Source organism: Solanum dulcamara, chromosome 9 (assembly GCF_947179165.1).
Source record: "Solanum dulcamara chromosome 9, daSolDulc1.2, whole genome shotgun sequence".
NCBI lineage: Eukaryota > Viridiplantae > Streptophyta > Magnoliopsida > Solanales > Solanaceae > Solanum > Solanum dulcamara.
In genome coordinates, this window is record NC_077245.1 from 10041517 (window position 1) to 10151918 (window position 110402).

Here is a 110402-nt window from a genome sequence, read left to right on the forward strand (position 1 = left end):
ATATATCGAAAAATCAATAATAAATTTTTTGATTTGATTTGCCAATTAGATCAATTTTTGCACACACTTTTTTTTTGTGACTGCAATGTTTTGAAGATTCACCCTGGTGAATGAGAATGAAATAAGATCGACCTAAAAATGTTATACCTTCTCACTAGCATTTAGCGAGAGAACGTATCTTCCACCCATCAACCAATCAAGTAATCAATTAATTCATTTTATTCAATAACCTTCCAAATCTCCAGAAAGTGATCTATCGGAAAACTAATATGTTAAATAGAAGCATCATTCACCCCAAGAAACTGAAACCTACCTTCCACCCACCAACCAAATAAGCATAAGTACACTTTTGATCTTTTCGATGAGTTTCATTGTTTCTTCACCCTTATTTTTCTCCTTGGATGTTTCTGTCAAGTTGACACTCGATATTGGTGATTTTTTGCCTATAACCTACTATTTATAGAAGACTTGTTGGCAAGCTTAATTTCCTCCCAACACATTCGATTAAATATTTCTATTGTTGTTCAACACCTTAGCCAATTTCTTCATTGTCCCAAAGTTCCTCACATGCTAGCTGGCCTCTAGGTCTTGAGGTGTCTCATGAATGCTTCTAATCAGGAAATTCTTTTGTTATCTTTTTAATTTTTACTATATTCTGATTGAGCTGTTTGTTTTATGTTGCGGAAGTATGTTATTGAATTTTATGTTACTATTGGTGCATGCCATATTTCTTTGAAAAGTAAGAATCAATTTACTATTGTACTATCCTCTGTAAAAGTTGAGTATAAGGCTCTATGCAAGATTATAAATAAGAATTCATGGCTTGTTCAACTTCCTGATGATCTTGATTTGATTTTATCTTCCCCTGTGCTTACTTTTTTGTGACAACCAGATTACATTACACATTATCAAGAATTCTATATCTTACGAACGTATGAAATGTATTGAGACTGATTTTTACTATGTTCGTGATTGTTTGACCTTTGGTATGATCTTTCTTCATCGTGTTTCTTTTGTTCATTAGCTCGCTAACATAATAACAAAATCTTTGGCAGGTCCCTTTACTCACTCTATCTTATGCAAGTTGGGTGCGCAAACGACTTCCAGCTTTAAGGAGATGTTGATATAGGCCCAAGACGAGGCACAATTCCTGATCCATGACTAACTTGATAATTCAACTTCAGTTTTATATAATGTATTTTTATTTTTTTATTTTACTGTATGTATAAAATGAAAGAGTAGCTTTTAGAATGAAAGATTAGGTTATATTTTTTCAAGTCGATTTAGTTGATATTAAAAAAAAAAAAATCTCCATTAAATTAGGATTTCCTCTTTCATTTGTCGCATCATATCACAGCAATACAACTCTCAACACTTTCATCCATACTGGTAATATATTAAAAAACTTTTTTGATAGCATTCGCTTCAATAATCATGTCTTTCCTAGCATATTAGATTGTAGATTCGTGAGTATACAGCAGTTACTCAGGGTTATCCAAAGTTGCAAAACAAATTTTACCCTCCAATCATCAGTCTGCAATCTTACACAACAACAACAACAACCCAGTAAAATCCCACAACGTGGGGTCTGGGGAGGGTAAAGTGTACGCAGACCTTACTCTTACCAAGGTAGGATGACTGTTTTCGAAAGACCCTCGACTCAATAAAAGCATAAAAGCATAAAAAGAGGTTAGATAATGCATATATGAGAAAGCAAATAACGAGAGCGGCAGAGATAAGATAGAGTAATCAAAGTACAGAAAGTGATAGATAATAACAGAAATCAGAGCACAATAAATTATAGTGCGCTAATGCGCCTACTAATAAGGAGGAATAACAAGACTATGTACTAGCCTTCTACCCTAATGTGGGTCCTCCACACCCTCCTATCTAAGGTCATGTCCTCGGTAAGCTGTAACTGTGTCATGTCTTGTCTAATCACCTCTCCTCAATATTACTTCAGCCCACCCTTACCTCTCCTGAAACTATCCATAGCCAACCTCTCACACCTCCGCACTATGGCATCTGTGTCTCTCCTCTTCACATGACCAAACCATCTCAGTCGCATTTTCCGCATCTTTTCTTCCACCAAGGTCACTCCTACCTTGTCCCAAATAGCCTCGTTTCTAATTTTATCTCTCCTGGTATGCCCACACATCCATCTCAACATTCTCATCTCGGCAACCTTCATCTTTTGAACGTGAGAGACCTTAACTGGCGAACACTCCACCCCATATAACATAGCTGGTCTAACCACCACTTTGTAGAACTTGCCCTTAAGTTATGGTGGCACTTTCTTGTCACATAGCACATCTACCCTGCCCCAATACGGTGTGTGAAATCATCGTTAATCTCCCCGCTGTCTTGCATGATAGATCCAAGGTACTTGAAACTACTTTTCTTTTGGATGGCCTGGTCACCAAGCCTAATTTCCGCACCAACCTCCTAAGGTGTCTCACTGAACTTGCACTCTAAGTATTCTGTCTTGGTCCTACTCAGCTTAAACCCTTTAGACTCCAAGGTATGTCTCCAATCCTCCAACTTAGCGTTAACTTTACTACGAGTCTCATCGATCAGTACTATGTCGTCCGCAAAAAGCATACACCATGGCACCTCACCTTGAATTTGTCGCGTCAATCCATCCATCACCAAGGCAAATAGAAATGGGCTGAGAGCTGATTCTTGATGCAGCCCCATCCCGACTGGAAAGTGCTTTGAGTACCCTCCTACTGTCCTTACCCCAGTTTTGGCACCTTCATACATGTCCTTGATCACCCTAATGTACGCCACAGGTACACCTTTAGCCTTCATACATCTCCATAGTATCTCTCGTGGAACTTTATCGTGAGCCTTTTTTAGGTCGATAAATACCATATGTAAGTCCCTCTTCCTCTCCCTATACTGCTCTACCAGTCTCCTCATAAGATGGATGACTTCTATAGTTGAGCGTCCCGACATAAATCTAAACTGGTTCTCTGAAATAGACACGTCTCTCCTGATCCTCATCTCCACCACTCTTTCCCACACTTTCATAGTATGGCTTAGAAGTTTAATACTTCTATAGTTATTGCAACTCTGGATATCCTCCTTTTTTTGTATAGGGGGATCATTATGTTCGACCTCCATTCTTCGGACATCATTGCCGTTTTAAAAATGACATTAAATAACCTAGTCAGCCACTCCAAACCTACCGAGCTCGCGCTCTTCCAAAATTTCCTAGGAATCTCATCAGGTCTAGTCGCTCTTCCCTAACGTAGCCTACGAACAACAATTTTAACCTCCTTGACTGTAATACTCCTGCAACACCCAAAATCATGACGCCTCCCTGTATGTTCCAAGTCTCCCAACACAATCTCTCTGTCCCCTTCTTCATTCAAGAGTTTATGGAAGTATGACTGCCATCTCTGTTTAGTGAGGGTCTCCTCTACCAATACTTTTCCATACTTATCCTTAATGCACTTCACTTGACCCACATCGCGTGCTCTTCTCTCCCACGCCTTGACTAGCCTGAACAATTTCTTATCCCCATTTTTCTCTTCTAGTTCAGCATAAAGGCATTCAAAAGTTGTCATTTTTGCCATTGAAATTGCCGACTTCGCCTCCTTCCTCGCTATCTTATAAAGTTTCCTATTCGTCCACTTCTCCACTTCATCCTTACTTTCTATTAACTTCGTATATGCCATCTTCTTTGCTTCCACCTTCTCTTGCACTTCTCCATTCCACCACCAGTCCCCTCGATGCCGACTACAACTACTTGTCGAGACTCCCAACACTTCCCTTGCTTCAACCATAATACAACTAGCCGTCCTATCCCGCATACTATTTGCATCCCCACTACTATCTCAGGCCCCCATATCCTTCAATTTCTCTCCCATTTCCAAGGCACTAGCCATGGTCAAACTCCCCCATCTGATCCTAGGTTGGTCATCCCCGACCCCTTTTTTCCTCCTCATCTTGATCTCTAAATCCATCACCAAGAGCTTATGTCGAGTTGTAAGGTTGTCGATCGGAATGACCTTACAGTCATTGCACAAACCTTTATCATTCTTCCTAAGGAGTAGAAAATCTATCTGAGTCTTAGCCACCGAACTACGGAAGGTTACCAAATGGTCCTCCTTCTTTGAAAAACTCGAATTGGCTATCACCAACCCAAAAGCTCTTGCGAAATTCAAAAGTGAAACTCCTCCTCCATTTCTTTCTCCGAATCCAAAGCCTCCATACACATCATCATACCCTCCCGAAATAGACCCGATGTGCCCATTGAAATCCCCTCCCACAAAAAGCTTCTCAGTAGGAGGTATGCCACTCATTAACTCATCCAAATCCTTCCAAAAATGCCTCTTATCCTCCTCGCCTAAGTTCGTTTGCGGCGCATAAGCACTAATAATTTTCAACGTGATCCCTTCAGCGACCACCTTAATCGACATCATCCTATCAGTGACTCTCCTAACCTCCACCACCTGATCCCTTAAATAACTGTCTACTAAAATGCCTACCCCATTCCTATGCTTTGATTTACCAGAGAACCAAAACTTATACCTGTGTACCTCCTTAGCTTTAGAACCTACCAATTTGGTCTCTTGGACACAAACTATATTAATCTTCCTCTTCTTTAGAATCTTAACTAGCTCTATGAATTTTCCTGTTAACGTCCCAATGTTTCAAGAACCTACTCTCAGTCTAGACGCTCCTTTAACCCACTTGCTCCTCCTTATCCTTGTCCCCGTTCCTGATCGTCAATTTTGTCGTCTAACTCATGAAAAATGTACGAGGTTATTTAGTATAAGAATAAAAAAAAGTTATTTCATGATATTATTTTTTCATCATATATATAGAATAGCTTGTTTCATTATTATAGCATAAATAATAAAATAAATAATTTTAAATTTTTTTAGTATCTCTATTTAAATATAAAATTGATGAAAATAGAAACGAAAGAAAAATTCTTAAATGAATTAAAATCATAATTAAGAGTTGAAATTGAGAAATTTTCTGATGTTTTGATTTCCTTCACTACTCCTCTATTTATACAACTCTAGGATTGCAAAAATAAAAATAGAAAGATGCTCTATATACAACTGTAGGACATTTAAAATAAAAATAAAAAGATGTTATATACACAGCTGTATGACATTTAATCAGATGGCCAAGATCTTGTCAGCACATTACTCTCTTTGTCTCCAACTCATCTCACAAGTGTCCAAATAATTTGGTGTTAGAGGCAAATTATTTGAATCATTTTGAATTGCTATCTTTGTCAAATCTGTTATCTACTTTACTTTTTTATTTGAAATAATTGTCTGAGAAACACCATCTTCAACACCCCCTTCAAGTTGGAGGGGATTGAAAAGAGGCCCAACTTACTAAGAACATTGTGATGCGAGGACCCGAAGAGAGATTTAGTAAAAAGATCAGTTAGTTGAGAAGCAGCCAGAACATACGACAAAAAAATGAGGCCGACGAGAAATTGTTGTCGACCAAAATGACAATCAAGCTCCATCTGCTTGGTTCGCTCGTGAAAAATTGAACTCCAAGCTATGTGAATTGCTGCTTGGTTATCAGAATAAATTGAAATTGGAAGGTCCGGCGAAGATCCCAAATCAACAAGAAGGCGATAAAGCCAGGTTAATTCGGCAACTACCCAATGCATAGAGTGATACTCAGATTCCGCGGAGGAGAGTGAAACAGAGGTTTGTTTATTGGATTTCTATGAAATCGGAGAACCACCAAGGATAATAAAATACCCACTAACAAAACGTCGTGAGTCAACACAAAAATCCCAGTCGACATAATAAAAAGTAGTCAGTTTAAGCAAAGGATCAACTCACAAAAACAAGACCTTGATCGGAATTAGCTCAAATATATCGAACAACTCGTAAAGCAGCTAAATAATGAGGTAATCTTGAATTCTGCATAAATTGCGACAAATGCTACGCAACATATGAGATGTCCGGTCGATTATGAGTAAGATAATTTAGCTTACCTATGAGCCTTTGACAATAAGTAGAATTTGTTAATAAATCCCCTAAATTTGTCCCTAATTTCTATGCAGGGTCAAGAGGAGATGAGAACAATCATATTCTGATAAAAGCTCTAAGTGTATTTACTTTGAGTGATGATCATCCTATGTAATTCTCTTAAAATTTCCAATCCTAGGAAAAAATGTAAGTCTCCTAAATTCTTGATCATTAATTCATCATCGAGAAATGATTTAAGTTGATTCAATTCAGTGACATTGTTTTCTGTAAGAATTATGTCATCAACATACACAGCGATAATCGAAACAGAATTTTCATCCTTCTTTAAAAATAATGAGAAATTATTAAGAGAGGAAATAAACCCTTTATAGTTAAGGGTAGGGGTGAGCTTAACATACCACTGTCGAGAAGTTTGTCGAAGCCCATAAAGTGACTTATTAAGCTAGCAAACATGAGCTGAACTAGAAAAAGTCATACCAGGAGAAAAATTTATGTAAACTTTCTCCTGAAGATCACCATGTAAAAATGCATTATTAACATCTAATTGAGAGATTGCCCAACCTTTTTTGACTGCAATAACTAAAATGCACCTAATGATAGTCATTTTAACTACGGGGGGAAAAGTTTCAGCAAAATCTACCCCTTCTCTTTGAATGTCACCCCTAACAACCAATCTTGCCTTAAGCCTTTCAAGACTCCTATCAGATTTCTGCTTGACTTTATAAACCCATTTGCAAGGCAGGACTTTCATCCCTTTTGGTAATAACACCACATCCCAAGTTTTGTTAACTTCCAAAGCGTCAAGTTTAGATGCCATAGCTTGCTGTCTGCCTGGGTGTTGAGCAGCCTATGCAAAGCTAGAAGGTTCACTGATGGTAGAAAGAGAATTGACAATCTATTGATTTGTGAAGGATAAAGCTGAAAAAGGATAAATAAGAGGACTAACATGCGAAGTAAAACAAGAAGCAGTGAGATCACTTAAAAACACTACATTGCATAGATAGGCATTCAAATAATTGAGAGTAAAATTATGAGGAATTAAAAGAGGTAAAATAATATCGTGAACAAATGTAGAAGTATTAGGAGTCTGATTATCAAATTGTGATGGGAGGGAATCATAAGGGACTGTACCAACTATTTTCAAATCTGCAGAAAGATGTTGATTAGAGAAACCTGATGAAATAACAGAAGAAGAAGTTGAAAAAATATCAGGATTAGAAAATATAGGTGATGAACGAGGGACTGTACCAGTTTTTTCCAAATCTGCAGAAAGATATTAATTAGATAAATCAAATGAAATAATAGAAGAAGGAGTTGAAAAAATATCAGAAGTATGTTGAGAATCAAGATTAGAAAATATAGGTGATGAACTATTAGTCTTAAGAGAAGCAACAAAAAGAAACACAGACTCATAGAAATGAAAATCTCTTGAAACCATAATCTTCTTGGAAAGTAAATTTTAAAGAGTAAAAAACCTTTCTGTCCATAAGGATATCCTATAAAAACACAATCATCAGCTCTTGGGTCAGATTTGATCTATTGTGTGATAGAGTAGAGGCATAACAAAGACAATCAAATTTTTTTAAAGAATGATAAGAAGGTGAATGTCCAAACAAAAGATCATAAAGAGTCTTACCTTGTAAAACTCTAGAAGAAAATCTATTAATAATAAAGGTAGCAGTTAATAGACATTCACCCCAAAAAATAATAGAAAAACCTGATTGAAATAAAAGAGCTCGAGAAGTTTTTAAAAGATGTCTATATTTTCTCTCAACGATCCCATTTTATTGCGGGATATCTACACAAGAAGTTTGGTGAATAATACCTTTAGAATTAAGAAAAACAGTTGAAATGACACTTTTTCCTAACTCAAAAGCATTATCAAACCTGATGTTTTTCACACAGGTATTGAATTATCTTTCTACCACGGCTAAAAAATATTGTAACATAGAAAATGCATTGCTTTTAGTTTTTAAAAAATAGGTCCAAGTGGCTCTGCTGAAATCATCTATGGTCAAGAAATATTTGTATCCATTATAAGGTCCCCAAGTGTCTATATAAATTAAATCAAAAATAGTTGTAGTTTTGATATCACTTATAGAGAAAGAAAGTTTTGATTGTCTTGCCAAAGGACAGACATCACATGAATATTCAGGAGAAAATTTAAAAATAAAGAGGTTGATATTTTTCATTGCAGAAATGGGCAAGTGCCCTAGTCGATTGTGCCAAAGTTTTATATCATATTCATTCTTGATAAGCATAGAACTAGAAACAGAACTACAAATAGGAATTATACTAGAAGACAGTGCACTATTTGCATTATCTTTAAAAAAAATTTTGGAAAGAAAATTTACAGATTCAAGCTAGTACAGTCCATCTCTAACTTTTCCAAGACCTAGTTATTTCTTCACTGAAGGGCCCTGTAAAATACAGTCAGTAGAAAAAAAAATTAAGAGACATTTTAGTTGTGTGAACAACTTGTGAACAGACAATAGATTGATCTTGAAAGAAGGCACAAAAAATATTATGAATAACTAAATCAGGAAAAAGAGGAACACTCCCTGTATGAGTGGCTTTGACCTTAATGGAATTGGGTAAATTGACATTAATAGAAACAGGTAATGGTCTAAGATTGATGAACATAGAAGCTTCAAAAGAAAGATGTTCAGTAGCTCTGAATCTAAGATCCAGTGAGTAGAATTAATGGCTACAAGACATGAGATGGATTGAGGTGATCCTTTACCAGTACAATTAGCAGTAACATCTGAAACTGAAGTCTCTGGTTGGCTAATTTTCACTTGGCTGAGGAGATGAACCAACTGAGAGAACTGATCCCGAGAAAGTTGATTATTTTTAGGACTAGTGGCCATGGCAGAATAGTTGTTACCACCATTTTTTGCAGATGTAAAAGTGGCATTGCTCCTTACAGTTCCTTGTCCTTTTTTTGTTTTAGTGTATTTGAAATCATTTGGAAAACCAATGACTCTATAATATTTGTCTACTGTATGACCAAGCTTCTTACAGTATGAACAGACTGTGGTGTTTTTCTTTCCATTACCTTCATACTGTGTTGGGTTGTTGACATCAGAAGCCAAGAAAGAGGCTGAGTTTCCTAAAAATTGAGAGTTGATAGAAACTTCTCTTTGTTGTTCATCTTGCATAAGAAGAGAATAAGCAAGACTAACAAAGGAAAGGGAATTAATAATCAGTATGTTACTCCTAGCAGGGGAATAAGTGTCATTCAAATCCATCAAAAATTGTATCAACCTCTCATCTTGGAGGGACTTAGCAGACTTGGATTTACCCTCACAAATGCAGATACAAAAACAATAATTTTTAACATTCAAAATGTCAAGTTCATCCTACAAACTCTTAATCTTGGTAATATATGTTGCTAAATCATTAGATCCTTGTACTAAATCACTTAATTTCTTTTATAGAACTTGGCTCCATTGGGTTGACCAAATCTGTCCTCAAGATCCTGCAATAAATATTGAGAAGATTTTGAGTAGATGACAGACTCAGCCAGGAGGTTACCATATCGTTGCATCTGTTCCAAAGTGGATAGGTTGGAGATGTATAAGAAGGAGCTTTGCAGCCTCCATCAATAAAATCTAACTTATTTTTGGCTGAAAGAGCTATCAATATGGATCTTTTCCAACCAGCATAATCTCTTCCCTCAAATTTGAAATTCACAAGAGACATTCTAGGAGAATCTGAAGGGTGAAGGAAGAAAGGGTTGCTGGGACCCATAGAAGAGGATCCAGCTCCTTAAGGTGACTCAGCAATGATAGTGTTTTTCATAGAATATAAAACTTCTTGCTCTGTAACCATGATGAAAACAAAAACGAAATAATTTTTTTTGAATGAACTAAAATTATAACTGAGAGTTGAAATTGAGAATTTTTCTGATGTTTTGATTGCCTTTACTGCTCCTCTATTTATATAACTTTAGGATTGAAAAAATAAAAATGAAAAGATTTTATATACACAATTGTAGAGCATTTAAAATAAAAATGAAAAAATGTTATATACATAACGATAAGGCATTTAATCAGATGGCCAAAATGTTGGCAGCACATTATTCTTTGTTTCCCACTCATCTCACAAGTGTCCAAATAATTTGGTGTTGGAGGCAAATTATTTGAACTATTTTGAATTACCATTTTTGTCAAATCTGCCATCTTCTTTACTCTTCTATTTGAAATTATTGCCTGAAAAACACCATTTTCAACAAAAATAAAGTAATCGTATATTTAATTATGAGTTTATTATCTCCTATTCTACGTACGCAAAACTTCTTCTCATTTCACACAATCGTTAGTGCTGGTCTACCAAGAAGAAATAGGTAAAAGAGTCAATTTGCGTACAGTTGGCACTTTCAAAATGCTTAGTCAAATTATTAAATTCGGATTATAGTAGAACCTTTCAAAAGTAATACTTGCTAAATTAATAAATTCTTTTAAGATAATATTTTTTTTGATTCCAACTTGGATAATTAAAAAAAATTATCAATTTCGATAAGATAATAAGATATATATTTTTATAAATTTTCTATATAAATACGTCTTCCGTTAATATTATAAATTAGTATTTCTTTTAAATTACAAAAATATCTAAGACAATTTAGTAAAATATGATTCTAGTGTTTTTAATTTATTATTAAAATTTAAATTTAGTTGAAGCTCATCTCTAACTTTTCTTATTTCATCCAAATTTTTTTGTATTATCTTATAAAACTGCTCCAAAATATTGTTAAGAGTTTTAGATGAAATAAATAATTTCTTATGCGTAATTGGTTCAAAACAATAAACAATGAATTATTTAATAAAAAAATATTACCATAAATCATAACTCATACATTGGACTTTATGTATAATTATTTTATTTGTTTATATTAATTCAATAAATATGATACATAAATTAATAAAATATAATAATTTTAATGTAATTAAAATTAATTTTTGTTGAATCTCAAAAATTTTATTATTATTTATTAATTAAATAATATTACTATAAAATAATAATATTTCATGATCTCGATAATATTAATTTGGAGAGATAAACTGTAATTTAGTAATTAGAGAATATAAAATTCATAAAAGTGTCCTTCAAATTGGACGCGCCAGTTTCGCCAGGTATCATTTACAGCTTACACGTGTCTAATTCAGCAATTTCATTCTACCACATTGGCTGATGCAGACTTCACCACGTGGCCAATATGTGGCTGACACTTCTCCTAACAATAAAACGACGTCATTTAAGGACATAACGTTAACTGTAGTTGGTGGCTTCGACCGTGGTAGGTTATTTCCTAGAGTTATCTTTCGTCTTAGGTCGGCACCAGTGGGTCCCAGTAGTAGGCTCCATGCCAGTGGGGTCATTGTCCACGTGGAAATTCGTTAAACTTTGTTGCCTGTTGGGAAAGCATGAATTTTGAAACGGTTATTGGTCGATTTTTCGTTTATCGTATTTTAAAACAATCGTGAATTTGAATTGATTTCGTCTTCAAATTATTGACTGGTTTAATAATATTTTTTTACTTAGCTAATTAAATTTAGATACACTCATGATACAAGATCACTCATGATACAAGATTAAAGGTGTATTTAAATTCAGTTAGCTAAGTAAAAAAATATTTTAAAATTGTTAATAGTTCAAAAATTTACATCAATTTTAGAAAATATTTTCAATACTTTTTTCATTATAATTTGTTTTGATTAAGCATTTGAAGGTATTACGTGTTTATATTGGATAGTTTTGACTTAAGTTCCTATATATGTTTTCAAGTGGTTACAACATTGATAAGTTAATTAAGTAAAATTTTAAAATATGACATCTCCTTTTAATTATATGTATCTTAGTAAAATGTAAAATCTCTTAATTATTTCTATTGAGATGAATTGATACAATCAAAGGAGGTTATCTATGTAATGAATATTTAAGAACACGCATAAAAGATTTTTTAAAATTTATCTCGAAATTTTTTAATAAAATATTATATCACTTGCTTAAATGCTCAATCAAAATATATTATAATTAAAATACTTAAATGAAATTTTTACCTACAGTTTTTTTAAAATTATAAATATATTTTTCTCCATAGATTATTGTGAATTGCAAATGTAGCACAATGAGACAGAATTGTAAGAACGAAAGCAAATATGAAGTCTGACATCATAGAATTGTTTTCTTTTCTATTTTGTTTACCACATGTTCTTTTCAAGTGATTTCCATCAGCTGGAACGTCATATGTCTCTGTCTCTTCTACTTTCTCTAGTTTTCTATTTTTTTAGGGCAATTTTAATACGTTTTCATCGTTTTAATTTGATTATTTTATTTTAATTTAATATAAAAAAAATAAATTTCATAAATTTAAATTAAAAATATAAAATATATGTGAAAAATTATCAAAATAAAATAAAATAGACTAAGAAAAAAGGTAGAATAAACAACACATGTGCTAGGAGGAGTGTCTAGGAGAAAAAGGAGAAGAGAGCTATTAAGAGGGCAAACTGTGGGTTCACAGCTTGATTTGAACCCGTTTTAAATTTGTTTTCAATTTTGTTAAATTACTAGATTTGATATTAAAAATTTAATATAAGAAAAACATTAATTCTATAAAAAGAATAATCAACAATAAGCAAAACTCTCTAAATAATTATATTGTGGATGCTTCTTTAAGAGAGAAAAATCTCTAATTTTAAAAAAGTCTAAAACTTCTTTTCTAAAAAAATGATAGATTCTATAAAGGATTTTTTTTTCAGTAAGAAAAACTTTTCTGTCGAAAAAATCTTTTATTTTTTAAAAAACCATACAATTATAACAGAATTCAACTGTGATAGAAAATTTGGGACAAATTTTAACAGTTCTCTAGGCCAAGATATTTTCCCGAAGAGCCAATAATACTTCTGCTAAAAAAAAGTTATAATAAGAAACACTTAAATTTTTACGCTCCTTTAATTTGTTAGATTGATAGATCTATCACCAATACATTTTAGACATCTGTGTAATTTAAAAATAAGCATATAACATTCTTTTAGCTGCACTAATTTTTTACAATAAAGAATATTATCTGCTTGTGATAAGGTCTTAAGTTTCAACATAAAACTTAATCCGAGGGCCACTTTTTTATTTTATTTCATATACGAGGTTTGATATCTGCATTAAAATATAATTTAATTTGGATTTATATTGAAGAATTTATACTAGCAATAAAATATTTTATAACAAAGATGATTTGATATTAAAAAAAATTGAATTTGAGACGTATGATTAAAAATAAAATACTATTTACCACTTTATCATTATTCTTTTTGATGAGAAGCCACTTGTTTATGCTTGATTTGCTACCTGTCATGATTTTCCTGTCGGTTATACTGTTTTAAAAAGCAACCTACAGTCTTATAAAATTGCTGAATTTAAAAATATCAAGGTCAAGCATTAGAAATCTAACCTCCTCCAAAATTGGATTTTAAATTAGAAAATGAATTAGGTAGCACTTTATTGACCAGGTAGGGTGTTCAGGGATCCATTTAGATTGATTATTGATTAAAATTTAATTTAAATTATTAAAGTCAAATCAATTCAAAGATAATATATATTTATTAATTTGGTTGTTATTGATTTCGATTTGGTTCGATTTGATTATTCGATTATTAATCAAACACACACACAAAAAATCATTCAAAATGGGAAAAAGACAACAATTCATTCAAAAAGAAAAATAGTTAAAATGGTTGGCATTATAAAATTTTTGATCACTAAATTTACTGTGAATAAAACTTCAAAATTTACCACTTTGTCCTAGACAAGAAGGAGATATATAATGACATTCCTAGTTTCACCAAGGATTGCCATAGACATTTATATACATGAAACTAAGAGCCCGTTTGGATGGGTTTAAAAAAAGTAACTTTTATGTATAAAGTGCTTTTAGAACTTTGAAGTGCTGAAAGTTATTTTTATAAATAAGCAGTTGAGTGTTTGGATAAAAGTGCTTATGATGTGAATTTTAGGGTTAAAAGAATAAAAAAAGGTAGTTTGAGAATTTAGTTAAAATATAAAGGATATAAAAGTAATTTCCATGGTCAAAGAAAATGACTTTAAGCACTTTGGAAAAAAAAGTTAGGAATCCTAACTTTTCATTTCTGACTGACTTTAAGAACTTTATGGCTTAAAGTCAGCATTAGGCAAACACGTCCAAAAGCTAAAAAGGGGCTTTAAGTTGGTTTTGACCAACTTAAAGCCAATTCAAACGGGCTCTAATAAGATAAATACTCTCGTTTTGGACACTTTTGCTTTCATAAATAAATTTTAAATAAGTTTTGATGAAAACATATATAAGATATTTAAACTTATTCATAAAAAATAATATATTCTGTATGTATAATGATAAAATATATGTATATAATTTGTCAGTTTGGTTCGTTATTTTTTTATTTTTTTTTTGAATAAAATCAAAACCAAACAAAATATTATTGATTTTTAAAAATATAAAATTAAATTCAAATAAAATCTATTTGGTTCAACTTTCCAATTTGAATTAGTTTATATCCAAATCATGAACACCCATATTAATATGTATTAAGTTTTTTCATTTTATTTTAACTTTTCGGTTAGTTTTTATGATATTTTGGGGTCAAAAGAAAATGACGGAGACATTTTTGTCTCTATAGAAATCAAATTCAATAGATTAAGGCAGTTTTTTTCAATAGATTAAGGCAGTTTTTTCTTTTGTGATAAAACCATTAGACTAATCAACTTCTACATGTAATATCTAATCAAATCCTTGAATCAAGTAATAAGTCCACACATTAAGACCTATTCCCATAGAAAAATAAATCACTTATAAAGGAATCATGCATTTAACTTGCTAAGAATTTTCAAAAGATAAATATTCAAAAATAAAAGATAAGTCAGAAATAACTGAAGATGTATCAAAAAATATATAAAATAAGATCAAGATTAAAAATAAGAGAGAATTAATTAAAACTGTAATAGAGGAACAAGAAGATCAAATTAATAGGTTAGGATCAAGATATCATAATAAAACATACAATATCACCATAAAATTGCAATGGAGATCATGTTATTTAAGTGTACGCTGTGGGGTTTTGAACGTCTTATAGACGAGAACCTCATATTTAAATATTTTATTGATCCACGAAAATTTCTCAATTATAAAACGAAACAGAATCCAGAGTATAACTATATATAATGCTCAACTGTTAAATAGGGTAAAATTTGGCAGTGCTAAGCTTCAACTTATATTTTCTCGATCCGATTAAATTATTAACAGGGCGTTGAAGATAATTAAAGACCACAGAAAGAAAAATAAAGTATCAGAAAAAAATTAATCACAATATGATGATAGGATTATTTTTGCTACTTGCTAGTGAAATGAAAAATTGATTAGACAAGGAAACGTGTCTGCATTATGTTTATTTAGTCCATTTTCAAAAAGTGTATTAACATTATGCCATTTTATTTTTTTCTATTCGTGTAATGATCTATCCAAGTAATTATCAAAAAAATAGTTATTTGGTGGATATTTCATATATAGAGTGTATCATAATGTATATTCAGTGTATAAATTATATATAAATAATTTATATTGTATAATCAGTGTATATTTTTTATGACTTTTAACAAACTATATTGTATAGTTAGTGTATATTTTTTATGATTTTAGCTATTTTCTATATAAATAAAATATGACTATATTTATTATAAACTAATTAATTTATGATATATACTTGAAATTATCCCAAGATTATGTCGACATATATATACTTTAAATGTTGAGTTATTGTTGTGATCTTTCAACTTTCTTTATTTTTGAAATAGAAAAGGAGATATTTGTTTCTCTACTTTCTGGTTATATCTATTCTTCGTTATATTTTTCTTTTATATATTTATTTTTACTATCAAACTTTGAATACATATTTGTTTTTGGATTGTTAAGTCATACATCCCCACTTTTATCATCGCATGTGACATCTATGCAAATAATTTTTTTTTATCTCAATTAAAAATTTGCTCTCTAATTAAATATTCTACCTGATTGAATTTCTAAACCCGACTCAAATGCTAAGACCCAATAAACCAACTACTAAACCTTCTGATTTTCCTCTCAAAAACGTCTGATCACATTATTGGCATAACATGAAAACATGAGCTCTGAAGCACAAAAAGAGTCATGTCAATCATGGTAGGACAGCCATTAAATAGCACGCCATACGAGAAGCACATAAATTTAATGTGTCAAGAATTTTACTTATCTATTCCATTTCATATTTTGAAATTCCATAAAATTTGTTATTTAACTTAAAACAATTACAAAATTTCTCTGTAGAAATTCCATAAAAGGTTTAGTAGTTGGGTTTATTGGGTCTTAATAATTGAGTCGGATAGAATATTTGATTAGAGAGCAAATTTTTAGTTGAGATAAAAAAAATATTCACATAGACACTATGTAGGATAATAAAAGTGATGATATGTGACTTAACAACCCAAAGAAAAATATGTGTTCAAAGTTGAATAGTAAGGATAAATATATGTAAAATATTATGACGAAAAAAAAATAAATCCTTTACTAAGAGTATAGAGACAAATATAACGTTTTTTCCGTTTTTGAAATGCAGTTTTTATAATTGTTCAAGTCCTTGAAGAGACCCAAACATCCATACTACGCAGAGGATTTGTGGATCGATTTTCTTGAAGTATATAATTATAAAGAAGAGTTTGACATATTTTGATTTCTTTATGAATATTTTATGAATTTGTGGAATATGATTGATACCCTTTATATAGGCATGAACTAGACTTTAAGATAAAGTAGCCTCAAAGAAACCCTAACTAAAATAGGTTTCGTCTTACATAGTCCTACAAATTTTGATGTTTACAAATATCTCCTACTTTATTTCCCTCTTGTCAACTTCATAATTCACACCTTTGGTAAATAAATATCTTAGTTTAGAGATCTTATATTTTGCATCTCTGTGTATTTATTCCTTTCCAATTGCGTGGTTGCTTAAAAATATGGAATGGATAGGGACCTAATTTAATTGTTAGTATTATCAACCAAGTAAAATGGTTGTCCACTTAAAATGGTGGATAGTCCATTTACTTTTTAAGTGGGTAAATTGCCACTAATATTTTCCTCCACTTGTAAATATGGCTATAAATATAGCCTTAAACTTCAATGTAAAAATACACAAAACATATAAAAGAAGAGAATTACTATTACTCTCTCTATATTACTACTCTCTCTATTAATACTTTCTATATTACTCTCTTGTTCTTCTTCCTTTACAAAATTGTCAAGTAAGTTAATTTATAACACGTTATCAGCACGAAGCTCTAATTTTTCAGAAAATTAACTTCTATATCAGGTATATCTACTAAAGAAATTTAATTTTTAAGTTATCTTTGTTACTTTCAAATTAATTTTCATCATGTCAAACTTGTCAAAATTGGAATTTGTGGCACTTGATATTTCTGGTAAAAATTATTTGTCATGGGTACTTGATGCTGAAATTCACCTTACCGCTAAGGGTCTTGGTGATGCTATAATTGAAGGAAATACAGCATCAAGTCAGGATAAAGCAAAGGCTATGATTTTCCTTCGTCATCATCTAGATGAAAGCCTAAAAATGGAATACTTGACAGTGAAAGATCCACTTGAATTGTGGAAAGACTTAAAAGGGAGGTATGACCACCTCAGGGCAACGGTATTGCCAAGGGCTCGTTATGAGTGGATGCACTTACGGTTTCAAGATTTTAAAACCGTAATTGAGTATAATTCTGCTGTATTTAGAATAACTTCCCAATTAAAATTATGTGGGGAAAATATAAATGATGAGGACATGTTAGAAAAGACACTAACTACTTTTCATGCCTCTAATGTAATATTACAGCAGCAATACCGTGAAAAGGGTTTTAAAAAATACTCTGAATTGATATCATGCCTTCTGGTGGCTGAACAACATAATGCCCTTTTAATGAAAAATCATGAAGCCCGTCCCACTGAAACTGCTCCGTTACCGGAGGCAAATATGGTAAAAGCACATGGCCAGTCTGAAAGAAGACATAATAAATATCAAGGTCACAATAATGTGCGTGGGCGTGGCAATGGCAGAGGACGATATAATAATCGTCGTGGTGGTGGTCAACATAAAAGGGAGAACAATATCAGTTCTCAAAATGGCCCTTCAAAAAGTAACTGTCATCGTTGTGGCATGAAAGGCCACTGGAAAAATGAATGTCGGACGCCTGAGCATTTTGTAAGACTTTATCAAAATTCTTTTAAAAGAAAGGCAAATAGAGGTGGTGCCTCTTCTTCTAATGCTCGGATAGAGTCACACTTGGCGTTCGAAAATAATGTTGAGGCAAGGCCTTTGAATAATGATAATATTGAAACAAATCTGGCCTTAAGGGATGATGATTTTAATGACCTCAATGATATTACTCATTTGGAGGTTGAAGATTTTTTTAAGGATCTTAATTGATGTTTAATTTCATGTTTTTCAATATGTTATCATGTACTTCGAATTATTGTGTTTTTACGTTTATGTATTTGAAGAAAAAAAATAATAATCAAGGTCACATTTTTATGATAATTGTATATTGTTTATTAAATTGTGCTATTTTACAATGTTGTAATTAATTACTATTAGTGTGCTATTATTTAATCTTAATATCATATTGTTACTAAAAATAATATTCGCCTTATTTAATGTCATTATACCAACTGTTTATTCTTGTTAATGTTTTAGACATTAATAATATATAATGATTGTATTATTTTTGTCAATAAACAAATTATCTATACATGATGAATATTATATTAATGTTTTATAATATATTTGTTTTTAATACTTGTGTATAATATTTATTTAAGGTTAATAAATATATAATTCCATAAACTAAATTATTGTAACATTCATCATAATTGAATCATATAATTTTTTTAAAATTCTAAATTACCATAATTTAACTTTAAAAAAAAAAAGGGACTTATGTTTTTCTAGCAAAATTGTTACTTATTTTATTTCTTACAATGCATTTTTATTTTATGAAGATAAATAAATTTATCAGTCTTCAATTGGATTCAAGATGAATAATGGAGATATGTGCATTTTGGATAGTGCCACAACTCATACGATATTAAAAGAAAAGAAATATTTTTGTCATTTGATTATGAAAAAGGCCTATGTCAATACAATATCTGGTAGTACAAAATTAATTGAAGGCTCTGGAAAAGCAGCCTTATTACTACCTGGAGGAACAATATTGGTAATTGATAATGCATTATATTGTAGTAAGTCTCAAAGAAACTTGTTAAGTTTCAAGGTTATTCGCCAAAATGACTATCATATTGAGACTGCAAATGAAGGAAATGTTGAATACCTTTATATTACTACAATAAATATGGAGAAGAAAATTGTGCACGAAAAATTACCTGCACTTTCTTCTGGGTTGTACCATACAAATATTGGTACTGTTGAATCACATGCCATTGTAAACAAAAGGTTTACTGATTCTAATGATTTTATCATTTGGCATGACCGGTTGGGCCATCCCGGTTATAATATGATGCGCAGAATTATTGAGAATTCACATGGACACACTTTGAAGAATCAGAAAATTCTTCAATCTAAGGAATTCTCTTGTGTTGCTTGTTCCCAAGAAAAACTGATTATCAAACCATCAGCAACTAAGGTTGGGATTGAATCCCCTGCGTTTCTGGAACGTATACAGGGTGATATATGTGGGCCAATTCACCCTTCATGTGGACCATTTAAATATTATATGGTCTTGATAGATGCATCTACAAGATGGTCACATGTGTGCTTATTATCAACTCGCAACATGGCTTTTGCGAGATTGTTAGCTCAAATTATAAGGTTAAGAGCACAATTTCCAGATTATGCAATAAAGACAATTCGTCTTGATAATGCTGGTGAATTCACATCTCAATCATTTAATGATTATTGTATGTCGATTGGAATAAAAGTTGAGCATCCGGTCGCTCATGTACATACTCAAAATGGTCTAGCAGAATCATTGATTAAACGCCTCCAATGGATAGCTAGACCATTGCTAATGAGGACAAAACTTCCTATTTCAGTATGGGGGCATGCTATTTTGCATGCAGCAGCACTTGTGCGCGTAAGGCCAACAAATTATCATGAATTTTCCCCATTACAGTTGGCATTTGGAAGGGAGCCAAATATATCCCATCTTAGAATATTTGGATGTGCGGTATATGTCCCAATTGCTCCACCGCACCGCACAAAGATGGGTCCCCAGAGAAGGTTGGGAATATATGTTGGGTATGAATCTCCTTCTATTATAAAATATCTGGAACCTATGACTGGAGATTTATTTACGGCAAGATTCGCTGATTGTCATTTTGATGAATCAGTATACCCAACATTAGGGGGAGAACATAAGCAGTTGAAAAATGAGATAGATTGGAATTCATTGTCACTATCTCATTTAGATTCTCGAACAAATCAATGTGAGCAAGAAGTTCAAAAGATGATTTATTTGCAGAATATTGCAAATCAACTGCCGGATGCATTTACTAACCTTCCACGGGTTACTAAATCGCATATCCCAGCTGCTAATGCTCAAGTTCGAGTTGATGTCCCGGTAGGACAACTTATTCAGGCAAATGAGTCTAGACCACGCTTAAAACGTGGAAGACCATTTGGTTCCAAAGATAAAAATCCTCGAAAAAGGAAAGGAATAAATGATCAAGATGATCATAATTTGGAGGCGAGTGCTCAAGAAGAGCCCAGAGACACAACAAATGGTGATACCACCGAGGAGGTCCAAGTACCTGAAAATAATGAGAATGAAGAAATCTCAATAAGTTATGTCTCGACAGGAAAACGGTGGAACCGAAATGATATTGTGGTCGATAATATTTTTGCTTATAATATTGCCATTGAAATAATGCAACAAGATAAGGATCTTGAACCAAAATCTGTCGATGAATGCAGACAGAGAAATGATTGGCCAAGATGGAAGGATGCAATTCAAGCAGAGTTAATTTCACTTGAAAAACGTGAAGTTTTCGGATCAATAGTTCGAACACCTGAAGGTGTCAAGCCAGTAGGGCACAAATGGGTTTTTGTGCGTAAACGAAATGAAAAGGGTGAAGTCGTAAGATATAAAGCACGACTTGTAGCCCAAGGTTTTTCGCAAAGACCTGGCATTGACTATATGGAAACATATTCTCCTGTGGTGGATGCAATTACTTTCAGGTATCTAATGAATTTGGCAGTTCATGAAAAGATTGAAATGCACTTAATGGACGTGGTCACTGCCTATTTATATGGCTCATTGGACCACGACATTTTTATGAAAATTCCCGAAGGGTTCAAAGTGCCTGAAGCATACAAGGATTCTCGAGAAAATTGTTCAATAAAGCTTCAGAAATCCTTGTATGGGTTGAAACAATCAGGGCGAATGTGGTACAATCGTCTTAGCGAATATTTGCTAAAAGAAGGATATAAAAATGATCCAATTTGCCCTTGTGTCTTTATGAGAAGGTCTAAATCTGAATTTGTCATAATAGCAGTATATGTTGATGATTTGAATATTATTGGAACTCCGGAAGAACTTTCAAAGGCAGTAAAATGCCTGAAAAAGGAGTTTGAAATGAAAGACCTTGGAAAGACAAAATTTTGTCTTGGTCTTCAAATTGAACATTTTACAAATGGGATATTTGTCCATCAGTCAACATATACTGAAAATATTTTAAAGAGATTTTATATGGATAAAGCACACCCATTGAGTACTCCAATGGTTGTGAGATCTCTTGATATTAATACAGATCCGTTTCGGCCTTATGAAAATGATGAAGAACTTATTGGTGCTGAAATACCATACCTTAGTGCAATTGGTGCATTAATGTATCTTGCCAACAATTCTAGACCAGATATAGCTTTCTCAGTAAACTTGTTAGCAAGATTTAGTTCTTCACCAACACGCAGACACTGGAATGGAATTAAGCATATATTCAGATACCTTCGAGGTACCATTGATATGGGATTGTTTTACTCAAATGATTCCATGTCACAATTGATCGGTTATGCAGATGCGGGATATTTATCTGATCCCCATAAAGGTCGATCGCAAACAGGCTATTTATTTACATGTGGTGGTACAGCTATATCATGGCGTTCAACAAAGCAAACTATGGTTGCCACTTCCTCAAATCATGCAGAGATAATAGCCATTCATGAAGCAAGTCGAGAATGTGTTTGGTTAAGATCAATAACTGAACACATTCAAGAAACATGTGGTCTTTCTTTGACAAAAGACGCTCCAACAATATTGTATGAAGACAATGCTGCATGTATAGCTCAACTGAAGGGAGGATACATCAAAGGAGACAGAACAAAATATATTTCACCAAAATTCTTTTTCACTCATGATCTTCAAAAGAAGGGTGAAATAGATGTCCAACAAATTCGTTCAAGTGACAATTTGACGGATATGTTCACCAAAGCATTGCCAACTTCAACCTTTGAGAAAATGAGATACAAAATTGGAATGCGTCGTCTTCGAGATATTAAGTGATATTTTCATCAGGGGGAGCAAAATACGCGCTGTACTCTTTTTCCCTTAGTCAAGGTTTTGTCCCACTGGGTTTTCCTGATAAGGTTTTTAATGAGGCAGCACTCAAGGCGTATTATCAGATATGTGTACTCTTTTTCCTTCATTAGGCTTTTTCCCACTGGGTTTTTCCTAATAAGGTTTTAACGAGGCACATTTCTCGTGGACATCCAAGGGGGAGTATTATCAACCAAGTAAAATGGTTGTCCACTTAAAATGGTGGATAGTCCATTTACTTTTTAAGTGGGTAAATTGCCACTAATATTTTCCTCCACTTGTAAATATGGCTATAAATATAGCCTTAAACTTCAATGTAAAAATACACAAAACATATAAAAGAAGAGAATTACTATTACTCTCTCTATATTACTACTCTCTCTATTAATACTTCCTATATTACTCTCTTGTTCTTCTTCCTTTACAAAATTGTCAAGTAAGTTAATTTATAACAGTTAGTGCATATATCAATTCACCTAATTATTTGTTAGATTTTGAACAAATCAATTAGGTTGTACCTAATGGGTTAAATTACTTTAGTTTGGCACTCTTAAGCCTAATCTAAAATTATAAAAAAGAACAAAAGAAAAAGGAGATAAGTTATATATCCCTAATTATGATGCTAGTTGAAAAAAGACTATAGCACCAACTAGTGATCTTATGAAACCAAGTTTCTTAAGTTCATCTAAACAATAAAGTAGATCTAGAACACGTAAAGTTATCGATTGAAATACTTAGCACTCTACAATTGATTTAATTACAATAATAATAACAACCCAGTGAAATTCTACAACGTGGGGTCTGGGGAGGGTAAAGTGTACACAGACCTTACTCCTAACAAGGTAGGACGGCTGTTTCAGAGAGACCTACAATCGATTTAATTATAGTGTGATAAATCTGGATCAGGTGATCCCGGTTCTACTATTGAAACAAGCGCAAAAGTTAGGTGAACCAGGTTCATCTACTGATATAAAGTGCAAAATAAAACAGCAGAGAACACAATGATGTATAGTGGAAAATCTACTTGCTCAAGGGAGTAGAACTCACGACCTACACTGTGTAGGATTTTCAGTAACCTCCATTTATTTCAAAGAGCGGTTTTAGATTAAAACTCGATAGCTAAGAGACCAACTCTAGTACCTCAACTCAATAGTTAACTCTAACTGTTATAACAACTCTCCAACAAAATAAACTCCTTGTTATAGGCCTAACAATGATCACACCTTTAACAATGATATAAATTATTACAACTTTATAATAATCCATCTTTGAAGGGGAGCCTTGGAGTAACTGGTAAAGTTGCTGCCATGTGACCAGGAGGTCACGGGTTCAAGCCTTGGAAACAGCCTCTGGCAGAAATGCAAGGCAAGACTGCGTACAATAGACCCTTGTGGTCAGGCCCTTCCCCGGACCCCGCGCATAGCGGGAGCTTTAGTGCACCGGACTGCCCTTTTATAATAATCCATCTTTAATTGATTAAACTTCAATATTCAGTAGTACAAATTCGAACACAATTAGTGAACTAGGTTTCTGAGTTTTTGTGGAGTCTGCTCTAATGACTATTGTTCCCAAGATGATGAATTTTGTGCATATGCAATATATACGCCTCTCAATAATCTTCGTGTCCTTAAATATCATGGACTAAAATTTTTACTTCGAAATAGATTTGGAATCCTCTAAAAAAAAAAATACTTGACTTCTTTCTTATAGGAAGTTGCATCGTATAAAGAAACTTTTACTCCCTTTGGATTCTATTTCTCCTCTTTATCTCTTTCCTTCTTTGCTTCTCTATTTTTCTATTTATTTCTTTTCTTCTTTGCTCCTTTATTTCATCTATTTCTTTTTTCTTTTGCTATTTTATTTCTACTATTTATTTGTTTTATGCTTTACTTCAATCTTTCATATTTGTATAATGCATCGGTTGACCGCTCCTTTTCTCTAAGCTTTGAAATCAACTCTGATTTAATTGTCATTTTTCCATCAAGTAAATAAGAAATTTTTAAAGTTTAGTTATTTTTAATTATAGAAATATGACCCTTTTTTGGGTATTAAAAAAAAGTATCACATAATAAATACGTGTGTGCAGCCATGAGTTGTGTTCGACCCCACAAAAGTACATCTCAAATAACATTTTGTACAACTTTTTCAGTTGTCTTCGTCCCAGCCCTTGTTGGCTTATATTATACTAGTAAATGGACCAGTGCTTCGCGTCATTACCACATTCTCATTAAATATATGAAATAACCATGTTTTTTTACTACCTGAATACAAAAAATACAAAAGAAAACCATTAGTAACCAAACCTAACTTTCAACTACAGGTTCATTTAAATTCATGACTTTCGATAAGGAGTATTGACATATGTACTAAAATCTCAACAAATATTAGATCTAAACCCATAATTTTAATACTACAATGGGGAGAGAATCTTAGAGTTGAACCCATTAAATTTAAATCTTGAATCCGCCCAGCGGTCAACCTGATGCAAATGTAGTAGATGGTGTCTTCCATTAGGACACTGATGAGCAGCAATGAGGAACTATATCCACCGGCCAAATAATAAATGCTTGAATGCTCAAGATATGCCCGTAACCTCATGTGAGCTATCTTTGGATCTATGCTTCCTTTTTTTACTCCTGCATTTACAAACAAACCAAGTATCATTTTCTGGCTGGGCCAGTAAAATATGACAAAACCAAAAAATGGAAAAATGACAATCAAATCAGCGTTTATTGAACGCACTTGTCATGTGAACCCGGATCAAGACATGATTTGAGTTTCCGATCAACGTGCTTCACATCTTTGGAAGTCGGAGTCAAAAGTTTACCAATCTGTTCAAATGTCAGGCAGTAAGAAGACAATGTTAAACCCAAATGAAGATTTCGGGGAAGAAGTCAGTGACATTTCCAGAAAGGAGAGGAGAGATGAAAAATTCCAATTTCCAGGCATGCAGTAATAACAGGGTTAAGTACTTGCCAAAGAATCAATGGCATTTATAGAACCAGTAAGTTCTGAAATCACATGAGCTGGCTGATGACGTGATAGGACACTTCTCAGGTACCTGGTTAAAGAATCATTATCATGTCAATCAGACTGTTAGTGATTATTGTGGATTCTGTTCCAAATGAGAAAGGGGCTGAGACCTCTCAAAATCAAATGTGCCATGTGCTGCGTTAGCTCTATGCAAAGCTGTCAATGCCAACTGAAATAAGGAAAATGAAACTTAAATCAGAAAATTATCTAAGAAGATGTGCATGTGAGTATTATCTGTGGCACATTTTAAAAGAGCGCATAGAACGCAAAAGCCCGAGTTTTGCTTCACTGTGGTATCCAACTTGGTCATCAGATGAATTTCTCAGATGTCAACTATGTTACCATTCAGTGATCATCAGAAATAGTGATCACAGAGGACAATACCAATCCTGAACCAACTATGGCCATCTAGTTTACTATTGGTTAACTCATCCATAATTAGGGTAAGCAATTACAGACTCAAGATAGATCCCTGATGTAAATCCACATGGGAAAGTCCATTGTTCCTTCCCCACCATACTTACACTGGTGATCGCTCCTCTGCACATATCTTTTTCATAATGGTAACATCGCTCCTCTGCACATATCTTATATGGCATTATATTTGATGTGAATTCCTTTCTCAATACTTAACCAAATGACATTTATTGCACTTTATCAGATATTTTATTTAGATTAATTGAAGATCACTTCTCCTCTCCATAAAATTCCGATCAATTATCAGACAAAAAGTATAGCCTCGGTTAGTTGCCAGAGATAGTCGGGAGGAACTAGAGATAGTCATACTTAATTGTCAGGGCTAGTTACGAGGAGCTTATGGGAAATTTAGCTAGAATTGCTTCTTTAAAAATATCAAACGAGCTAGATTTGATCTAGTCTAACCATGCTAGGAAAATTATCTGTCAATAACAGAGGACTCATTCTGAAAGAGTCTCTCTACCCCACAAAGGTAGGGGTAAGGTTTGCATACTTCCTACCCTCCCCAAACCCATCTGTGGAATTATACTGGATATGTTGTTGTTGACAGAAGATCCATTCTTCGTGTCCACACTTCACATGAAATCAAAAAATATGGATAGGGAACAAACTATTTTTAAAAGTTTATGACTCGGTGGAACATGAAACTTTTCTTTCAACAAAGATGAAGCAAGCCTCAAAGATGTATTTAACTTTTAATATAATCCTCTGCAGGCAGGACGAGCCAGCAATTAGATTCATACAGTATAAAATCATTTCAAAAGAGTATTTAAATGATAAAATCTAACCTGCCCAGGTGGGAGTAGAAGTGGTCCATCAGAACGCATAATCTTATCTACTTCAATCCTAGCAGTATCAAGTGAAACCTGTACTTCAGAAGAAAATAAACTTAGCTGGTATACGATTCCAGAGGTCAGAGTAATATGAATTGAATTATTTCCCATATATGAGGTAAGTAAGAACTCAATAAGGAACTACCAAATTAATTCATTATCTACAGCAGATGAATTACAGTCAGTAATGTATCGATGCATGTCAGAACGTTACGAACTACTTATGAGGGAAGTCTATTCCTTCTTCTTGTTGCATGTTGCATACACAGAAATGTTTTGAACAAATAAATTGAAGTATGAAAGAAAGATTAGTTGGTGGGTAGCTCCATGAGCTAGATAGAGATCTAGATATGAAATTCTAAGAATAAATTGAATTATAATAGTCACCATATCCCCAACATGCTATCAACTTTAATGATGTTCAAAAGAAGATTGATGATAATCTGGCAAGAAAATGCATTAACCTTGATTATCTAAGGAAGAATTAGAAACAATAGAAATGGGAAGAGTGAAATCAGCATTTCCATTGGATGGAGATCTGAAGATTTTCAATATCACATATAGATTCACATGGTTTGGGTGGTTTAACTGCAAACTACTACTATAGTTATTGAACAACATTGGATGAAATTCAATTGTCAGAAGCCAGAATTTATAAGGAGCAGAAATAGTAGAAGAACATTTTATTTGATAATAGAAAATTGTATAAAACGGCAGCCTGGTGCACTAAAGCTCCCGCTATGTCCGGGATCCGAGGAAGGGCCAGACCACAAAGGTCTATTGTACGCAACCTTACCCTGCATTTCTGGAAGAGGCAATTTGTATGGAAAAGGAAATAACAATTTGTTTTTATATGTTAATCTACATCTACCCCACCACTAACCCCCTCCCAGGAGTCAATTGTGGCCCTTTTACTTCATTAATTCCCTTCGTTACTTGAACTACCTTATCTTGTCGAAAGGAAATAGCAATTACCTTCAGTGCCACAAGCTGGTCGTCATCTTTAGCTCCACAGAACTCCTAAAGTTTCAAGAGCAATAATCAATAATTGCAATAATGAAATCACGAAGTAGTACGAGTGGAAATAACTACCAATTAAAAGGAAGATAGCAACACAACAATTATTACTCAAAGGGGCTAGTGTAATAGATCAACAGAAAAAGACCTCTAAATCACTGATAAAACCTTCAAGAGCACGATATGGAGCGTAAACAATAAGATCAAATCCTAGACTCTGCAAAAGAAAGGTTAGAAAATGGTTGATTAAAGCAAGATTTTAAGGAAAATGTAGAATGAAATGACCTTCAAATAAAATCCATGCCTGGAAAACCAACATCTCATTATTGAGGATTACATGATGATCCTGTCCAATCCCCTTACCAAGCTCCTCAGCTGATACATGATTTTCCTCTGCCTTGCAAGCTGCATATATGCAGGTTAACCTACAAAAAGGAAGAGGGAGGGGAGCTAGTAAGCTTTGTCTCTGTCAACTATCAACTACTATATGCATCATATATGTGGATTCCAGACGACTTTGTATATGTTTTTAAAATGCACTTCAACGAATTTGGAAAAAGTAACTTTTGTTCAAATGACCAACCAAACATTGCATAAAGATAGGGGGGGACTAGTAAGATTTTCTTCTATTGGGGAGTGAGAGAAAGCACAGAGAAGATAGATAAGAAGCTCACATAATGTCTTTAGGGTGATGTTCCATCACAGACCATTGTAGATAAAACCTCTTAAAATAAATGAGAGCTGTTGCCTGCAAACAAGCATGAGAACTGTTTAACCTTCTAGTTGATTCATTATAGTGGCAGATCCAATAATCAAAACTTTATACCTGAATCTTACGTGGGAACTTAAAGGCATCACAAACGTCTTGAATTTTGAACTCGTAAAAAGCCCTTAGAAGTTGTTCTTCTTCAACCTTGAGTGGTTTAGGACGCTTTTCAGCTAACACGCCAACCAAAATAGCAACCAAAAGAATGATAAGAATTATGATTATCTTCCAAGATTAAAGGGAGGCAAACCAGAAACTTTATAGTTTTTTCTAGTTTTACTTTGGTCTGAACAAATGCAATCTTACCACTATCTTTTGCATCATTTTGACTTTCAGCATACGAGAACGACCCATCAATATCAACTTCCATTCGCGTTGTTCCATACTTCACAATAGAATTAGCTATCAGTATTATTCATAAGCCCACAAGCACTATAAATCAGACCTATGTTCTGGGCCATAAAAGTTTCAAGTAAAATGCTGCCTATAAAATTAGACAAATTGTTGAAGCAGTGAGAAAGGTAAAATAATTGTTTGGAAAAAACATAAGGCAGGCATATAGAATCTCATACACCATACACATAAAATGGAAAAGAAATTCTACTCAATCTAACTCTATGGGATAAAATCGGGCTTAAGACTTGGGCCAATCAAGAAATGACGCGTGAAAAGAAGAATAGGTTTAAAGTGAGACTTAGCAGGGACAACACCAAATGCTATCCTCAGAACATGACCAGTAAGGGTAATCCTATCAATGAAAAATCCGAAGTCAAGATGGTCGAGGCTGGAGTCATATTGGCAAAGCCCACCTAGCTCCAGAAATACGAGACCGGGCACTAGGTTGTGACCAGACAAGATAAGGTCAAGATAGGTTCAGGGGTTCAGCCGTTGGGGAAGAGTCCGAGATCTCAGCCAGCCGTTGTGGAAAGAGCCTGAGATCTCAGTCAGTTGTTACGTAACTGACGTAAACACGCATTAATGGACTAATGAGGGCGAGATCCATGGAAGTTACTCTCTAAGGTTAGCTATAAAAAGTCTTATGTCTACATGTTGTAAGCCATCTGATTTTTACTCATTTTACCAACATTATACTCTTACTTTGTGTTCTTAAGCTCTGAAGCTCTATGTCCATTGTTTTGAATAATATCAATAAGATCAAGCTTACCCGGTGACACCGCTAGCTATCAGCATCGGAACTCAGGTTCATTCTATTAACTTGACTTATCGTTTCATGTCTATACCATATTTGTTATTCAAGTTGCCATGTTCATATTGAATAAGCAAATTATAGTATACAAACCACGTGTTTTGGACATCTCAATATGTGTGTGCTTGAACCACGCCTCAAGGATAAACACGAACTACAACATCAAAAGGTCAAAGAACACATTCATATTGCCTCCATCAGAACAAAACCACAAGCACACAGAAAATGAAAAAAGATAATTAAACAAAATTAAGGAAATGGAACTAGCATACCTTCTCTAGTGCTTGTTTTGCTCTTTGATTAGCAACTTTATACTTATGTTTCTGTGAATACAGTAAACCATTCACAAAACCCGAAAAATTAAATAAAAATGGGAAAACGAAAAAAAAAATGATATTCTCCAAGATTGAATTTTGATGAACAAATTGTAACTCACAATATCTTGGGGAGTAAAAATCCACTTGGTTCTATGAGTAGATGTCCTGAAATCAGCCATGTCTTGTCTCTGCGGATTCTAATTTTCGTTTGGATGTACTCTTCCAATAAACTATGCCATGGCTACACATTTCATTTCTAGAAGACCTTCAAAGGTGTCAAAATAATTCTAAAATGGACAGAACCAATTAAATTTAACCTAATCGAATGGATTATTAAAATTTTAAAATAAGATCATAGATTTCAATGTATAATTATGATTGTAGCAAAACTAGTTGTTAACAGGAAATTTGAGAAAACATAATAGTAAATATTCTGAAAAGCATAATATAGTGCAAGCTAAAGCAGAAAGACGTTCGTCAAACAGACAAGCTATTCTTCTCCATATAAGCAAAAGAAAATATTTAGAGGTTCAAAGTAAGAACACCATGAATAGGAAAAAATAAAAATACCCAAATTAGTATTATTGACAAGTATTACAACACAACAAACTATCTCACGCATTTCCCTTGCCAATAACACAGGAAAAGAGCTATTTTTCAGCTTCTTATGGAGTAAGTACTATCTAATTTTAAGACCAAATTAAAGCTTCCACTTCACGAAGAAATAGAAAATAAAACACCGGGACAAGAAAAAACAGACCCATAAGCAAATAATTGGATATAGGCATTCAGGAAATAAATAGAGGAGAAACTCTGGTGATCGGAGAACTTACTGCAGATTTTTTGCCGGTGAAATGATCGCCGGGGAGACCAGCTTGAATATTCCGGAAAGGCCTCGAGGCTTTGTGATGGAAGAAAATAAATAAGCACCGTCACTGTGAAGTGCTCTCATTTATTCATGCCCCCGTAAGCTATGAAGTATAAAACATCTCGCACAATCACGTTACTCCCTCTGCGGAAATTAATTGCTAAACTTTCCGAATTTTGGGAATCAATTTTTATGAGATTTAGATCATTTGGATTTTTCAAAAGTAAAATGTAAATATTTGAAATCTAGATTTAAAGAATAGTAGTTGTCATAATAATTGAATAATTTATGAAAATTTCAAAGATATATGGCAAAAAATTAATTTGAATTTTGTGATTTAATAATATCACATAAATTGGACGGAAAGCGTATTCAAGACGTAATTAGAGGCTACTCTATTTGAGTTGACTATAACAACAATAACAATCCAGTGAAATTCCACAACGTGGGTCTGGAGAGGATAAAGTGTACACAGACCTTACTCCTACCAAGGTAGGACGGCTGTTTCCCAGAGACCCTCGGTTCAAAAAAAGCATAAAAAGAGGTCAGATAAGGCTAAGAAGTTCAAAGCGTTATAGGAAAGCAAATAACGAATAACGCAAATAACAAAAGCGGCACAGATAAAATAAAGTAATCAAAGTACAAAAAGTAATAGAAAGATAATAACAAAAGTCAGAGCACAAGAAATTATAGTGCGCTAATGCGCCTACTAATACGGAAGAATAACGAGACTATATACTAGCTTTCTACCCTAATATGAGTCCTCCACACTCTCCTATCTAAGGTCATGTCCTCGGTAAGCTGTAACTGCGCCATGTCCTGTCTAGTCACCTCTCCCCAATATTTCTTCGGCCTACCCCTACCTTCTCTGAAACCATCCATGGCCAACCTCTCACACCTCCGCACTGGGGTATTTGTGTCTCTCCTCTTCACATGCCCAAACCATCTCAGTCACATTTCCCGCATCTTGTCTTCCATCGAGGTCACTCCTACCTTGTCCTGAATAGCCTCATTTCTAATCCTGTCGCTCCTGGTATGCCCACACATCCATCTCAACATTCTCATCTCGGCTACTTTCATCTTTTGAACGTGAGAGACCTTAACTAACCAACACTCTACCCCATATAACATAGCCGATCTAACCACCACTTTGTAGAACTTGCCCTTAAGTTGTGGTGGCACCTTCTTGTCACATAGCACACCGAAAGCGAGCCTCAATTTCATCCACCCTGCCCCAATACGATGTGTGACATCATCGTCAATCTCCCCACTGCCTTGCATGATAGACCTAAGGTACTTGAAACTACTTTTCTTTTGGATGGCCTGGTCACCAAGCCTAACTTCCGCGCCAACCTCCTGAGATGTCTTACTGAACTTGCACTCTAAGTACTCTGTCTTGGTTTTACTCAGCTTCAACCCTTTAGACTCCAATGTAGGTCTCCAATCCTCCAGCTTAGCGTTAACTCCGCTACGAGTCTCATCAATCAGGACTATGTCGTCCGCAAAAAGCATACACCATGGCACCTCACCTTGAATTTGTCGCGTCAATCCATCCATCACCAAGGCAAATAAAAACGGACTAAGGGTTGATCCTTGATGCAACTCCATCACAACTGGAAAGTGCTCTGAGTCCCCTTCTACTGTCCTTACCCTGGTTTTGGCACCCTCATACATGTTCTTGATCACCCTAATGTACGCCACAGGTACACCTTTAGCCTCCAAACATCTCCATAGTATCTCTCGTGGAACTTTATCGTAAGCCTTTTCTAGATCGATGAATACCCTATGCAAGTCCCTCTTTCTCTCCCTATACTGCTCCACCAGTCTTCTCATAAGATGGATGACTTCTGTAGTTGAGTTTACTCACAAAATAAAATAAAATTGTTACCAACATACTAGTGTAATATTGTACTAACCTCCAAACACACTCTTGATGATTAGAGTACAATTTAACACCGTTAGAAATCAACACTGATTCATCTGGCATAATTCGCATGATTGAGCAGGACCATCTACTTTATAATAACCTAATTGTCGAATACAAGTTTTACATGTAGATACTGGGAGCTTCGAGGATCATGCACATATTCAGAGAACAGAATAGACTTGCAGACCCATTGGCTAAGGAAGGGGCAAAGGGAGCACTTTTTGATGTACCATCAATTTTGTTAGTTCCTCCCATATATGCTTATTAGGAGTAAGAAACAGACAATCTAAAAACTATTTATGGTAGAAAATTTATTTTTGATAATATTATTATCCATGGCCGGGATGTGGCCCATGAAACTACTAACGCGTAGCCCTTGTCAAGGGGATACTCGAGACCAAACTAACTCTCTTTGTATTAGTATTAGTATCGTTAATAGTAATATATATAACTATTCTTTTTACCCAACAAAAAAACACTCTTTATAAGGAGTTACCTTTTTAGAGTTTTTTTATATCTTACATATATTTTAAAGGAGTGCAATTGATGTATATCTTGAGTTATCATGTTTTATGATAAATAATATGAGTTGATTTATATTTGACCTGCCTTTGACTATGAGTTCCTTCTATACTACAGTCCAAAATCTAACTAATTAAGATCATCATATGGCACAATCTGAAATATGTGGAGAATCAAAAGCTTTTGATATAAGCTATGCTGCTGCATGACAATCACTACATATTCTTAAGTTGATTATTCTTATAGGAGTAGGAGGAGCAATAGAAATGAGCCAATAGGCAATTGCAAGCTTTTCACTATGTCTAAACAGGGTACTTCCTTTTTCTTCCTTACCAATATCAAGTAAAATATCATCTGTGCCTGGAGCAAAGCCCATTATTTTCAACCGCTTTTCCATTTCAGCCAACATTTCTTCGATTTCATTTATTTGGGCATGAGACTTGTCTCCTGCCAAGAATTCATAAACAGCACCATTTGCTTCAATCATACTGCAGTCAGGAACTTTAACAAAACCTTGCGGCATCATTGCTCTTCTAATACTGGGCCAACTTGACAAGATTGGAGGCCTAAAACCAAATTTTAGGGAGGCCCTAATATTCATTTATTTAGTTAATTTATTTTTTTAAAAGGAAAGATGTTCACATTTATTTATTTTTAGGAATGCAACTATTTAATTTATTTAGGGGTTCTTGATTATCGGGAATATGTCATATTTTTCATCAACTTCTTTTAGATTATTTTTTTGATGTTATTATACTCAACTCTGTTAGTGACTTGTTCATTTGAAGAACATTCTCCCATATTTTTCGATTCAAGATTTTTATTATTTGTTAAAACTCTATCAAGTGTTCCTTTTTGGGATTAATTTAATTCTTTAAATTTTCTCTTTTTCTCTCTTTTTGTAAAATCGGAATCATATTTTCTAGTTGACATATTTAAATTGACTAAATTTTAATAATAACTAAAACAAGAATATATATACTTAGGAACTAAGAATATCAATAATAACAAATTTTCAAGAAAAACTATAAAATAAAGTTAGAATAATAAAACTTGGCTCAAGAATTTAATAAAATTGATATAAGGATATCGAAATAGTATTATATTCCTTCAATATATGATTGCTTGTTGGCTTGTTGCACTTCTTAAAATTTTAAAAAAAATACTAGATTTTGTTCTTTTGCAATTTGTAAGCAACAGTAATTCAATAAGTTTTGTAGGAAAGAGTTCAATATTGAAAAGAATAATAACAAAAAAGAGAATAAAAAAATAAATATAAGGTAAATAATAATATAGGCTCACATTATTAAGAAATATACAAGGAAGTACAATTTCCTCCATAAGGAAGCTATTTCCAAAAATTATTCTATTCCCCTACGAAAGTGGAAACTAACAACACTTCCAATATTATTATTTTTTTACTTCTTACCCTTTTTTTAAAAAAAAATAATTAGAAGTACATATAATTGTTTTTTAAATAGGGGCCCCCAAAAATATGGGGCCCTAAGCAATGGCCCTGCTCTAATATCCAGAACACTATCCAGTTGCCTTTTGAAGCATATATGTTGGGACAGTAACAAGTGAAATCCATTATGATCTCGCTGAAGTTCAAGGAGCTTCCTTCCAACCCTCTCCCCCATTTCACTATTACCATGTTTTTTGCAAGTTCCAAGAAGAGCACCCCAAGTGGTAACATCAGGAGCTATAGGCATACTGTCAATAAGCGTTTCAGCTTTTTTGAGCAACCCTGAACGCGCAAGTAGATCAACCATGCATCCATAGTGCTTGATATCAGGTTCAACATTGTAATATCTGGTCATAGCATCAAAGCAGGAGTGGCCCTCAGTTACGAGGCCCATATGTCGACAGGCACCAAGAACTGCCACAAACGTAACCTCATTAGGGGTTACACCACATTCCTTCATCTTGTGAAACATGTTCAATGATCTTTCCACCTGCCTATTCATGGCCGACCCAAGAATTAAAGCATTCCAAGAAGAAACCCCTTTTTATTCCATTCCATTGAAGACTTCCAATGCATTCTCCACACAACCACATTTCATGTACATGTCAACAAGAGTTGTTCCAAGAATGATATTCACTTTGAGCCCATTCTTTCATATGTAAGTATGAATCCGTTTTCCTTGATCAAGCCGAAAGAACACTAACCAAAGTAGTTTCATCAGGCTTATTATCCTGATGCAGCATCTCCTGAAACAGTGCTAAAGTCTCTGAGAAATGATCATGTTGTGCATAACCAGAAATCATTGTAGTCCATGACACAACATCGTTCTCAGGCATGGGATCAAATAATTCTCTAGCCTTCTCCAGAGATCCACATTTCAAGTAGCCAGAGATCGTTGAGTTCCAAGATTTCTGGTCCAGATGACTACTCGTATCAAACAATCTTTGTGCAGCCATTACATCTCCACAAGTAGAGTACATATGGATTAAAGAGTTTTGAAGGTTAACATAAGATTCAAAACCAACTCTTATAACCAATCCATGTACCGATTCACCAGTATGAACAACCAACAAGTGTGCACATGCAGATAACACACTTACCGCAACAACCTCATCTATGGAAATACCATTAGCACACATTTGCATAAATAAACCTCACGTTGCTCATCGCAAGAAATTAAAGCAGTCCAAGAAACCACATCTTTCTCCCTCATTTCATTGAATAATTGACAAGCCTCACTCATCCTACCAGACCTACCCAACAATACAGTCATAGAATTGGATGCAATAACATTCTTCATAGGCATCTTATCAAAAATTACTTTTGCCTCATCAACATTTCCAACCTGAACATAACCTGCCGGTATCAAATTCCATGAGACCGAGTCCAGAACAGGACTTCCATCAAACACCTTTCTTGCATCAACCATGTTTCCACAAACAGCATATATGTTAATCAAAGTGTTCTTGACATAAACATCCAATCCGAATCCCATTTAAATAACATGATTATGAAACTCTATTCCTTCTAGTTCGGACAATCTTATTGTACTGGCTTGAACCAGAAGCCGAAACGTTTAATTATCAATACATACATTAATTTTTCGACATTATACAAAAAGCCACCATATCCCCTTCATGGAAAGAGTTCTTATGAATTGATATAGACAAAGTACTACTTCTATTTATATTTTCCTTTCCTTCTTAAAAAGAATCTTGTAAGTTGTTTAAAAAATAGATAGGAGGGTTTTTTTCGCAGGTCATTATTATAAGGTGTAAAAGATCCAGTTTCGTGGAGTCGTGGAACACAAAAGTTGTAATGTCACAGAGATGATGTGCAAATAGCACCATCACCTTATTTTCACTACATATGCCCAAGATCAAGGACTTATATCACAAGTATCGGATAATTCTGCCCACTAAAGTTTTTACTACGAGAACTTTATTTTGTTATGCCTAAAGTTAAAGGTGTGTTTTATATCTTCGGAGAGATCTGAACCATGATCTTCCATAAGTTTTGAGACTACACACTTTGGCACAGGTGCACTTGTCATATCCGACTCACCTAGCAGCCTAGTTGATCGAGAAAAAGTGGAGCAGACAACTTAGGCCTCATTTGGTCTTGTCCATTGCCATACCATTTCTCCAGCAAATGAGTGAGATTAATATCATTGCATTCTATGCACCTGTCCTTTTTCAATTAGTCGGTTTAGGAAATATCCCAGCTCCCTAGGGAAAATACATGCATATTAAATCTAAAGACTCTTAATGTCATGAATTAATTTATAAACAAAGACATCATTAACACACCTAATTAAATATTAACCGTTACCTTTGAAAGGTTCTGCACTTGGCGCCACCAATCCATCCCATCAGTAACAGTCGAAACATAACCATTTCTTCTTCAAAAAAACAGGACACATTTTCTGTTAGAAAATTAATCCAAAACATGGGACTCCATAAAATTATTGTGATCACCATTATCATCTCCTTCCTCAGCAATACTGAATCAACTTGTCCTCCGGTTTCATGTGACATGTCCAATCCAGATACCATAAATTTACAATTCTGTAATTCCTCATTACCCGTCGATCAAAGAGTATCGGATCTCATTTTACGTCTGAATTTGGACGAGAAAATCTCACAATTGGGAAACACTGCACCAGCCATTCCTCGGCTAAATATCCCTGCTTATGAGTGGTGGTCGGAGGCATTACACGGCCTATCGACAGAAGGATTAGGTGTGAAATTTAATGGAAGTATTAAAGCTGCAACTCAGTTCCCTCAGATCATTCTTACTGCTTCTACTTTTGATGAACTTCTGTGGTATCACATTGCTCAGGTATAAATTAATTTGTTCTTTTTAGGCTCTGCTACAGTATGCTTAATTCGACTCTGTGGTTGATTTTAAACATACCAAATCTGCCAAATCACTCATGTTATAATCTTCTACATCTAAGTCTTCTTGTTCCGTCATCTAGCTTATGTTATTCATTTAGCATTCAGACCGAAGACTCTATGAAATTCCTTTGATACTTTCACACATTATGGGCAACATATGAGACATCTCTACTTTTTCCTCGGTTATACAAAGTAGTACTAGCTACTGCCTATCTGATTTGTGATACATTATTATTAGAATGATAACTCGATCATGAATTACCTTTTGGTATTTGATTGCCTAACATTCTAATTGGATTATCGGGAGCAGATATAACGCTTTGTATAAAGATCCAACAGATAATTGTGTGGTAAATACATTAATTTGAATGAATGCATTAAATAGCTAAGATGTTGTACTTTGCGTAGACAATTGCGAGAGAGGCAAGAGCAGTGTACAATGCAGGTGAACTAAAGGGAATGACATTTTGGGCACCAAATGTGAACATATTAAGGGATCCAAGATGGGGGAGAGCACAAGAAACAGCTGGGGAAGACCCGATGATGGTAGGAAAATACGCAGTGGCTTATGTAAGAGGACTTCAGGGAGATAGTTTTGATGGTGGAAAGCTCAAAGATGGGCATCTTCAAGCTTCAGCTTGCTGCAAGCACTTTGCTGCTCAAGATTTAGATTACTGGAACGGCCATCATCGTTTCACCTTCGATGCTCAAGTCAGTAACTAACCTGTTATCACATGTTAAATTAGTTTATTATTCAATTTCACATTTTGTTTACCAAAAAGATTGCTATTGTTATCTAATATGTACTACAATCTGTCATTCAGGTTACACCACAGGATATGGCAGATTCATTTCAACCACCATTCAAGACTTGTGTGGAAGAAGGAAAAGCCACCAGTCTAATGTGTGCTTATAGTCGTCTCAATGGGGTCTCAAACTGCGCTAACTATGATCTCCTAACCACAACTGCTCGCAGACAATGGGGTTTCAATGGGTAACAACAAATGTCTGATACCAAGTTTACTTCTTAAAAAATGGCATATGATTTCAGCAATCTTAGAACTAACTATTGTCTATTGCTGAAAAGTTACATTGTATCAGATTGTGATGCAATTCGCGTTATGCATGATTCCCATGGATATACAGCTGAAGATGCAGTTGCAGCTTCTCTTAAAGCTGGTAAGTGATATTTAATTTCTCTGCTTTCACTTTTCTGTAAACTCAATGATGTCTTTCCTGTTACTCAATGTATATTCCAAATGAACCTATTTACTAGTGATAAGAGCTTGTACTTGTAAGTTGTAAGATTCATTACATAAAGTTCAATTTATCTCAACTACCTGACCTTTTCCTTGTCAACTGCAATTTAGGTATGGATGTAAACTGCGGTACATTCGTGACAAATTACACAAGATTAGCTTTGGAGAAGCAGAAATTACAAGAATCTGATATAGACAGAGCTCTTCACAATATTTTCTCCATTAGAATGAGGTTAGGACTATTCAATGGTGATCCAAAAAAACTAGAATACGGTGACATTTCTCCTGTAGAGATTTGTAGTCAAGAGCACCAGGATCTAGCCGTTGAAGCAGCAAAAAATGGCATTGTCCTTCTAAAGAATTCTGCTAAACTCCTTCCACTTTCTAAGATCAAAACAACATCCCTTGCTATAATAGGTCCAAAAGCAAACGATTCCGAATTACTTTTAGGTAACTATGCAGGCATTCCCTGCAAGAATGTTTCGTTACTCCAAGGATTTCAGCGCGTTGTGAAGAACATAGGCTACCATCCAGGCTGCAATTTTGTAAACTGTACTTCTGCTGCAATAGATGAAGCAGTAGATGTTGCTAAAAAAGCACAGTATGTTGTTTTAATAATGGGATTAGACCAGCGTGTGGAGAGGGAGAACTGGGATCGTGTAGATTTAGGACTACCTGGACAACAAGAGAGACTTATTAAAGCAGTAGCTGAGGCTGCCGTAGAACCTGTTATACTGGTGTTAGTAAGTGGAGGTCCTATTGATATTTCTTTTGCCAAGAATAACCCGAAAATCGGAGGCATCTTGTGGATTGGTTACCCTGGAGAGGGTGGAGCAGCTGCACTAACACAGATTATTTTTGGTGAACATAATCCAGGTTAACTTCAACATCAATAATCTTTAGTACTTAATCTATTTGTCGAAAAACTTGCTTAATATGTCACATTTAACCTTACAGGGGGCAGGTTACCAGTAACTTGGTATCCTAAGGACTTCATAAAAGTACCAATGACAGACATGAACATGAGGCCTAATTCATTGACTGGATATCCAGGGCGAACTTACAAATTCTATAAAGGGCCAAAAGTTTATGAATTTGGCTATGGTCTTAGCTACACAAATTATTCGTACAACATCGCCTCTGTCAGCCACGACAACCTCTATTTCATTAACCAAACATCATCAGACAAGACAAGAAAAAACAGTTCACATATTCATAATATTGAAGTTTCGAAATTTGGGTCAGAGTTTTGCAACAAGGCTAAGATATCAGTTAAGGTTGTGGTGAAAAACAAGGGGAAAATAGGTGGTAAGCATCCTGTGTTGTTATTTCTTAGGCATTCTAAGGTGAAGGATGATGAGGTTCCAAGAAAGCAGTTGATTGGATTCAAGAGTGTACACTTAGGTGCAAGAGAAAAAAACAAGATTAAATTTATTGTGAGCCCTTGTGAACACTTTACAAGGGCTAATAAGTATGGTATGTCAGTAATTGATGAAGGGAAATATTATCTTCTTGTGGGAGATAAGAAATATTCTGTTACTGTTTCCATATGAACCTTTAATCACATATAAAAATACAGTCTTAATAATTAGACCACACTTGTAGTGTGCATTTCAGTTCTGTAAAGAGGATTCATCACCTTATTGAATTCAGTCGATTTTAGTCTCTTAAGCAGAATAAATATGTTAATTTCTTGATTTTTATTATTGTTGATTAGCTGGGTAAATTTCAAATATGGTCACTGTTTTCGAAAAGGCACAATAGCACATTTTCACACTACTCTCTTCTTCTCATGCCTCCGCCTTTTAACACACTGTTTGGTATATTAGTTTTAGAGAATTTACTGTAAATATGACTACTTTTACTATGAGAACAGATTTACTTAACTCTTTTCCTTTTTTCTTTTACATACTTTGTATCGGTACAGTAGCTACTTTAGGGATTACTCATTCGTATGTGTGTAAACGTCATAATCCAATTTATAATTATGGTAATCTAGTAAATTTCACTTTGCTCAAAGTCGAATTACATAGAGCTAGGGTGTAAAAAATTAGAATAGGAACAAATGAGTTATGTCCGCTTATGTTCTACATGTGGAATAAAGATGATGAGTGAAATCTGGTATACCTAATTTTCACAGTTTGCTCACATGCAATAGAGTCTTAACAATTTAAGAACATAATTCAAGTTTGTTGTTGGTGTGTCAAAGTCAAGGAGGTGTAAGGGAGAAATTCCCCACAAAAGTTTGGCATTCATACTTGTAATTACCAGCCGACTCAACAAGATTGGAGGCCTAAAGCCAAACTTTAGGGAGTTTTTTTTTTAAAAAAAAAAGATCCTCACATTTATTTATTTTTAGTAATGCAACTATTTAATTTATTTAGGGGTTCTTGATTATCGGGAATATGTCATATTTTTCATCAACTTCTTTTAGATTTTCTTTATGGATGTTATTATACTCAACTCTATTAGTGACTTGTTCATTTGAAGAATATTCTCCCATATTTTTCGGTTCAAGATTTTTATTATTTGTTAAAAATCTATCAAGTGTTCCTTTTTGGGATTAATTTAATTCTTCAAATTTTCTCTTTTTCTCTCTTTTTGTAAAATCGGAATCATATTTTCTAATCGACATATTTAAATTGACTAAATTTTAATAATAACTAAAACAAGAATATATATGCTTAGGAACTAAGAATATCAATAATAACAAATTTTTAAGAAAAACTATAAAATAAAGTTAGAATAATAAAATTTGGCTCAAGAATTTGATAAAATTGATATAACGATATCGAAATAGTATTGTATTCCTTCAATATATGATTGTTTGTTGGCTTGTTGCACTTCTTAAAATTTTAAAAAAAAATACTAGATTTTGTTCTTATGCAATTTGCAAGCAACAGCAATTTAATAAGTTTTGTAGGAGAGAGTTCAATATTGAAAAGAATAATAACAAAACAGAGAATAAAAAAATGAATATAAAGTAAATAATAATATAGGCTCAAATTATTAGGAAATATACGAGGAAGTACAATTTCCTCCATAAGGAAGCTATTTCCAAAAATTATTCTATTCCTCTATGAAAATGGGCTTAAATCTCCTTAAAGAGAGCGAAATAGTCGCGCCTCAGCCAAGAAATGAATTTATTTTTTTCATTTTATTTTTTTTAATTGTAATTTGTAATCTTGTAATATCAACAACAATTTTAAGGAGATTCAATTTGGCTACAATTGAAAAATCCGCGGATATCAAGATGGGAATCTAATTAAGCAATTTAGGTTCAATGGTAATCATTTCAAGAGATGGAAGGGTAAAGTATTTTTCTATTCAAGTCTTCTCAATGTTTCATATGTGTTAACTCAGAAAAATCCTAATAAAGTTGACATCCTCTCCATGGATAATGATGAACTTATTTCTCATCAAGAGAAAGTGGAAAAGTACAATAATGATTCCTACAAGTGTCGGTATTATATTCTTAATTGTCTATCTGATAATTTTTATGATTATTATGATAGAACTTACTCTAGTGCAAAGAAAATATGAAAAACATTGCAGAGTAAATATAATACTGAAGAACCTGGAGCAAAAAAATATGTTGCTAGCCGATATTTTTGTTTCCAAATGGTGGATGACAAATCAGTTATAGACCAAACTCAAGATTTTATAATGATCGTTGGAGAGCTCAGGTCCGAGGAAGTCAAAATTGGAGACAACTTTATTGTTTGTGGCATAATAGACAAACTTTCACCTTCATGAAGGAGTTTCAAAAAACTGTGCGCCACAAATAAAAGAAACCTCTCTTGAGATTTTGATAATGAAAATTCGTATGGAAGAGGAGGCAAGGGGCCAAGATGCACTTTTACAAAATGAATAGAGCAACATCACAACGAAGGTAAATTTAGTAACTTCAAAAAATGCTACTCGTGAATCTAACAAAAATACCTTTTTGAAGCCTAAGAAGAAAAAGTTCAAGAAAAATAATGATAGACTTCCCAAGAAAAATAATGGTAAAAATAGCCAAGCACAAAATCAACAAGTTTATAATAAAGGACCATACTTTATCTGTGGCAAGAGTGGGCATATTGCTTGATTTTGCAGATACCAAAAACGTGGTCCTACACCTCAGGCAAACGTTACCGAAGAGCCTTTTGTGGCAATGAATACAGACATAAACATGGTTGAGAATGTTAATGGATGGTGGGTTGATTCTGGTGCAAACCGTCATGTCTGTTATGACAAAGATTGGCTTAAAATATATACTCCTTTTGAAGAGCCCAAAATCATCATGTTTGATGATTCTCATACTACTCTAATGCTTGGAACGGGAGATGTCGAATTGTGTTTTACCTCTGAAAGGGTATTAACTTTGGTGGTTGTTGACATCCAATTTTGGCTCTCTGTACTCAAAATTAACGTCTTTAGACTACTTGATCGTTAAAGAACACAAAATATAATTTTTTTTATATATATTTTTTAGTTTTAATTATTTTTTTTATTAATAATTATCCTTATTTTAGCATTTTTATGATTTTTTATTTTATTTTTCCCTTTTAATAATTTATGGATAAACATTCTTAATTTCGTAAATAATAAGATTCTTATGAATTTATTGTCATTTAAAAATTTTAATAGTCATATTATTTTTACAATCATCTTTAAACGTACACAACATAACACTGTAATTTATTCTCTACAACACAATATATCTTAAAAAAATATCGATTACATTTTTCTATTTTTTGTGTTACATATCGATACATATATATATATATATATATATATATATATATATATATATATTAATGACTCATTAAGTCATTTTGAGAATGATTTCTCACTCATGTTCAACAATTTAATCAACACAAGAAACCAAATAACTTTTTATTAACACAAGAAACCAATTAACTTTTCTTTTAATTAACATAAGAAGCCAAAGAATTTTTTTTTTATCAATACAAGAAGTCAAAGAACTTTTGATTTTTGGTTGATTAATTGTTTAAACAACTTGTTTATGGAGTCTAAGATAGAAGATTTCATCCAAGCTAAAATTAAAATTTTAAAACAAAATTCTTTCAACACCACTCTCTCCATTATCTTTTCTTTTTCTCCCTCATAAACAAACTATTCTCTCCATTCTCTTCTCTTTTTCTCCCTTTCAACACCACTCTCTCTATTATCTTTCTTTTTCTCCCTCATAAACAAACTACTCTCTCCATTCTCTTCTCTTTTTCTCGCTCAAAAAGTCTCCAATGAAGCTTGTCCTTTCAGCTAGAACAAAGCAACCCCTCCCTTGTTGGTAAGTAAATCGAAATCGATTTTTGAAACTGCATAGCTGTTAGTAATTTTGCCGTATCTCATTGTATAGATCTTTATTTTTAGTAAATAAATATGTTTTGGAAAGATGAAACACGTACCTACAACTTTTATGTTTATGTTGGAGCCTAGATCTGCTGTTATTGGGTTGAAAAATAGGACGCAACATAGGACAAGTTTTGTCCAGATTTTTATTTAAAATTCCAGCATGTACAACCGCTAGTATTTTGATCATATCTTTTTGTACAAAATGTATTTTGTGATGATTATTTTCTTTTTTACAAGCTTAAGACATATATCTACAACGTTCATGAAGGACATAAAGTCCACTTTTGCCGTTTGGAGTTTCAAATTTTAGGTACAACATGAGGTACATTTTTGGTCGAATTTACTGTTTTGATAGCCTTAAGTGTTGTTGTTTGTTGTTGTTGTTGTTGTTGTTGTTGTATAGCCTTAAGTGATAATATGAAATATTACTTCAAATTTATATATAGTTCAAATTGTAATTGGCCAATGAAAAAAATCTTTTCCGTCGATTTTCGAGGCCTCCCCATTAAAAAAAAGACGGAGATTTTAGTTTAAGTTTATATTTTACGTTATATTTTGCAAGCTAAAACAAAGTCCAATAGTGTTAAATCAATAACCTCCGGAGTAGCTCCATCTTCGGGAAACAACAACTAGCTATCGCGATGGTAAATCCGGTAAGAAACTAACAAGTAACAACTTTATCTCTCCTTTGTTTTATTTTATTTTTTTTCATTGTTGTTTTTACTTTTTTTTTGTTTATAGATCTACTTTATTTTATGATAGATATAATTATTGTGATTTGTTTCTATTATTTTTTTTTTACTTTATTATTGTTGTCTCCATTATATCTCTTTATTAGTGATATCTATTGTCATATATATTTGTTTTTGATTATTTTAATTGATTGTTTTAAAAGATATGATAGTTTTAATCTACTTTGTTTGATGATAGATATAATTATTGTGATTTGTTTCTATTATTTTTTTTACTTTATTATTGTTGTCTCCATTATATCTCTTTATTAGTGATATCTATTGTCATATATATTTGTTTTTGATTATTTTAATTGATTGTTTTAAAAGATATGATAGTTTTAATCTACTTTGTTTGATGATAGATATAATTATTGTGATTTATTTCTATTATTTTTTTTTACTTTATTGTTGTTGTCTCCATTATATCTCTCTATTACTGATATTTATTGTTTGTTGAGTGAAAATTATTATTTTGTTTTTGTTTGACTACTTTTGTTAATAGTTTAACTTCATTTGTTTTGGCTATATTTATTCATCACTTTTGTTTATTGGTGGATTATAATTGATGATTATTGTATACTTTATTTATTTATAGTAATCTTGTATCTATTTTTAACTTTGTTTGACTACTTTTGCTAATAGTTTAACTTCATTTGTTTTGACTATATTTATTCATCAAAGGATTATAATTGATGATTAGTAATAATTTATTTTCTTTAATATATGATTTCTTATTTAATGGATATTGATATTATTGTTTTTATTCTTTTTTGACTATGTAGGATATACTAAAGCTAGGTTGATTCACTTGTCATTAACTTTAGTATTACTATTTTATTTTTTTATATTATCATGTGTTTAAGTTAATTGATAAAATCTTCTCACTTATTTTTTTGTCATATTGTACCTTTATTTTTGTGGGTGTTGGTGTTTGATGATGTAAATATTCACTAGTTATTTTTTTTTCCTTTTGTTATTTTGTTTATGTTACTATTTTTTTGTTGAATTATTGTTGTTGGTTTGAATTTTACATCTTTTATCTAGTGTATTTCTTATTATGTTATTAATTACGCTATTATTATTTCACTTTTCAAATATCTTATATGTTGTCTCTATTATGTTGATTGTTTCATCAATTATTGGTTGTCATGGCTTTCACGCTATTTTATTGAAATAATTTTATTGTTTTTAATTATTATTGTAATTCATCATATTAAATAGAGATTACACCAGGTCGATGAAGAAATTACCGTCGATTTCCAAGGCCTTCCGTGTTTATAAGACGGATTTTATTTTTAGTTATTATTATTATTATTATTATTATTATTATCATTATTATTATCATCATCATCATCATCATCATCATCATCATCATATTTATTCCTTACTAACACTTCTATTAAGTCTTTTACAGGTACTCAGAATTGCTTCTTGAGAAAGCTATTCGAATTAAGTTCGAATAATATATTTAATTTATTATTGTGTATATTATTGATGTTAGGCAAACATTAGGTCGTTCCTTATATTATTGTTTTAATTTATTCTTTATGTATATTTAATTACATATTTGCGTAATATTTTCATCTCCTCAATTTAAAAGCTGAGTTTAGCTGGGACCTGCAGTTGTGGATTTCGAAGGATGCTGATACCTTCCATTTGAAATAACTTGAACCCCTTACTTAGGATCCATTGAATTTGTAGACATTTTAAAATAATTGATTGGTTTCTAATTATCCTAAAATTATGGTGACTCCTTAAATTAAACTTTTTTTTAAAAAATCTCTTTTGAACAATTGAATTGATTTTTTACGAATCATCATGATGTTCTAATATGAATGTAACACTTATTACAGTTACGCCTCTGAGCTTACTATAAAATAGAATTCTATTTTTTGTAGTATATATACACACATATTTTAAAATTATTTTGATAATAATTTATTCATTATTAATATTTTACCAAGTGTCTGTACATGTATTCGGAGATATTTTCCTGCAAATGATATTTAAAATTATTTTTTCTTTTCATATGATAAAAGAGTTCTTTGTTCATATGAATAAAGGGTTATTCTTTTAATATTGCATAAAAACTACCTTTTTTATATACATATACCTTTCTCATATTTTTTACACATAATTGGTGATAATATACTTTACTTACTTAGTACATATTTTTTTTATACATATATTCTTATACAATTTTAGTGTATATATTTTTATATATATGTTTGTTATACTTGCAAATAATAATTTTATCTCCTCCCTTTTTGATGAATTAAGTCTAGCTGGATACCACATTTTGTGGATTTCGAAGGATGTCTAACACCTTCCCTTTGGAATAATGTAAACCCTTACCTAGAATCTAAACTGTTTTTTCGCAGATTGAAACGTGAGTCATACAGGTCATGCATCAAATAGGTTTTCCTTATTTTCCTAAATAAATTAGGTGGCGACTCCATACAATAATTAATCCTTTTATAGTCCATATGTTGTGCTTTATCTAACCTCGATAAAAATAGGGCATAAGGTGCTGTTTGTTGGAAATCAAAAAAGCAAACTATAATTGCTAACTCTACCATAGAGGCTGAACTAATTGCTTTAGCTTCAGCTAGTGAGGAAGCGAATAGGTTAAAAGATTTATTATTTCAAATACCTTATTTTGAAAAATCAATTTCTCCAATTTTAATTCATTGTGATAGCACTGTAGCAATTGGTAGAGTTCAAAATCGTTATTACAATGGTAAATCCATACCTATAAGGAGGAAACACAATAATGTAAGACCGTATTTGACAAGTGGTACCATTAATGTTGATTATGTCAAATTTTGTGAAAATTTTGCAGATCCTCTTACTAAGGCCTTAACAAGAGAAAAGGTCTGAAGAAAATTGAGGGGGATGAGATTTAAGTTTATAAATTCATGAGTCATATATGAGAAAACCCAATCTGGAGACTAGAGATCTTTTAACCAGGTTCAATGGAAAAAATGAATCATATGATGACTTGTTGTAAAAAAAATGGTATTTTTTATTCTCTCCCTATGATATGAGTGCATTGTTTCTTATAGTGAATTGTGGAGGTTGAGTTTAAAAAACTCTTAATAAAAATTTGTAGCCCGTATGGGTGGAGTGTTAAATTTATAGGAGCACTCTCGACAGAATTCACCTATGTGAGTGTGGAAGTAGGCCGCTTCCTATGAGAATTGGATTTATTCTCAAAAGCACTCATAAAATTGGAATAGCATAAGGCTGTAATGTGTTGGATTATAAAGCTCGTGACAACGCCTTGATTACTATGTGTGAGCAATAATATTTTATGTCCCTTTAGCAGTCGTAATTCAAGTCTGAGACAACTACGACTCTGGAGAAAATGTTATTATTTCACTAAGTGGAGGTTCAATGCAGAGCACACCTTTATTATGTATAGTAGTCTTCCTTCAACTGATAAACTCTCTTATATAATATTAAAATGAGTGGGGGATTGTTAGTTTTAGCATTTTAATACCAATTTCGAGGATTTGGATAGTCGGGTTGAATCATATTTGGTGAGAACATTAAGTTTAGGAAGCGACGATATGAGGAATGCATTACAACCCAGGAATTTCAATGACCAAATTACTAGAAAGTCAAAAATCTTGAAGTCATTTGGTTCTGGGAATATGATCCTTGAGGGAACTCTTACCTATAAAAGGAGGGAATTTAGGGCCAAGATTGCATTGAGGACTCTTATTTTTGATAAGGAGGATAAGAAGATCACTAGATCAGACAACTTGTGGAACAGGGCTGAAGTTTCTCCGAAATTACAAAGTATCTCCGATAAAGATACTAGGATGCTACCATCAGAGTACGAAAAACATAGAGATAGGCTGCTGTAAAGTTGCAGAAGACATATAAAAGTTTTCGTACGTGAAGACAGCTAGCTGATTGTGCTGTTCTTGTTGAGCACAGATGGTATAATAGTTTATAAATGATACTCCACCAGTTTCAATTTGTTTGTCTTACTTTCCTTTTTAATCCATTTCAAAAAGAATGTCTCTTTCCTCTTGTTTTTTTGTAACTCTTCAGTTTCAACATGACATGTTTAAAACACTAGATTCAAGAGTCCGTACCAAGTCATAATCGAACAAATAAATTGAGACGGAGGGAGTAGTTAGGGAACTTTTGTTGTGGATATTTGTCGTGGCATTTCACGCCTTCACGTATGTTGCATTGACTATTGAACTTTTGGTGTAATTTTCAAGTGGAAGCTACTGGATTTTGTTGAACTCAAGCATAGTTCTATATCATACTTTGACACCAAGAAACCTCAAACTGCTGTTTCTCGTTGGTCACTAGCATTAACTAGAGCTGCAAAGGTATGAATTAACCTTACATTTACGCCAACTCTCTGCCAGATTCATTTCTTATTTTTTCCTTCTTTTTTTGGTTGGTTAAGTTCTGATTTTAGGACTTTACTTGTGTGTTGGTAGGTCGGTAAAGGTCTGTCCAAAGATGGGAAAGCACGAAAACTTGCTTTGCAGCATTGGCTTGAAGCAGTAAGTTCACTTCTCAAGAGCAAACGTTAATTGCAACTCACGAGCTATGAATAATCACAGATAGAGAGGGAGGTGTATGAAATTATCATTGTGGGAGGAAAATTCTTATACAAGCAGAGTAGAAGGCTTCTCGATACGAGAGGAGGCCCTCCAGAGGCAAAATGGATATTTGTGTTAAGCGTGTCCAAAATCTTGTACGTTGGGATGAAGCAAAAAGGCACATTTCAGCATTCAAGTTTCCTGGCAGGTGGTGTCGCGTTGTCTGCTGGGAGATTAGTGGCGGAAGATGGTATTATAAAGGTAAAGAGAATTGCCATGATTTTGCCAACAAGTTGTGTGTTTTTTTTCTCCGAAATAACCTGGAGGTTGTTGATGTATCTAAATTCTTGCAAGAAATAGGCGGTCTGGCCTCAGAGTGGACATTATCTCCCCACAGAGGAGATTTTCAAAGCATTCATGTCATTTCTTGAGCAAGATCACGTTGATATCGCTGTTGTCCAGGTATAAGCATTTGCTAACAGATAGTCCTTTTAACGCAAGAACTATTATTTCAAACAAAATTGATATTTTGCAATATCTGAAGGTCGAGTATTAGAGTAGAAAGATAGTAGGTCGTCGAGTGTTATCGTACTTCTAGTAGTATGATTTAGGTATCATGTAGTCCATTTTTTCCCAGTGTGTATTATATAATGTTGTTACATTTGCTTTGTACATGATTTGCTATTTTGTTGTCCCTTTTATGTCTTACTTTGCTGCATTAGTTACATTTCTTTTGAGTCGGACGTCTATTAGAAACAACCTCTCTATCCCACAAAGATAGAGATAAGGTCTATGTATATGTTACCCTCTCTACCCTACTTATGAAATTACATTAATACATGTTGTTGGGAATTGCCTATAGAGCTTTTTATTAAAAAATAAAAAAAGTTCAAAGAAATAATATACATGTGCTAAATTTGTACTCCCTAAAATTCTAAATCAGTCTCTATTACTACCTAGATCTCTTGGCAAGATGAGCTATGTATAATTGTTAAACTTCAATCATGATGTTGTAGAAATTCACTAATTATGAGGAGGAAGTGCCCTCTATCAAGAAGGAATGTTGTACCAACATACGTAATAACTTATCAGTACCGGATTTCAGCCAATCCAATAAAGAGAACAGCCTCAAAAACTCAGACACAAAGAAGATTGATTCTACAAACAAGGATTGTGGTGACGAAGAGTTTTCAGTACCACATTTTTCAAGACAGTCCCGAGGAGTACGACCCAAAATCACTATTGAAATCCGGAAAAGGAGGGCATTTTCGAGTTGTTTAAGGAGACACCTCAACAGATGCAGCCTGTGGAAACTCTAGCATGCGGATATGAAACACCAAACGAGTACTTATCAGATACAGAGTTTTCAGTTTCGAAGAAGAATTTATTCGATCATGAAACCGAAGAGGATAGCAAAGAACCTGTTCCTGAAGAAAAGATAATCAAAAGAATACATTCACATATAGGTATGAAGTCAAATCATTTGGCTCATCAATTGTCTTCATGTAGATGGACAACGGGAGTTGGACCTCGTATCGGGTGCATGAGGGACTATCCATCCGAGCTCCAATTTCGCGTTATGGAGGAAATCCAATTGTCTCCAAGAACTGCATTTCCAACTTCCTCGAAATTTAGTCGTCGTTATACACCAACAATCTTTACTAGAGAAGCAAATGATCAAGGCAAAATACCTGATTTTGAACTAGTTGTATTCTCTGAATCAGATACTCCATCAGTAAAAAGAGATGCAATTTTTGGTTGATTAATTAGTAATTCCAGAGAGGAAAACAATTTATCGTTTGGTTGGCAAGTCCGAGATAACTTATTCCGAGATTAATAATTAGAATCGGGATAAGTTATCCCCCTCTTGGGTGGCATAGTAATCTCGGGATAAAGTAGAGAAAATGACAAAAATATCCATTTATATCCATTTTATATATCAATTTTCATATCCATGTATATTCACATTATTTTTAATACTATGTATAATAAATTTTACAATCTTCACTACTTTTTATTTTTACGATAATTCTTTATTTTTTTATTAAAAAATTAGTCTATACAAATATAATTTTTATTTATTAATTTATTAGACTAATTCTTGTGTTTATTTATGTTATGATTTCTCTACTACTAAATTACATATTTTTTTAGTCACTTGAAAGGTTGTATTTTATATATCAAATAAAATGAAAACTTTAGTATTTTACAATTTAAGAGTGACATGTGCTTAAATGAAATGATACAAATAATAAATCCTCTTTTACTTTAACAAATTTAAGATAAGAATTCTATTTTAAAACTAAATAAGATGAATATTTTATTTTAAATACATATGGTAATATTTAAGCTAAATAAGATGAAAAAATTATTTTTAAGAATGAATAACTAAGCCTGCAAAGAAAATATAAAAAACTAAATAAAGTGAAAGGTATTTTTGTAAACAAATAATTTGTTCTTAAAATTTATGCAATGCATATTATTTTGAACACAATAGACAAAAAAATCAATAAGAAATAATCCCAGCATAACTTATTCCAGCATAACTTATTCCAGCATAATTAATCTCATCATAACTAATCACAGCATAACTTGTATTCAAACCAAACAACCCCTAACATAATTACTTCTCTCTTATTCAATTGCGTTCATCTGATAATCCTTATTCTTCTTCTATTTTTGGTCAAGAATTTTAGAGACTTCAGAATGTTTCAAGTTCTCAATTACTCAATTATTCCAGCGGAGCCAAAAGTGCTAGGTGATTTCTTCCTGTTTATCTACGCCTTAGTGGATATAGTTACTCAATATCTATGCGGGTAGGAAATAATAAATTGATCGATGTGTGTGCAAGGTCTACAAAAATGTCTTCTACTTTGATGGGTTTTGAATGCTTGAAGACATGGTATCCTAAGTATCCGAGTTTTGCTTAGATCTTGTAAGGTAGATTCTATGCAAATCTTACCTCTATCTTCTCAGGTGGAGAGTTTGTTTTCGAAAGACCCTTGTCTCAAAGAAAGCATAAATACAACATTTATGAAGACACAAGCAATAGTATGATAATAACAAAATAGAGGCATACGAGACAAGTAGAAAACTTAGATTGGGAAACATGGAAATAGTAAAATAATAAAAATTTTGAAACTATTACTAAAACTATTAGCCGAAGAGACTAAATGTGAAACTATTTACTATCATCTTTCTATCTGAATCCTCAACCTCCATACCCTTCTATCAAGGGTATGTCCTCGGTACAATGAAGCTTGCCATGTCTTGTATTATCACCTCTCACCAATATTTCTTTGGCCTATCTCTACCTATCATCGACCCCCTTAGAGTAAATCTCTCTCACTTCTCCTTTGGGCGTATGTGCATCTTCTCTTGACATGCTTGATCATTTCAGCCTAGCCTTCGCATCTTGTCCGCCACAGAGGTCAATTCCACCTTAGCCTAAATATTTTCATTTCTGACTATATCTCTCCTAGTAAGCGCACACATCCATCTTAACATCCTCATTTCCACAACTTTTAACTTCTGTCCAAGAGAGTTCTTGATTGACCAACACTCCGTATCATACAACAAATTCGATCTAACTATTGTTCTATAAAACTTATATTTAAGTCGTAGTCACACCTTATTATCACATAAGACACCGGATGCTAGCCTCCATTTCAACCATCCTGCACCAATGCGATGCGTGACATCCTAGTCAATCTCCTCATTGCTTTGGATAATAGCCCCAGACACTTGAAACTCCCTTTCTTGGGGATAACTTGAGAATCCAACCTCACTTCCATGCATATAACTTACACGAGGCACTTTACATATTCTTTCTTAGTCTTGTTCAGTCTGAAACCTTAAGACCTCTAGCTTGTTATTAAATTCGCTACGTACGCATTTTGTCAATCAGTATAATGTCATCAGTAATTAATAGACGCCAAAGCACCTCCCCTTAAATTAATATGTCGCATCATAACATCCATTGCCAAAAACAAATAAAAATGAAACAAAACGAACATTACTGTGACAACAAATTTAAAAGGCTAGTATTCAATCTTCATTAGGTATTTACATATTTTAAGTTTGATAGGAACCAAAATTACAATGCAACTTTATACTAAAATCGTAAATCGAGTATTTTACACTCCTTTCATATGTTTTATTTTATTTTTATTTTTTGGTAGTGTTGTGTATCCATATTGAACTTCGACTTATTCGAATTTGAGACGCAAGGTTTAAAATCAATACCTCTAGTTAAGGATGGAGAGATCATATTCATCTCAATCACATATATAGTCAGATATTCTATCACAATCATCTTTTCAATAACAACATTTCATTATAACGACCAAGTTTTCTTAGTAGTCGATTTCAATGTTAGTTATATTATATGTTCTTTGTTATTGACAAAACATATCCAACATACAACGTCGTTATAGAAAAGTTTGACTTGATTGTATAATTGTATATACACATAATTATCCAATTTGAGATAATTTATATTCCATCCTTTTAAATTTATTTGTATGATTTTGACTTGGCATTAAGCTTATGAAAAAACATGTAATAATTTTAAATCTTGAAGTCTTAAACGAAAATACGGAGAAAGTACCAAAAATATTTATTAATCTTGTGGTCTTAAATATGATTTACAAAAAATTAAAATTAAAAATTTGTCATAAAAGAAAGACGTATTTTTCAAACAAACTAAAACAGAAAGTAAGATAAAACAAATTGAAACAGATGAATTCTTAATATCGATATTTATTTATTTATTAACATTTTTTATGTATTCGAATATTTATTCTATTAATTAACTAATTAATAATCTCCATTGTTGACTATGACTAAGGATAGAAAAGTAATTACATGGCCGTCGTAGCTTTGTTCTCCTTCTTCCCCTCTTTCAAGCTTAGCTATTTTGTTTTAATCAATTGTTATTATTTTGCTAAAATTCTATAATATATCTATCATATCATTTTGCTATTGATTTTTCTGATTGAATGTTGGCTGCTAATGAAATTGGTATTTTGGAAAACAAGTGCTTTCTTTTTTATGCAAAATTTGTTTTTGGATCAAATAAGCAATACGTATCAATTAATTCTGTACACCAAAATCTAGAACAAATAGAAGAAATCATCTCGTGTTTTGTCTTTGTTAGGAATTGAACCTGAGATGGTGTGCAACCCACTTTATTGACTACTAGGCCACACCCTTGATTGCATCTTTGTTATGTTTTATTTGAATTATGTCGTTGCTAAGGTTTATTTCTTTGAATTTTATGATTATTAGTATTGAATTTTTGATTGAAAATAAGACCATCTTTGTGTGACTAAATGTAAAGTCTTGGCTTTTATATGAACCAATGAAGTCTAGCTCTGATGAGCTCAACAATGTTAGTTTTTTAGGAGAAGATAAAAGAGAAGGAAGTGAGGGAGGAAAAAAAGGAAAATATAAGATTTTTCATTTGATAGTCTTACATTTACATGCTAAATGAATATAGGTAGGGCATCAGGAAAAAAATCAAGTAACGCTAAAGTGTATCTTAGCTAACCTTACTCTATAATTAGCTAACAAAAATAAGGGTCTAACTCAATAATCAATATATTATTGACACACATGAAATTGTGAAACTTACTCTATTTTTGAGGTATAAAGATCAGCATACTATTGTTGAAGCTTATAATGGTTGGAGAAGATATGTAAACTTGCAATAATGAAAGCTGCTAAGTTACTGTGTGTTGGTATCTTGTTACCTCCAAGTCTCCAATGCGTATTTACAATGTCATTCAACATGTGCTATGTTTGCTTGGTATATAGAATTAAACAATGTGATGGATAGTTGAAATTTTTTGTATAGTAAATGTTTGAACCAAGTCCCAGACCTGTTGTCACGGAGGTGTAATAGGTGCAGAGATGTTATAAATGCAGTATATTGGATCATGGATCTGCCGCTGATGAAATGCTTCAATAGTTGAAAGTGTTGGAGTGTTGTTTCTTTTGAATATTTAATGTTATTGGTTTCTTAAGTTAATTGAATGTTGGGTTTTGGTGTGGTTTGTTTGGCTTTTGCCTGCTATTGTTTCATTTGATACCTTTCAATCTGTTATCCATTATGGCTTCTTACAAATATATTCTGCATTTTCGGTATGGAATTTGTAACCAATCATGCACTTGTGATTAAAATCATGGTTCGTACCAGATCCAGAGGACATGTGACTCAGATGAGAGTCAAGTTTCTGTACGATCAGAACAAGTTTTTCATGAGAAATGTCAAGGGACCAGTCAGAAAGGGTGATATTCTCACATTTTTGGAGTCTGAGAGGGAGGCCAGGAGATTGCGCTGAGCCCATAATTATAGATGCCTCATCCCTTGAATAGTTGATACTGACAGGGATTTATTCAGTACTTAATAGTCTTCTATTTTGTATGCTTAGACTCGTAAGTTTGGACATGTCGATCTTGAGGTTTTAAACATGATTCGTGTAATCTTGGTGCACTTTCAAGATTTTGAAAATGTTTATGATAATATTTTGGTAGCTTTGTGTCAACGACAATAACTAATGTTTTTATTTATTTTGGTGTGTCATACAACTATCGCGTTGAATCTTTTTTTCAATATTCATTATTTGTGAGTTTGGTTATATTGGTTCTTTTCATAATGCCTTGAGCAAATATTCAAGCTGTTTGGTTTCAGTAAAGAGAGTTTTCCTAAATATCTTTGAAGAAAAACCAATATTTACCTTATGTTGATTGTCATATTTTCTTAATCCTAAATTTTACAACTTGCTTATAGTTTTCATTTTAGAGCAACAATGAACCATGAGTTAGTTTTAAGTCTCATTATCAATTTAAACCATAAATTTTAGGTTCATCCAACCAATTCAATTGTGATCATATTAAAACTTCATTATTTCTCAAATTAAATCATTAAAATTCAAATGTTAATTTCTGAGCTTCTGGAAAAAAAAGGATCTTCAAAAAATTAATTTTTACAATTTTTGGGACGAATTATATAGACAGGTTCGTTAAAAATGATTCATTAATTTATTGTTTAGTATGTATTGATAAAATAATACGAATCGATAAGGGTTGATCAATAGATTTTGGGAGGAACACTTGCTTAGACCTTGATGCTGCGACTCAGGCATTACTCAATAGAGGTGCGGAAAAATTTTACCATAATTTAGGGATTTTTTAAAAAACCTAAATAACTATCCCTACGGCTTAAATTAAAACTAATCGGCGAATATAAAATATATGTATAATATGTACGACAATGTTTAATTAAGATGTAACTATTTGTACCTATTAAAAAAAAGTAAATTTGGCTTACTACCTTCGACTTTCTATCAGAGATGAGCGAAATAGGAGAAGGTGAGCGAGAGAGTCGTCATGTATTTTTTATTCTAGATATATGTATCTTTGATACCATATATATTCTGAAATACAAATAAATTGGAAGAGAGAAAGGTGAAAAAGGAGAGAGGCGGGAGAGATATTCAACATGTATATTTGATACCAGCTACATATTGAAATATAGATAAATAGGTAGAGAGAGAGGCGAGAGAAGAGAGAGGCGAGCGAGATAGTCAGTGTATTTCAAATACATGTGAATCACATTCGAATATAATGTATTTGAAACAAATTACACCTAATTTGACTAACATATATCTGAAGTAATTGTGGTACAAAAAGTAATTTCAAAAACTATAGTGAAAGACACGTAATTATGCCCTAAATTAGTGAGATTTGTATTATTTGCTCTAAATAATATTAGATTTGGGCCTGAAGACAGTTGGATCCAGGACATAACAGAGCTGAAAGCCCAATGTTTACTGGGCTGAGCCTATCATATTATAGCCTACCCATCAACCCAGCAACAAAACCCTACTATAAAACTTCTAGGGTTTCGTCTTTCTTCATTCTCTTATACACAACAGCAGCATATATCAGCAGAATTTTCTCCCCGGAGGGTAAGCCGCTCTCGCCGTCGAATCCCTCTCTGTGTAATTTCCTTGAAAACACCTCACGTTTTTCAATGTTCTGTAACAAATTTATTGTTAATCAGTTGTTGTTTTTGCTCTAATTCTATAATATGATTCAATCTTCTAGATCAACTTAGATTTGTGTTGATTGATCTAATATTTGATACTGACAGGGATTTATTCAGTACTTAATAGTTGAATTTTGTTAAGTATATGTTTAAACGAAGTCCCACAGGGCCACACCTGTTGTTGCGGAGGTGTGATAGGTGCAGAGATGTTATCAATGCACTTAATTAGATCATGGATCTGCTACTTATCAAGCATTAATATTTAACAAGACTTGTAACTACAATTGAAGTTTGAAAATTATTTTTGCAATAACCAACAAATTCCTTATCAAGAAATCTACAAACGCACTGCATGGAAGTCCTAGGATATATAGTAACTCGTGAAATTCAAAATATATTCAACTTTGACATCGAAATAATGAATCAATTTGATAAAAAAAATACAACTCTGTAACAATGTATAAACATAACAAGTTTTATGAACCGATGGGCTCTATAATTTTGCAAGTTGCTTGTCAAGATTTTCAGGTTGAATAAAAATACATGAACATGATTAATCCAATAACAATATACGCTCTTAAAAAAAATAGAACTCTCCAATTAAAAGATAAAAATTCAAAGCAAAATTACAAGAAAATATGACCAACAAAATGAACGTTTATATTTTCCTAGTTACGTAGTTAGTTATATCCATGAATTATCCAAACTTTGTGGACTTCATAAGTATGGGCCTGACTGAAAAAAATAAAATAAGTGAGGGCCTCGCTGAAAAAAATAAAATAATAAGTAGGATCCTCAGCTGTTTTGGGCTTAACTAAAAAGCCCAATATTTACTAGGCCGACCTGATATACAATAGCCCAACCCTCTTTGACGAAACCCTAATATAGAATCTCTAGGGATTTTTAGCATTCTCTCATTCTCTAATACAGCAGCAGCATACATCAGAAAGACTCCTCTCCCCGGAAGGTACGCCGGCGGCTCATCTTTCTCTTTATTTGACACTCAAAATCAAGCAAAATATATTGTTTAACTATTAGATTTTACAGGTGATGTAGCTTTGTAGTTTGTATTAACTTTTATGAGTATAAACTGATCTGGTTGATGTAGCTTCATTATTTATATTAACTTTTATGACTATAAACTAATCTGGTTGATGTATCTTTGTAAGTTGTGTGGACTTTTATGAGTATAAACTAATCCGGTTGGTTAAGCTTTGTAATTTGTATTAGTTTTTATGAGTATAAAGTAATCTGGTTGATGTAGCTTTTGTAATTTTTCTGAGTATAAACTAATGTGATTGATGTAGCTTTTTAATTTGTATTAACTTCCATGATTTGAAAGGGTAAAGAACTGATTTTTTTTCCGACTCTAATGGATAGAAAAGCAGTAAGTTATTAATGTGTAGATGTGAAGGTAGCAACATTAGGCTAGATTCCACATTAAATGGCTGATTACATGAATCTTCGGAGTCGATGTTGATCCATTTAGCACTAGAAGTTATATACGTTTCTTAATGGTATATAAATCTTTAACAAGATTGGGTGTTTCTCTATTAAAATTGATTATTTGAAAAAAATAGTTCTTGTTTTCAACAGTTTGGTGCTGTTTGGCTATGAATGCAAGTTGGAGTTTTTTTGAATTTTTGGGAGGAGTAATTTGGACTGGACAAAAAGCAGAATCAACATTAATTTTATGGCCAAATGTTGAAAGCAGAAAACTTTCTTGTCTAAAGTCTTCCTTAAAGACTTGAGTGAACATTGGACCTTGAGTGAAGCTACTAAAGTGACTGAAACTTGACCTTAGCAAATTGGTTTCAACTATGTAATTCTTTTCATCCACTTTGCCATAGTTTTTGCTAGTCTGCATTGAATCCAAGAGTTTGTAGTTCTCAGTGGAAGTGTGTATTTTTCCTCAGTAACGTTCTTGGATGAATATTCCTTCTGCTTCTGCCTTTATAGTTGAGTATTATTTTAAGTTCTATTAGTAAGGCTGTAATCTTGAATACAATTTGGAAGATCTGTTAATCACTATGATCTTAATTTCTGGTAAAGATCAATGACATGTCCATTGAGGATTACATCACAGCAACTGCTAACAAGCATCCAGTTTGTTGAATTAGCCTGGAAAAAATTATATGATTAGGTGTGGTCTCTTTACTTATTACCACTTGTATGTAAGGAAAGTTGAGCTCCTTCCAGAACAACAATGGCAGTTTTTTACAGAGGGAAAAGAGTAGAAGGGGGAGAGAGAGTAAAAAGATAAGGTTTTTCAATCGACAGTCGACTCCTAGCTAACCTTACTCTGTAATTAACTAACAAATAAGAGTTCTAACTGAACTAACAATATATATTCAGTTATTAACATTGAACAGATCATTGTAGTACTGTGAAGCTCATACATGCATTACATTTATGGTTTTGTCACTACATTGTTATAAATGATTACCTTATGAAAAAAAAAATGCATTGTTGCATACACAAATTGTTCACAGTATACTGATCATGAGGAGGTACATTAGAAAAAGGATTTTGCAGTAGAAAGAAACATGAACTTGTGGAGTTATCTAACTTCTAAGTCTCTTTGGTTGGAAAATATACGTGAACCTACAATAATGGAAGCTGCTAAGTGAATGTGTGGTGTTGTCTAGTTACCTCCACTGCTTATTTTCTTTCACTAACATATGCTCTACGTCTCTTTGCTGTATTATTAATGATTATACAATGTGACAGATAGTTGATTTTTGTTAAGTATATGTTTAAACGAAGTCCCACGGGGCCACACCTGTTGTCGCGGAGGTGTGATAGGTGCAGAGATGTTAGATCATGGATCTGCTACTTATCAAGCATTAATATTTGAAAGTGTTGTAGTGTTGTTTCTTTTGAATATCAACTGTTCTGTAGAGTATTATTTGGTTTTAGTGTGGTTTGTTTGGCTTTTGCCTGCTGCTGTTTCATTTGACCCCTTTCAATGTGTATCCATTATGGCTTCTTACAAATATATTCTGCATTTGCAGAATGGAATCTGTAACCAAGCATGCAGTTGTGATTAAAATCATGGGTCGTACCGGATCCAGGGGGCAGGTGACTCAGGTGAGAGTCAAGTTTCTTGACGACCAGAACAGGTTTATTATGAGAAATGTCAAGGGACCAGTCAGAGAGGGTGATATTCTCACACTGTTGGAGTCTGAGAGGGAGGCCAGGAGATTGCGCTGAGCCCATATTTATGAGTGCCATATCGAAATTCCCTTGAATACTTGATATTGGCTGGGATTTATTCCCTATTTAATAGTCTTTGATTTTGTTTGCTTAGACTCTTTTTAAGTTTGGACATGTCGATTTTGGTGCACTTTAAGTTTCTGGAGTAGTGTTATGATAATATTTTTCTAGCTTTGCGTCAATGGCAACAAGTAATGGTTCTTATTTGTTTTGTGTATACTGGATGGACATACATCTATCATGTTTAATCTTTTTCCAATGTTCCTTATGTGTGATTTTGATTATATTGGTTCTTGTCTGAGTCGATGGTTTTATTAGAATTCAGAATTATTATTACCAAAAAAAAAGGCTTCAAATTTAATACTTTGGATGTGTTTATTCCATAAACTCTATATTAGTTAATTTTTATTTTCTAATCCCAATTAGGTATAGTTCTTCCTTCATGTTACAATCTCGCAACATTTGAAAAGTTTTGATCCTCAACGATAATTTAAAAACTGTGTAGAAAAGGGATAAAATAAAAAATTACTTTCATGCTAATTTTTACTGTTTTAATTTTCCTTTGATCCTTTGATCATGTATTTTTTTGAGTCAAGAGCTTACTGGAAACAATTCTTTTACCTCATAAAGGTAACATATTTCCTTTAGTAAATAGTGAGAATTTAGCTAAATTTCGAGTTCAAACATTTGAAAATATAAATAAATTTGATATGATTTAATGTGCTTGAAAGCTTCCAAATGTTTTCACAAATCATTCATATCTCCTACTTTCAAATGTTTTCACAAATCATTCATATCTCCTATGAAGTAGCAACTTGTTTTTGAAGCATATAAACGACATTTTAAAAATTAGATAAAACGTTAACTCTTTTGCATCTCTTATTGATAGCACTTTTAAGAGCTTTTTTAATAGCAATTGATTTAGCAGTCATGGCTTTCTCAGCACATGTAGTTGGGGTCTGTGGACATGAAGCAGTTTTCCAAGACTATCGAAAGCCACCATATCGATTCTTGTCCCTGCAAATTTGTTAGTTCAATCATATGATGATTTCTAAAGGAAGAAGAAAGCTTTTTTTGTTAAGCAACAATATATTTTGGTTCTAACCTTTTTTGAGTAAACAATCCAATACTCCTACCTTTTTCAAATTTGCCACATAATATTAACACTCAAGTTTAACAAGACATGTAACTACAATTGAAGTTTGAAAATTATTTTTACAACAACCAACAAATTTCTTGTAGGGAAATCTACAAACACACCGCATGCAAGTCTTAGGTTATATAGTAACTCATAAAATTCAAAATCTATTCAACCTTGACATCGAAATAGGGAATTATTTTGATAAAAATACACAACTATGAAACAATGTATAAACATAACAAGATTTATGAACCAATGGGCTGTATGATTTTGCAAGTTGCTTGTCAAGATTTTCAGGTTGAATAAAAATGCATGAACATGATTAATCCAATAATAATATACGCTTTGAAAAAAATAGAACTCTCCACTTAAAAGATAAATATTCAAAGCAAAATTACAAGAAAATATGACTAACAAAATGAACGTGATCAATACGGAAAAAAGGGTGCCCTTGACATCGTTTAGATCCAAAATTGATATTTTCTTTAACAGAAAAGAGCATTTTAGGCCCAATAGATGGATGTGGACATTTTTGTACCATTTTCAATAGTTCGAGTGTATTTTAGGCCCTTTTAATAGAATTTTAATTAAATAATTTGAATAATTTTTTTAAACACTTGTTGGTTATCTATTGACTACAATTTAATTATTTAAAATTAATTATAACTCCAAATTTATTTAACAGAATTTTAATTAAATAATTTGAATAATTTCTTTAAACACGTGGCGGTCATCTATTGACTACAATTTAATTATTTAAAATTAATTATAAATTAAATTTATTTAACAGAATTTTAATTAATTAATTAGAATAATTTTTTTAAAAACGAGAAAGCCATATATTTAATTATCTAAAAATCAAAATTTATTTAACATAATTTAATTATCTGGATCCAGAGGACATGTGACTCAGATGAGAGTCAAGTTTCTGTACGATCAGAACAGGTTTTTCATGAGAAATGTCAAGGGACCAGTCAGAAAGGGTGATATTCTCACATTGTTGGAGTCTGAGAGGGAGGCCAGGAGATTGCGCTGAGCCCATAATTATAGATGCCTCATCCCTTGAATAGTTGATACTGACAGGGATTTATTCAGTACTTAATAGTCTTCTATTTTGTATGCTTAGACTCGTAAGTTTGGACATGTCGATCTTGAGGTTTTAAACATGATTCGTGTAATCTTGGTGCACTTTCAAGATTTTGAAAATATTCTGTTACTGTTTCCATATGAATATTTAATCACATATAAAAATACAGTCTTAATAATTAGATCACACTTGTAGTGTGCATTTCAGTTCTGTAAAGAGGATTCATCACCTTATTGAATTCAGTTGATTTTAGTCTCTTAAGCAAAATAAATATGTTAATTTCTTGATTTTTATTATTGTTGATTAGCTGGGTAAATTTCAAATATGGTCACTGTTTTCGAAAAGGCACAATAGCACATTTTCACACTACTCTCTTCTTCTCATGCCTCCGCCTTTTAACACACTGTTTGTTATATTAGTTTTAGAGGATTTACTGTAAATATGACTACTTTTACTATGAGGACAGATTTACTTAACTCTTTTCCTTTTTTCTTTTACATACTTTGTATCGGTATAGTAGCTACTTTGGGGATTACTCATTCGTATGTGTGTAAACGTCATAATCCAATTTATAATTATGATAATCTAGTAAATTTTACTTTGCTCAAAGTCGAATTACATAGAGCTAGGGAGTAAAAAATTAGAATAGGAACAAATGAATTATGTCCGCTTCTGTTCTGCATGTGGAACAAAGATGATGAGTGAAATCTGGTATACCTAATTTTCACGGTTTGCTCACATGCAATAGAGTCTTAACAATTTAAGAACACAATTCAAGTTTGTTGTTTGTGTGTCAAAGTCAAGGAGGTGTAAGGGAGAAATTCCCCACAAAAGTTTGACATTCATACTTGTAATTACCGGGCCGACTCAACAAGATTGGAGGCCTAAAGCCAAACTTTAAAGAGTTTTTTTAAAAAAAGAAAGATCCTCACATTTATTTATTTTTAGGAATGCAACTATTTAATTTATTTAGGGGTTCTTGATTATCGGGAATATGTCATATTTTTCATCAACTTCTTTTAGATTTTCTTTTTGGATGTTATTATACTCAACTCTATTAGTGACTTATTCATTTGAAAAACATTCTCCCATATTTTTCGGGTCAAAATTTTTATTATTTGTTAAAAATCTATCAAGTGTTTCTTTTTGGGATTAATTTAATTCTTTAAATTTTCTCTTTTTCTCTCTTTTTGTAAAATCGGAATCATATTTTTTAATTGACATATTTAAATTGACTAAATTTTAATAATAACTAAAACAAGAATATATATGCTTAGGAACTAAGAATATCAATAATAACAAATTTTCAAGAAAAACTATAAAATAAAGTTAGAATAATAAAACTTGCCTCAAGAATTTGATAAAATTGATATAACGATATCGAAGTAGAATTGTATTCCTTCAATATATGATTTCTTGTTGGCTTGTTGCACTTCTTAAAATTTTGAAAAAATTACTAGATTTTGTTCTTATGCAATTTGTAAGCAACAACAATTTAATAAGTTTTATAGGAGAGAGTTCAATATTGAAAAAAATAATAACAAAATAGAAAATAGAAAAATGAATATAAGGTAAATAACAATATAGTCTCAAATTATTAAGAAATATACAAGGAAATACAATTTCCCACGTAAGAAAACTATTTTCAAAAATTATTCTATTCCTCTAGGAAAGTGAAAACTAACAACACTTCGAATATTATTATTTTTTACTTCTTACCTTTTTTTTTTTAAAAAAAAATAATTAGATTGTTTTTTTTTTAAAATGGAGACCCCCCAAAAATATGGGGCCTTAAGCAATGGCTTTAGTGTCGAGTAAGTGAGTTGCTATCTCCATGCATTTTTCCGAGTAAAAGAAGTTCATACAGTAGAGAGGATAGTTGAGCAGTTTTTGCACTATTAACTCGCTGCCCAATTTCCAGATGCGTCACCCAAAACGCCCCCTGTTGTGATGGTGGATATTGAGTCATCTTTTTAAATTTAAATATTTGAAAATTAATTACGATGATGATCAATCTTTCTTCTTTTTTTTTCTTTCAATTGATGATGACCAATCTGTGTAACTGTGTTCAGCCCATAGTTGTGAAGCTTTCGTGATTCCCTACCACCAAATTCACATAAATGAAAATGGTCAAAGATATCCTCAAATTTACCATTGCCTAAATTAAGTAAATTGGTATCTTTATTTATTGTTATACAATTTACTATTTTAATTTGGATAGTACATTATACAAGTAACTTGTTCTACAGAAGAAACACAACTTTTTTACATACAAAATGGGACACCCAATAACTAATAAATTCGTCGTCACGTTTATCGTGCTCATTTTCCTCCGTACCGAGTCAACTCAGCCTCCATTTTCATGTGATTCGTCCAACTCAGTTACCACCTCATTTCCATTCTGCAACGCCTCATTACCCATCTCACAAAGGGTAAATGATGAAAATCCTACAGCTGGTGAATGCGGCGCCTGAAATACCAGGGACCAAATATAAACATATTCAGGGACCCAAGGTGGGGGAGAGGTCAAGAGACACCAGGGGAAGACCCTATGGTGGTGGGAAAATATGGAGTGGCTTATGTAAGAGGACTTCAAGGGGATAGTTTTGAAGGTGGGAAGCTTAAAGATGGGCATCTTCAAACCTCTGCTTGCTGTAAGCACTTCATTGCTCAAGATATGGATACTTGGAATAACTTCAGTCGTTACTCCTTTGATGCTCAAGTAAGTCTTAACTAACTCTGTTACTGCAGCACATTGATTTTAGCGTTATCTTGTTGATATCTTTCAAATGTTCAATTTTGTTTAGGGAGGAAATTTCCATTTTTGGAATGATAAATTACTACTTCTGTAGTCTCCCTTTTGATATATATGCCCAAACCCAACAAGGTTCGCAAGGGAGAGGATGTGTTGTTGATATAAAATAACTAAAAGTATCTTTCTCCAATAATATAAACTTTTAGAGCAGACGTTCACACAATTCAATTAAGTTGTTAAATGAGGTTGTATTCACACACTTCAAGAGTGACATTTACAAGATTGTCAGCACTATTTCTGTTCTAATACATGGAGCTATTCAGGTCTTGAAGCAAGATTTGACAGATTCATATGAACCACCCTTCAAGAGTTGCGTGGAACAAGGGAAAGCCAACATTGTATCTGTTGGTGAAATTACAAGATTACAAATTACAATTGAAAAATAAAATGAAGAAATTAATTTCACTTCTTGGCTGAGGCGCGGAGAAATTAAAGAGATTCAAGCCCACTGCAGTAAATCGTTTCACTGTCCAGCAGTAGTCCTCTTGACTTGTCCCCTCCAGCATACAACAGCCTTATCACAAAATGTAACTCAACAAACTCTGGACAAAAGTTGAGTTTAAAGCTCCTCACAAAGAACACCTCCCTTCAACTAATAAGAACTCTCTTTTTAGATAAACTTAATTCTCTCAATTTTTTTTTCTCTTATCTTACATTTCAAAACAAAGAAGACCTTTCTATTTATAGGAGAGAAAATCATACAAAAATGAAAAAATAATGGAATGCCATCATTGTCATCATTTAGTGCACCACTATGATTTAGTGCACCACTATGATTTAGTGCACCACTTATTAGTGATAATTATGTTAAAAATACATAATGGAATGATTTAATCTTGCACTAACTAAAGATGATAATGAAAGACATTTTATGCACTAATGAAAAATAGAATAAAGATGACATTAAATGTCAACAATGGACAATTGCTAAAATTGCAATTTAGTAAAATGTTAAAATGCCCACACTAACACAATCCTGTTAATGGGATCCCAAATTGTGCCAACTTTGATCTTTTGACAGCTACTGCCCGCGGAAAATGGGGTCTCCAAGGGTAATTTCCCAAAAATAGAAGAGAATGTGGAGTCATGTTTCATTTCATTCCTACGTGAAATCTAACTGCATATCTAAAAGACTAATTGTTATCTGTAATTTAAAGGTACATAGTATCAGATTGTGATGCAGTTGCCATTATGTATACTCACCAAGGTTATGCTACAGAACCTGAAGACGCAGTAGCTGCTAGCCTCAGAGCTGGTAACTGATCTGTCGTCTGTTTCTATGACTTTGCTGCTAAAAGGGCAAACTTGTCTAAAAAACTAAGAAGTAGAAAAAACAATAACTTGCTTGTTTGTGAAATCGAAGATTGAAAGTCTCATATCAATTATGTCTTTGCATGCTTTATTCTAAAGTGTGACATAATGCATGTCGTTTAAGAAAAAAGTTGATTACTGTACAACCCATTCTCTAGTACCGCATGTTTTGTAAAATGCAGGACAATTGGCATGCCCATGACTTGGTCCATTCTGTCCTGAAACTGGATGATTCTGTGTATTATTGCTATTAGCATGCTTTCTGGCCCTTTTTATAAATTCTGTCATCGTTTCCCAAAGCTCTTCTCTCTTAAACTTTTTGGTACTATTGATCTATTTGAGATTTTTCTGACATAGCATTTACATGCTAAAGCATCTGTTATTATTATTTGGGAGCTAAAATTCAATACTTCCTGTTGTCCAATTTGAATGTTGGAAGATAAGAAGTATCGTGCATGACTTTTCTTGGTAGAGATGAAATTTGTTTCTGACGGATCCTTGATTAAGTGTAGTCAAATTCTACTTGTAAAAACAAATTTAATAAAAGACAACGTTTATTATGCATAATGAGACAATCTGTCAAAATATTGCATGACAACTAGAAATTCCTTTTAAATCTAAGAAAAACATCATTGATGAAAACTATATGTGTCTTTGTTCTTGGCAATGAAACTTCAGGCATGGATGTGAATTGTGGTTCCCACTTAAGGAAATACACAAAATCAGTTCTAGAGAAGCAAAAAGTACAAGAATCTGACATAGATAGAGCTCTTCACAATCTCTTCTCCGTTAGAATGAGGCTAGGGCTGTTCAACGGTGACCCAAGAAAATTGGAATATGGAGACATTTCTGCAGCAGCGGTTTGTAGTCAAGAGCACCGGGCACTAGCCCTTGAAGCAGCAAGAAATGGCATTGTCCTTCTAAAAAATTCTGACAGGCTCCTTCCACTTTCAAAGATGAAGACAATATCCCTTGCTGTAATAGGTCCCAAAGCAAATGATTCTGAAGTACTTCTAGGTAACTATGAAGGCTATCCTTGCAAGAATGTTACATTACTCCAAGGATTTCAGGGATATGTTGAGAACACAACGTACCATCCAGACTGCGATTTCACCAACTGCACTTCTGCTGCAATAGATGAAGCAGTTGATACAGCGAAAAAAGCAGACTATGTTGTTCTAGTAATGGGATTAGACCAGACTCTTGAAAGAGAGAAGCTTGATCGGACAGAATTGAGGCTACCTGGTATGCAAGAGAAACTCATTACAGCGATCGCCGAAGCTTCCTCAAAACCCGTTATACTGGTATTGATGTGTGGAGGTCCAGTGGATGTATCTTTTGCGAAGGACAAACAAAATATAGGAGGCATTTTGTGGGTTGGTTATCCTGGTGAGGGTGGAGCTGCTGCATTAGCACAGATTATTTTCGGTGAACACAATCCAGGTGAAGTTCATTTTTCAAAACAATCCTTGTGGCTATTCTGTTATGATGTTTAATTGTTATCTATTGCTTGAAACACTTACTAAACATGCAAGACTGCATTAATTTGCAGGGGGCAAATTACCGGTCACTTGGTATCCTAAGGAGTTCAACAAAGTACCAATGAATGACATGAGGATGCGACCTGAATCATCCAGTGGTTATCCAGGGCGCACTTACAGATTCTACAATGGGCCAAAAGTTTTTGAATTTGGCTATGGTCTCAGCTACACTAATTACTCTTACTCATTTGCCTCTGTCAGCAAAAACCAGCTGCATTTCAAGAACCCGAAGGTCAATAAGGCAACTGAAAACAGTTCTGCTCTGAACATTGCTGTATCAGACGTTGGACCAGAAGTATGTAACAACGCGATGATCACAGTTAAAGTTGCAGTGAAAAACCAGGGAGAAATGGCTGGTAAGCACCCTGTATTGTTGTTTCTGAGGCACTCTAACACAGTGGATGAGGTTCCAAGAAAGACATTGATAGGATTCAAGAGTGTGAATTTGGAAGCAGGGGCAAATACCCATGTTACATTTGATGTGAAGCCTTGTGAGCACTTCACTAGGGCCAATAGAGATGGTACATTAGTTATTGATGAAGGGAAACATTTCCTTCTTGTGGGAGATCAGGAGTATCCTATTCCTGTGTCTGTATGATCTCCCAGATCTAAGTTGTCAGTTAGAATTAAGATAATAGCATGTAAAGGCTCCTGAAGAGAGAAGCCCAATGAATGTCAGATGCAAAGCCCGCTCCTAATTAAAATCATATTGGCATACCCTCAAAAAAAAAAAAGTAATTATGGAAGGTGAGTTATAGATGTTAAATCTGCCAATATTTGCAGAAAGAAAATGCTTTTTTAGTTATACTAATTGGTTTATGACAAAAAAAAATAGTTTAAATGTGACAAGTGAACTGATGAATGATTTTTAATGCTATCATGCCTTAAGTATCATCCTTTATCTTAAATTCTAGTTTAATTTCGAACTGTTTAAAGGATGATTAGTCCCTATTATCACCGACTTAGACTTATCAAAGTGGCGAGTCGTAACACTATCCTTTCTATTGTAACATCAAATCACTTATTTTAATTAAAATCTAAAACATTGATGGACCACAATTAATTACGATAGTATGGTTATGGATTGTCATTGTCCTACTCACTCGTGTAGCTTACCTCCCCCAACTGCATAAAAATTATTCTTTAAACTTACTCTAAATATTGGACTAAGTTTTAGGTTGCTGATTGTACAATAGATATTTGCGTTTCGTAACACCATTTAAGGGGAAAACACTCCCAAACAAGATAGTTTTCATGTTTTGAACTTGAACTGCTTGTTAAGTTTTAATAGTATTTTCATTTTGTATCGTTAGTTAAAAGAGTGAGATCAAAATGATCACTTTTTATTTATATTAAGGATTATTCCTGTTAAAGGGTATATATCAATGACCAATACAGTCTAACCACCTTACATTAAGGATCCATTAAGTGGAATGATCTTAATAAATATGGCTACAAAAGTGTTTAAAGTTAGAAATTGTTGGTACTTTAATAACGAATTAACTGAACCTTCAAATATTGTGATAAAAGTTGCTGGAAAAAATGCATGATATATCCTTCCACTTAAAAATTTAGAGTCGACATATTCTCATTATAAAAATGACTCACCTATATTCATACCATTATAAAAATATTTCAAATCTAAGCATATCAATATTTAGGCATCATTTATTTGGATTTGGTTTATTTGAAACTCATGTTATTCTAATATGATAAATAATTTATGGAAGAAAAATAAAAATCTTTCATATTTAGGTAACTTTTGAATTTTTCTTCTCTATATAGTTAATTAAATATTAAAAAGATCTTATTAAATTATTTTTGAATTTTTCTTGCTATATAATCATCTAAGTATTGAGAGGATCCCATTAAAATCACTTTTGATTTCTTCTCCTCCCTCCACTCCCCACTTCCCCATAAGGTCATTTAATTACAACTTTATATCTTACAAAATAATATTCATAGCCAAATCTCTTTTATCGCTAGATTTCTTAGTTTACCTGACATGGCATATTAATTTTTTTATTTTTTATGCTATGCCAAAAGAATTTATTTAAGTATATTAACCAAAGATATTAACTAAGATTTTTTTTTTTACTAATGACCACTCGTAACTCTAACTTAATATGAAATGGATCGAAATATTGAATTACTACAAAGAGATAACTTACATTTATGTGTATTATATGAGGTTTAAGGATTTGTGAAAAATATAATTTTATTTGTAATAATTTTTATTCAAGCATATAAATACATGAAATTACTTGATTTATATGAATATAAAAATTCACTCTCAAATTAATAAAAAAATATATTTTCTATTCTTAAATTAATCAATAACTGCATCGAAAATCATTCTCGTTAGGATAATGAAGATTTCACTTTAAAATGATTTAGGCTTTAAATAGACATATACTTAAAAATAAATGGATCAATTTAATATTTTTATATCCTAATATGACATGTCAATCAAAGAATCTTTCTTAAGATAAAGAGATTTTTGTCTTTCTAAGACATACATTTATAATTGAATGATTTTATAAGAAAAAGAAATCAAAATTATCTCTTATAAAATCTTTTTAATAGTTGAACAATCATATAGTAAAAATTAAAAAGAAAAAAAGTTTCTTCTTTCCCTTATAAATAAGCTGACCTATCTATGTACAACTCCCAACTTCTTCTTTTTCCCCCCATTTTTCACTTCACAATGAAACTTCATATCTCAGTTTTCATTACTGCTATTCTCTTATGGCTAACACTCATTTCATTTAGTGAGTCAACTCAGCCACCTTTTTCTTGTGACTCGTCTGATCCAAAAACCAAATCCTTAAAATTTTGCCAAACAGGACTTCCAATTAGTGTACGTGTACAGGACCTTGTTTCTCGACTAACACTCGATGAAAAAATTTCTCAACTCGTTAACTCAGCCCCTGCTGTACCGAGACTCGGTATTCCGGCGTATGAGTGGTGGTCGGAGTCGTTGCACGGCGTTGGTTCTGCCGGAAAAGGTATTTTCTTCAATGGGAGTATTGTCGGAGCCACCAGTTTTCCCCAAGTTATTCTCACTGCTGCTGCTTTTGATGAAAATCTATGGTACCGCATTGGTCAGGTTAGAATCAGTTTATTAAGTTCCGTCAAATTCGTAATTATAACCTTAACTCAGTTGATTTACTATTTAGACTTTCATCTCGTCACTAAAAAATTAATTTTCCGCCTTATAAATTTTTTCACCATTTCCCACCTTCCAAACGACCGATAATGAGGGAGGAACTGATTTTGAAGGCACTAATAAAATTTTATTAGTTGATGAAAATCTATGGTACCGCATTGGTCAGGTTAGAATCAGTTCCGTCAAATTCGTAATTATAACTATAACTCTCTTGATTGACTATTTAAATATTTATCTACGAGGATTCAATTTTTTTACCTTGTAAACTCATTCTCTATTTTCCACATTACAAGAAGATTTATAATAAGGGGAGAATTGATTTTGTAGACACTAATACAATTTTATTAATTTTAGGGGAGGGGGGGAAAATAAATATACCTACTCAACTTTGTGATTTAGCGGTAATATATATTTTGTTAAAAATATATACCTTTATTATTTAACTATGATGTATATGTAATTATGTATTATCTTTTTAATGAAGTTGTAGCTATTCTAAATTACAAAATTGAGCAATATACTTGTTCTTTTTTACCTTTAATTTTATTATATTTTTATTTTTACATATAAGATATTTCAAAATATTATTATTTTTTATTTAATTTATAAATAGCCATGATAAAATAGTAAAACCTGAGTAGATTTGTGGCTTGAAATATAAAGTAGACGTTAGGTATGTAAGTTGTACTACATTTTCATTGTGTTTGATACTTTTGAATAGTTCACTTTTCTAGGCTTCCGTGTGTATGTCGGCGGATTTTGGGTATTTATAGTGTCTCGAAATTCAATTATTGTTACTCCATCTTTTACCTCAAATATGTTTTACAAAGAATTATAATTTGTGACAATTTGAATGACAATGAATTAAGGTGATAGGAATAGAGGCAAGGGGAGTGTACAATGCGGGCCAAGCAATAGGTATGACATTTTGGGCACCAAATATAAACATATTTAGGGACCCAAGATGGGGAAGAGGTCAAGAGACACCAGGGGAAGACCCAATAATGACTGGGAAATATGCAATTAGGTATGTGAGAGGAGTACAAGGTGACAGCTTTAATGGTGGACAACTCAAAAAAGGTCACCTTCAAGCTTCTGCTTGCTGTAAACATTTCACTGCTTATGATTTGGATCAATGGAAAAACTTGGATCGATTTAGCTTCAATGCCATTGTAAGTAATCTTTCCTCTAAAGTATAACGACGCAGTTTGTACGTATGTTATTTTTATTGCACACTTATTCACTTATTGTTCAGTATCTGCTTTATGTCCCGATTAATTTTGATTTACGGCTCATTCGGAAAGTGTGTTTCCTACTAGTATTTTGCATTTTTTTTATAGTCTTTTTAGTTGTATGGCCAGTATTCAACGATTTTCACTACTTTCGAAGCTTTAGAATACTTTCTTGTCTTGATATGTTATGTATTTTTCCCATCATAGAAGCAATGGTCACGGGATTTAATTTTCTGAATTATTATTAGGGCAAAAGCCTTATCTGTCAGATCTTTTTAAGAGAAAAATATATTTTAACGCTTAAAATTTGGGTGGAATAATTCTTAAATTACTACTATGGGAAAAAAATGCTGTTAATTATTTATGATATTGTCGGTGGGATATCAAAAAAAATATATATATAATTTGTCTTGCCAACATTTCGATGGACCAATTTCAAAAGACTGGACTTCTATTAATTATAGCTGCCTCCTTTCATTTGCTTGATTTTTCTTCTTGATCTAATGTTATATGCTGGATTAGATATTATGGGTGAAACTAAAAGGGGTTATAATTACATATTACATCGCTAGCTGAATATACATAAGAAATAAGAAATATATATTTATCGATTATTTAATAAATGACTATAAAAAGGTAAAAATCTCAAAGTCAAATCGCTCATTTTCTATTTATTCTTGCATAATAAGCGGAGTTGATTAGAGTCGTTTCATTCGGTAAAGTAGAAATAAAATTAATATACATTCTACTCTTTGTTACAAATTATATTAAATATATAATCGTTGATAACGAGTCCTTTTTGGTCCAAAACAAAAAAGTGGGCGTGCCCATTATTTTTTTAAAAAAAAAGATAAAACGTCTTTGTCTTCTTTTCAGGATTCACACTTTTTCTCATTAGATTTCTCTTAAGATTGATAAAATTGGAGTATTTAATCTTTAACTTTAAGGGGGGAAATGATGCTTTTTTACACTTTGTACTGTTATTCTTTTTACTTCAAGATTTAAGGAATCTACAAATTTTGTAAGTAGTAATTTTGTACCATAAAGTTTAGTATATTTCAGTTTCACTTTTTTCCTTTTATTATTTTTTTGTTGCAATTATGACCTCTGATTCTTCTTATAATTACTTAGGTCACCCCTCAAGATTTGGCAGATACATTTCAGCCCCCTTTTCAAGATTGCATACAGAAAGCAAAAGCCAGTGGAATTATGTGCTCTTACAACAGTGTTAATGGAATCCCAAGTTGTGCTAATTATAATCTTTTGACAAAAACAGCTCGTCAACAATGGGGTTTTCATGGGTAAACTTCTATAATATAATTAAACCAACCTTAACTCATATACACTAGTATTATAATTTTTTCTTATCATAGTGAGAGAGAAAAAAATGGCACTCTATTAATATATAGAAGTTAAATTCGTTTAAATATGATAGGTACATCACATCCGACTGTGACGCAGTTCAAGTTATGCATGACAACCACAAGTATGGAAAAACACCAGAAGATTCAACGGCATTTGCACTTAAAGCTGGTATGATTGTTCCCTCAAACCCTTTTTTACTTCTTTTTTCACACAAAAAAAATAAAATAGAAGCTCTAATAGACTCATGAACTTTTTTAGTTATTTGATGATCTTTTTAATATCACCAACAAAAAAGGTAAAACTAAAAACAATCCACGTGACCACTGGGCTAGATTGGGCCTACATCAATCTCAACCCAATCTTTTGAATTTATGTGGACTAGCTATATATTTGGGCCCAGGCCCCATGGTAATGGTCTTGTGGGCTGAAAGGGAGCAAATAAAATAGGCACTTCTATTTTTAAAAAAATATAATAAAAGGAAAAAAAATTATAATCATGTTGGAGGTGAGGGAAGGGGAAATGGGGAGGTGATTACCATGTGGGGAATCAAACCCTTAAGGTGGGAGTTCAAGTATTCAACCAACTAAGCTATTAAGATTTTCATAAGAAAAAAAAACCTCTTTTTTTTGACAATTTTTTAATTCCAGCTTTCCACGTGACATGTTAAGATCACAAGATTAAAAGACATTTTGATATATTCTATGTATTTTTAGTTTAAGACAACTAACCTTGTAATGGACTAATCATGTTGTTTCCATATGTGATGGAAATTGAAACTTCACAGGCATGGATATAGACTGTGGGGATTTTTTGAAGAAATACACAAAATCAGCAATAATGAAGAAAAAAATATCACAAGTTCATATAGACAGGGCTGTTCACAATCTTTTTTCCATAAGAATGAGGTTAGGATTATTCAATGGGGATCCCAAAAAACAGCTCTATGGAAACATTAGTCCTAGCTTGGTTTGTGCTCAACAACACCAAGAACTGGCCCTTGAAGCTGCAAGAAGTGGCATTGTCTTGCTCAAGAATACCGGCAAGTTACTTCCTCTTTCCAAGGCGAAAACCAACTCCCTAGCTGTCATTGGGCATAATGCCAACAATGCTTATATTCTTCGTGGGAACTATGACGGTCCTCCTTGCAAATCTATCGAAATTCTCAAGGCGTTGGAGGGTTATGCTAAGACAGTGCAGTACCAACAGGGTTGCAATGCGGCTAACTGCACGTCTGCTGACATTAATCAAGCTGTCAACATTGCTAGAAATGCAGATTATGTTGTTTTGGTCATGGGGTTGGATCAAACTCAAGAGAGGGAACAATTTGATCGTGATGACTTGGTGCTCCCGGGGCAGCAAGAAAATCTCATTACTAATGTTGCTAAAGCTGCAAAGAAGCCTATTATATTGGTGATCCTCTCAGGAGGTCCAGTCGATATTTCTTTCGCGAAAAACAACCCCAAAATAGGAAGCATTTTGTGGGCTGGTTATCCTGGTGAAGCTGGAGGAATTGCTTTAGCAGAAATCATATTTGGTGAACATAATCCTGGTAAGACTTGATCACTTATTTAACTTTTCCCCCTTCCTAAAACCTATGTTGCTCACCTAAAATGTTGTCGCACCAGTGTTGGATCCTTCAAAAAATATACTATTTTTGGAGGATTTGACACACACCCATCGACATTTTGAAGAGTCCGAGCAACATAGCCTAAAACATGCTTGATTTTAATAACGGCGATTTTTTTTCTTAATGTCAGGGGGTAAATTACCTGTTACTTGGTATCCTCAAGACTTTGTCAAAATACCAATGACAGACATGAGGATGAGACCTGATCCAAAAACAGGTTACCCTGGTAGAACTTATCGATTCTACAAAGGTCCCAAAGTTTTCGAGTTTGGATATGGTCTTAGCTACACAGCTTATTCCTATGGATTCAGCTCTGCCACTCCAAACACAATTCAGTTAAACCAATTATCATCTGCAAAGACGGTTGAAAGTTCAGATTCAATCCGTTACACATCTGTGGATGATATGGGAAGTGACAACTGTGAGAAGGCGAAATTCTCAGCTCATGTTAGTGTTGAAAACTCAGGGGAAATGGATGGTAAACATCCAGTGCTACTTTTTGTGAAACAGGACAAAGCGCGAAATGGACGTCCTATCAAACAGTTAGTTGGATTCCAGAGTGTGAGCTTGAAGGCTGGAGAAAATTCTCTACTTATGTTTGAGATCAGTCCTTGTGAACATCTTAGCAATGCCAACGAGGACGGATTAATGATGATAGAAGAAGGATCGCGTTACCTTGTCGTTGGTGATGCAGAGCACCCTATAAACATCATGATCTGAAACCAAAAAAATTGGTTGCAAAAAGTTATTGTTACTGCTTGGAACTTCAAGAATCCTCTCTAAATTACCTACAGGAGTGGCAATGTTGCAGCAGCAATAGCTAAAATATAGATACCAAGATGAATTTGAGCTATTATTTTTTGTCTTGCCGTATATCTGTTTTATTTTCTGTTCTTTTTCCAAGAATCAGAAATGTTTTAAGTGAAATTCAAGTACCAACCACAAGGATTACCTGATTTTAGTTTTTACAAATTCACACTGAGCTTTCTGCTTGACTGGAAAATGAGTTCCAATTTCGTCTGCTTCAAGTGCCTTCAAAACAAAGAAAGGTGGAACTGTCCAATCTATCAAACAAGCATTCCGCGTTCAAGAAACTCTCAATTCTCCCTTTCTTGTGTGTTTTATCAGGTGCCATGGGGTAAGACTATTAATATTCATTCAGACTAGTATTCAAAATTTAAATGTAACCTTTTGGACATGGTTCAATGTTTTATGAAAAGATGTTAACATTGCCTTGCTTTAGGTTTGGAATGGAATATGAACAAAAATTTGGTTCTAAATATTTATAATATAAGTTGCTTAAAGAAATATGAGCAAAAATGAATAGCACTTATGAAATTATGTAGACTTTTATCTCATTGTATCATAATAATAAATGGGTTAACGAATCAAAATTGCAACACTAGTGTATGTCATTATGAATTATTGAACAATGTGAGAGACTCAGCAAAAAAAATGCTTGGATCCGTACTAATATAGAAGGGAAGGCTTGAAGTAATCTTAAAGTTATATTCGTGTGATTTTATATGTCATGAGTGGGTTTAAACTGTCGAAGTAACCTCTAATATTGTTGCGGCCTTTCTCCCAAACTGGCCTTTTTATATTTATACTAAGTTAGTTTGTTACAGAATCCATAATTAGCTACAAATACAAAGTATTTAAAAGTGATTGTGCCTTAAATAACGTTGTACAAATAACGTGCACGCCTTAAGGGGAAAATTGACATTAAATAGGAAAGATTTTCTATCATTTTACTTGATGGAATTTTGTATATTTTATTTTATACATAGACAGGCTATATTTAAAATTTAAATTAATAATTAGCCATCCAAAGGAACTAGGCAAAATTCTTGTAAGTGGAAAAACAAGCACCAAACTTTTCCAAATATTTCATTTTGTTGCTAGTAATATATTTTGTAGCTCTTCATGAGTAGGACCATAACTAAATGGTCCATTTAAGATTGATCTATTATATATCTTTATGGTCCGTTAAAGATTCATCTACTATATATCTTCCCATTATAAGTAGAGACTAGTATATAGAGCCAAATCTAAAATGTTTTGTGATCTCGAGTGTCGAGTGGATTCAAATAATTTTTGTTTAAAATTATAAATATATATTAAAATATTTATTAAATATTTAATTTTGAATTCAGTTATTATCATATATTAATTTGAATTTTTAAAAAAATTCATAAATTTTAAATTCTGAATCTTTCGGAGAGTATAATTGCAAACACCAATTTCTAAGTGGTAAATTGCAAGAAAATGAAAAAGTCGAACGTTTTTTTCTCTAGGATTCATCATGGACTTTGAATCTTTTAATTAAAAACTAATATTTAAGGAGAAGATTCTCAAGAATCTCAACCACTATAATTTTTTGATTAATTATTTAATAATAATGTACCAACTACCCATGAGTTGTTCTATGACCAACAAAAATAATTTTTAAAAAATGCAGCAAGAATTAAGTCACTCTGTTTTGCAAAAATAATGATAGACGAATATTTTGGTTCTCGCCAATTATTCTTATTTCTACTAATTAGTACTCTTTATTTCTACTAACTTTTACACTAACATTTTAAAAGATTTGTATGTTTCTTGATGTAGTTTACCAGTTGTAGTAGGCTATTTTGCTGTTATAAATCCATACTACATCGACTTTTGGGTAATTTGATAGTATAGAACTTATTTATACGGTTGGTTAGCGTATACAAGTTAAACGTGTTATTTATTTAAATTCTTAAAATTAAGATTATCTCTAGATACATTTGGCTTAATACAATATATATCCCTACAGGAACTTCCTTATATATATATATATATATATATATATATATATATATATATATATGGGTGTCAAAATGAGCCCAAATATAGATAATCCGTTCAATTCGCTCAATCTTTTATGGGTTGGGCTTAAGATAATTTGTATTGGGTTTAATCTCAACTCATTCAAGCCTTAACCCATTTTAAAAGAATCTTCAATTGAGCCCAACTTAATCTCTAATTTCAATCCGTTTTAAGGCTCTTTATTTGCATTGATATAATGTATGTTCTCATATTAAAAGTATGAATTACTATCTATTTTATATCTTTTAGGATTAATCTATCCATTTGTAAATTATTTTTTTATTTTCTTGAAATGAAATTCAAATTGTGGTTGGAAAAGGTAAATAATAATATGTTAAAATTATTGAAATTAAGCGGATCAAATTGGTCGGGTCATGACCCAATCCGAATTTTAGCTCAATTGAGCCCAACCCATTTGAACCCAAAGTAAATTTGGGCGGGTCATGACCCACTCCGATTTTTATTTCAACCCATTTTAATATTCTCAATTTTAACCCAATCCGCCCATTTGACATTATGTTGCTTTCTAGATTCTTCCCTCCTAAGTTTTTTTTTTTTTTGCATTATTTGAGAGTTGTTAGTAGTGTGTTTTTCAAATGTAGGATGATTTGGACTTTTTTGTAATGTTTTGTTAATCTGAAAATCGATACAGCTGAATTTGTCACAAGATCGAATACACGTGAATCAAATTAATTTGTGACTTTTAGATTTAAGTAAATAGATTCGTGATTTGAAAAGTTTATAAAGGACGGAAATTTGATTCAACAAACGAATAAAACAGTAAGATCTGAGTGTTGTTGCTTTTGAGTCTTGATTCCAGATATAGCCTTGTGTCTTTAGTTTCAGAATCAACGATGTATGTATATAAGTCCTTGGGAGCAAAGACTTGATCAATTAAGTGTATTGCTTAGTAATTGGTATCATAAAAAATTCAGTCATTTTATAAGTGAATAAAATAATCATTTGTAAGCAACAAATGGAATACATCAATCATAATAGAAAGCTCCAGGTAAGCCATTAAGTACTTCATCCAATAGAAATGTTCTACTTAGAAATATCATTACATATATCAACTGTAGAATTTTGCAGAATCTTGTACGAACCAAATTGACATATTTGTTCTTTTATTTTTTTTTAACATATCTTTTGAGCCACGAGTTTTTTCTTTCTTCTTTCATGACTTTTGGCCACAAGTTTCCACCATTTGTGTGTTGGATCCCTCCGATTAATCCGATGACAAGACGGAATCAAATAATAACACACACATTGATATATTTTTGAACCTATCACGTGCCTCAGTCTCCGTCAACTGAATAGCTCCGATGACGGTCACGTGAGGTTCAAACTGGGGTCCACAAAACTCCGATCGGAGACCTTCTATCAACTTCTTGACCCTAACTCTCACATCCTCCCTCGGCAGAGCCCAAACAGAGTAAACATGCTTTTCCAACACTGCTTCATTGACTTGTACCTGCTGCATAATAGTTGTACCAGCGTCCATTAGAATTTACTGAAACAATAGAAATTGATAACGAAAACCAAGGGATCTGATGTAAAAATTAGATGAAATAATTTTGGATGTCAAGAATTCTTTTTTATGGTTTCATTTGCCTTTCACTTATTTTTCGTTGATCATTTCACAAATGGATATATATGATCACCAAGTGCGATCGATGGTGTTAAAGATTTAAACTTGAAACTTCAACGTTAATTTTGAATCCCTCAATCACAAAATCAATCTCTAATTTTATAGTCAAAAAAATTAAAATTAATATATAACAATAAACATTCTTAAAAATGTCAAATATACAATATAATTCTTTTTCGATGGTATCCCTCGATAATCTGTAGATCCGCTCCAAAGTGCGGTGGTATTTTACTATTTTCAATCTTCGAGTTCAATTTGAGGGTCTTAACCAATTTTACTGATATATTTATTATATTGATGCATTAAACACTTTTTTCAAGAAATAAACCACTATTGGTGAATTTAATTTACTTTTTTATTGTAAAGAATACGTTTACTAAAACTAGAAATTATTAACTATGATTTATCTAGAATACATTGTATCTAGGCAATCATATTCAAAAGAGGAAATTACATAATTAGGTGGTACACCATAAAGAATTAAATTTTCAAAAATATCAACATTGCTCAACAAGGTAAGGATCATGCATCATACATTTTTCTAGTATTATCTACCAACATTTTAGTCTATTTGACCATGTTTTTAGGAAATCTAAAATATTTTAATTTTTTCAAAAATTATTTATTTTAGAAAATTGAGGTGTTTGATCAAATTTTTAGAGGAAAAAAAAGCATTTATGAGGTATAAAAAAGTTATTTTTTAGAAATTAAAAAAATAATAATTCCCAAAAATATTCTTAAAACCTTAATCAAAGCACAAATTACTGCACAATATTAATAAAAGTGTATTACAAATTAAATAGCTAAACACAAACTGTAGTTGTTCAGAAGTACTTCTTTAGAAAATATTTATGACAAAAAAATACTTTTTAAAATAATAACTTTTTGAAAGATTGACCAAATAAGCATATTATGTTATTTCTACTATTACAAAGTTGTGCTTAAGATTTGAATTCGGTAACTCAAGGTTAGTTTAGAATCCCTTAACCACTAAGTCAACCTCTAATCTTATATCCAAGAGGTTCAAAATTAATATATAGACATATTTTTTTTAAGCGATTACCTCTAGGTCTGCCCCTACTAAGAGCCCCTTTGGACATGTAATATGAAATTATGGTTTGAAATCAATGTTTAAATATATAATTTTAAATTATTTTAAAGTTGAAATCATAACTTTATATCACATGTCCAAAAGCTTATTAGGATTCATAATGTGGAAGAATCTATCGCCCATAATAAAACATAAGCAATAACAATAGTAACAAAGTAGTTATGGGTTGTGACTATAATCCGTTTCAGTGAATAAATCTTTTTTTTATATATACTGAGTTTAATTTTTAACATTCCACATAAAAATTACCCTGAGTTTTATTAAAATTTTAAATGAAGTAAAATTTTCAACAAAAAAGTTCTTATATTATCTGATATGTTATCGTTAAGCAATTTAAATATAAATGCTAAAAGACAATTTTCATAATCATATTAAATATTTCAATGATCTTTTTTTATGTTAGTGCAACAAAATAAAATTCTTACTTTTCTCTATCATTTTGACGTGGAACTTGTCTAAAGTATAATGTGCGATGTGCACCTCATGTCCTCATTTTTAAATCTTGTTATCCTAGAAGTGAGTCGGTCCTGCTTAACCCGTCTTTATCATTTTCACCAGAGACATTCCGTTCACCTTCCTTTAGAAACTTAGTGTCTTCACTAAGTTAATTAGTTCTACCAGCGTAATGAGGGAGTACATACTTTGATACAATAATATAGTTAAAATAACCCAAGTCATGACATATATTATTCGCTTTGAACCTAAGTCCATACAAATTTATCTTTTAAACTACGCTCATCAAGCTTAATTATGTATATCATGTGAACTCAACTTATGCCTCATAAAATTTTTCACTTTCCTCTCCATTTTAATGTGAGATTCGCCTAAAGTGTTATGTGCATCTTATCTTTAGAAACTTACAAGTCAAAAAGCCTATTAATTTTGTTTGCACTCACACTCATCAATCCACCCTCCGTCAAGGATATCTCATTAATACTAATTCTTTTAATAAGATTTAAACTATAAGATAATAAATAGATTGCACATAAAACACGAAAAACAAATTTGAACCCGAGTTTATGTATGATCTCATTTATGAAAATAGATAAACGTACCTTATTTACAATATTTAAACATTAAATATTTAGGTCAAATTTAAATTTTTCTTTGTGCACAAACGATAGGAAACATATTTATATAATTATACATCTAAAAAAATGCATATAAACAACTATAATAAAATATGAAAGAGAGAATCTATATTAGTTAAAGAAAATCAATTAAGTAAAGAGTGTAGAAGTTTTATAAAATTAATATAAAAAATAAAAATAATAATAATATTATAATAATTTATTGGTATCATATTAATATTTTGGTGAGTGACAAATAGGAATAAAAAAACATATATGTTGTATGTGTTTTCTCTTACCATACAAAACTACTTCCATCATATTTTTTTTCGGGATAACACAAAAAAGTCCTTTTGGAATTATGGCGAAATTGTAAGTTACATAAACTATGCAAGGATCGTATAATTTTTTGAACTAATTTTTTTTTATATTATTACATATTTAAACTACGTGAAGGTCCTATTGCCCCCACCCCTCCCCTTCCTTCTCCAAACTTAATTTTCTTTCGTATTATTTAAATCCCTGAATTATTTTGATTCAATTTTTGCTGCTGTTCAAATGCATCTTTTGGCCCAGCTTTTTTGTTGTCATTTCAAATGCATTTTTTTTGGGGGTTTTGTCTTAATTTATAGTTTTGGCTGCTGTTTCAATGTAATTTTCTATAAATTTTGGGTATAGTTTTGATTGTTGTTATGGTGCATTTGTTAAATGCAATTTTGATAATAGTTTTGATCCAATGACATTAAGAAAAAAACTAACTTGTTAGTTATATACACTAATTAATAAATGAAGAAATCTTGTGCAAAATATCAACTTTATAAGTATGACAGTTTCATAAATGAAGAAAACTTGTGAAAAATATCAAACATAATTTTATAGATATCAAAATGAATGATGCAATTTTACAGATACAAAAAAAAAGTTTTAAAAGTGCACTTGATTATGCAAAAGCATCATCTTAATTAACATAACAGGTTAAACACAAAATTCACTGTGATCTTGATAATTAAATTCAGATGGGCAATAGGACCCGCGATAGTTTAAGGATGTAAATAATATGATAAATTAAGTTTAGGAGAATAATAAAGACCTCGCATATTCTTATGCTTTATCCCTGATTTTTTTCAAAATAATTCAACCATATTATCCTAATTTTGTGTAGATTTTCTAATTCTTAAAGATCATACTTATTTCATCTCGCAAGCCTTTTATTTTATTAACCTAATTAAGAATATATCAAAAATGTTTTTTTATTTAGTTTATTTTTACTAAGCAATTTAGAAAGAAATGCTAAAAGATGATGTTTAATAACAAAGACAAATATATTAAATACTATTTTTTATGTTAGTACCTCAATTATTATTTACATTATCAAACAACATAAAGATATTACACAAGAAACACGAGAAAAAAATAATTAAAGTCAAATATTACGTACAACTTCATTTTTTGAAAATGAATTAATGTAACTTATTTATGTCATTTTGATATTATACAATTAGGTTAAAATTAGAAACCTATTAGACACGCCTACAATATGAAAATAGCTTAACGTAAACTGTTTATATCATTTAGATATTAAATATTTACGTTAATACTTGAATTTTTTTTCTACACACGAAGTCACGAACAATATGAAGGTACTTGCATTATCATGTCATTTAAAAATTATTATTATTATTATTATTATTATTATATTACTTTAATTTGTACATGGGAGTCAAAAGATTTATCAACGTTATACAAGATAGCTTCAGTACTATCTATCTTATTTTTAGTACTATAGATTCTACTACTGCTACTACCAGCTTTTTGAAAAGATTTCACAAATGTATATAACAAAATACTACATTAGAGCAAATCAAATTATACAAAATCTATGAAATTTTATATAGTTAGTACGTAAAATGAAAACAGAATAATATTATGGCAACTTCATCAATATGATACTGATATTTTGGTGAATGACAATTAAGAGAGTCAAATGCAATTTTTTAAATCCTACCAAATAATTTCATCACAATTTTTTTAAAATAGTCAACAATATTATTATAACTTCTTATTTTTTTGCCAATTCCTAAAAGTGTTACCTATTTTCTCTGGCAAACTATTTGTTCTATTAATCTAATTAAGAACATGCGAAATCATATTTCAAATATTTATTTAATTTATTTTCGTTATTGTAACACCTCGCAAGTTGAAAAATTGAGTTGGAAAGAAAAGTGCAAAAGGTTGCTGGTGCACAGGTTCCACGATACCTTTGTACGAACCGTAGAAAGTTGTACGCACCATAGGACCTACTCTGGATTGATAGTTGAAAAATTGGAAAAAAATGTTAAGTCTTAGATGAGTTTGTACAAGCCAATAGGACTGCTTGTGAAATGATCTACGGATCGTAGATGAGGCTCGTGGATTGAGTTTCAAACTTGGTGATAAGCAGAAGTTGGGTTCTACGAGTCGACATTATGGTCCGTAGAATTGTTTAGGGGGTCGTAGTTAGCCTCGTAGTATTGAGATTCAGAGGCTTGTGATTTCAGTACTTGTGATCTATGAAGAGGGTTGACATGTCATGATAAGTTTGACGGGCTGTCTACTCTGGCTCGTGGTTTGACATCATAAAAGTTGGTTTCAGAACTTGATTTTGTGATCGGAAAGGACAGTCTGTGGATCAGTGTACGGTACATGGTGTCCGTAGAAGTGATCCGATAATTATTTTTAAGGATTAATTGGGTCTTATCTTATCCTTTTAATTCCTAAACTACGTCGTTTCTAGACTATTTCTAAGTCCTCTAACTAGTTTTATACTTTAAAATTCTCCCATTCCCTTTCATTTACTCAAAAACCCCAAAAGCTTTCAAGTCTTCTTCTCCAAGGCTTTTCTCAAGGTGAATTAGGGTTCTTCAAGCTTCAAATCTCCTCTTCCTATTTCAAAGCTAGGATTCATCAAGGTAGGTAAAAAATTCATCAATGGACCCCTTTTCATCAATTGAGTCTCAAAGAAACCTCAATTTTTTCATTATGATTCTACTCAATTCCTAGAATTTCATGATTTTCTTATGGTTCAAGTTTATTCTTCATTATTGATCTTATTATGCATGATTTGAACATAATTACATACTTTACTATGATTTCTACATGAACCCATAGCTATACGAATATTTTGATTATGAAGTCAAGTTTTGCAATTATGCACGCATCATGAATTGAATAAATTATGATTTTAAGGATGCTTTTGAATGAAGTGTCAATATGTTTTCATGAAACTAGGTTGCTTCCGATTGAAGTATTCTTAGCATGAAAGATTATGATGATTTAGCCACTTTCGATTGAAGTGTTGTTTTACTATGAAAAGATTATTATGATTTAGATGTTTTCGATTAAGTGTCTCTTATGAATATATTATGAATCATGATATTTTAAAGGAACTATTCTTATGATTATGAGTCTTCATGATTGATTTGGTATTACTAGATTCTTACGACTTTAAAGAATTTGAATATGATATGATTATGTATATTATTCCATTTAAAGTTTACCTAGCACTGAATTGGACTAGTGGTGATTACCTGTAACACCCCGAAAGTTGGAAAGTCGAAACGAAAAGAAATAGTGCAAAAAAAGTTCACTGGTGCAATTTTTACGAACTGACTTATGGGTCGTTCAATGATCTACGACCCATAAAGGTCTGCCGTAGGAGGACAAAGTACTTAGGAAAATATTTTTGAAGTTTAGAAGATTGGACGAGTCCCACTTACCGTTCGTGACTGTAGGAGGGCATCGTAGAAAGGGGTCTGAGAAGATAGGGGACACTGTCCAAAGGAGGGTTTCTATGAAGGAGTCCTACGGATCGTGGAAACATCTACGGGCCGTAAGTGGCCCCGTACAAGAGCATCAGAAGGAAGGGTTTTAAAGTCCAATAGATGAACGAATTCTATGACTCGTAGGCTCATCTAAGACCAGTATAGCTGGGTCGTAGGGTGACTCCAGTAGCTTGAACTTTTGGGTCTTGTTTTCTGCGAGCCTCAGTGACGACCCGTCGTTGGACCTACGACTCGTAGGTCACCTCCGATATATTTTTAAGAAGTGTATTTTGGTCATTTCTCACTCTTTTAATTCCAATATCAGGTTGTTTTTGATTTTTTTCCCACAAACTATAAATATTCAAACCCTTTAAACAAACTCCATTCCCTCTCTTTGACATTAAAATTCTCTAAGGTTTACAGGGATTTCTCTCTCAAGGTTTTCTTCAAAGTCCAAGCTAGGGTTTAAAAGAACTCAAGTTTCCTTTTTCAATTTAATAGCTAAGGATCATCGAGGTATGTGGGAATTTCATTTATGGATCCTTTCCATCCATGGAGTCTTAAAGATTTCTCCTTTTTTCTATCAATTTCAATTCAATTGTTATAGAATTTTGATGATTTAGCATTGGGTTAATTCAATTATGGTGTTATTCATTCTCAATGATCTTATTATGCATGAATTCATCTTAATCATATGTTTTCAAGGATTTTTACATGAACCCATGCATTATACTTATTATATGACTATGAGCTATGTTTTAAGCGTATGCATGCGCCATGAATTTATGAACTATGATTTTAAGGATGCTTCTAGATGAAGTATCAATATGAATTTTATGAAAAGTTATCATGATTTTGATACTTTAGATAAGTATCTTTATGGATATGTTATGAGGTCATGATATGTTTAAGGAGTTATTCTTATGATTTTCAATTATTTATGATGTACTTGGTATTACTAGATTCTTACCATCTTCAAAGCTTATGATATGTTACGTATGATATTCCATTGAGAGTTGACCTAACATCGAGTGGACCTTGGGTTAGCGGCCCACCCATTAGTAGAGGCATGAGACCGTTAGTAGAAATTCCATTGTCCCATAACTACGTGCCACTGTAGGAAGAAAGATCATCCATTAGTAGAGGTTTGATTCATTAGAAAGGGTAACCCAATAATTGAGATTGGATTTCTTAGTAGCTTAGTGGATCCACTTAGGCGATGTTAGGGTTCTTACCTTGGCAAGTATGAACCCTCTCATTTCGGTGTGTGAGGAAAATACTAGACTCCATGTTATAGCTCATATGGTTTATGTCGGTTAATGGTATCTTTCACAAAGACTTAAGACTCTCACTATGACTTATGATTTTCTTACAAGTTTGCATTGACCATGTATTATGTGTTCCATGATGTTTTAAAGGATTTTAACTATGTTTAGCTTAGACATTACATTGTTATGATTTATGACATGCATTGCATATTCTCCATACTTAGTACATTCTATGTACTAACGCATACTTTTGCCTACATTGTCTCATAATATAGGATCCGACTCTCATCCTCCTGCATGTGGCTAGCTGAGGATCTACTCAGAGTTAGCTTTTGGTGAGTTCTCATGTTCTGAGGGAAAATCCGTCATGTCTTTTTTTTATTTTTAAACCTATGCTCTTTTATTATGTTTGGTGAGTTAGGAGCTTGTCTTATGCCCCGTCTAAGTTTAGTAGAGACATTGTCAGACTATAGTAGTATGGATTATTCATGTTAATTGTGGTGTTTGATTTCTCTTTATTTCGAGATTTTTATGTTGAGACTATTTTCCACATTTATGTCTACTCACGATTTCATATTGTTTATATCATGCTATGTATGCTAAGAGGCTTGGTTGGAGTCCCTCGGGATTCTAATCGTCATGTCACTTTTATGGCCTAGCTTGGGTCATGATATTACCCAGGTGCCAAAACTACGTGCCCCTATAGGATTTTTCTATTGGACAGACTAGCTAAATCCACCTAAGTTTTGATCCTTATCTTGGCAAGTAGGACACTCTCTTTTTGGTGTGGGAGCGGTACGCTGAACTCCATAATATAGCTCACATGATTTATGTTGGTTAACGGTATATCTCACTTATGTTATGACTATGATTCTTTTATCAATATTGCATTGACCATATATTATGTTTTGAACGATGTTTTAACAAGATTATGTCGTGTTTTAGCTTGGTCATTGCATAATTATGTTTTTCATACTTATCATATACTATTCCCTATTATTTCCTATTCTCCATACTCAGTATATTCTAAGTAGTGACACATACATTTCTTGTGCCTATATTGTTTTATAATAGGTTCTAACCTTCCTCCATTCGGCCGTGTCTAGTGGATTGATCAGTTTTGCTTAACTTTGGTGAGTCCTCATGGTTCAAGAGCATAGCCACTTTATGACGTTGAAGAGCATAGCCACTTTATGACTTCTTATGTTCCTTTCAGTCATTTCAATTCAGACTATTTCGGGAGCTAAAACTTGTCCTAGTCACACTTATGATCAAAAGAGGCTTGTTGTCAGACATAGTATGATCCCATTTTATGAAGTCTTTACACTGTGATTTTGATATCGTATGAGATTATCATTTAAGACTTATATTCTGCTTTTCAATTTATTTGATTATGTTGATTATCTTCGTGTCATGCTTTTGTCAAGTGACTTGTTTAAAGTCTTTCGAGACTCTATTCGCCATATCACGTCTAGAGAATAGTTTGGATTGGAAAAGTTAAGAAGTTTAGAAAGAACTACAAAAAAAGACAATGTTTTAATAATAAAATTAAATATTTCAAAGGATAATTTTTAATCCTAATTTGATATTTTTTAATCAGATTTTGAATTATCAAACAAGATATTAATTACGTGTAAGCCAAGTTGAAATTTTCATTATGTACAATTGTATTTATGAAAATATATTAATATAACTTGTTTATGTCATTTAAATATAAATCACCTACGTTAAAGTTAGGGTTTCCTTTTACGCACTTGAAATATAAAAATGGATTGACTTGACTTGTTACAACATTTAGTTATTAACCAGTTAGAGAATATTTTTTAAAAAGTAAGTCAATGACAATATAAAACATACTTACATATGTCATTTAAAACAAAATTACATAGAAACATCTATAACAAAACAAGAAAAGAAAAAAAATATATATTATGTTATAACAAATCAAATTACACAAATTATACGATATTTCATATTATTAATGCAGATGATTAAAATATAGTAACTTCATCAATAAGGTACTGATATTTTGGTGAGCAAAAAATAAATAGTCAAATCTAAGTTCTTTCTACACTAGCAAACTATTTCATAATAATTGTTCTTTTAAAAATAGTCTAATAATTTATTCTAATATAGATTATCTCCATTCTTAAATATCTTATTTATTTTCTCTGACAATTTATCTTTTGTTTTATTAATTTAATCAAAAACATACCAAGTTATGAAGAAATATCTTATATTTATTTAATTTGTTTTCCTTAAGCAGTACAGTACATTCGTACTTAACTGAATATACGTGTACTTATATCTTATTTATCTGTATATTTTATTCACATCAACGCTTCATTATTGGCCATTGGGGCATTGCATTTCGTGTGGCAGGTTCAGGCAGAGGCTCAAATAAACCCCTCAAGTAGGAGATTATTGAATTCTACATTTTGTTGGCAACCTCCACTGCTTCTAAAGCTTCTGTATACATGACTTGAATTCGCAGTTGCATTTGTACAGTAACAAATAGGTTGCGGTCCTGTTCCGACCATACAATAGACACAAGCATATAGACTTGTGGGATGTGTTAGTATGTTTTGAATGGCTTTGTCGGCGTTGATCTTATCTATATCTTTGTGTTAGGTTAATTTTTCGTGCAGGTTAAACTTTATTGGTTTGTTTAATTTTCTTCACTATTTTAGAATATGCATTTATATGACGACCTTTGAGTAGTTATGCGAACTATGTTTCATGTGAAGCAACGGGTGCTTTTCGTGCCTAACTATATTTGGAGCGCGATATTATTATGCATGAATTATATTAAGTAGATTTACATAATCATATCATCTAAAACGAAATTACATATATATGGATGCAACAAAATAGAAAAAGATAAAATTTATATGGCGGTGGAGTAAATTAAATTGCAAAAAAAAAATATAGTACTCTTCTTATACCATATCAAAATGTATAAAATTAAAATAAAATAATATTGTAGAAATCGATCAACGTAACACTAATATTTTGATGAGTGACAAATATTATAATCAGGTAAGAGCCTTTTTTCACCTTACCCATTTTCTCTCTTGGAAACTTTCTTTAATTAATCTAGTAATAATTAGGGTTGGGCATAAAATATCAAAAATTGAATTATCGAATTAAATTAAAATTTTTGATAATTTGATATTTGATAATTCGATATTCACTACTATATTTGGAAGTAAAATTTTAGAATTTTTTTATTCGAATTTGAGTTTGGTATTCGATATTTTTTGAATGCCAACTTATTTACTTATTGAAAGCCATATATCAAAGGCCCATTAATACAAATTCAAAAAAAATAATTAAAGATTAAACATAAACAACCCAAATACATACATACATCCAGATGTGTTAACAAAAGAAATGATCATTTGATTTTCCTTGGTTTGTCTATTTGCGTTTAGGGATGCATTGATTTCTAATTCCTTGTCACAAATGTCTTGTAGCTGTGTTGATTTGCTTTTCTTGATGTCTTATTACCGATTGATCTTTTATCATATCGCGCCTTCACATAAAAATAATTGAAGCAATGATATTAATTTTATAATACAGTCGGCTCCAACTTCAATACGGTATTACTAGATACAATATCGAACAAAAAATTAATTTATCGATTATTAAATTATCAAACCGTAATTTAAAATTTTAATATTTATCATCTATTTTTAACTACTGATTATCTAATTATCAAACTCAATCGAGGAAATTCTTAATCGAATACCAAACACCCGCCCCTATTAATAAACTACCAAAGAATGAAAAAAATGATCTCTCTTTTATTTTCCTTTTTTTTTCCAAAAGTCCAAAAAATAAAAAAAATTGAACACGAGCTTCGTTAACATATACGGCTGTTAAACGGATCTAGACAGACAATCACGCGAATCACCAGATGAAGTGTCATATTTACCCTCCAACCCAAACTGGTCATGTCCAGTATGTAAATAAACGACAAATGAAGGGCAGTTACGTACATGAAATCATTATTATTATTATATGTTTAGTTTAAATAGAAAAGTGACGCCGTCAGATTAAGCATCCGCCGGAAAATTTTAACTCCGGCCGGGCCACATGGGCCTTTGTATTTTTCCTATAAATAGGCCTCCCCCCACTCAATTCTTTTCACTCGTTTTCTCTCTTCTCTCTGTCTATCTCTCTCTCAAAACTCTGTTTTTTTTTTTTCTCTCTACAGAAATACAAAGCACACCAACTACAGCAAAAATAAGAGAAATTTATTATTATATTTAAATTTATTTTATTCATATTAATATTTTTTTCGTTTTTTCCTCTCCTTTGACTCTTTCTAGATTTCGTGGTGCTGTTTGGAGGTACTTTTCCCTTCTCTCTCTCTCTCCACACAATTTGATTAATAATAAATATAAATAATATATTAATAATAAAAGAGTAAATAAAAATAGATCGAATAAATTTTGTAGAAAAATAGATCGAAAAAGAGACTATTTAGTGGATTAAATTGGGTTTGATCTGGAGTGAATATTACATGTGAAATTGGGAATTTCTTTGACTAATGGGTTAATTTGGTATGTATAATTTTTAATTTTTTTTTGATGGGCTGTTAGATTCTTGGAAACCCTAATTGGAATTGGTAAAGATTGAAATCTGTTTGATGGGTTCTTGATTGGTAGGGGTCAATCTAGTATAAATCTTAATGGGTGTTAGGGGTGATTTAGTTGGGTGATAGTTGTTGTTAGCTGTGTATTTATTTATTCTTGGTGTGTACTGAGTGCAGTTTTGTCACATTGGTTGGATTTGTTTTTTTGATGCATCATTTAATCTGTGGCGTTGGGTACTGTTTGTTGCATTACTTACTGTATATTTTATTGTGGGGAGTTGGAAATACAGGACTCTGTTTATTGTACTGGTGGATTTTGCGGCTTGATTAATAGAGGTGAAAGATTGAGGATAGGGTTTGTTAGATATAGTTTTTATTTTTATTTAGGGGAATATGGTTTTATCTTATCTATCAGGCTATAGATCTTTTGGAATGCTACGAGAGAATGTTGACCTACAAGATTGAAAAATTCACGTGTGTAATATAGACACGAATTGCACCCAAGGGGTGTGCCCTAATGGTCAGTGAGGGGGGTGGGTTGAGAACATTGAGGTCTCTGGTTCTAATTCCAACTCAGGTGTCCCATCTGTCTGATAACTATTTCTGGTGCGATTGTTTCTCTTGGAATTAGTTGAGGTGCGCTCAAAGTGGTCTGGACACCATGATATTAAAAAAAGGAGAAATATAGGCATCAATCTTGAAAAGAACTGCTACTTTCTTTGGAATTTGTTCAATCTAATTAATCTCTGTAGCCCAATTTCCTATCTTCTTAGTCATGTAGTTGCTTTCCTCGTATTTGGTTGTTGAGGCTCATGCATAACTGGATGGTGTTGCATAGGAGTTGAACTTACACAGTTAATCTTTGTACAACTGTAACAATCATTAAGGTTTAAGAATTTAACTCTCCGATCATAGCTTATGCCTGGTTTTTTCTTTTGGTTTTCCTTTTTTTTTTTCCTGCTGAAAGATGAATTGCTGATTAAGATATTAATTTGATCATGCAGGCTATAAATATATGTTCCTGTTTTAAGATTTTGCAGCTGTAGCTGTGAGTGCTGACTGCTACTAAAGATATTCACTTGCTTCATGTTTTTAGTATACCAAATAGACGAGGATGATGTAAACCTTATGTTGTAGAGTGGATTGCGAACCTATGTGTTTGGTTGATGGCTGTGACTTTTGTCCTTTAATCAAGTTTGTTGCATTCCCCAAATTGCCATCTTTCTTGCTTTTAATGTTCTTTGAGCAATAAAGTGGTTAGAATAGTTGCCAATAGCTCCGCGAGAATTAAATATTTGCGAGAGGTATTGGTAAGAGCTCTTTTTATTCAGTGTATATGCAATTATATTTGAGATGGGTTCTAAAGGAAGGGTGTTATTTGATCTTAATGAACCCCCTGCTGAGGATGACCAGGTTAATGATGGTGTCCTCTGTTTACAGCCTCAGAGAGCAGTTCCCTCTTCTAGTACCAACACTTCTGAGTTTTTGGCATCTTCTGTTGATCCTCCGGGGATAGTAAACAATCATGCATTTTCCCATGCCTCTTCCGTTTCAGGTTTTCAGCCCTTTGTTCGATCAAAAGGTGCAGAGGCATCTAGAGCTCCTGAGGAACATGGGAGTGCTGGGCCCTCAACTTCGGGTGGTGCTTCATTATCTAAATCATGTCAGGAACATACAATGAAGGCCTTGCTCCAGCCAGATCTAAACTCTCTTGATATGCAAGTGGCTGAAAAGGAAGAAGGTGAATGGTCTGATGCAGAGGGTTCAGCATATGCAGATAAAAATTCTGTCTTCAATGATAAGTCGAATACTGATATTGATAAAGCTTCGCAGGAGAAATCAGCAGTTGAGCCGGTGAGCAATAGTGATAAAGTTTGCTCTGTTGATAATGCTTCTCAGGATAATCAGAAAAGGAATGGTGAAAATTACAATATTTCTTCTTTAGAATTAGATCGTGATACAAGTGACAGGAAAAGTAATAGTAGCAGAAATTCTGAAACCAGTAGTAAAGCTGATATCACCATGGATGCTCAGGAGGATTCTGGGCAGGTGCCAAAGCATAGAGAGATTAGAGGTGTTGAGGCAAGTCATGCATTGAAGTGTGCTAACAATTTTGGTAAGCGCCCTAAGGTTGACCATCAGAAGGAAGCGATGCTGGGAAAGAAGCGCAGTAGGCAGACCATGTTTCTTGATTTGGAAGACGTTAAACAGGCAGGTTCTCAAAAAAGTACTACTAGGCGCCAAAATTTTCCAGCACCTGTTACGACTCGCATTGTGAAAGATTCTCGTAATGTTCCTCCACCTTCTGAAAAGAATGGGGAAAAGCACAGTCAGCTACTTGTCAAAGATGTGAAACAAATTGATTCAGCTAATGAAGGAAACTTGCCTATGGAATTAAATGATTCTAAATCTGAATCCAGTGCTGATGTGAACCTAGCACCTCTAGGTCGGCCAAGACGGATGAATAGTTTTACTGACCTCACTTCTGAGGCTCAAGTACCACCTATACCTAGACAGGGTTCTTGGAAACATCCCACAGATCAGAGACAAAATAGAAATTCACAGATTCCTGGTAGGAAGCCTGCTCTGACCAGTCAAAATTCCATGGATCCAAAATTGGGAGCCAAAAAACCTCCATCCAAGAAGCAGCCTATAATAAGTAGCCCGTGTCAGGATACATCTGTAGAACGCCTTATTCGTGAGGTGACAAACGAGAAGTTTTGGCAACATCCAGGTACTTTTGAGTTCCACTTGATTATTATTCTCATCTTTCATCATTGTGGTTATTCCCTTTACTTTTTGTTGATAATATTGCTTCGTTAGGCTTCTGTCTTGAATTTTTTGTTCTTCTCTGTGCTTTTCTTCCTCTTTCATTACTTCATTCTTTCCATATCCCTCTCCTTTGTTCTCAGTTACTCATCAAATGGCACTCAGTTCATATCTTTAAGTTCGATCATTGACAAGGTTTAAGCTATGGAACATAGCATATAAACTTTTCCCTGTTGATTCTTGTTTGGGGTATGTCCAGCTTTTTGATGCTCCAACTTAGGTTTCAATAGAGAGCACTGTTCTTACTGTGCCTGGTAAGGTATGTGATGTGGGAGAGAAGCATTTATCTTGTCTTGGATTTCTTTAGTTATTTCTGCTGTTAGAGGCTAAGGATCAAAATTTGCATTTCCCTAGAATGTTGTTAGAATTAGTGGTGCACAAGCAAATCCGTCACGTTTTCTTGTTCTCTATAATAATGATTGTGTCATGAGATAGTATGGAATTCATCTTTGCTCTAGGTTTTATTCAAAGAAGCAAGTATGTGTTTTTTCCAACTGAGCACTGTACCGAAGTGGTCATTCAAGTTCCAATTAACCCTTTAAACTTCATTTATGTTGTATTTTTCATTTTTCGAGTGTTCTGGATCATAAAACTTTCCTTTTGTTTTCATTGGGAGACATTGTCACATCTCTCTTCCTTGTATGATCAGTCAGTTTCCTTATGATGGTGTAAGTGTATTCAATAATGTGCTTTATACTGCCACTTTCTTATAGGTTGTTTTACTGGCCATATTTAGCTTCCTATCCTAGGGAATGCTTGGTGAGGCAGGATTTACTGTTTTAGTTTATTAAGTGGTGGTGTTTATATTACTCAGGCCCATGCATAGCAAAGGGGATCCTCCAGCTTCATCTGGTGGGCATCTCAATCATCAGGATAGCTTGTGGGATGGAAGAATTTTTGTGTCGTCTCAAAGTTGGCTATATGATTATTAGTGTATTTTTCGTGATCTACATGACTAACCTGTTCATATGTATCAGGATAAAGTTCTGAATACATTTTTGTGTTAGCTAACTTTATTTTTAAATGGTTCTCCGGTTTGCTCCTCTGAAGCGCCTGTTTAGGCATATTGAGTAGTGAGTTGCATTGTACTGCTCCTTGAGCCTCATAAGGAGTTTTTTTTTTCAATTTCTTATTTGCCTTCGTTATGTCAAAAAGTGGTGTGGAGCATGAAGTTCCATCATATGGTGTATTATTAAGGGGTGAACTTCTCTTCATGTCAGATGAAGCGGAGCTTCAGTGTGTACCTGGTCACTTTGAATCTGTGGAAGAGTATGTTAAGGTGTTTGAACCCTTGCTCTTTGAGGAATGCCGGGCACAGCTGTACAGTACTTGGGAGGAGATGGCTGACACAGGAACCCATGTGAAGGTCCATATTAAAAATATTGAACGGCGAGAAAGAGGTATATTGTGGCAACTTTATTTATATATTTATTTTATCCTGTGACTTGGATATGAGGAACAACTTTCTTTATACCAAATACATATTTGGGAAGCTATTCAATTCCCTCATCAATCAGTGGGGACGAAGGAGGTTGAACAATTAATGTCGTGTCTCATCTTTGCGCTGCTCTTCAGGAATTTGTTTCTTCATTGTTCTCTAGGTTTTCCTAGCTTTTTGAGTATCAAGCATGACGAGATTTTACTGTATCAAGGATAACAGAAGTGTTTGGGTGGTCCACTTATATAGCTTACTCTTACAACGGCTTCACTCTGAGAGAGAAAACACACACACACACACTGAAGAGAGTTTAAGAGCCGGGAAGTTATGGTCGGCCTAGCTGAATTTCTTTTCCTCCCTTTCTAATCAGCACTATGTTTCTTCTGCACAGGATGGTATGACGTAATCCTTTTTCCAGATTGTGAGTGGAAGTGGTTATTCAAAGAGGGAGATGTAGCAGTTCTCTCCACTCCACGTCCTGGATCAGGTTGGTACTATATAACATTTTGTTAGTCTGTATTTTCAAATTTCCTATGTTTCTTCTTAATATTTTCGAACCAATTAAGCAGTCCGATCACGGAGAAGTGGCACCTCAACATTCGGGGATGGTGATGAACCCGAAATTAATGGTCGTGTGGCTGGTACTGTGAGGCGACACATACCTATTGATACTCGAGACCCTGCCGGAGCCATCCTGCACTTCTATGTTGGAGATCCATATGACACCAACAGGTCAGTGATTAGACTCTTTAATTTCTTCCACCTTCCGTTAGTTTTGAGCTAAACGTCTTTGTATTTGTTCTTTCAGCAATATTGGTAGTGATCACATACTGCGGAAACTGCAACCAAGAGGCATCTGGTTTCTGACTGTTCTGGGTTCTCTAGCTACCACCCAACGAGAATATGTTGCTTTACATGCATTTCGGCGTCTTAATCTGCAGGTTATATTTTAAAGCCAGCTCTTACCTAGAAATGCCTTTTCTGCCTGTTTACCAGTTTGAATAAAGAATTATGGTCTTATATGTAGATGCAAAATGCAATTCTTCAGCCAAGTCCGGAGCACTTCCCTAAATACGAAGAGCAGACACCTGCAATGCCTGACTGCTTTACGCCAAACTTTACTGACCACTTGCACAGGACCTTTAATGAACCACAGCTAGCAGCAATCCAATGGGCTGCAACGCATACAGCTGCTGGAACTAATGGTATGACAAAGAGGCAAGATCCATGGCCCTTTACTCTAGTTCAAGGGCCACCTGGTACAGGTAAAACACACACAGTGTGGGGAATGCTGAATGTCATCCATCTTGTTCAGTATCAGCACTATTACACAGCATTGCTCAAGAAACTTGCGCCTGAAAGCTATAAGCAGAATAACGAGAATAACTCGGATAATGTTGTTACTGGATCCATTGATGAAGTCCTGCTAAGCATGGATCAGAATCTCTTCAGAACCCTCCCAAAGCTATGCCCAAAACCTAGAATGCTTGTCTGTGCTCCTTCAAATGCTGCAACTGACGAGCTTCTTGCACGTGTTCTTGATCGTGGATTCATTGACGGTGAGATGAAAGTTTATCGGCCTGATGTTGCACGAGTTGGGGTGGATTCCCAAACGCGTGCTGCCCAAGCAGTTTCTGTGGAGCGGAGAACTGAACAGCTTTTGGTGAAGAGTCGTGATGAAGTGTATGGGTGGATGCACCAGTTGAGAGCTCGTGAAGCTCAGTTATCGCAGCAGATAGCTGGCCTTCAAAGAGAACTAACAGTTGCTGCTGCTGCTGGTCGTGCACAGGGATCTGTTGGAGTTGACCCTGATGTTCTTATGGCTAGGGACCAAAATCGAGATACTCTATTGCAGAACCTTGCGGCAGTGGTTGAGAATAGAGATAAAATACTGGTGGAGATGTCCCGCCTTCTGATTTTAGAGAGTAGGTTCCGTGGTGGTAACAATTTCAACATGGAGGAAGCTCGTGCTAGTCTGGAGGCTAGTTTTGCCAATGAAGCTGAAATTGTTTTCACTACTGTCTCAAGTAGTGGGAGGAAATTGTTCTCTCGTCTTACCCATGGTTTTGACATGGTAGTCATTGATGAAGCAGCCCAGGCCAGTGAAGTAGGAGTCCTTCCTCCTCTTTCTCTTGGTGCAGCACGATGTGTTCTTGTTGGGGATCCACAGCAGCTTCCTGCTACGGTTATCAGCAAAGCAGCTGGAACTTTGATGTACAGTAGAAGTCTCTTTGAGAGATTTCAGCAAGCAGGCTGCCCAACTATGCTGTTATCAGTGCAGTACAGGATGCATCCACAAATCAGGGATTTTCCTTCTAGGTACTTCTATCAAGGCCGCCTTAGTGATAGTGAAAGTGTTGTTAATCTGCCTGACGAAGTTTACTACAAGGACCCTTTACTGAAGCCTTACATCTTTTATGACATTACACATGGTCGGGAATCACATAGAGGCGGATCCGTTTCATATCAGAATACACATGAAGCACAGTTCTGTCTTCGTTTGTATGAGCATCTTCAAAAAACTTGTAAATCTCTTGGTGTTGGGAAGGTTACTGTAGGTATAATCACTCCATACAAGCTGCAACTTAAATGCCTCCAAAGGGAGTTTGGGGATGTTTTAAATTCTGAAGAAGGAAAGGACATTTACATAAATACCGTGGATGCTTTCCAGGGTCAAGAGCGTGATGTTATTATAATGTCATGTGTGCGTGCCTCAGGTCATGGGGTTGGGTTTGTTGCAGATATACGGCGAATGAATGTTGCTCTTACTCGTGCAAGACGAGCTCTTTGGGTATGTTACTTCGGTCTCCATTTATGTGCATAATGCTATACTCATAATCTATACGTGCAAGAGAGAACATACGAATCAATAACAACTTTACTCTTTAATGTTCTCTTAACAGGTAATGGGAAATGCCAATGCTCTGGTGCAATCAGAAGATTGGGCTGCATTGATTGCTGATGCCAAAACCAGAAAATGTTACATGGACATGGATACTTTGCCTAAGGACTTCTTGCCACCCAAGGCAGCTTCTCATGCTCCTCCACCGACCAATATGTCTAACAATCGAGGTTTGAGATCTGGGTTACGACATAGAATATACGATACACACATGGAGCCCAGGTCAGGGACACCTTCAGAAGATGATGAAAAGCCAAATGCATTGCATGTAAGGAATGGAAGTCATAGGCCTCCTAAGCCATCACTGGAGAATTCATTGAATGATTTTGATCAATCTGCTGATAGATCTAGAGATGCCTGGCAATATGGTATACAGAGAAGGCAAAATACAGCTGGAATTGGGAGAAGAGACCTGTAGTTGATGTATGTGAATATGTGCCACATATCACAGGGATCAATCGTTTTTGTTCCTGATGTTATGTCTTTGCTCCTGGCTAGGAGATTGGTTGATGGCACAGCTACGCATGCTGATCTTATGTGCAACACGGTTTGGTTGAAAGGACTCCTTGGTGAAGCGAGAATGGAAGGCTATATGGAAGTAAGGAAGTGTTTTTGTTCCTGAAGACTTTGCTCCTGGCTTGGACAGAGGTTGATAACACAGCTGGCCAAGCTGATTTCGTGTTCAGAATATGGTTTGACAAAAGAATTCTTGTCAATGAAGAGAATGGGTGGGTATGTTAGAAAGGAAGAGATCCTGGTTGATTATGGCAGTACTCTTGGAAGATTTAACGAGGTAATGGGAGCTCAGTCGTGCCTGAAGTTCTTTTGCTGACAGATTATAAAGGTAAATGTTTGAAACAAATGATTGACTTGAAGTTCTTAATATGTACAGCATTTTCATTTGTTTTGAGCTTTTCAAACAGAGCACTTGGCAGCTTAATATCTGTTATTCAGCAGCTCTAATGTATATCCTTGCTTCGGTTGGGATGAGAAGGAAAAAGCTTATCACAGCAAATGATCTTGAATATACAGCCATTCGTGGCTGGAAAATGGGAACCCTTTATGATTGCTTCTCTGTTGATGATATATACCACCGAGACTGACCCTAGAGACTTTGCAGCATGGTGCAAGTAGTATGTCTGATACTGCTGGTTTTACAGCCTTGTTTAATAACCAGAATTTGAACAAGGCAACTAGTCCATGAAAGAAGCCCAGGACAGATAGAGAGAGAACTGAGCTTGGCCATATGGGGAAATTGACTCATTGAAGGCTCTGAACATGGAACTCTGCTCAGATGGCAAGTCTGTGGTTTGCAGAACCATTACGAGCTGATGAACAAGTCAGGACCACGTATAAACTTAGTCGTCCCAAATGTTGATATGGAGGGACTTGGAAGATACCAACTAGTTCTGTACATATTCTTGTGGAGAGCATAATTCTTTTTATTAGGTAGTAAGTCTCATACTTAGGAATGTTGCAGAACTTTTTGTTATGCTTCTCAAAAGAAATCTGGAAGTTCATATTTCGTCTTGTATTAACTCTGTCCCTTTTCCATGTTCAATTTATTTGTTGTATGTTAGATCACATTCATCAATGAAAAATGAAACAAGGCTGGTGCGTTTTAGTTCAATTCTTTCAACTACGTCTAGCGCTTTTCTGCAAAATTCATCAACAATTACTCCTGTATTCATATAATATTTCTATACTGGTGTTGTTTAATGCTTCCTTTACTATAACAGTAGAAAAGTTTAATGTTTGCTAAAACTATTCTTATTGTGGTTTAAAGATTAAAAAAAAGTTAAAAAACAAGTAGCATCTGTATTATACTAACATATTTGAATGTATAAAAACAGGACTCTAGCTTTCATTTTAACTCATCAATACTGCGCTCTCTCTCTTTCTCCGCGCTTCTTTAATTTGATTACGAAATGTAACAACATTTTGGTTTCAAATCATAGCGTGTATATGCGTGCACACAACATTTCTGCCTAACTATATTTGCATAAATAATAAGTGTATCTGCACATATCTGCTACATTTAAACTACGACTATAATAAAGAGTAATTAGAGTGTAAAATTTCTTCAATTTACCTAGTAATTTGCTCCTTATAGTGTAAAGTTTTTACGGTTAACAAGATTGAGACCACCTTACTTTCCATTATGTTTAATTTCATATTGGACTTAATAATATAACTAGTAGATAGAGCAGTCAGGTCTAATCTATTGACCCTTTGATTGAACTTGTTAGCATTGGACACATTTGATATGATATGGCTGAATATAAAACGTAAAAATTTGAATTTTCGAAGATCCAAAAATTAGTACTAAAACTGTTATCCAATCTAAATCCATAAATTTTTAAAATACAAAATCCAGTATCCATAATCCAAAATTTTGAATCAAATATATAAAATATTCGGATTTTGATTGGATTTCGGATTAGCTATGCCCAGCCCTAGTCTTAACATTTAGAGAATTTAATACGCTAAATTTTTGGGGTTTGTGAATTTGTGTCTAGTGGTAGCTTCATATAATTGCCGTTTAATGAGGACACATAAATAAAAGGGCAGGTTAGGCGGATCGGTTAAAAATAATTATATTTACTAGTTAAATATTAAAAACATTATATATATATATATAATTTTATATTAAATATATATATATGTCCTGATCATTATTTTAGTGAATGGTTATTTATGTCAATTTTTCTAAATAAAATACAAGTCTCTTAGGTCCCATATAGATTTGGTTTTAAAAATGTTTTGTTTGAGAATTTATTTGTACGGTTACTTTTCAAAAAAAACTCTGTATGTTTGAATTTAATCCTGTACAAATTAGTTGACAAATTGTTGTGTTAGTAGCTGTCTTGGGTCTATTTTCAAACCATAAATTAATACTCATATTAATTGATGTATAATCTTAGATTTTGGAAATGATTTGGGAAATAGATAATTAATATTAAGAGTAAAACATTAAAAAAAATTGTCTTTCATTGACATGTTAAAAGCAACAATAATAAAAAAAAAGGGCAGCCCGGTGCACTAAAGCTCCAGCTGTGCGCGGGGTCCGGGGAAGTGAATATTTATTTTTGAAAAGTGAATATTTATTTTTGAAATATAGGACAAGTAAAAGTAAATAGTCAATAGAGGGAGTACTATTTTTATCTATACTTCTTTTATTCCATATTAGTTCATCTTACTATAAATAGTTGACCCAAATTATTTGTGAATTTACAAAACTCTAAGAGAATTAATTAAGGCAAAATCCATCGATGACCCCCTAAAGTTGGCACCAACTTTCACTTAGACACCTCAACTAGACTTTGTTCATTTTAGACACCTCAAGTAAGACTCCGATGTGTCATTTTGACACTTTTTTGACAATCACCAAAATATATTAAGTGTGTGTAATGCACTCGCCTGACGTGTCAAAAGCAGCGAATTAAATAAAGACACATGGCATATATATATATATATATATATATCAAAAATAATTATCAAATAATGACTTTTGAATAGAAAAAAATGACCAATAATTTGATGACACGTTATATTTTTTTAATCCAAATAATATTTTTTTAAAAAAAATAAAAATTAACAACTATTAACCCCACACCCTATCAATGGTCTTCCAACACCACCCTCCGGCCGTCGTCTTCCAACACCACCTTTTTTCACTCCATATACAGATGAACATACATACATCCTCAATTTCATCTCCCTCATTGTCTATTTTAAGAAAAATACCATTTCTTTTTTACCCTTAATTTTCACTAATTTGGTAAATTCACATTGAATTTCTGTTGATTTCTTCATTGTCCAGCAAAAACTGAAGTAAAGGGTGTCCAAAACTGTAAATGCTGAAAGTAGGGGCCGGCGACGAAGCAACAGTCGGAGGAGCCACCCACCGCCGCCATCTCAACCGGAGATAAACATAAAATTACTAATAAACATAAAAACCCCACAAATGAAAGCACATTAAACAAGAAAAATTACTAAAGTCCAGCACCGATCTGTGAGATAGTAAAATGAAAGGTTAATTAATAAGTAAGAGGTATGATTGACAAAAATGGAGCTAAATAATCAAAACAAAATCGTGCTAGTTGATTTTGCAAAAGAAGAACAACAAATGAAGAAGAAGAATGCTAAAAAATGAAGAAGAAGAAGAAGAAGAACAAAAAAAAATAAAAAAATAAAGAAAAAACGCTCTTTATGCGCTTAAAATGGGAGCAGCACATGCAATGTACCAAGTCAGCACAAAGTGTCAAAATGACACATCGGAGCCTTACTTGAGGTGTCTAAAATGAACAAAGCCTAGTTGGGGTGTCTAAGTGAAAGTTGGTGCCAACTTTAGAGGGGCACCGATGGGTTTCGCCATTAATTAAGTTCTTCTCATTTTAACCTTATTAATTCTTTTTGAAAGTGGAAAAGCAAGTTTGTAAAGTTTCAAAAATATTTTAAGAGGTAAATTAGCAAAATTATCCGTCTTATTTATGATTTGGCATAATAAATAAATATGACTCTTAACTTGGCTTCAGTTGGCAACTATGACCTCGAATTTTACTAATGCACAAGTAGACACTATAATATCCAAAACTTGAACAAATAGACACATTTGTCATACATGACATCCTATATAGCAATTTTATATCCTACATGGCGTCCTATGTGTATTGTGTCACGTAGAATATGTGTGTCTACTTGTTCAATTTTATACAAGTTTAAGTGTCTACTTGTGCACATCCAAAGCTTGAGAGCATAAATATAAAATAAGGTCAAGTTAACAGACATATTTATATATTATGTCTTATGATTTCTTAGAAGATGTACAAAAGAAAAAGTAAATAATTAATATAAATTAGAGGGAGTATAAGTATTAAATAACTCTATCAACCAAAAGAAGAAATTTACATATCATTTTTTTCTTTTTTTGCCCTACTTGGATTTTAAATCGGGATTCACATGGTCCATTTCATAAACAATAAATCATGTCCTTAGGTGCATTTTTTGTTCAATTTCAGTAGCTAGTTATTTTGGTAAGCTGACTGCAAGTTTAATCCCTAAATTTAAGGTATTTCAACCGAACATTTATCAAATTTTGATCAACTTATACTACTTTTATCACCAAATTATAGTTAATTAACATTAGGTCGCAATTAGGCCTTCTTAGTTTTATTTGGCCTAATTATAGCTATATTATTATTTGTTATTACAAGTATTTAATGTACTTTTTAGTTAAAAGTGACTCCCAATACAAATATAATATTTAATGTAATGCATTAATTGTGTATCAATATATTTTTTAAAAAGAAAACTTAGTATATATCATGCTTATTGATATATTAATTCTCCATAATCAATGGGATTTTGGAATCTCACCAGATTTTTTTTTATAATGAAAAATAAATCATGTTATATGATTTTTTTCTTCTTCATTGATTTCGTTATATCACTAATTATTCCTTGTATGACAGGGATACATAAATTTTTGTGTTGTTATAGACTTTTTTCACTTGAATACAATGATACGAATACATTTTAGTAATGAATATACTATAGAAACACTCAAATACATTGATACAAATGTATAATAGTGAATAAATTTATTCAAAATACATTGATACAAATATATAATCAGTAGCAAATACAGACGAATGCATTTGATACAAAAATATAACAAGGAAAGAGAAAAAAAGAAAGGGAGATAACCGATAAATAGAATACCTAAATTTAAACCTAAAAATACGCTAATTGAACTATACATTTTTAAATTGGAAAATAATTATTAATGAGTAATGTAGATACAAATTATAAAAATGAAAAAGAAAAAAGTAACTACATATTATAATTCTTTTAAATTATTAATTAAATACATAACATATGTTTACCTTTTCAGGTAAATTTTGCAATATATAAATTACTACTAGACCTTTTGATCAAGTACTTGTGAATTGTGATACATACAAACTTTTTTTATACACTCGACTTTTTCAGTGTAACTAAGATATACCATTTTTAACCACAACCCTATAAGCCTCTTTTTTATTTAGTTAAAAAAAGGCCCTCAATCAATTTGTCCAAAATTATACCCGTTTTCCTGATATACCATTAGCTTCTTTTTCCAAAAGTGGATTGGATTATCTAACTGTAAAACAGTTTAAATCAAACACGTATATTATATCAAAAAAAATTTACTTGATTTATTAAAAGTGACGAGTCTTAAACACTATGAAAAGATTAAATATTTAAAAGATAAAGCTTTGTATTTATTGTAAAAATATTACTCCTATTTATAAGAGTTAGGCAACGGAAAAAAAAAAGAGTTGACATTCATTACCCAGTGGACTTTTTACTTATCAGAAAAAAGGTCAAACCTAAGAATTATGTATAAATAAAAATTGCTAGTAGTCGTGCACAACATAAAGTGAGAGGAAACTTACTGTATTAAAAAAATATTTACCATTTATAATAATAATATTTTTTTTATTGGACATTTATAATACATTTTTAATACAATTTTAATATATACTATCAAAAATAATTTATAAAACACATATAATACAAATTTTATTTATCACACACTTTAATACATTTGTAATACATTGTGTCAATTTCTTACCAAACAAGCATAATATATTTTTAAACACTTATAATACATTTATATTGTATGCATAATTCACTTTTAATACATAATAGATTTATTATAGTATTGCTATAAATAATAATAGATAAAAAAATATCGCTAAAATCAATAATTATTTATTAAAAAATACTCATCCAAATAATTTTTTCTAAAGTGAATATATCCCCCATTTAATAGTTACAATTTTCAAGGATAGTTTGGTCTTATTTTTTTTAAAGAAAAAGAATATCCGAATTTGCATAATACGACTAAGGATCTAGGTGGGGTCTCATATTCTTCCAATTTAATTTAAAAAAGAAAAAGGTGGAAGAAGATAAAGAGAGATAAGGTTGGTGGGAGTGACATTAATCTGCAAGCCTCATTTTTTTTTTCTTTTTTAGTTTTTATTCTATGTTTAATATTCGTTTTGAAATTTGATTAATATATTATTATATCGAGAAATTTTATTTTTCGCAGTAAAACGCTTTCTATCAAAAAAAATTCATATATATATATGCAAAACTCAAACTCAAAATTTTTAATTAAAAATAAAGAAATATTTACAACAACTATGTGATCCTTGGCAGGGGCGAATTTAGGGCAAAATATAGACCACTTCACCCTGTGGTCTCTCTATTAAACTAGATGCTTTATGTCTATATTTTTTTAAAAAAAATATCATTTGCTAGCGCCTGTCCTACAAATACACTAAATGATGCATATGATTAAATGTTGAGTTATTTATCTCAAAAATTAGAGATCAATTTCTACCTAATATATTTTTTTCTTTAGTTGTGCTTCCATATTCAACAAATCCTTAATTCGCCTTTACTTGACAATAGAGTGAATCCGACTGATTCTATTATCATTAGTTTAAAGGCAAACTTTGATGAGCCCAACTAAATTAACTATCAAGATAATAAAAATAATCGAGTTCATCAAAATTTAAAAATTTGAATCCGTCTTTTTTAATGTAGAGTGGGTGGGAGGGAGGGAGTGGGAGCTAGGCCCTTGTGAAAGTTGGCATGTCAATATGGGCCAGCATGTTGTAAGGTATGTCTTATACTTGGTGACATTATTATAAGGAAAAATTACTACACTTTATAATAAATAATTATTAATTTTATTGATATTTTTTATTTATTACAATCTATAGCAATATATAATAACATTATGATATATCTGTCATGTATTAAAAGTGAATTATGCATGCAATATAAATGTATTATAAGTGTTTTAAAATATATTATACTTGTTTGGTAAGATATTAACACAATGTATTATAAGTGTATTAAAGTATGTGATAAATATATTATCTATGAATAAAATTTATATTATATGAGTTTTATAAATTACTCTCGCTAATATTTATTAAAATTATATTAAAACTGTATTATAAGTATCCAGTGAAAAACAATATTACTGCTATAAATAATAAATATTTTTTTAATATAGTATATTTATATACTTAGAAACTTACAGCCTACTTTATACCTCTTTCTTTTGTTTCCATTCATTCGAACCGCTCTGTTTGTCTTTGTGCTTTCAAGGCCTGATTGACTTCTCTCATTGCATTATTATTTTAACATCGATAAAGAGAGCTTCTAAGAACCCGTTTGGATTGATTTATAAGTTACTTATAAGCTGTTTTTAGCTTTTTTGAGCATTTGACAGATCAACTTAAAGTCATTTTGTGCTTAAAATAAGCCCCAATAAATAACTGGTTTGTTTGGATGGACTTCTTTTAAGCAGTTTATAAGTCGAAAACAGTTTATCAGTCAAAAAAATAAGTTGGGCTGCACCTACTTATTTTTTTAAAAAACTTATAAGTAGTTTTTCAACTTATAAGTTACTTAAAATAAGTCCATCCAAATAGGTTCCAAGTTTTCCAATAACTCAAAATCACCAAACGCAATGAGTAACTAATTTATGTGTCCGCAAGAAGAGAATTTAGCTGATTTCACAATAATTTGACTTCTTCAATTTATATAGTTGAACTATTTTATAGTATATCTTTTTGGAAAAATTATCACGGAGAATACTTTTTAATAAATAATTATTGATTTTAGCAATATTTTTTATTAATTACCATCTATAGCAATATATAACAATATTATGATATATCTGTCATGTATTAAAGGTGAATTATGCATGCAATATAAATGTATTATAAGTGTTTTAAAATATATTATACTTGTTTGGTAAGAAATTGACACAATGTATTATAAGTGTATTAAAGTATGTGATAAATATATTATTTATGAATAAAACTTGTATTATGTGAGTTTTATAAATTATTCTCGCTAATATGTATTAAAATTGTATTAAAACTGTATTATAAGTGTCTAGTGAAAATAAAATATTATTGCTATAAATGGTAAATATTTTCTTAATATAGTATATTTATATAAGTTTCCCTATCTTTTTTGAGTTAGAACGATTCACAAGTATAAAAAACTAGTATGGCACCAATAAAAGTTACGGTGAGATAGATAAGATTTTTTTTTTATCATTATTTGAGGTTACGAGTTCGAGATGGGAATGATTTTTTTGGTAGGGAGCTCTCCTCTCTTTAATAAGGCTTGTGCTACATGAATCTTAATTAGTGGAGGGTGGGGGGGGACTTAAAACAGATATCGAACACCAGAAAGAAAACTAATATTGGAAAATCACTTTTTCATTTTTTTATATAATCATCTTGTGTATATTCAGAACTCACTACCCTGATTATTCTAATTTTTTGTAGCATAAGGGTCATGAAGAGAAAATGTTTTCTTCCTGAGTTTTTCCATTCAAAGAGTTCAAATTTTAATAGCTCTTATTAGGAATGAATGAATCATATTCATATCATCACTTTTTAGTGATATTAGGAGGAGAAAAATGACAAGACAATTATCTTTGTTGGTTGTGTGTGAATAAAATCTAATATTGGTAGCTGAAAAGAAAAGTAAGTTACTTGTAAGGTGTTAGATATTCTTAATTAATGATGTGAGGCTTTTTGGAAAAAATTGTGCATGCGTGACTCAAAACGGTCAATGCTACACAATGTTAAGAGTATCTAATAATTGTTTTAGCCCAACAACTTGTATCAAAACAATAATTCAACAAGATAAGTATAAATATGACAGAGTAATGACGTAGGGCCCAACTTAGTGCCTTTGTCTGTCGACTTGTCAGTTTGCTAGCTTTATCCATAGTTTCAAAGACACATACACAAAAAGAAACTAGCGGGCTTTGGTGACAATAAATATTCATTGGTAGGAATATAATGACACACAATTAATCTCTAAATTAACCATAATGAGTCATGTGAAACTTAGTTTAAAGAGGAGATTGTTGGATGTGTGTGAACAAAATCCCACATTACTTATATTGAATACTTTTAATAATGTGACACATTTTTTATAAAAAAAACGTGCAAACTTAATTCTATATTAAGAATGTAGCCCTAACAATATCCACATTAAGGGAGAAGTAAAACAAAAGAATTACCCTACTTTTAGGTAGAGACTAGAACAAAACCTTGAACTTTATAATCTCATTGATATTTTTTTTATTTTATAAATGTTCTTACAACTTCTTGAGTTGTGCTTTTACATATGTAAAATAATGAATTCTTGTTGTTATAGGTGTAAATTGTAATGACATTTCTTGTCAAAACACGGGTCACGACCAGTTTGTGATTTTCCTTTTTCAAAATCGGAATTTTAGGAACTTTCTACATGAAAGGGTCAAAACACTAGAAAATCGTTAAATTTAACAAAATCTTCTAGAAACTTATTACTTTTAAACATTTGGTTTTATTGATGGAAGTAAGTCTTTTAGCATCATAAGAT

General features: G+C 32.7%; 6 protein-coding genes and 2 pseudogenes across 15 annotated transcripts; 6 read left to right on the forward strand and 2 right to left on the reverse strand.

Annotated features, from left to right (window-relative positions):
• Positions 1 to 24814: 24814 nt before the first annotated feature.
• LOC129904144 (cyclin-H1-1-like) lies at positions 24815 to 31332 on the reverse strand. Of its 4 annotated transcripts, none has more exons than XM_055979684.1 (14): positions 31094 to 31332; positions 30380 to 30501; positions 30216 to 30266; positions 29043 to 29121; positions 28797 to 28909; positions 28645 to 28718; positions 28275 to 28395; positions 28119 to 28187; positions 27929 to 27973; positions 26909 to 26986; positions 25754 to 25812; positions 25587 to 25671; positions 25353 to 25441; positions 24815 to 25246 (listed from the first exon to the last, which is right to left on the reverse strand). In XM_055979684.1, the coding sequence occupies exons 2-14, from the start codon at positions 30437 to 30439 to the stop codon at positions 25186 to 25188; spliced, it is 984 nt and encodes a 327-aa protein (XP_055835659.1). In that variant the 5' UTR covers positions 30440 to 30501; positions 31094 to 31332; the 3' UTR covers positions 24815 to 25185. The 4 variants fall into 4 exon arrangements, with proteins under 4 accessions (XP_055835659.1, XP_055835657.1, XP_055835658.1 ...); XM_055979682.1 differs by having other exon boundaries at positions 30380 to 30516; XM_055979683.1 differs by having other exon boundaries at positions 30380 to 30525.
• A 2387-nt stretch (positions 31333 to 33719) lies between these two features.
• Positions 33720 to 36633, reverse strand: LOC129903515 (pentatricopeptide repeat-containing protein At3g22690-like; annotated as a pseudogene).
• Positions 36634 to 37490: 857 nt separating this feature from the next.
• LOC129903516 (probable beta-D-xylosidase 7) lies at positions 37491 to 40754 on the forward strand. Its single transcript, XM_055979078.1, has 6 exons — positions 37491 to 37883; positions 38351 to 38653; positions 38767 to 38936; positions 39030 to 39121; positions 39313 to 40077; positions 40159 to 40754. The coding sequence occupies exons 1-6, from the start codon at positions 37491 to 37493 to the stop codon at positions 40752 to 40754; spliced, it is 2319 nt and encodes a 772-aa protein (XP_055835053.1).
• A 2068-nt stretch (positions 40755 to 42822) lies between these two features.
• LOC129903517 (IQ domain-containing protein IQM6-like) lies at positions 42823 to 51629 on the forward strand (annotated as a pseudogene).
• A 6102-nt stretch (positions 51630 to 57731) lies between these two features.
• Positions 57732 to 61420, forward strand: LOC129902835 (40S ribosomal protein S28). Of its 3 annotated transcripts, none has more exons than XM_055978259.1 (2): positions 57732 to 57840; positions 60935 to 61420. In XM_055978259.1, the coding sequence occupies exon 2, from the start codon at positions 60936 to 60938 to the stop codon at positions 61131 to 61133; it is 198 nt and encodes a 65-aa protein (XP_055834234.1). In that variant the 5' UTR covers positions 57732 to 57840; position 60935; the 3' UTR covers positions 61134 to 61420. The 3 variants fall into 3 exon arrangements, with proteins under 3 accessions (XP_055834234.1, XP_055834233.1, XP_055834235.1); XM_055978258.1 differs by lacking the exon at positions 57732 to 57840 and adding an exon at positions 58779 to 58887; XM_055978260.1 differs by lacking the exon at positions 57732 to 57840 and adding an exon at positions 58829 to 58967.
• A 4405-nt stretch (positions 61421 to 65825) lies between these two features.
• LOC129903518 (probable beta-D-xylosidase 7) lies at positions 65826 to 69897 on the forward strand. Its single transcript, XM_055979079.1, has 6 exons — positions 65826 to 66086; positions 66443 to 66532; positions 67152 to 67231; positions 67337 to 67434; positions 68169 to 68933; positions 69043 to 69897. Exons 1-6 carry the CDS (start codon positions 65826 to 65828, stop codon positions 69627 to 69629), a joined length of 1881 nt encoding a protein of 626 aa, XP_055835054.1. The 3' UTR covers positions 69630 to 69897.
• Positions 69898 to 71695: 1798 nt separating this feature from the next.
• On the forward strand, positions 71696 to 77379 carry LOC129903829 (probable beta-D-xylosidase 7). 2 transcript variants are annotated; one of them, XM_055979341.1, is made up of 6 exons: positions 71696 to 72140; positions 73070 to 73372; positions 74564 to 74733; positions 74868 to 74965; positions 75583 to 76347; positions 76556 to 77379. In XM_055979341.1, exons 1-6 carry the CDS (start codon positions 71739 to 71741, stop codon positions 77143 to 77145), a joined length of 2328 nt encoding a protein of 775 aa, XP_055835316.1. In that variant the 5' UTR covers positions 71696 to 71738; the 3' UTR covers positions 77146 to 77379. The 2 variants fall into 2 exon arrangements, with proteins under 2 accessions (XP_055835316.1, XP_055835317.1); XM_055979342.1 differs by lacking the exon at positions 71696 to 72140 and adding an exon at positions 72202 to 72366.
• A 14973-nt stretch (positions 77380 to 92352) lies between these two features.
• LOC129903321 (uncharacterized) lies at positions 92353 to 101574 on the forward strand. Of its 4 annotated transcripts, none has more exons than XR_008770250.1 (9): positions 92353 to 92530; positions 93780 to 95509; positions 96825 to 97004; positions 97434 to 97529; positions 97612 to 97774; positions 97851 to 97983; positions 98070 to 99833; positions 99946 to 100788; positions 100868 to 101574. XR_008770250.1 is itself a non-coding variant. In XM_055978844.1 (8 exons), exons 2-8 carry the CDS (start codon positions 94129 to 94131, stop codon positions 100360 to 100362), a joined length of 4134 nt encoding a protein of 1377 aa, XP_055834819.1. In that variant the 5' UTR covers positions 92353 to 92530; positions 93780 to 94128; the 3' UTR covers positions 100363 to 101574. The 4 variants fall into 4 exon arrangements, 2 of the variants coding, with proteins under 2 accessions (XP_055834819.1, XP_055834820.1); XR_008770251.1 differs by having other exon boundaries at positions 100902 to 101574; XM_055978844.1 differs by having other exon boundaries at positions 99946 to 101574.
• The last annotated feature ends 8828 nt before the right edge of the window (positions 101575 to 110402 follow it).

Excerpts from the sequence above, each read along its gene's own strand:
- LOC129903321 (XM_055978844.1), top strand. The coding sequence starts at position 94,129 with ATGGGTTCTAAAGGAAGGGTGTTATTTGATCTTAATGAACCCCCTGCT. Across the intron at positions 97,005-97,433 it reads TATTGAACGGCGAGAAAGAG|GATGGTATGACGTAATCCTT; the intron begins GTATATTGTGGC and ends TCTTCTGCACAG. Across the intron at positions 99,834-99,945 it reads GTGCAAGACGAGCTCTTTGG|GTAATGGGAAATGCCAATGC; the intron begins GTATGTTACTTC and ends TTCTCTTAACAG.
- LOC129904144 (XM_055979684.1), bottom strand. The coding sequence starts at position 30,439 with ATGGCTGATTTCAGGACATCTACTCATAGAACCAAGTGGATTTTTACT. Across the intron at positions 25,813-26,908 it reads TTCTACTCCCACCTGGGCAG|TTGGCATTGACAGCTTTGCA; the intron begins GTTAGATTTTAT and ends TCCTTATTTCAG. Across the intron at positions 25,247-25,352 it reads GATCCGGGTTCACATGACAA|GAGTAAAAAAAGGAAGCATA; the intron begins GTGCGTTCAATA and ends TTGTAAATGCAG.
- LOC129903516 (XM_055979078.1), top strand. The coding sequence starts at position 37,491 with ATGGGACTCCATAAAATTATTGTGATCACCATTATCATCTCCTTCCTC. Across the intron at positions 37,884-38,350 it reads TGTGGTATCACATTGCTCAG|ACAATTGCGAGAGAGGCAAG; the intron begins GTATAAATTAAT and ends TACTTTGCGTAG. Across the intron at positions 39,122-39,312 it reads TGCAGCTTCTCTTAAAGCTG|GTATGGATGTAAACTGCGGT; the intron begins GTAAGTGATATT and ends ACTGCAATTTAG.
- LOC129903518 (XM_055979079.1), top strand. The coding sequence starts at position 65,826 with ATGCGGCGCCTGAAATACCAGGGACCAAATATAAACATATTCAGGGAC. Across the intron at positions 66,533-67,151 it reads ACATTGTATCTGTTGGTGAA|AATCCTGTTAATGGGATCCC; the intron begins ATTACAAGATTA and ends CCACACTAACAC. Across the intron at positions 68,934-69,042 it reads TTTCGGTGAACACAATCCAG|GGGGCAAATTACCGGTCACT; the intron begins GTGAAGTTCATT and ends ATTAATTTGCAG.
- LOC129903829 (XM_055979341.1), top strand. The coding sequence starts at position 71,739 with ATGAAACTTCATATCTCAGTTTTCATTACTGCTATTCTCTTATGGCTA. Across the intron at positions 72,141-73,069 it reads TATGGTACCGCATTGGTCAG|GTGATAGGAATAGAGGCAAG; the intron begins GTTAGAATCAGT and ends CAATGAATTAAG. Across the intron at positions 74,734-74,867 it reads CAACAATGGGGTTTTCATGG|GTACATCACATCCGACTGTG; the intron begins GTAAACTTCTAT and ends TAAATATGATAG.
- LOC129902835 (XM_055978259.1), top strand. The coding sequence starts at position 60,936 with ATGGAATCTGTAACCAAGCATGCAGTTGTGATTAAAATCATGGGTCGT.